A 144179-nucleotide genomic window follows, 5' to 3' on the forward strand; every position below is an offset into this window, starting at 1 on the left:
AGAGCCACAGGAATATGAAGCTTTGGTCGACATTGGGTCTCAGTGTACTCTAATGCCATTGGAACATGTGGGGGCAGAACCAATTTCCATTGCTGGGGTGACAGGGGGATCACAGGAATTGACTCTGTTGGAAACCAAGGTGAGCCTGACCAGAAAGGAGTGGCAGAAACATTCGATTGTGACTGGCCCGGAGACCTCGTGTATTTTGGGCGTAGACTTCCTCAGGAATGGCTATTATAAAGACCCTAAAAGACTCAAATGGACTTTTGGGATAGCTGCTGTAGAAGCAGAGGGAATTAAGAAATTGAACACCTTGTCTGAACTATCGGAGAACCCATCTGCAGTAGGACTCCTGAAGGTAGAAGTGCAACAAGTACCTGTTGCCACCTCAACGGTACACCGCCGGCAGTATCGGACAAATCGAGATGCCGTGATTCCCATCCACAAGATGATCCGAGAGCTGGAGAGCCAAGGGGTGGTCAGCAAAACCCACTCACCCTTCAACAGTCCCATCTGGCCTGTACGCAAGTCTGACGGAGAATGGAGACTGACTGTGGACTACCGTGCATTGAATGAAGTGACTCCATCGCTGAGTGCTGCTGTGCCGGACATGCTGAAACTCCAGTATGAGCTGGAGTCCAAGGCAGCGAGATGGTACGCCACTATTGACATTGCTAATGCATTTTTCTCCATTCCTCTGGCTGCAGAATGCAGGCCTCAGTTTGCTTTCACCTGGAGGGGCGTGCAGTACACCTGGAACCGACTGCCCCATGGGTGGAAACACAGCCCCACCATCTGCCATGGACTGATCCCGGCTGCACTGAAAAAGGGTGAGGCTCCAGAACATCTACAATATATCGATGACATCATTGTGTGGGGGAAGACTGCAGCTGAAGTGTTTGAGTAAGGAAAGATCATCCAGATTCTCCTAGAAGCCGGTTTTGCCATCAAGAAGAGCAAAGTCAAGGGACCTACCCGAGAAATCCAGTTCCTAGGAGTAAAGTAGCAGGATGGATGGCATCAGATTCCCACCGAGGTCATCAACAAGATCACTGCGATGTCCCTACCAACCAGCAAGAAGGAAACACAAGCTTTCCTAGGCGCCATAGGCTTTTGGAGAATGCATATTCCTGAGTACAGCCAGATAGTGAGCCCTCTCTACCTGGTTACCCGCAAGAAGAACGATTTCCACTGGAGTCCTGAACAGCAACAAGCCTTTGTTCAGATCAAACAAGAGATTGCTCACGCAGTAGCCCTTGGCCCAGTCAGGACGGTGCTGCCCGTTCCCGAGAGAAAACACAAACTAACAGAGTGTCAGTTTATGCGGTGCTTTATTCGAGGGCCCTGGGGACCTGAGGACTAGTGTCTCAAAGTCAGGGTCCCGAGTTGGTTACAAAAGATGCTTATCTTTTATACCTTTGTTACAAGTCTTACTTCATCAGCCTACGTGCAGCCTCCTACGTATTTTACTTTAAACATTCACATTCATCTTACAGGTAACCTTTCTAAAGGCTATAAATTTTGCACGCTTGCTCTAGCTAAAATAAAGGTTAATTCTCTAAGCTTAACTCCCACCATAGAAACATTTTATTGGTAACCATGTAATCATATTTCACAAGTAATTTGTATACCTATGTACTACATGCTCTACTAAGTCCTTTAAACGTTGTTCCTTGCATCAGCAGATTCTCAGGCCTCATTTTGGTTCTCATGGGCCTGCACAAGGACCAACTCCTTAGCCTAACTACTGCTAACAGAGGCCTTATGGCAACAACTCCCCCCTTTTGAGCATTCTTCAACCAGTTGCAAGGATGCTCAATTCTCTTCTTCATGCAGTAGTCTCTATATAAGATGGTGGTGGAGTAATTCTTGTCATGACTTCATTTCGGGTCATGGCCTTCATGACTCTTCTCGTATGCATCCTTTCCCTAAAGATCATTCCTAAGAAACAACGATATGCTACAAAAATAATCACAACCAAGATTATAATCATTATTACATATTGAATGACAGAGGATATCCAACCAGAAACCTGGATCCCTAAAGAGCTAAATATTGCTCCAATCCAATTGTGTTCAGCATCTTCTTTGGTTTCCTGTATCTTAGACTCTATATCATCCAATTGACTTATGTCTTTTTCTACTTCCTTTGTAACGTTTGGGATATGGATACAGCAATGATCTGTTCTATCATGTAGGTACCCGCAGACACCATGTTCCTTTAATAACAACATATCCAATGCCATTCGATTCTGTATAGCCATCCTGCTAGTTGCTTGTAGCTGCAAATTCAAATCCTTAAACCCTTTTTTAGTGGCTGATGCTAATCTCTCAGTTTGTCCCAAAAGCCGGTAGAGCATTTCCCTATTTCTATAGGTCGATATGGGAGCAAATAATGATTCTAACATCCAACCCAATTTGACCCTTCCTGATGGTTCATGCCACTCATCTTCTGGATCTATTCCCTCTATGACCTCTCTTTTATTCCTCCTTCCTATGTCCAAATCTGTCAATCTTGATTGTTTCCAGAATGGGCATAATGTGGGCACTCCCAATGTTATTTGGGTTACCAATCCATCTATAGGTATATGTGTGGTCCACATTCCATGTCCCATGACCCATACTAAATTCCCTGGACTCCTTATAGTAGTAGTTTTGCAATTCACCTGCTTTTGTCCTTTTAATTCTCCTTTTATAGGGTGGTTGTATCCTCTACATTCACATCCCCATTTCAGCAAAATCTTCACTGGTACCAGCCCTACCTGCTCTCCTGGTGTATCACACGTAATTACCCTTGTGCAATTCCATGACTCTACTTTCTCTGTCATTTTCCTATGACTTGTTTCTGCTGTCAGGACATGGGCATGTGTCTGGTTCTTTCTACCAGTCCATTGTATACACCATCCAATTTTCCCTAGATAACTATATGTTTCCAGCAAGCTTGGCCCCCAGATTGCTTGCCATGTAGTCCACTCTTCCTTGCCATCCTGGCAAACCACTTCATAGTAATATTTTGTAATGGGCATTTTATGTGATTGTACCTCATCATATTCACACCATCCTACATTTTTGAATCGTCCAATCGTGATGAATTTGGAATTGGGTAAGGCTTCACAATCCCCTCTACTTCCAGGTGATGACCACTGTTTGCGGAGAGTTGTTGTTTTAACTGTCCACTCAGTACGGTTATGCAACTCTTTCCTACATTCCTTTGTCCCATTTCTGGTGATCGGAGGCATTTTCAGTGATAGGAATAATTCTCCAGGGTATGGGATCCCCTGCTGCATGGGGTAAAGGTAGACAAGCAGTTATGGATGACACATTCTGGGTTTTTCCAAAGTCTCGTATCAGTCCTACTGCCAGATTTTCCTGTTTAGAGTTTCTTGGTAACTCTACCTCATTATCTACCTGCCGAGTCACTCTCATCTCATCTAGGTACATCATCGTTCTTGCATGTGCCCACCAATCATCCTGTGCTATCCAACACCAGTAAATGCCTTCATCTTTTCCTGGCTGCACATTCCTTACTATCAGGATAATTGATTCTCCTAATCTTCTTTTTATCTGATACTTCCCTCCAGATGTTAAATTTTTCCCAAACCACCATCCATACTCGGAAAAATGCTGGCCTTCTTTAACTTCACAAGTAAAAATCACATCCTTCCCTTTGGTCACTTGATATTCTCCATGTTGGGCCTTAATTTCAGAGCCTAAGTGGGCCCTTGCCTCCACCTTTCGTAACCCAAAATTCCCTTTCCCTCCACAAGACACTATGCACAGATATATACCTTCTGTCTCTCCTATCTTCGGATCAGTATAATTCAGCCACCCTTTCCCATAAGTTCCCAGAGTCCACCAACTTATATTCCCCAGCTGTCTTTCCCATTGCTGATGTTTATTCTGTTTCCACCATTTGACTTGGATATCCTGATAACATTCCTTTTCCAATTTGAAGGTACAATTTATTCTCAAAGGAGGTCCGTCCCACATATCCACCTGAGTTGAGACTGGAGTTACATTTACAGCTACAGTTTCTTCACTTATTTTCCCAGTATCCCATGGTAAAACTTTCAATTTGAAACTCCCATAATCAAAACTCTCTCTTATCCAGACTACGCAACGATAAACGTCGCTGTCAGTTATTGTGACATTGGATAGTTGCAGGGTGGTATTTCCTTTTTGCTCATCCTCATCGCAAACCATAGTTATACCTGTATGAATTTGTTCTGCCCCTTGTCTCCTCCACTTTATATTGATTTCGTCGGATCCAACTTTCTGGTTGTCCGTGAACAGACAGGTCATAGACACATTCATTCCTTCCATCATCACTATTTTGGGTTCAAGTTCTGTAATAACTAAAAATTCATTGGTTAAAGGTAATAAACAGATCAGCAAGAACCCAACTATCAGAATCTGTCCTTGGGCCGGAACACCATTCGAGTGGGGGTTAACGGTTGAACTTCCCAACGGGTCGGCACCTTCTTGACTCGGGTGTAATGTATCCAGTTGTCGATCCCCTCGACTTTTACTGCGGTGAAGGTGGTCATGATCACTTGTCGCGGGCCTTCCCATGTTTCTTTCAGGGGGTCTGTGTTCCAATTCTTCACATAGACCTGGTCTCCCGGCTGGATGTCATGGACAGGATTTTCCAGCGGCAGGGGTCTGTTCCATTGCAGGGCTCCTTTTAGGGCAGTAAGTACCTTATTCAGAGACAATACATAATTAAAAGCACATCATTCCCTACTACATGAGGGTCTCCCTTTAATACTGTAGCATGATATGGTCTGCCATACAGTATCTCGTATGGACTTACTCCTATCCTCTCCCGGGGTTTAATCCTAATTCTTAACAAGGCTAATGACAGGGCCTGAGGCCACTGGATTTTGGCCTCCTGACAGATTTTCTTAATCTGTCCTTTCAGGGTTTGATTCATCCTCTCTACTTGCCCGCTGGATTGAGGCCGCCATGGGGTATGCAAATTCCAGGTAACATCTAACAGTCGGGCGACTGTCTGTACCACTCCTGCCACAAAATGAGGTCCCCTGTCAGAAGAGATCCCTAATGGAACCCCAAATCTCGGAATGATTTCTCTCATTAATGTTTTCACTACTTCTTTGGCCTGATTAGTTCTGCAAGGGAAGGCCTCTGGCCATCCCGAAAACGTGCAGACATACACCAGCAGATACTTGTATCCTTGTAATCGGGGCAATTCGGAAAAATCTATCTGCCAATAATCTCCTGGCTCTGCTCCTACCTTTAATTTCCCTAGTTGTATCTGCTTCCTCACTATTGGATTGTTTTTAAGGCACACTGGGCACATGGCATTCACTCGTTTAGCCATTGTTAACATCTGGTTAAAGATAATTTCCTTCTTCAGAAATTTTACCAATACCTCTGCTCTCCAGTGGCATTTATTATGCTCAGTTTCTAAAATCACCTTCATCAATTTGGTAGGGACTACTACTTGGCCAGTCCCAGTCACATACCATCCCATTGCATTCTTCTGGGCCTGGACCAGCTGTGCCAATTTCTCATCCTCAGCGGAATAACTGGGTTTTTGTCCCATATAAGGTTGTACCGGTCCTACCTTCGTTGGAATCAGCGCCATTTCAGTCCGGACCTTTCTAGCAGCTTTTCGTGCGATTAAATCAGCCAGCCGATTCCCTCGAAAAATCTTTCCCTCATCTTTCTGGTGTCCTTTCACATGCATCACAGCCACTTCCACTGGCTTATACACAGCTTCCAGTAGCAGCAGGATCTCATTCCGATGTCGAATGGATGTCCCCTGTGAACTTAACAGTCCTCTCTCTTTCCATAAAGCCCCATGTACGTGCAGAACTCCAAATGCATATTTTGAATCTGTCCATATATTTACCTTTTTCCCACTGCTCAGGACCAGGGCTCTGGTTAATGCTATAATTTCAGCCTTCTGTGCAGATGTTCCTGGGGTGAGGGCCTTAGCTTCCACCACCTGCGTGAGGGTCACCACCGCATACCCGGCATACCTGGTTCCATTCTCTACGAAGCTGGATCCATCGGTATACAGTTCCCAGTCTGGCACCTCCAGGGGCACATCTCTCAGGTCCGGTCGGCTAGCGTATACCTGTTCGATGGTTTCCACACAGTCATGTGTTAGTTCGCCCTCGTTCTGCTCACTGCGGAGGAACTCTGCTGGATTGATGCAATTAGTCACTTTGAGCTCAACATCATCCTGTTCTCTGAGCAATGCATGGTATTGTAACAATCTGCTAGAGGACATCCAATGCCCCCCCTTTTTGTTCCAAAACTGCCAGTACCATATGGGGCACAAACACCTCCATCTTTCTCCCCAGAGTCAATTTTCGGGCCTCCTGGATCAGTATCACTGTGGCTGACACTGCCCGCAAGCATGCCGGCCATCCTGCGCTCACAGTGTCCAGTTGTTTAGAGAAATACCCAACAGGCCTCTTCCACGATCCGAGGGTTTGGGTTAGTACGCCCAGGGCTAGTCGCTGCCTCTCATTGACATATAGCTGAAAGTCTTTATTTAAATCTGGTAGGCCGAGTGCAGGTGCCTCTTTCAAGGCCTGTTTCAGATCTAGGAAGGCCTTCTCCTGTGGTTTGTTCCACTGCAGTTGAGACTCCTTTAAAGCTTCATAAAGGGGTTTAGCCATTATCCCTAAAGTTTGGTATCCAGAGTCTACACCAACCCACCATTCCTAAAAAGGATCTTAGTCCTTGGTGGTTTCAGGGTGTGGGTATTGCACAGATAGCTTCAACTCTATTGATTCCCAATTTCCTTACCTCCTTTGAGATTTCACAGCCTAGGTATATCACACTCTCTTGGACTAATTGGGCCTTTTCCTTAGAAACCCGATATCCTCCTTGTCCCAGCATATTCAACAGTTCTATAGTTAGGGTTAAACAGACCTCCCATTGTTCTGTAGCCAGAAAGATGTCGTCCACATACTGGAGCAGAACGTAAGAGAAGGGTGATTCTCTTACCTGAGTCGTCTTCCATTCCTCCAGCTCTTTGGCTAATTGATTTCCAAAAATTGTAGGAGAATTTTTAAATCCTTGGGGAAGTCGTGTCCAAGTGAGCTGCCTTTTTCGTCCAGTATCCGGATTTTCCCATTCGAAGGCAAAATATTTCCTACTTTCTAATGCCAGTGGGATGCAGAAGAAGGCATCTTTTAAATCAATAACCGTAAACCATTGGAATTTCTCTGACACAGATGTTAACAAAGTATACGGATTGGCCACCACCGGGTGAATGTCTTTGACAATGTTATTTATTGCCCTTAAATCCTGCACTAGTCTATACTTACCATTTGTATATTTCTTTCACTGATGCTAGCAATGTATAAGGATTAGCAACTACTAAATGAATGTCTTTTTAGTTATCTCATTTATGCCCATTAAATCTTGTACAAGTCTAAACTCACCATTAAATTTCTTTACTGGGAATATTGCAGTATTGTATTTTAATTCACATTCTTCTAGAATTTGGTACTTTAGGTATTTATCGATGGTCTTTACTATTCCCTATCGTGCTTCTGCCTTGATAGGATATTGTTTAATTTGCATGGCACTTGACTTGCCCTTCCTTCAATTCTACCTGTACTGGCTGTGCCAATTTAGATTTCCTTAATATATCCGTTTCCCACACAGAGGGAATCACTACTTCTTCTACCTTTTTAGGAATATTGGGAGTTGGTTTCTCTTTTACCGTTAAAATCTTTCCTGCTTTAGACTCGGGTATCCTCATTACAAGTTCACCATTCTCAAAAGTAATCACTGCCTCTAGAGCTGCCAGAAAATCACACCCTAAGAGCAGAGCTGAACACTCAGGCATATATAAAAATTTATGTGTTAAAGTTTTATTTCCAAAGCTCAGATCTAGGGGCTGCAGGAATGGCCAGATCTCCTCCTTCCTTGTGGCTCCAATAATTACAGTCAATTTTGTCAATTTTTTTTTTTTTTTTCCAAATCTACCCTTCTACATAATTTAATATGAAATATTTACAAGAAAAGTGACATCTTTCCCTTCTAAGCGCAGAGTGACCATCTGTTCCTTTGATCCTGGCTTCCCCTCACAGATCCATGACTCTGGCTATGCTATTCAACTGAGGCTGAACATACTGACTAAACCAGTTTGGGCACTCTCGCTTTCAATGTCCTTCTAATTTATTTATTCTTAATACTCCACAGCCTCTGCCAAAACCACCTCTATTACTGTCCCGACCGGTTCTGCCACCACGTCCTCGCCACCTCTAAAAACTTGTCCAAACTTCTTAACTTTCCGCTTTCCAGTTCCTGTGACTTTTCCTAATGTCCTCCTGTGACTGGTCTAGAAAAATAAAGGCGAGCTGAATCCCCACTCGCCCACCATCCACCTGAGGACCAGTATACCTCCTGGCCGCATCCGAGCCATCCCCTCCACCACCACTGCTCTCCGCCCTGTCCCTTCTGCATCTCCCTTCCCTTCATCCCCGCCCCACAGTCAAATCCCGATCGCTGCCAGGGATAGGAGCAATGGGCAACTCCGGCAGAGGAGGATTGGGGATAGGGGACAGGAGCCGATGACATAGGCGTAGGTGGGAGAGGAGGGTCGGTAGAGGGATAAATCTTTGAGCAAGTGTCAGCAGAGAAGGGGGATAGCCAGGAGAAGCATTTTGGATAGGCGCAAGCAGGGGAGAGGAAACAGAATCAGGTGGGGTGAGAGTAAGTGGAGTAAAACTTAATGCTGAGGTAACGTTGGTAGGGGCAGTGGGTCCTACAAATAAATCAGCTTCCAAATCATCTCCTCCCTTTTTTTTTTTTTTTCAAAACCAGGTGTTCTACACAACACTTATCTTGGACGCAAGCCAAACAATGATTATTTTCTAAGACCAGTGCTTGTATTCCACATTCCACTAACCATGCCGGTTTCTCTTTTAAATAAAAGAAAAGATCTATGTATGGCAATTCATCAAGTTTCGATTCTCGTTTACAATGTGGCCTCAGTTGTGATATAAGTTCTGATTGTAAAGACTCATTTTCCGGCCATCTCTGGTTTGTTTTTGAGAGCATAAAACAAATCAAGATAAGGTATTTCATCCCATTTCTCATTATTCTGTAAAAAGCACATCAAAAGAGTTATAACATCAGGGTTAACAGATCCATTCAAAGGCCACTCTGGGCCACCAGTTTCATATAGTGGCCACCGATGATTGCAATAATCAATCATTTTACTTTTATGTAACTCTTGGTGGAATGCTTCCTTTTTCCACCTTCCCAGTAAACATCCCAAGGGGGAATTCCCTGGGACCTTATCATTAGATTGTACCAAAGTCTTAAAGGTTTTAAATGGCATCATCTCTTTTTTTTTTTCTTTTTTTCTCTTTTTCTTTTTTTTTTTTTTTTCTACACCTTAAGTTGCTCACACACACACACACACACACACACCAATACTAATACTAATACCAATACCAATACCAGTACCAATACCAATACCAAACTTGCCACTTCTCGTCGCCGCGAGGGGCAAGTGCCGATCCTGCGAGGCTTTTGCCTCGTCTGACGGTCGGCGCCTAGGCTTCCCAGACCATAGACGTCTTTAGCCCAACCCTGCGGGAATCGCCGTCCCGTCTTATTAGGCAGGCACCCAAACCTTAAAAGAATAAAGCACCTTTGGGCTTACCTTCTCACAGTCGTCCGTCAGGCGCGGGGTCGGACGCGGGTCGATGACTCCCCAGAAATCACCTGGTGCCGGCGTGGAGTTGATCGGCTCGCGAACCGCCCCAGCCACTTCCGGAGGTCCTGCCACGGTCGCCAGAAAACTGCTGCCCGTTCCCGAGAGAAAACACAAACCAACAGAGTGTCAGTTTATGTGGTGCTTTATTCGAGGGCCCTGGGGACCTGAGGACTAGTGTCTCAAAGTCAGGGTCCCGAGTTGGTTACAAAAGATGCTTATCTTTTATACCTTTGTTACAAGTCTTACTTCATCAGCCTACGTGCAGCCTCCTACGTATTTTACTTTAAACATTCACATTCATCTTACAGGTAACCTTTCTAAAGGCTATAAATTTTGCACGCTTGCTCTAGCTAAAATAAAGGTTAATTCTCTAAGCTTAACTCCCACCATAGAAACATTTTATTGGTAACCATGTAATCATATTTCACAAGTAATTTGTATACCTATGTACTACATGCTCTACTAAGTCCTTTAAACGTTGTTCCTTGCATCAGCAGATTCTCAGGCCTCATTTTGGTTCTCATGGGCCTGCACAAGGACCAACTCCTTAGCCTAACTAATGCTAACAGAGGCCTTATGGCAACAACGGGACCAGATGTGAAGAATGTGCTCTACTCCGCAGCTGGGAACAATGGCTTGTCCTGGAGCCTTTGGCAGAAGGTGCCTGGGGAGACTCGAGGTCAGCCACTGGGATTCTGGAGCCGAAGTTACAGAGGCTCCAAAGCCAACTACACTCCCACAGAGAAGGAGATCTTGGCCGCCTATGAAGGAGTTCAAGCTGCCTCAGAGGTGATTGGCACAGAAGCACAACTCCTCCTGGCACCCCGACTACCAGTGCTGAGGTGGATGTTTAAAGGAAAGGTTCCCTCTACCCACCATGCCACTGATGCCACATGGAGCAAATGGATTGCTCTCATCACACAGCGCACCCATATTGGAAACTCAAGTCACCCTGGGATTTTATAAGTAATCACCAACTGGCCAGAAGGTGAAAACTTTGGTCTCACAGATGAAGAGGAGCAGGAACAAGTGACAAGGGCTGAAGAAGGTCCTCCATACAACCAGCTGCCAGCAGAAGAAACACACTGCGCTCTTTTCACTGACGGTTCCTGTCGCATCGTAGGGATGAACCAGAAGTAGAAAGCAGCCGTATGGAGCCCCACACGACAGGTCGCAGAAGCCACTGAAGGAGAAGGTAGGTCAAGCCAACTTGCTGAACTCAAAGCTGTTCAATTGGCCCTGGACATTGCTGAAAAAGAGAAGTGGCCAAAGCTCTACCTCTACACTGATTCGTGGATGGTGGCCAATGCTCTGTGGAGTTGGCTGGAAAAGTGAAGAAAAGCCAACTGGCAGCGTAAAGAAAAACCAATCTGGACTGCTAATGAATAGAAAGACATTGCCACTCGAGTAAAGAAGCTACCTGTAAAAGTCCGCCATGTAGATTCCCATGTCCCCAAGAGTCGGGCTAATGAGGAGCACCGGAACAATGAACAGGTAGATCAAGCTGCGAAAATAGAGGTGTCAAAGATAGACTTAGATTGAGAACACAAGAAAGAGTTGTTCCTAGCTCGATGGGCCCATGATGCCTCAGGTCATCAAGGCAGAGATGCCACCTATAAGTAGGCATGAGACCAAGAATTGGATTTAACCATGGACAGTATTTCCCAGATTATCCATGACTGTGACACATGTGCTGCAATCAAGCAGGCCAAGCGGGTGAAGCCTCTATGGTATGGTGGGCGGTGGTCCAAATATAAGTATGGGGAAGCCTGGCAGATTGATTATATCACCCTTCCCCAAACCCGCCAAGGCAAACGCTATGTGCTGACCATGGTAAAAGCCACCACTGGCTGGTTAGAGACCTACCCTGTGCCTCATGCTACAGCCCGGAACACCATCCTGGGCCTGGAAAAACAAATCTTATAGAGACATGGCACCCCTGAGAGAATCAAGTCGGACAATGGAACCCATTTCAAGAACAGCCTTATAAACACCTGGGCTAGGGAACATGGCATTGAATAGATATACCACATCCCTTATCATGCACCAGCTGCCGGGAAAGTCGAATGGTGCAATAGACTGCTTAAAACCACCTTGAAGGCACTGGGTGAGAGGACTTTCAAGAACTGAGAGATTAATTTAGCAAAGGCCACATGGTTGGTGAACACTTGAGGTTCCACCAACCGAGCAGGTCCTGCCCAATCTGAGCCTGTGCAAACAACAGATAAAGTTCCAGTGGTACACATGAGAAGTATGCTGGGAAAAACTGTTTGGGTTAATTCTGCCTCTGGCAAAGACGATCCCATCCGTGGGGTTGTCTTCGCTCAGAGACCAGGTTGCACCTGGTGAATGATGCAAAAAGATAGAGAGACCCGATGCATACCTCAAGGGGACCTTGTTTTAGGGTGAACTACCCACGACACTGTGCCTGTATATATTTTAAAGGTTTAAGCTCAATGTAATAATGTTGGTATGGGAAAAAAAAATCGGAGTAGATAATGTTGGGGGTTGGGTTTGCTCCTTTTTTACTTTAAAGAATTCTTTCCCCATGAGTTACTAAGGAGACTGAATGTTGGATATTTAAGGGTACTTGACCAAAACAAAGAGCTAGCCAAAGGTTTTGTATTTTGTAACTCCAGAAGGCAGAGGGTAACTGCTTTCCCTGATAACAAGCCATCTGTTAAAAACCGGGTGGGGTATTGTTTCTTATCTCTGCTCAGTCTTTTACTATCCCCATGGGAATATCTTTTGTTAACACACCATCAAAGACCACCAATGACATGACACATTTCATCCCCCTATTGGGAGATGCTCTACTGGAGAGCAGAAGAGCAACCATTTCCAGCTAGATAAAAAGGAGCCACAGGTATCACCAGGCACTCTGGTGTTTCCCACGGGACCCCCAAAGGAAGACCGGACTCATTTCGGGACCCCTGGCTCCACAAGACCATCACCTCTGCTTCTAACAGGCCCACATCTGCCACTCCAGGAGGGCTGACTTTAGACTGTTTCCAACGCCCTGATTAACAGAGTGTCAGGTATTTTTCTGACTCTCTCAGAGGTTTTGTTTGGGGGTTTTTTTTGTTCTGAGATTCCTTGTTTGTTTGTTTGCTTATCATTTTGTACTATAACATTTGTATTTTTAATATCTCTAGTAAAGTACTGCTATACCTATTCCCAAAATCTTTGCCTGACAGCCTTTTAATTGCAAATTTATAATAATTTGGAAAGAGAAGGGGGAGGGGGCTTGCATTCCAAGGGAGGCTCCAATCTTCCTTGGCAGATACCTGTCTATTCAAACCAAGACACTCCCTCACATCTGGGGTAAAACCCTTCTATTCCCAGTGAGGAGCTGCTGTGGGGTCTGTAGGCATAAAACATTCACAACTACAGGAGAACATCCTTGGATGGATATAAGGATTGCAATAGAATGGATAGTCTGAATTAGAGCAACAAAACTAATGGATTTCACTTTGCTGGAAATCTTTTTTGTTACCAAATGAGGTGCTAAGTTTCAAGGAAACAATTGTTACTATCTTGCTAAGTGTTTATAACTTTTTTATTATATATGCTTCCTTCAGGATCTCTTATTGTTCTGCTGGATGTTGTTTTCCCTTCTCCCCAGCTATGAGTCCCTGGTGTATTTTTACAGGGGAAGTCAGATAGATATATACCAATAAGGATTTGCCATGTAGCTATTCAGTACATTATTTTTCTCGATGGCATGCTTGCTTCCTAAGCTTTTTTCTTTACTACCACTTTTCTCTGCTTTCCAGATTCAAGTAGACTTTCTGCATGTCACAGTTACTTCAAAAACATTTGGCAAACAAGTTATTTCTCACTAGGAGAAGCAACAAACTTAATCCAGGTTATCCTGTGTGCTCCTTGAGAATAGATGCCTGCTTAATCCTGTAGAGAAGTAAATACTGTCTGGAACAAAACATCTCTATGCTGTAAGATTGCTTGATTTTAATTTATTTTATTTTTTGTCTAGAGAGGATGAGAGATTTTTGCTTTAAGAGTTGTGTGAAGAACTGAATCAATACAAGATAAGACCTCAGAGGCTTTTTCCTCATTTTGGACTATTGGATAAGCCTACTTTATACCTTGGTGTGCAAGCTGCCTTCCTCCCCTGTTTCCCATGGCAACCTGTGGCTGTAGCAGGGTATAGAGTGACACTAGGAACTCTGTCATGTGTCAGGGGTGCACAGAGCACAGCAGGCAGCTCAGGAAATGGTCATTTTCTGTAACATTTGGTGTTGGTTCAGTCACATGGCTGTGCTCAATGTACCTCTGGAATGTTATTGCTTAGAGATGAGCAATGTTTAACAGGTGTGAATTTGTTGAGCTGCACCTTCCTTCCAGCCTCCCTACAGGCATCCATTTTCTCAATTTCAAATTGAGACTGGGAATTGCCAGGAGCAGCGTCCCCATACCGAGAGCTCCCACAGCCCAGGGCAGCTGAGGGGTGAGAGGAGCCAAGAGCCAGGAGAAAAGTGAAATGGAGGAGGAGTGCAAAACAGCCACACAGTAATCCACAGGGAGACGATGAGCAGGAGTGTGGCACTGAAATAGTGACATGACAAAGCCACTGAAAGGCAGAGACAACAGACTCTTAAAGCACTGCTGTTATACTTGTTCCATGAGGTTAAAAGGCTGCCTAGCTCAGCTTTTGTATCGATGTGGAGGCTCTGCTTTCACAAACCCACACAAACACACTTTCACTTTTTAGAACCAACTTGATGCAAAGGTGTTTGACTCTTTTATTACTATCATTTTATGTTGATGTAAAATCATAGAGATGCGTTGATTTTCTGGAAGGTGCTAGACATATCTTGTTTTTTCTTGGCATTTCTGATCTTCGATTTTGAGCTCTTGTAATGAGCTCAAACACTGTAACTCAAATTCCCTTGAAGTGTTTGTAAAACCTGCAGAGCTCAATCTCTGAAATATGACACGAGGATTCACTTTTCTAGTTCTTACTCTTATTCCTGCCTTTACTTTAGATGATTAATCTTGGCTATTGTGAAGAGTAAGGATGAGTCAGCTGGGTGAAGTTTTTTATTTGGCAAAGCCATGGCCAAAATATTGATAGGCACTGCAAAGTGATTAGCAAGCCATGTTACTATTTTCTGCCTTTTGGAAAGTTTAACAAAGTTCTTGTTAATTGTTTTCTTGTCTTTTATCTCCAAAGTAGAGTTTCTGCCATCTGGAGAACACCCCTGCTTGGTGTCTCACAAGTACAGATTAATTTTTCTCACCAAACAGAACTGTTAAATGGTGGATGTTGGAAGGCCAATAGTCATTGCTGTCACATCCAGAAACTGCCTAAGACAAATTTTTTGTTCTTCATTCCTGGATTTGGTAACAAAAGTAAAAAGAAAGGAGAAAGCTACAAAGAAAAATATTGAAGTGGATACAGAATCGTCGATTATTTTTACAGAATATTTTCTTGTTTTCCTAGCTGTGAGCAGTTTGAGCGCTTTACTAGTTGATGTGGAAACAATGCTAAAAAAAACACCTCTCACTTGCAAAGTTGTTTCCTGCCTTTTGAATTTGCTATGCACGTGCAGAACATGGACCTAATTGTCCCAATCACTTTTCCTCTGTCATTACATGGGACAGAGTTTCCTGAGGCTATCAGGACTTAAGTACATTACTCTGTTTATCTCCTTGCACCTTTTGGACTCAATTTTAATGATGGAGTTTCAATTTTATATTGATTCCTTCATGTGTATATAAAATCATCTTAGTTTTAATATTTTACTTTTTAGTTTGAGCTCTTTAGACTTTTTCTTCCCATCATACAAGAAGCATTCACTACCTTCCTGTAATTTCTCTGTGTGTCATTCAAAAAGTCTTATTTCGTGGAAAGATTTTTCTGTGGTAGGAAATCAGCTTTTTGATTATTTAACAGATCCCTGAGTCTGGTATCTTGCAAAGATCACATTTCTCAGGAAAATGCTGCATCTTGTGAAGGAAAGATTAAATGCTAATTTAATGGCAGTGTAATGCCTGTAGCCTTCTGCCTGGTTTGCCAAATCCTCTCTCTCTCTCTGCAATGCCATTTAAGTTTTTTGTGCACAAATCCAGGGGCAAATGATCTCCCTATTTGTGCTGGTGTAGCTCTGAAGTGCCTCGTTCAGGCAGTGACTCCGAGTTCCAGGAGCTCATTGAGGCTCTGCCACGCTCAGCACAGGGAAGTGATGCACTGAGAACAGGATTGTGTTGGCATTCTGCTCTCTTGAGAACATTTTCTGGTAGAGAGAAATAGGAATATTTAAAGCGCACATAGGAGCCTCTTTGAAGTTCTCTGCAGCAGTAGTTTGACAATATTACACAGACTGAAATGTTTGCTTATCAGAAAAGCTAAAATGTTTAAAGAACATTGATCTACATTTCTTGTCAGTTTACTGTCTCCATTGGCACAACATTTGGAGGGATTCTGATGTTAAGAAATGGAGAGTGCTTCAGATTTGCCTCTGCAGTGAATGCTCTGTTACCTCTCCCTGAGCCTTGGAACAATAACTCATTCCACTTAAACACTCACAGAATGTGAAACATATGAGAGATCTGTGCAAATTGTTCCTATTTTCCACCTTATGTTATAATGGCAACTGTTGCCAATCAGCAAAACAAGAAAGTTGGGAAATGGGAATTTTCTGTGAATGCCACTGGCTTCCTTAATTTCCTGGAAATTAAGTACAGGTGCTGTTCAACTGTTTACATTTCTCACAGTTGAGGCAGTGTCAGCGTTATTGACAAGATGTTTAAGTGCTTATATCAACTTTTGTGTGTGCTCTAAATGAGCTCTGCCAGATCACAATTCATTTTCTGGTACTTCTCCAACCCTGGCCAGAAGTTGTGATAAAGGACTCAGATGGAAAATTACGATTAGAATGACTTTTTGAGATTTTTTTTTTTCTTAAAGTAAAAGAAGCACTTTTATGATAGCTTGCAGCTTTTACTGAGCAAAGCTGTGATTAGAAGGTTGTTATGTAGGACTTTGGCAGCTGACTTGCAATGAGAATTAAGAGTACAGAGTTAAATGTAGACACAGAAATTGTTAGTCCTTTCCCATGGTTTCTATTGTATAACCCCATGTTTCTCTTTAATAGCATTGCTTCAGAGCTCTGCAGCTCTGGTCTGATTTGATCTCATTTGAGGGTGTCTTGTTGCTGTAGAACCATGGTGTTTTTACAGTAGTAAGCACTTAGGAACCTGATGGGGAAGCAATAATGGAAGTGTTCCTAATTTCACCACAATAACTCTCCATAATCTGCATAAAACACTGGCTGCTTCCTCCTGCTTCTCAGCAAAGATTTGAAAGCTGAGTTGCCATGTTACTTAAGATTTCATTATTTTTTGCAAAGTATACTCCAGAGAATTTGCTAGAACATTATGAAGTATTATCATAAATTATTAAGCTGAACTATAATTGTCAAAATATGTGAAAAAAGCACATCTGGCAAGCCTGGTTTTTCACTCCCTAATTCACATGAATCAGTAATTCACCATGGATCCTCCTGATAGTGTGGATAAGTCAGACTATGTGGCAGAGCAGGCTGGGAAAGCTGAACTGGGTGTGCATTTGCCTTTTGTGGGGGGTCTCTCAGCTCCCTCAAGCACAGCAGGCACCTCTTGCCTGGTCTAACCCATGGCAGCCTGGACCTGAACTGGGAAAAGTCTGACTGATGGACTTGGGGAAGCAGGAAAACCAACCCTGTGAGTCATCAAATCCAGGCTCATGCAGCCAGGTCTATGTAACTAATATTTTATATTCATTAGACTAAGTAGTTTATCCCCTATCCCCTTTTTTTCTCCTTGCTTATATGATAGTTATACTGTCATTTCTAATCTAGAGTGTATTTATGGCCAATTTATAACATTTGTTCTTTTGCCAGCATCAACTTTTAGTTAAAATGCTCTTTTTCCTTGTTGCAGGTTAGTTCTATGGTGAGGAAGAGTGAAAAATAGAGTATATCCTTCTCAACTTTCATTTTGTGAGGTTATACAAACCAAAAGCCTCCTCTTTAAAAGAAGTTTAAATTCCCTCAGTCATACTACTACTAATGCAGATTGAATTTATTTTCCTTGGGTGGAACCTTTCTCACTATTCCAGATGAGGCCTCACTGGTACTGCCCAAATACCTCTTCTGATGAAACCTCTCACATCTGTATTAAATTACAGGCTTAGAATCCTTTGGTGTTTGGACAGTAGATACAATTTTTTTCTCTTCTAAACAATGAATGTTATTGTAAGTCTCTTAAAGCATTATGTCAATATTATAGGTGTCAAAGAGAATATCTCCTAAAGCTGTTTGTGATGAGATTGTACAGGGAGGAGGGCTGAAGTGGGAGATTTCCAGTTCTTATGTGTGCCAAGCCACTGAAACACAGTAACCACCTCCAGCTGATATTTGCCTACTAGTTTCCTTCTTGTTAAATTTAGGGAACATTTTTGACAGAATTCATCTTTATGATAGCATTAAGATTTCAGCTATATTTGAGTTTGTGGAGGTCTTTATGGACCTTGCTATTCCTTACTCTGTCTCTCTACAGGGATTTTGATTGCAAAAGGTGATTTTGCTGTTCTTTCCCTACTTCTTCACAGTATTATTGCATAAGGTGACTACACCATGTTGTATCTCTAATATCTGCAGTACACCTTGAAATTGCTATTCTGTCACCATGTTATTATCTCTGATTCATGTTCCTTTTGAAGATGTCCTCATTTGACTGCCCAGATTCCTTGGTTTCTTTCCTTTTCTGGTTATCACCATTGAGTCCTTCACTACACTGGACCAGACCACCTTTATATCTCTGAATTTCTCCTTGCCTCCTCCACTGTTTCTTTACTTGCCAATCCATTCCATACTCTTAACTTGTAAAGAACAGGCTCAAAGCAGGACCCATATCCTGTTTCCCCATCTCCTTATTTTGGGATCCCACACGATTTAACTTCCAGTGCAGCAGTGCGTTAATATTTGTAAAGCACTTTCCAAATAAGGGTGTGCAAATGCTGCTTGTTTCATTTTGTGTGACTTTTGCTAGATAGAAGCAGAAGATGAGTATTTTACAATAACTCCTCAGTGGCCAGAACAGAATTAGGAGCTAACGCCTCAGTGGCTAGAACAGAATTAGGAGCTGTCTGTGCCAAGATCCAACAATTTTGCATGCCTTGCCTTTCAGAGGCTGTTCCAGGGGTACTGAGGGGCTGTAGCTGGAATATCCATGGGGCTGTCTTGTGGAATCTGCACCCTCAGCAGTGCATGCCTAAGGAGCAGTGCACTGCTGAATCTGCTGAAAAACCTCCCTGCTTTAACTCTGGGATGCAAGAAGAACACTCCAGAGTTTTCTCAGCCAGTCTGTCCAGGGGAGCTACAGCTGAGAAATCTCTGCACAAAACTCTCATCATTTCTGTGCCTGAAGAGGCTAAGCTGGAGCTCCCAGAGCTGTGACAGAGCTGCTGAGCAGCACAATTAGGCATGCTATGTACAGAGGGGGGCAGTGAGGATTCAGCAGCAGACTTAAATTGTTATTTCTGAGCAATCAAATAATAAATTGGCCTGGAAAGTGTTGAATATTTTAAGGCTTTAAATAACAACTCGGTCCTACCTTTTGTACACAGTGTTTGCTGTTGCTGTGCTGTGGTGGAGCTGTCCAGGTCCTGTTCAGGGTAGGCTGAACGCCCAGAGTAATTAAAAACTCGAGGTTGGCATTAAGGATCCTGAGTCATCTGCTCAGCCAGAGTGCAGCTCTGTGCTGCAGGGATATTTCAGAGGCTGCAGCCTGGCTGCTGGGACAGAGATGTGTGGGAAGGGAAGGTGCAGGGGGCAGGACAAAGTGGATGAAGTCTCAGAGCTGGGCAGGAACAGCCCTGCAGGGTCAGGCCAGAGGTTGGCATTTCTCAGCATCCAGCAGCTGCCAAACACTAGATACCCGCAGAAGTATTTAGTGTGCAAATAATTTGCATTTTCCATATCTGTGATTTTTAAAATTATTTTTCTTTTTTTAATGTTTCTGTTGGCAGGTAGTATGTTTTTATTTTATAAATCTTGATGGATTTTTTCTTACATAAATTTCTGTCACTTTTAAGCCTTGTAGGTTGTTTTATGTTGGCAAATAACCTTATTTTTGTATAAATACCACCACTTGTAAATTCCAGTGTTACAAAATCTTGGCAATTTTTTGTCATCTTTTTAGCTTCTTTTTTTCTGCTGGGAAAAAAAATCTCCAGAAAATTTTTCTCAGCAAACAAATATAATCTTCTACTTTTTAATGAAAAAGCAAGTATTTCCCCCTTTTTCATATGGGGAAGCATATCTCAGTGAATGGCATCTCTGCAGAGGAATTAATTGTCCCTTTGCTCACCTGAAGTGCTTGAGGAGTTCTGTCTCCTTGGTCCTGCAGGTCGTTAGAAGCTGTCAGTCACCAGAAGGAAACCAAACCCAGGAGCTGGAGGAGGAAGCTGCTGTGTAGCTGTTCTGGAGGGGTTTCAGTAATTAGCAGAGCAAACACGGTGAGGTCAGAAGGCACAGGACCAGGATCTGATGAAAAAGGACCGTGGCAACAAAGAAAGAGGAGTGGATGCAGATGCAGGTTGGAGGAGAGGCAAAGCAAGGTTTAGAGTAAGAGATGAGGACTTGGAGAAAAGCTAAAGGACCTTTAAGGGCTGGGGTCAGCTCAAGGAAAGCAAAAGATGGCCCATTAGCAAAAACTATAACAAAGGAAGGAAGAGGAGTGCAGGAGGCAGCAAGGAGGGAACAGACAGAAGGTCAGGGGCTGAGTGGAAAAGGTGGGTAATGGGGAGGTGGATAGCAAGAGGAGACAATCCTAGGAAAGCTGAACTCGTGTGCATTTCCCTGTTTTGAGGCTCTCTGGGAATTTGATTCTTCTCATTGTTTGAGGTCCCCAGGTATGAAATCCGTCTGTGGTGCTGATTTTGAGTCAGTTTCCCAAACTGGCAGTGTGTTCTGTGAAGGGCAGCTCTCTGGGATCACCACCAGCACTGCACTGGGGGGAGGAGGCTCTGGCACTGCCTCACTTCAGGGTTTGAGTACCACTGGTTAATAAAGGTCTATCAATCTATTTATGAGCCTCCTACAGACCAAGTACAGAAATGTATGAAGACCTCAGAAATTATTTATGATGCATTTACAGCATAAATAGCTAAGCTGTCAACTATGATTGTAAAGTTCTTCCTCTACTCCTGCACTGTGCCTTTCATTTAATATGGCTTTGTTCAGCTTAGAAACAAACCAATCCTGTGATGGCTTTCAATAGCTGTAATAAAATATTGAGAATATAATGTCTGCCAGTGTGGTGCAGACACACGGACTGTCTGTGATTGTGATGTTAGAGAGAGTTAAAAGGGAATTGAGATGGAGGAGAGACTTCTGGAAATGAAGGGAGAAAAGCTTTGGAAATTTTTGGAAGGCTTGAGTCTGAAGAGGATCTTTTTCTCCCAGCAGTTCTGGATTTCCAGCCTGAGGAGAAATTCACTGTATATTGTTTCCTTTGACATTAAACCTGTGTGTCCCTGTAGAACCTTAACTTGGTTAAAAAGGAAAGTGCATGAGCTTTCTAAACAAAAATTGTTGTGAAACTAAGACCATGAAATGGTTGATCTGGCATCAGGGTAGACCTGCACAAATATTTGTCTCATACCAGATAGAAGATGCCATCCCAAAGTCACATCATCATTAAAGTTACAAAATCCAGACTTCTGGACTATACAAATCATGATATAAATTGTTTGAGTTCCTTCCGCAAACAAGTCAAGCATTTTGTCCAGTTGTTAATGGGAGGAGAGAGTTTTGGAGTCCCCTTACCCCAAAGGCAGTAATTCTTCATGTGACTTTCCTGCTGCAGCTTAATCATGACCACTTGCTGTACTCCAGCTCCTGTATCAATGTTATTTTTCAGCCTGAATATGTGTTCTCTGGCTGTATTTATGGATAGAAGTCAAAGCAGTTTGCAACTCTCATTTCGGAAAGCTGAACAAATTGGGCTCTGAGAGACCCCCTGTGGCTCCATCACCCCAGCAGGGTCATTCTGTGCCTGTTCCACAGCAAATTCATCCTCCTGAAACCTTCACCTCCAGACCCTGCACATAAGGACATCTGCTGCAGGTGGTGTTTGCTGTTTGCCCCTGCCCCACACTGATGTCACTGAACATTTTGTGACACTGCTGGGCCCTCACCCTTGTCAGCAGTGTCCTGTGGGAATACAGCTAGAGAGCCGTGCTGGGAGCACTGCTCAGCTCATGACAGAAATGGACATGTTAGCATTAGTAGGCCACAAGCCTTGGCAACTGAAAGCAGAAGCTTGAGAAAGGAATGTAAGAGACAGCGATGTGCTTGGTACGATACGTGCTTAGCAAGTAGAACTTAGATAAGACAGCACATACCTGTGTTAGTGCGAGGCATGACTTAAGCAATGTACTTGGCAATATTACTTGTTATATAATGAAAAGGTGTATAAACTCAGCTAGGCGTATCAATAAACAGCTTCATGCATGCAATCCATGGAGTCCATGTCTCTCTGTCAATCGTCGTCAGTGTCCAGCTGGCCATGGGATGTCACAAAACTTGGAGCAATACTAATAATGAGTTATTCCTTCTGTAGGAATACAGCTTAGAAGCAGGACTCAAAGTACTGCTGAACTCAATACAGAAGTAGATGTGCTAGATGGCTACAGGCCCTGGCGAGTCAAGGCAAGACCCTGAAGGAGGAAAAGATCAGGGTGTATGTATGTATGCAAGACAGTACAGGCCTGTACAAGTCTGTACTAGCCCATAGCTAAGCAATGTTACTAAGAGGCATAGATGTTGTTATGCTTGATGGGTATATAAACCAGCAGTGTGTTCAATAAAATCGGCTTCATGATGCAAACCATGGGGACCCCATCTCTTCAATCGCCATACACCTTCTGACAGGAGATGGCTGAAGTGTGTGAAGTGCAATAGTTCGAGCTAGAGGATGCTTCAAGTGATGCTTAAAGAAAAAAATAACTGCCTTTAATATCTTGCTGTAGGAGATAAAGAGTTTTTTTGGGAGTTTTTTGTGTCATGTAAAGAAGTTGAGTAATTTTTTGGTGTTTCTGGGTCCATAGAGAATTTAGAAATTGAGGAAGGAAGCAGACAGAGCAAGGAAGAGAGAAAGCAGTGCCATTTCCTCCAGAACCTCTGCCAAGGAAAGATTTCACACATTACAGAGTACATTAGAATTAAGACAGGAGAAACTCTTATTTACTGGCTTCTGCATGAGATGTTTTGCTGGCAATGTTAAATGATTTGTTACAGACATAGTCTAAAACTTTCTCAGCACTTGGGAGAATGGCATGAGAAATCCACTAACTAAATTTTCACTGATTTTATGGAGACTGTCAGTGGAAATGTGAAACTGGGATTAAATCAAATGCTGTGTGTTAACAGTGTGATAAATTTGGTGTAAAAATTCGTGTATAAAATAATAATCCAATGTATAATAAGAATGATGTTAATAAAATGTAAAGTCCAGTAGGTAGCAAACCGTTCCCCCCTAGCCTGCACAGCATCAGTTGCGAAACAGGACAAGGATCATCAGACTAGACAAAGACACTATCCAGCCCCGATAAGAATCACTTCCTCGCCAATGCAAGGAGAATTCCTTCTTGACGACGATGCAGATTTCATCAACGCCCTGGCATGATGTGCACACTGAAATCAACATAAGACTGACTGGTACAATTGGCATAAGAAAGAACCTTCCCGGAATGGATCAACGGGACTTGACAAGATCCGGGAAGGCCATCGAAAAGAAATTTGGACTATTCGGCCCACCCTGGACACATGGACTGCCTCAGGGCAGAAAAATCCTATAAAACGGTGGACTGAGGACTGTTCGGCGTGGATTTGGGCGTCTTGTACCCTGGTGTGCAGACCCCTATCCACCCGGCGCGGCGCTGCTAATTTCCTATTTTGTGGCTTTCTCTTTTTGTTGATGATCGATATCGTGTTATTAATAAATTGTTTCTTTGTTAATCCGATATTTGCCATTGCATTTATAACAGATTTGGTGCCGTGACTCGGATTCGGAGGAAGCTGCGGGGACCTGCGATCCAGGAGGGTACCCCCGCCGATTTTGGCGGCCTGGTGAGTGAGGAGACCCCGCAGCTCCACCCGAACCTCTGAACCAAGTTTAGGACGAGAAAACCACAAATTAGGACAGGGGAGAGGACGGATCCGGGGGCAAAAAGAGCTCAGGAAGGCAAAGGGCCTTCAAAAAGCCGCGGCTGACATTGCTCGTAAAACGTCTATGTGCACGAAGACATCCACGCAGGAAAAGGAGCTGTAAGTACTGCTGTTTGAGCGGGTGATCGGGCGAGTGTGTGAGACGTGATCTGATCACGAAGCGAGTGTGGACTTCAAGGTCGCATTTCCGTCTTCCCGTGAGGGGAACGGTCGACCGCGAAGGAAGCGATTTCGTGTGAAAACTCTCTCATGTTGCTCGTCAAAACTGGGACTAGGAAAGTCTCAGGGACCGATCACGGAGTGGGCAAAAAGGGGAAGGATACGTCCTGTCGAGCTCGGGAATTGGTAAACCCTTTTTGCCAGCGGACCAAGGTAAGGGTCCAAATAGAATCCAGGAAAAGATTGAGTACTGATCAGGGGCCCCTCGGCACAGCTCACTGGAGGGGTGAGTAATCGGAAAAGCCCCAGTCCCCTGAGAAAAACCAGAAACACAACGCACAGGCAGAAAGCCGACTTCGAGAGAATTTGCAGACTTGGTAAGAAAGACTTGTGAAACATGGGACAGAGAAAGAGCAAACTCCAGAAAAAGACCTCAGAAAAACTCCCCTCTGGTAAGGGAAAGGGAACTATGAAAATCCCCCGAAATAGTCCCCTGGGTTGGATGTTAGAACATTGGGGAGATTGCCCTCAGAGAAAAAGGAAGTCCAAAGAAAAGATGGTGTACTATTGCATGGATGTGTGGGGTGGTGAAGAATTGAGGAGCCACCTTACGTGGCCAGTGTTAGGATCATTTGAAAATTGGACATGTAGTGAGCTGAATCGCTATGTGGAAAACAAGAGCCCCTCAGACCCTGAGGAGAGGGAATATGCTCGGCTCTGGCTGAACACCCGAGCAGGTTTGTTCCCGATGAAACAGAAAGGGCGGCCCGGAACTGGGACCGAGCCCTGGGACCCCGTAGATCATCTCCCACCTCCTTACAATGGGCCGAACTCACCACCCTCTCCAGAGCAAGTGGTGCCCACGGCTCCCTTGGACCCCCAAAACCAGCTTATGGGGGCACAGGCATCCCAAATAGGGAGCCAGGCCTCCCACCCCTTGTCCCCGCTGGCAGTCCCTCTGCTGCAACCCCCTCTCCGACCTCTTCCGTCCGGCCTGGGTCCGTCGGCGGCGTCCCCGTCGATAGACGCCATGACCGCAGGAGCCCCCTCTGAGATCCCGTCTGCGCAAGCATGGGAGCACTCTTGTTCACTCTTTCCGCCGCAACCAGGGTTGGTCCGAGCGGAGGAGAGACTCCCCTCTGCCGCACAGGCGGCAATTCCACCCCCGCAGTCCGGAAAAGGGAGACAACCCACAGCTACCAGTTCTCCCCCTGCTAGCAGGACCCGCTTGAAAGCAAGGATGATGGGTGATGAATGGGGAGAAAGCGAGAATGAGGGACACAGTTTACTCCCATTAAGGGAGGTACCGACGGCCCCCGGGGTTATCGGGTTTGTGAATGTTCCCCTCAACACAGGAGATGTAAGAGCTTTCAAAAGGGAAATGGGATGATTGTTGGATGATCCTTTTGGTGTGGCAGACAGGTTGGATGAGTTCTTAGGAAGTAGTATCTATACCTATGAGGATCTGATGGCAATCCTAAGGTCTCTGTTCGACAACAAGGAAAGAGAGATGATAAAACAGGCGGGTATCAGAGACTGGGACAGGTGCAACCCACAAGAGACGCCCGGTGATCAAAAATGGCCCAGCTCTAGTCCGAGTTGGAACGCTCAGACAGAGGACGGGAGAAGGAGCATGATAGACCTAAGGAATATCATAATCCAAGGCATTCGGGAAGCCGTCCCAAGGGGTCAGAATATCAGTAAAGCCTTTAATGAATGTCAAGGGAAAGAGGAGTCCTCCACCGAATGGATTGAGCGATTGAGGCGAAGTCTGCAGATATATTCTGGGACGGACCCTAATTCCCCTGTGGAGGAAGTGTTGCTCAAAACACAATTTGTAGCAAAATCTTGGGAGGACATCCGGAGAAAGTTGGAAAAGATAGATGGCTGGCAGGATAAGAGCTTGCAAGAATTGCTGAGGGAAGCACAGAAAGTGTACATGAGGAGGGAGGATGAAAAACAGAAAGTACAGGCTAAGGTCTTGGTAGCAGCTGTAAAGGAGGTCCAAAGACAGGAGCAGGCTTCGGGTAAGTATAAAACCTTACCCCGAAAGCCTCAAGGCCCCCGCAAGACGGCCCCAGTCACGAGAAGGGAACTGCCTGAATGTTACTATTGCAAGAAGGCAGGACACCTTTGGAGGGATTGCAAGAAAAGGATGAAAGATGAAAAGATCTTTCAGGAGGATTAGGGGTGTCAGGGGCTCTTCACCTTGGGGACCAGGACATCTAACGAGCCCCTGGTAAAATTGAAAGTAGGTCCCCAGCGACAAGAGACCGTTTTTCTGGTGGATACCGGGGCAGAAAGGAGCACTTTACAGCATTTACCAAAGGGGTGTACGGCCAGTGAGGAGAGAGTTATGGTGGTGGGTGCAAAAGGGGATCCTTTTAGAGTGCCGGTGATAGAGAATGTGGAAATTGAATCAGAAAACAAAGTCTGCTTGGGAAACTTGTTGTTGGTGGAGGAAGCTGATTACAACTTGCTAGGGAGAGATATGATTATCACCCTTGGAATTAGCATAGTTGTAAAAAGTTCCAATCTAGTGGTGAAAATGTTCAAGCTCACTGAGAAGGACGAGGCAGACATCAATCCGGAGGTATGGCACTCTAAAGGAGAGGTGGGGAGACTAGAAATAGACCTCATTCACATCATAATCGAGAACCCCGAGGACCCTATACGGGTCAAACAGTATCCCATTCCCCTGGAAGGGAGAAAGGGATTGAAACAGGTAATCAATGACCTTTTGAAGGGAGGAACAATAGAGCCATGCATGTCCCCCCATAACACCCCTATACTGGCTGTGAAAAAGGCAGATGGAAGTTATCGGCTAGTTCAGGATTTAAGGGCGGTGAACGCTCGAACCAGGACTAGATTTCCGGTAGTGGCCAATCCATATACTTTATTGAATCGGCTCACACCCGAGGATGTGTGGTATAGTGTGATTGACCTAAAAGATGCATTTTGGACTTGCCCCTTAGATGAAAAAAGCAGAGATTACTTTGCTTTTCAGTGGGAGGATCCCGATACCAACAGAAAACAACAGTTAAGATGGACAGTGCTTCCCCAAGGATTTGTGGAATCCCCTAATCTGTTCGGACAGGCTCTGGAACACCTCTTGACTCAATTCACCCCGAAGGAAGGGACAAAACTGTTGCAGTATGTAGATGATCTGCTAATAGCTGGGTCCACTGAGGAAAGCATGAGGGAATGTACTGTGGCATTGCTGAATTTCATTGGAGATAAGGGTTTGAAAGTTTCAAAATCCAAACTGCAGTTCACGAAGCCTGAAGTGAAATATTTGGGTCATTGGCTATCCCAAGGGAAAAAGAAATTAGACCCTGAGAGGGTCGCGGGAATTATAGCATTGCCCGCTCTAAAAACTAAAAGGCAGATACGCCAAGTATTAGGGCTCCTGGGATACTGCAGGCAATGGATTGAAGGTTTCAGTGAGAAGGTGAAATTTCTTTATGAAAGGTTAAACACCGACAGAGTGAAGTGGACTGATCAGGATGAATTGGACTTTCAAAAATTGAAAGAGGTTCTCATGACTGCTCCAGTACTGACCCTCCCAGACGTAAATAAGGAATTCCAATTGTTTGTAGATGTCAGTGAACAAACTGCACAGGGAGTCCTAACTCAGGAATGGGCCGGAAAAAGAAAACCCATAGGATTTTTATCAAAAATCCTGGATCCTGTGAGTCGGGGATGGCCTACGTGCTTGCAGGCCATAGTCGCGGTGGCGCTCCTGGTAGAGGAGGCGAGGAAAATCACCTTTGGGGCCTCTTTGATAGTTTACACCCCTCACGATGTGAGAAATATACTACAACAAAAGGCAGAAAAGTGGTTGACTGACTCTCGGCTCCTGAAATATGAAGCCATTCTGATCAGCTCCCCCGGATTGGAGTTAAAAACCACCTCGGCACAGAACCCTGCACAGTTCATGTTTGGAGACCCCTCCGAGGAACTGCTGCATGACTGTGCTGAGATCGTGGGACTCCAGACAAAAGTAAGACCCGATTTGGAGAACCAGGAATTGGAGGGGGGAGAGAAATGGTTTGCGGATGGGTCGGCAAGAGTAGTGGAAGGAAAGAGAAAGTCGGCGTATGCAGTGGTGGATGGCGGAACGAGAAAAGTGGTGGAATCGGGCCCCCTGAGACCCGAATGGTCGGCCCAGGCTTGCGAGCTTTATGCTCTCCTAAGGGCTCTCAGAAGGTTGAAAGGAAAGAGGGGGACCGTGTTCACAGATTCCCGTTATGCATTTGGGGTGGTTCACACTTTTGGAAAAATTTGGGAAGAAAGAGGTTTGATAAATACAATGGGAAAAGGTCTGGTCCACGGGGAAATGATTCGACAAATCTTGGAGGCAATCAGGGAACCCAGAGAGATTGCAGTAGTCCATGTGAAAGGGCATCAGACCGGACTGCAATTTCAAACCCGCGGTAATAACCTAGCTGATCAGGAGGCCAAAAGGGCAGCATTGCTCACGGTGAGCGTCCCCGAGGTGATCGGGGAAGAGGACCCCAAATCCAAATATGCCCCTCCGAGAAGGACATTGAGGAATTCAAAGAGATGGAAGGGGTCTTGGAAATGGGAAAATGGAAATTACCCGATGGGAGGGAATTGGTTCCAAAAAGTGCAGCCAGAGGAATCCTGAGACGTCTGCATGAACAGACTCACTGGGGAACACGGGCATTGGCTGACCAGTTCTTGAAGTTTTTCGGGTGCAAGGGAATTTTTGAATTGGCTAAACAGGAGGTACAGGGGTGTGTAATTTGCCAGAAGGTGAACCGATCCAGATCCAGACAAATGGCCTGGGGAGGCCGTCCTCTTTCATATAGGCCGTTTGAAAGGATCCAGGTGAATTTCACCGATTTACCAAAAGTCGGAAGATATAAATACCTGTTAGTAATAGTGGACAAATTAACGCATTGGGTAGAGGCATATCCATGGGCAAAAGCTACGGCCCAAACGGTTTCCAAAGTGTTATTGGAGGAAATAGTCCCGAGATATGGAATTGTGGATTGCATAGATTCGGACCAGGGGACTCATTTCACATCAAAAATCATAAAACAATTATAAGAGGCTTTGGGAATCAGATGGCAATATCACACCCCCTGGCACTCTCAAAGTTCAGGACAAGTGGAGAGAATGAATCAAACCTTGAAATCACAACTGGCAAAGCTCATGTTGGAGACAAAAATGTGTTGGGTAAAATGCCTCCCCCTTGCTCTGCTTAATGTGAGAACCATGCCCCACTCCGATACGGGGCTGTCCCCCTTTGAAATGTTGTATGGAATGCCATACAAACACGGAATGCCGGTGGGACGTCCCTGAGTCGAGGATGTGCAAGTACAACCTTATCTTATTACTATAAACAAAAATTTACAGGAGCTTCGAAGGCGCGGACTCATTCCCCAAAGTGCCCCTCTCGGATTTGCAATCCATCAGATTCAGCCGAGAGACAAAGTGCTGATCAGAACTTGGAAAGAAATCCCTCTCGCCCCGCAGTGGGAAGGACCGTTCCTAGTGCTGCTAACCACTGACACTGCAGTTCGAACCGCAGAAAAGGGTTGGACTCATTCGTCAAGGGTGAAAAAGATCGAGGACCCAAAAGCCTCGGACTGGAAGGTCATCACTCCTCCAGGAGAACTCAAAATCAAGCTCCGGCGTCAACCTAAATGACCAGTCAGATAAGTTGCAATACCCCAGACTGTGAATGTTTCCCTTTTATTCATGTTGAATGTGTAGACTGTAAGCAAGTTTGGGTCACCCATTGTTGGGGAGGGAATAGACCTAGGGGTTTGTGTACTAACTCTTTAATTGAGGAGCAGGAGAACACAAGCCGTCTCTTAATACTTGCCACTCGGGCCGGACTTTTGGAGTTAGACTCTCCTGAGTGGTACCAAATTTACAAAAAGGGAATAAGGGGAAAATTGGACGATAAAGCAAAGGCTTTAGCAATTGAGTGCCGGAGGACCATCAAAGTACCTTGCCGAGGGGACACAATCAAATTATCCCAGTGGGCAACCTACAAGAGAAGGTTTGCCATCAGGACTACACGGGCCCCTGAAGCACACCCTTGCTGCCGAGAAGATGGTTTACCCCGCCGTATGTTTACATACGGGCGAAGGGCAAGGCAGAGGGGTTTTCCAGTGGGGAATCCTGACAGTCCTGAGTCTAGCCGTGTGCTGGACCAAGGGGGCCCTTCCAGGGGCGCTCCTGGGGGAGAATCCTCCCGCAAAGTGTGAATGGTGCTTAACAGCTCCAGAAACCGGACCGATAATGGATTGTCCTCTGGAAAGGCAGTTGGGTGATTGTTGGGCCAATGGCACTCGATTTCATCTTTGTAAATTGGAAGGAAGGGTCTGGTGCCAACACTCAGGGGCAAGTCCTAAGGGCGGGCTGTTCAGGGACCCTGCTCACTCACTCATTAGACAGAGGCGCGAACTCGAGATTCCTTACCCGGTGTGTGGGGGTGCTGAAATTGTTTCATAGGTTTTTTAGTTGTAAGTTTATGTGATTTGGACTTTAACCCCAGCCAGGTAAAGTTCTTGTCTTGGATTGTTCTTATCAGAGGTTGATAAGAGTTGCCAAGACAACCGAATCCTCTGCCCAGAGTTTCGGTCATCCTGTTGTATTTTCCCCCATCACAATGTATTCTCCCCCACATGCCCATCATCCCCCAGGCCCCAAAACCTTCAGGAGAGGTGTCTGACAGTGATTGGTGGATCTCCCAGGACCCCATCCCAAATTCACCTGATTTGTTAATGTTGTGTATTGCATTTTGGCCTTACCCACCTGGCTTTGTTTCATTGGTCTTGTAACTTGTGTCCACCCCTGAGATTTTGGGGGAACAAAAACCCCTCGCAAACCAGGCCGGGGGTCACTCCCCCGAGGCACAGTCCTGGGACCAGGGACTGCCCCTGAGTTTCCCGCATAAAACCTTCTTCCTGAGCCTCGAGAGTGTCCCCTCTTTCGAACCACGGCCGTGCCAGACAAGGCAAAGTGGCTGCGGAGCCAACGACCCACGCAAAGGTACTGTTGGGCGTATCAGAGCTAGCAGGGTGGTCCAGCCGAACGCTGAGCTGACCTGAGAGACAGATACGCGAAGCAACACCGGTGCAAACATGTAACCAATGTTACAAAACTGTTTGGGTGGGAGGAAAAAGGCAATCTACTTTCCTTGCCTATTTCAAAGTGAATCCCCTGTGCTACGACAAAACGAAACTGAAAATATGTAACATGGGTGGAAAATTGTATTGGGAAGGGAAGAACCTCAAACACGAGGAAATAGGTTCCTTTAATACTGAACCCATTGTTTTTGACCTATTGCCCCCGGGTGATAATCACGTGTGTTTGCAGTTTGATCAGACCTTTTGTTTTTCAAGGGACGAGGAGGGGATGGACCCTGAGAGTAAAATGAAGCAGGTAACTTTGGAACTAAGGAGACAGGAAGCTGAGGCCAGAAAGAGGAGGATTGAACAAGAAAGATTGAAATCACTCAGTGAGCAGTATGAGCAATTGGAGAAACAATATGGTGATGGGGGATTTCCGGCTCCTAACCAAAACCTCTTCGTAGAACTAGTGCAGGAAATAGCCACTGAACTAGGACTGACAAATTGTTGGATCTGTGGGGGATTAAAGTCAGCCGAAAGGTGGCCCTGGAAAGGAGAAAGATTAGCCCCGGAACAACTCCTGAAATGGGAAAGTTCAAAAATATCAAAAATTATAAAAAGACCGGAGGGATGGATTTTGGAAAAAAGGATAGTCGGCACTATCTGCATTAGCCGGGAAGGGAAGGAGTTCACTGATCTGGTGGGTTATACTCCTTGCATAAACACCTTAACGGTAAATGATAAAACAAGGGTCTGGCAACCCGAGCCACCCTCCGGATATTGGAGTAAAATTCGAGAAAAGGACTGTGAATGGTTTGAAACCATGGGACTTTGTTGGCACAAGAGTCCCGGGGCTAATCCGTTTCAGGCATTAGTGGGTCTGAAAGAGTACTGGGACGAACCAGGCAGAACCAATGTAGGCTTGAAAGCACCAGATGGAATATATTGGATTTGCGAAAAGAAAGCTTACAGCGAACTTCCCAGGAAATGGAAGGGGTCCTGCACCCTAGGCATGATAAGACCCTTTTTCTTTACCTTGCCCAGAGCCAAAAGTAATTTGTTAGGGGCACCTCTCTTTGAAACATTGAACCGACAAAGAAGGGAGATAAGGCGAGAGCTACCTGTAGCTGGAGGCAACCAAAAATGGGGGGAGGAGGAGTGGCCCGCGGAAAGAATCATTAAGTATTATGGGCCAGCCACCTGGGCGAACGATGGTAGTTGGGGATATCGGACGCCCATTTACCTCCTGAATAGGGTGATTCGGCTGCAAGCAGTGGTGGAGGTGGTTTCAAACCACACCTCAGATGCCGTGGAACTCCTGGCCAAACAATATTCACAGATGAGGGCTTTTGTGTACCAAAATCAGCTTGCCCTGGATTATCTATTGGCAGAGGAAGGAGGGGTTTGCGGCACATTTAATGAATCAGAATGCTGCATTGAGATCGATGACTACGGGGAAACAATCAAAGGACTAGCCCAAGAAATTAAAAAGGTAGCTCATGTGCCAGTCCAGAAATGGAATTCGATCCTTCAAGCTTCATGGTGGGATCAGCTATTCGAACAAGGGGAATGGTGGAAGAAAGTAGTGTTTTTCATAACCTGCTCCATTGCAGGCATCATTTTCCTCCCGTGTTTGATCCCCTGTTTCATCCGACTGATTCATTCAGTCGTCCAAGGGATGCAGATAGCCTCCCTTCCCATAGACCCAGAGGCAGCACAAGGGAAAACGGTGTCCAAGATAATGAAGCTTGAGGAGGAAAAGGGGAAAGGGAGAGCTGCAGCAGCCCTGAGGAGATTTGAAGAGGGACAGAAACTTCAACCAGGTGATGAATCCTCACAGGAGGACTGGGAAGAGTGTGATCTCAATCGGAGTTGAGGTCAAAATAAATAAAGGAGACGAATTTTTAATTTGATGAATTATTAGGCGGGGGACTGTGATAAATTTGGTGTAAAAATTCGTGTATAAAATAATAATCCAATGTATAATAAGAATGATGTTAATAAAATGTAAAGTCCAGTAGGTAGCAAACCGTTCCCCTCTAGCCTGCACGGCTTCAGTTGTGAAACAGGACAAGGATCATCAGACTGGACAAAGACGCTATCCAGCCCCGATAAGAATCACTTCCTCGCCAATGCAAGGAGAATTCCTTCTTGACGACGATGCAGATTTCATCAACGCCCTGGCACAATGTGCACACTGAAATCAACATAAGACTGACTGGTACAATTGGCATAAGAAAGAACCTTCCCGGAATGGATCAACGGGACTTGACAAGATCCGGGAAGGCCATCGAAAAGAAATTTGGACTATTCGGCCCACCCTGGACACCTGGACTGCCTCAGGGCAGAAAATTCCTGTAAAACGGTGGACTGAGGACTGTTCGGCGTGGATTTGGGCGTCTTGTACCCTGGTGTGCAGACCCCTATCCACCCGGCGCGGCGCTGCTATTTTCCTATTTTGTGGTTTTCTCTTTTTGTTGATGATTGATATCGTGTTATTAATAAATTGTTTCTTTGTTAATCCGATATTTGCCATTGCATTTATAACAACAGTAATTGTTGATATATGTGTTATAAACCAAATAGCCAGATTAATAATTCAAAAAATAAATTTAATTTTGTCAAAAACAGCGATTGCGGAAAGCCACAATAGAAGTACAACACCAACACCGGGATCGGTATTGGGTGAACCTGCATTCAGGCTCTATCGCACCAAACCTTCCTCGTTTACAAATCCGGTCGCTGAAGGAACGGTTTATGTACAGTTTATTTCCCCTAAGGCAGGGTTCTTTGTCCACTTTTGCTCAAATTGCATATTCATGTGTCTTCTTTTGGGACTTCTGTGCTCTGAAACTTCTTTCTGGGCAGGGGCAGACCTTGATTAGATTTCTGAGAAGTTGGCATTGGGATGCACACTCATGATGACTCTGATTGTCTTATCCCAGATGCATATCGGGTATCAATCACCCAGTTGCTGTCCTGCCCAGCCCTAGTAACGACTCATCTCCATCTGCAGCAGTTCTTTTTTGTTGCAAATTTGTATTTCTTTCTCATAACCGCCCGTGCTTCTCAGTTGCAAATCAGCTATCCCTGGTTGCCACTTGCAAACCTCCAATTTTAGATTCTTTAATTTCCAAGCACGAATTACTTTATACAGATATTACATATAACATATGGCACAACAAAAAAATTGGTATTTTACTTTGACTTACCCTTCTAAACCTGCCTGAACCTCCTTAGTGTTCAGAAGTTTGTTGAAAGTCTACTAATTCTGACCTCACGAAAACCTTAATGTTGACATTTTTGATTTCTGAATTCTTCTGAAATGCTGACTTTCCCTGTTACATTCATTTCCTGTATTCAGTTTCCAGGCAGATTTTGGCAATGCAGAGTTGTGTGGAAAAATAAAATCAGGGAAAAAGAAAGCATGATCATACTTTACAGCCTCCAGGAGGCCTGGTGGGTTCCTGAAATCAGAACTGAAATGCGACTATTTAGTCTTGAAGTTCTGGCCTAGATGTCTGTCCTGGTTTAGGATAAATTAGGGGAGACCCTCCAAAGGAATCCCCTAATAACAAAACCTCTACCACCCCTCCCCCAGCCCTGGGTTTGGGAAGGAATTTCTTGAACAAAATGGAAAAAACCAGTTTATTGACAAATAAGAAAAAAACACACCCCGACACAAGGGAAAAGGAAAAAAAAAAGCTCAGGTTACTGTGAGGGGGAGGACGCAGAGCTTCTTTCGTGGGCTCCAGAGATCCTCGGACTTCTCAGGTCAGGTCAGGTCCAGTGCCAGTCCAAATCTTAAAGGGGGGAGGGGGGGGAAGAAGGGGAAAAGAGGGAATGAAAAAACAAACAGAGGCGGCAGAAAGAGAAAAAAGCAAGCAAAACAGCAAGCCAAGCAGCAAAAAGCCAAGCCAGAGCAGCCAACAAGCCAGCAGCCAAGCAGAGAGAGAGAGAGTGTCAGCCGAGTCAACAAGAAAAGTCCCAGCCTCTCCCCCGAAAGTGGGGGGGACGGGACGGGACAGCTGTTAGACATAACAAGGTAGTCCACGATATGGGATAGGAGGCACCGTCAACCCAGGACAATGTCAAAAGAGTTACTTTGAACTGTGCGTTTCTTGGACCATGTGTTTACTTGGACTATACACAAATTCCTTGGGCACACACTCAATTACTAATTGAGTTGCCTAAACCTCAGGGTATTCTTTCAGGGGTGATATATTTAATAACATAAAATTCACTTTGACGCTCCTGAATAATGTTTTAAGATTGCAGGGCTTTTGTAACTCTGGAGGCTGAAAATTTCTGGCTTTCTGTTCTAAAAGGCACTAACCTTCAAGCAAGCACTACATTTGACTTGAGGCTGTGGAACAGGCTTCCGAAACTGAGTGATAGCACTGGGGTTCTGGGTGTGTAGTTTGAATAGTATTGTGTGATTTCACAGGGTGAAAAACTTAGATTTGAGATTTTAGTATATAGAAATATACGGGGCAAGATGGAGGATTTTGCAGGGCTTTTTATATACTTCTCCTTGACACCTGTCATAATATGAGACTTTTCAAACTTGGCCACCACCAGTCTGAGAGGAAATGTTAGTGAATTGTCAGGTTGCCACAAAGACCAGGTTTCCTTTCATTCTCTCCCAGCAGCACTAATCCAGACAATTCTTTCACTCATCACACTGCAGCAAATCCTCCTGTTATTGTACAAGTCCCCAGGGAGTCCTGGATGGACTGCATGGCTTTTGTTGGGATGATCATGTTTCCAATTCCTGAAACTGCCAAATTCTTCACTCTGATTTTGGGACAGAGCATTTAGAGAACCAGTTCTTTGGTGGACTTCTCAGCTCCTCCCCCACTCCACAGGGTGGTTTGTTTTTCTTCCTTTTCTTTTCTTCGAGTACAGATGCTACTGCTTGTACTTTAGGTGCTGGTATATTATTGATCAAAGCATAGAGCATGTGCAAATAACACCTAAACTGAGGTTCTATGCAAGAGAGAAATTAACTGTTGTCAGAAGCTGACTGGTTTCTATTTTAATTTCAAGATATTTAGGATGCTTCCACCAGCACCATCTTAAAATGCTGCTAGTCCCCATCTATCTAAGGAACGATTTATGCTTAAAATTAATTATCTCTCAGCTTTTAATTTTTGTCTTTGGTTTTCTTGGAGGCTGTTTTTTTACACTCAGGCTAATTTCTGATTACCAGATTTCACTTCTCTTAAACATGTTGAACAATTCTATTTTCCTACCCTGTTGTCTGTTTTTGTAGGTTGCCATCAAATTTAGTTCTAGCTAATTAGAGAAAACCAGTTTCATCACTTTGAAGATTGTCCTCTCCTTCATAACATAAACAGCTTTAATTTGAATGCCATGTTCACCTCTTGTCTAGAGCACTAAAACCAATGAATTCCCTGCTCTGGAAGTTATGGTTCATGACCTGAATAAAAGAGCAATAAATCAAAGTGTGCTCCCTGGCACTGAAGCAGGCTCCAACTGTGTGGAATCAACATGCCAGTTCCAAATTGTAATTTCACTAAAAATAGCATAGTTTAACAATTTTGACAGTTGTAAACTTGAAGGATCTAGGCACACTGTCCATCTTGCTGTGTCTCATGTTCTGTCAACCACGCAGCTTTTTGAAAGTAAAACCAGAAAAAAGCTGAATATTCTTCATTCTTTGCTAGATGTGCCCATCCTGGCCCTCTGCAGAGGGGGTCAGAGAGTTGACAGTGATCTTTCAAAGGTGAAACAAATGAGTCCTGAGTGGAGGCTCAAGAATGGGAGGAAGGGTAAAGTTTTGGGTCTGTATCTCCCCTTTATCACTTCCCATTTTAGGGTCTGTGTTTTCAGGAAACAAGAGACAAGTAGCCATGGTGTCATGGATCATTTATATTTCACAGGGCATGGTGCAATTGTTTCTCTCTGTTCTGGAGTCTGGAGAGCCACAGATGCAAATTTTGCTGTATTTTCTCCTCCCAAGGCTTGTCACCTAATCCTTAATTCATACAGGCTCTATTCAGCAGACATTTTAGCATGTATTTAATAGGAGGCACTTGATTTGTCTTTTGGCTTCCATGGACTGTATGGGCAGGTTGGAATTAAAATAATTCTTAAATGCTTGGATGAAATGGGCAGCACTTACTTTGCATTGGGGACAGATAAATAAAGCAAGCATTTAAACTTGTGGTTAATGTTTTCTGGTAATGCCAAAGTCAAACCTTCAGCTGGCCATTCCCCAGACAGAAAAGTGAGTGCTGCTGTGTACTGCTTTAATGCCAATTAATTGCTCTCTGCCTCAAAAAATGCCTGAGGTTGAACCACACTGCTTCATCAGAATTCAACACTGCTATTGGTCTGTGGGGAGGAAAACCAGGAATTAGAAGAGACGAGCATCATGGAGCAGTAATCTTTTGTTTATGTATAATGCTGTACATTTCCTGACTGTGCTGCAACTTTTCCTTCTAACTCTCACTAATTATGGTGACTGGCATGTGGCATGTGATGGAGCCTCAGGAGGAGTGGGACACATACAGCTGTTCAGAGCTGGCACCTTGCATTCCAGTTTGCATTTGCTGGCAGGCCAAGCTCTCTTTTTCCTGAGGGGAGAAACAGGAATGTTGCAGTTTGGTTCAAGTTGTGTTTGTGACACCAAAAGTCTTTATTAGAGAGAGCTGAATTACTTTCTCATTTATCCAGAGGAGTTGCACACACAAAAATGGAAACCTGGTTCTTGTGAACTGGTTCCAATGAATTTTCAGAGGTCATTGTTCGTATCTATTTGTTCCAGCTCTAAATAATCTACATATTGTCTGTCCTATATCACACCCAGTTAAAAAATACATATGTTTGGCTAAAAAGATGATGGCTGAATGAAGAATTAATCACTGAAAAATGTATAAATTCACCTAGAGCTTTGAAAGTTTGTGGGTTTTGTCTTTGCTCAGAGGAAGGCAAGGAGGAACATAATTTTCATATCTCCATTACTTTTTCAAGGCTCTAAAATACTTAACTCATTTTGCAAAATGTGTATTTGTCAACAGTCATATTTACTTCAACATTATCAGTTTTGTGAACTCAGGCAGAAGCTTCCTAACTTTTTAAATGTGTACCTGCAGAAAGTGGTAATGATGTACCAGACTTGCTGCTCTTGAGGCTACATTTGTACCCTCCTTGCACAAATTGAAAGTAAGCCAAATAAATTCTTTCCCACTCTTGGGAAATATGTGTTATTCTAAGTTCAAGACTAGGAGAAATGTGTTAATTGTTTGACATTTCATCATTTACAATGCTCATTAAAGGAGATAATGGTGATGCAATAGAGTGACCTGACAAAATTTTGCAGATCTCCAAAGTGGCCACTGCATTCTTATATCCAGACAAGGCTTTTGAGAAGAATCTCTGTGGGTATCGTCCATCTATTTACAGCCCAAGCAAACCCTACTTTGTTTCCAGCTCCTTGCATGCACATGATACGAATAGTCCCATTTCCACTGCAAACACTGATTCACCAGCTCAGGGTATCACAGCTGGTGCATGCACTGTGTCCTCTGTGGTGGGTACCATTGCTTGGCAATTGGGGTTTTTTGCTATTACAAAAGACATTTTAAGTACAGTAAAATAAATATATTCTTTCTGTTTTCTTTTCCCTAGGCATAAAACAAACAAACAAACAAACAAAAACAAACAAACAAACAAAAAAAAACCCCCAAAAAACCAAAGTGTGATTTTGATAAATTCTCTTTTGCTGTGCAGCCTTTCTTTAAGTCTTTCAAATGGAGCCCAGGGATATCCTTCATCATTTCCTCTATTGGTTTCTTTTCACTGTAAACTTAATGGAAGCACTCGGGTTTGTAGTGAAGAGGAAACTCACAGGCAAGCGACAGAAGCATCATAAGCTTCAGGGAGCTGGTTTAACATGGTTAATTAAATGGGTGATCAGTTCAGGGCAGCACCAAGTGTGAAGGATTGATAGACAAATCCCTTCAGTTAGGCTCTAGATGAATGCTCTAAATATAAGAAAAGGCCTCTCAACTTGTTTGAGCCTGTTCCTATCCTTTGGCGGGGAGAAAACCCCACAGCAAACCCATCTATTTGCCACTTTCTGTCTTAAATTTTGGTGCCCCAGGTGGACAATGCATTGAACAGGTGTTGCAATAGGACATGAAATAAAGATGCTTGACTCCAGTCAGAAGGCAGTAGAAATCAGAAGGCTTTATTTACAATTAATTCAGCCCTTTTATAACATGCTGCACTAAGAAGGCACATTATTGGTCCATAGGACTGACACCTTTCCCATTGGCTAAGTAACAGAAATAGCAAACAACACCTGTTGTTATGGGAAAGGAATATTGTTTACACAAGGTTGTTTTGGGAAAAAGAAAACTGTTGAAAAGTTTCCCTTGAGAAGAGCTAGCTCTTCTCAAGCTCAGAAAATATTGAGCCCACAAACAGGTGATTTAAATGAATTACCTTTGGCTTAGTACATCAGCTTTGGTTTAGTCTCAGGTCTCACATTCAGAACAATGCAAAGTTGTATCTGAAATTCAACTTTCTCAGATTTAGGCTTGATCAAATTTAATGCTTTCACTGGGGAACTTTATGAAAAATCAAGAGTGTGCTAATGAAATTTGCCAATTACAGAAGGCTAGGTGGTATAGTCAACAAAGAGGAAGATCAGAGTGTTATATGAAAAGAATTTTTATGACTTTGAGATGTAGGGTAATAAAGTTAGGTACAACTCACTTGTACAAAAATACTAACTCATATGCTCAAGGAGGAATAAAAGAATTCTGCAATTTTGTTTTTCATTAGAGTCTATACTCTTTCTGGTACAGCTCAAATGGAGAAGTTTTCTGTTCCTGTGCTATACAGAGCTTGTATACATTCCCAAACCAAAATCTTAAGGCTTTAACAAGCAGTGGTAAAGCTCAAATGCACATTTGTTATCACTGGAGATAAGTACACTTCTGCAATAATTTGAGAATTATTTCATTGTGATGTTTGACCTGAAGGAACTGTGTGTCTGAAAGGCTGTCTACTTCTCCTGGGTGCATTATTTGGTTTAATGAGGTATATCATCTCTCCTACAAAATGCTGCTTCTCTGAGGTTGCTTCGGAAAAAAAATAAAAAAGTAATGGCATGGAAATCCTAAATTTCACTGGGACTGCTACTCTTTTGCCAGTTGTTCATCGCCTTAGGGTTGTATTTTAATGTACTTTTAAATTATCAGAAGGAAGATTCTGTAATTGTCATTACAGAAAATCATAGCAGAATGACTCGAGAATCTGGCCAAAGCCGTGGTGTTTGGTAAAGGCACTTCCAGCAAAGGCACGGGGGTCCTGCCTGGTGTGAGGACAGAGGGGATGGTGCAGGGCAGAGGGGCAGCTTCAGGGTCTTTGGGTGGAAGGTTTAACCTCAGCAGGGAGGGCAGAGAAGGACCAGGCTTTCCCAAGCATTCTGCATTTTGTGGGCCAGCCCATTTTGAGCAGTCAGGGAGGTGAAACAATAGCACTGCTGGAAGTCCAGTCTTGGCTGTGTTCAGAGCACTTTAATATCTGACCAATATCTGAGTAAATATGAGCTCCAGTAAGAATCAACAGCCCCAAATGACTTGAAATTACTTTCAACTGGACAGATTAAAAGGACATTTCTCAGAAAGCTAGGAGTCGTGCAATAGCCTGTTTTATTTCTGGTTGTGTGATTATGACTGGAAGTTACTGGGTTGTGTTGGCCTTGTCATTAAAATCTGACCCTACAGTCGGAATATGAACTAATGAACTAATTCCAGACTTTATTTAAGCCTGCTTCTCATGAGAAGTCATCCATATTTCTTCTCTTCTCGTTGTTCTCTGGAGGAAAGAAGAGTGAAGTTCTTAAACATGGGCAGATTGTGCTGAGGATGGAAGTACAGAGCTGTCTTTCAGAGCACCACCTTCTATTCTGATGATTTTTCCATTTGGGCATGAATTTTTATCTTGTTTAGTTGTGTTCTCCTACTAGTATACTCCATGCTATGTGATCTCAGTTTCCTTGTCTCCTGTGTCCTGGGCACTGATAAGCCCTGTGTGGGCTGAAAGATCCCTGCTTCTGCTCGGAGAGCAAACTTGGGAAAAAACAGGGTGCTTTGGGATTGTTAATTATTAACATTTTTAATTATTTTTTTATATTATTTACTGTGCTTGCTGCCATAATAGCAGCAAAGTCCTTATATGGAACAAGCATGGCTAGAGGGGATTTGGAATGTGCTTGGATTTGCTTTTGAGCTTGACAGTCATTTGTCACTTCCCATGATAATGACAGTCAGCTAGGGAAAACAAGGAATATTAATAGATTTTGAGAGTGCTTTGTTTCTATAGTAAAGACAGAAAAAGCCTCAGCAGAAGTAAGAAATGGATAGAAGTAGGGATGATTTGTGTTTCCTGGTTTCTGTTTCATTCTCGTTTGCAGTCTTTTACTTATACTGTTCTCCTAAAAGTAAATGTAATAGAAGAAAACATCTACATTATTATTTATTCTTCCAATTTTCTGAGGCTTGTAGGATTGCACCCTCCTTCCTCTCCTCATTGCAATAACCAGCCACAGTAAATCCAAATATACAACCTTTGGAAAGAAAGGGTTTTGCAGGGGAGAACTGAATCAACCTTTAACTTGCATGATAGAAAAAATTTAAAAAATGAAAAAATAAAATAATTAAAAACCCTCAAAGCAGAGCAGCACAGAGTAGTGAAGCTCTGGAAGTATTTATAGTGTGTTATTGCCAGACTAGATCTGTTTGAATGTGCTGAAAATCAGACACTGGCACTTGAAGCTGATTGTTCTCTTCAGAAAGCAATGAATTTCCCTGAAAGTGTTTGGAGTTATTTGATTTATTTTTTTTCCACATTTTTACTTTCATCTTGGATTTTTCTTTTTGTGTTTTAATGTTGAACTTGTATCTGCACTTCATCTGACACAAGAGGCCACAGCCCATTTTCTGAAATGAGTGTTTGCCACTAACCAAATATGTCTTCGACAAGCCTGAGAGTTGTGTATTCATCTCATTTCTACTGTAGCACATAAATCCAGTGGTAATATTATATTTCTATTTTTCTTCCTTTTTTTTTTTTTTTGGGTAAAGAGAAGAATTGTTGTGTAAAGATTCAGTACAAGCATTGTAGATATTGTGATGTGATGACACTTGTCACTTTCTCAGTGAATAAAGAAATGAAGTTAGAATCAAAATTTCTCAAAACATTTTTTTGTTCTCTTTCAGATTAGGTGGTTTTTAAAAATGTTAAAAATATTTTTTGTTTGATACTGCTGGTGTACCAAAAGGCATTTGCTGAAAATCACTTTAATGAACAGAGTTCTGACAGGGCAGTAACTGGTCTAGATTATTTAATGGGTTCAGACTGGGAACCTCCTCAAAGGCTGAGGGATGGGGGCAGGTTTTTATAACCCAGAAGTACTGTTCTGCCAAACCTGCCTGAATTGCCTTCATCTTTTCTTACAAACAGAAAATTAATATATTTACTGTTTTTCATAAGGATCTAGTGGATTTATGCAGACACTGATGCCTACCTAGTTGAGCCAATGTGTGGCTCCCTTCCAACTCAGGGTTTTCTATGATTCCACAATCCACTTCAGTATTTTTTCTGGTTCCTGGACTAACAAATACAGACAAGAGATAAAAGCAAGGCTGTTTACTTCAATTCTTACAATACCTGCTAATGCTTTTTCAACATAGACTGGGTTCTTTCTACTGGCTTGGAATTCTTTCCCACTGGGAATTCTGTGGCATGATGCAGATACTCTTTGAGAGACCGAGAAAATTAAATGGCATCTGATTTTCTGTAGAGCATGCAGAAAGCATCATATGTGTTGGCAAGGTCTGAAAAAAACCTCTCTAGCATGCCATGGCTCCGCTCTGAAGTTTCTGTGCGCTATTGACTGGGTACAGCTTGTTGCTTTACTCTTCCAAAATAGAACCCATTTCACAGCAGGCAGAGGAGAAACACAGAGATGAGGAAAAAGACTTTTAGCTGTTGGTTTCATGTGTTTTATAAGATGCTTCCCAGGCATGTGCAGGACCTGGTTTCTCCTGGCCCTTTCTGTGGCATCCCTGGCATTCCCATCCTGTCATGGACATGAGGGGATGCTGAGCCTGGCTCTGCCTTCCTGGCAGCTTCACTGCTGTTGCTGTTTTGTTTTGACTGTGCTGGGCTTTGTCTTCCAGATCAGGATTACAGTCTTGAATAATTTTTACCAGTAATGTCACAAAAATTTGGTGAGAGCCGGTAAACACATCTCTGATCTGGCAGCAGTATCACACAGGACCCAAGTGGGTTTATATTGATGGAGTGTGTCAGGGCAGTTACAAGGAAAACTGAGACACTTCTTGTTTCTGCAGCCCCTCCGCACCCCCACCCCAAAATGTCTTTTATTTGTAAATGCTGGGATTTTTCTGCACATTTTGCAAAAAATCTGGTGTGTCCTAATATACTATTAATATTGGGAGAAACTCAGCACATTGCTGGATATGGTTCCCATTTCAGGTCTTTAGCCTTGGCTGCCATACCTTTATATGATCTCTTTCTGTGTTGTGTACTTATGTACTCTTAAAAGCAGGGAAATATGTTCTACCTGGCAACATTTTATGCCACAGCACAGTAAAATAGCCAACAAAAAGAAAACCACTTACAGTTTCTGCAGTGAGCCTTTGCATTGTAGTGAATCCTCCTTTGAGGGAGAATCCAAGCAGTGTTACCAACTGGAAGAATGCAGACAAAACTGAGTGAGGACCCATCCTAAAAATGAGTAAAGCTCCAAGTTGCTTTTTCTGAGGTTTTGTTTTGTTTGTTTGGTTTTTTTTGTTTTTTTTTTTTAATTCTTCATCTGCAGCTGAAATATTGTAGAAATGGAGAAAAATTTGCTGGTCTTCATTTGATTGTACTGAAGAAACTTGTTACTGGTGAAATGTGTACCCAGTCCTCCCCTGATTACTTTGAAAACACTTTTCCATTTTAAGCCCAAGTCTTGGAATCAGTAGCAATCCACCACTATTTACAAATGAAGATTTGGTGGTACCCTGGTATTTAGGTGTGGCAGAATGAGGACAACACTGTTTACTTGTCACTGAGGGATTCAGGCAGGTTTTCATTGCCATGATGGCTGTTAATTGACAGGGAGAGAGATGGTGTTTTCAATTTGGGAGGTTAACAGCAGAAATAGATGTGGCTGTCGAGGAAGTCAGTCAGCTTCAGTCCTGAAGGTTGTGTTCCACCCCACCCTGAACGGGATGGGGCTGGCACACCTGGCAGGAAGGTCTCAGTGCTGCTGTTTAAATCTCTCCTTCCCTGCACTTCTCAGACAGGATTTGCAGATCTGCTCTCTGCTAGTGCAGTGTAACTTCCTGGAGGTTGGGATTCTCATTTTGTTTGGGTTGGGTATGTGTGGGGTTGTAGGATTCTTGTTTTAAAAATTCCATTGTTAGTTAGTATAGGTTTAGCACCCCTATACGGGCCTCCTGCCCCCCCCCCCCCCGTCCCCGTCCCCGTCCCCGTCCTGAAATTCCTCTCTTATCATAAGTTGATAAGAGTTTCCATGGCAACTCTAGGCCTCTGCCCAGAGACTGTTTCCTATTGGTTATTGGTCCCTTCCCCCATGAGGATCCCGGCCCATCCTTTCCAATGTATCTTCCCTCCCTCTATCCATCACTGGGGTCCCTATCTCCAAAGATCAGAAACTTCGGAGAGATCTGGCCAGTGGTTGGCAGACAGCCCAAGGACCCCTCCCCAATTTACCTTTGATTCGTTACTAGCTATGTAATCTAGTTGGCATCTGTTGCTTTGCTTTGTTTTATTGGTTTATAGTTGTATCCACCCCTTGAGTTCATCCTGGACAAAAACCCCCTGCAACCCAAGTCCAGGGTCTCTCTTGAGGCACTGGGCCTGGGGGTCAGGGGCTTCCCCTGTGATCCCCGAATATACCTTTGTTCCCCGAGCCTCCGAGAGTCCCCTCTTTCATCTATACCACAGCCGTGACAGCGAAAGTCAAGGTGCTGCCGAACCAAGAACTCACACATCGATTCTGTTGTGGCGTATCAGAGCTAGCAGGTGGTCCAGCCGAACACCGGGCTGACCAGAGAGAGATACGCACCCCAACAGGTATGGGTTCCTCAAAACCTCTGCGGGTCCAGCCCTTGCAGAGAAGTGGCTAAAATCAATTAGCGAGATGGCATGATCGACTGTTATGGTTACTTCTGAGTTGTTCCACCGGCCAGCCCTGCTCTTCAGATAACCATATAAACAAGTTATATATGTGAGTCCAAACCTCAGACTGAAACTTGGTCACGGCTGGAAGAAGGAGGGCTCAAACTTGAGAAGGAAAGATCTTTATTCTGGGCTCGTGCCCATCTGTCCAGTGACCTTTGTGGCTCCAGGCTTCCCCTTTTTCCCCCAGGGGAATTCCCCAGGGAGGGGAGAACTCAGGGCCAATAGCAGGAGCAAGGGGTGTGACTTAGGAAAAGGGGGCATTGGCATGGCCATTTGGGGCAGAAAGGGGAGTAGGCTATTGTTAGGGGAAAACCACAGGGATTTGGGCAAAGGGGGGTTGTAGGGATAAACCATTACAGAAATTTAATAACAAAAACATACAGAACTTTAGAAAACCCAAAATGCACACTGCAACAGACTGTGTCTTGAAAAATCAAAAAGGTTTTAATAAGGAAAGAAAATAATACAAAAACAAAGGCACAGCTGAACACAGTGTAAGGACAGATCCTTATGCACTTGCTATAACACCTCGAAAAGCCTGGAGCACTTTTGTTCTTTCTCTTTTCTACTTAACGATTGAGGATGGTTCCATTGGCAACCTGCCAATAGAAAGAAGCACAGGCTTTGATGGACTGTGATAAGGTCCAACAGGTCTCTTGGCACTGAGCCAATCACTATCAGAAGGTTATGGAAAGTTCTAGGTAAACTTCCTAAAGTGTCTAGAGGTAAATTGAAATCCCTTTCCTTACAACAGTTGGGTGTTTCTAGAACACAACATTTCACACCTTAAGTGTCTCTTGTGGAGGTTTGGTTTTATTCTGAAGTCCTGCGCAGGTTGCCAGAAGCAGAGTATTCTCAAAAGGGATATTCTCATCCATCTGCTCTTGTAGCTTTATTGATCTATTCTGTCCTTCAACTAGCCTGGACATTATAACCCTTTGTGCATAATATTTCCTGAAATGTTATCATCAGGTAGGAACCTGGGCTGTGCTTTGTAACTCTCAGACTTATTGAAAGTTATTAAATTTCAGATTTTTGAGGAAGAGCCACAATGCACTGATGCAATATCAGAAGTTGTACTACAGTGTCCTTGGGCAGAAATGCAAAAGGGAGCTCTGCAATGGCTGGTAGCTCATCTCTTGCCCATAGACATCTGGACTGTCTGCAAGCAAACCCTGCTGGTGCTCTGTGAGCTCCTCTCCTGTGCAGAGGGTTTCAAACCCCCCTGTGCTCGCATACACCCTGCTCTCACTGTGCTGGGCAGCCTCTGAGGCTGGGCTGAGGACAGCATTTTCCCCTGAAGCACAGCAACCATTGGAAAGCTGATTTAGGGCAGCAAGACTTGACCTGAGGTACACAGACCTTGCCTTGGTGATGCTGGAGAGTCTGGAGTGGCTGTGCCTGGGGTTTTCAATGAGGCAAACCAAGAAACAATCCTTCATAGTCCTGCAGTCCTGGGGAATAAAGAAGTGGAGGTCTGAAGCTGCTATTTCTCCCACCAGGACTCAATAGCTGAAGGTTATTTGGGGAAATGTTTCCATTTTATCACTGGAAATTTTTGCTTTTCCTGTTCCTGGCTACCTGCCTTCCCTCAGCCCCCTCCCCAGATGAGGGATAGGCACACATGGACAGCATCGTTCAGAAGAGTTTCACCAGAATTCATTAGAGCCAGGCTGAAGGTTTCATTATCCTTTAAGGGTGCATTATTAAAACTGCTGTACACTTGGGTTTTTTAATACTATATGAATTATTCTGACAGTCAGTTTGCAAAGCCAACATATTAATCACTAAATTAAAAATACAGTAATATAGATTAGTGTGATTCGGGAGCTGTAGAACATGTGTAACAATATGCTTTATGTTTGGAAACAAATACAGATCTGTCCTTCAAATGAGAAAATATAGTAAGCAGGGAGATGCAAAAAATTGCAGCGAATTTATCCAGCACTCCATAAACCAAACTGTTTCCATGTATCAGAACTCTTGTTTTGCCCAGATCCCTATTATCCTTTCTGCAAATATCACAGCAATCTTTAATGGTCAACCATAATGTTTGTGTGCAGGGAGAGGTGTCATTTGTGAATTGCCTCACACAGTGCTTACAGCTGGGGACGAAGCAGCAGCATAGAAAAATCAAAACACATCTCCCCACAATTACTGCCTTTGCTTGACAGAAGATGCAAACAAAATATTTTGCAAAAAACCCCAAGTTGCTAACTCACCACTTCATGAAGTAATGCCTCACACAGGTTGCATCAGTGATCTGAACAAAATCTAGCTGGCCCTGGTGGCACCTGGTGCTCTGGGGAGAGATATTCCATCTGGTCCATTTATGTGAGGAGACAGAAATTATTTTGCCCTTAATAAATGTGAGGCACTAGCTGAAGTATCTAGGACAACTTGCTTTTTCAATTCCTTGAGCAGAAAGTTCTTTTTAAGCATCTTTTTTTCTGTGAAAACTCTCTGGCTGTAAATAACATGTTGGATGTTGTTATGGGTTAACACAGTTTGTTTTTTAGTTGAAAAGGTGTTGTGGTTTGAAAGCAAAACGAGTGAGAGACTCCAAGTCAGAGATACAATTTAATAAGAAGAAAGGTAAAAAGGTAAAAATAAAATAAAATAAATGCAATAACACAAAGGATCACTGACAGAGTCAGAATACAACCTGAGCAGGATGGTGGAAACAGTCCAGGTGAGGTGGTCTTCCTGAAGCAGTGATCCTGTAGAAAGGTCTGGTAGCTCTGGTCCTCTGGGAATCCAGTAGGTAAGGGCTTCTTGCACTGTTCCAAATACCAGCTTATATCCAGGTGAGAATGCTTGGCTCCTCCCCCTGGGCAGAGCATCTCACAATGGGATGATGAGTTGTGAAGTGGGTCCTTGATGGCCCATTAAACAGAGATAACTTCTGGAGGGAGTTACCTGTGAGTCACGGGCAAGGCGTTAATGGGCCATTAGCAGAAGACAGCCCTACACTAGAGCACTGCCCCACTTGGTTTTAACAGTCCATGAAGATGGTGATAGAATAAATACTTTGTGTACAACCCAGGACAAAAGGAATATGGAATATTGCACTTTCAGGATCCTAGAATTGTTTGGAAAGGACAGGGACCTATGAGAAGCCAATTCTTAGCTACTGGCATATGGTTTCACCACTGAAAAATCTGAAGGCGACTTTTGGTAATACCGATAGAAAGTTGAGTGTGTCCAAGCTAGGCCCTTTTTTCCTCTTGCCTTGGAACAGGTAACAGGGCCAGTCCCGGTCTGCCGTGTGGCCCCCCGGGGGAGAGCCCTGCGGGGGGGTGGGGAGAGCCAGGCCTGGTCCTGGCTGTGCCTCTGGGCCTCCCCCCCAGCTGCCAGCAAGGGGGAGTGGCTGCAGCACCTGATAGCAGCTTGGGGCTCAGCAAGGCTGGCCCCACACTGTCACTTGCCCCTCCTGGGGCCTGTGCATGGCCTGGCCAGGCTCTGCTTCTGGTGGGCAGGAGCCATTTACATCCCTGGCTGTTGAAATTTCTGACTGCCTAAGCTGCTCCAATGTCTCCGTGCGAGTTCCCCCCATTGGCGTGGCCTTGAAGTCTGACACCATGAGCCAGAGCTGAGAGAAAGAGGACCTGGGCAAAATTTAACTCTTTCTTGACACAGATGAAACTTCCAAAGCCCTAACTTTTTTCCTCATTCAACCAAATTGGAGACATGTAAGGGAACAATATAGAGATGTCAAAGTCAGTAAAGGAAGAGTGACCTCTTAGGTGGAAGAGATGACAAGTTGCCTTGGTTCTAGGCTGAAAAATCTCCTATGAGTTATGGTAACAGACTGTAATATGAATATGCTAGAATAATCCTTTAAATCGTGGACAATATGAATTGGGGAGATGATTTGCAGATTTTTGAGCAAAGGTATTTGTGATTTACTGAGTGAATATTAAATTAGAAGTTGTGATCTGGTGATCCTATAGGATTTTTGAACAGAGAGAGATGACAAGAAGCCCTCTGCACCAGCAAAGAAGTAAGAAGACATCTCTTGGGATGAAGAATTCTTTGCTTTTGAAGTTGCTCATCTTTAAAAGGTGACACCCCAATATGTGAGTCTATGGCCGAGATGTAGTCACAAGAAAATGCTACGTGATATGGAAGGTCTACAACTGCAGAAGTTTCCTGGACGGGAACTTGTGAAAGTTGGAAGCCACAAGCAGACTGTTTCTCTTGTGGAAAGTTACCAAAACAAAACAGGAGAGACTTCTCTCTCCTAAAGACTAAATGAAAGACTATTTTATAAGTGGTACTAATCTGGAGTTCCGAGTTTTTGCCTCTTTACATTGTTTGTAGAAAAGTTAACATTTTGTAGTGGGAGAAGGGGTTGTTTTGGAAGTTTCATTTTTTTTCTTATTTTCTTCTTCTTAGTGTGTGTTAATAAAACTATCTGTTTACCTTTAAGTTGAACCTGTTTTGCCTTTTCCTCCTAATTCTATCTCACAGCAGTAAAAACACTCAAACCACTACACTGAATTTGGCAAACAGAATTTGGCGAATCTAAAACCACTACAGATGTTTGAAGTAGTCCAGTGAATGTGAGATAATGAAGCTGTGGTTAAGGTGCAGGACATTTTCAATGGCAAGTCTTTGCCTGTGGATTTCTCTCCTTTCTGAATTCTATTTCAGCCAAGCTGCCTTAAAGCATCTTGCCTCCTCTGCTGATAAAGCCCTGCCATGCACAGCTGGGTCTTATGTGCTTACCCAGGGCAGTGAGCTCACCCCAGAGCAGCATCCCAGCCCTCCCAGTCAGCCCTGGTGCCTGGCAGCAGTAATCCTGTGGAGCAGCAAAGTCTGCAGCAGTCCTGGCTCCCTGGGGCTGGAAGTGCCAGCACACCTTCATATGGATCTTCTGAGCTGGTTTCTCGACCAGCTTGCTCTTCTGATACCATATAAACAAGTTGTTCCTTTGGGTCCAGATTTCAGACCTGAGACGTGATCTTGGCTGGAAAAAGGAGCAGACTCACACTTGGTGGTAATTAGGAATGTGTTTATTCAGGCCGAAGCCCCATCGTGAGACTGCAAGTCTCGATTTGGGGCTCTTACCTGCCCCTAAGTACAGGGGCGTTCCCTTTGGTAATGAAGGGGAGTGGCTGAGGTACAGGGGGCATTGACATGGCCATTTTGGGGCAAGAGGGGTGTGGGGATACCTGAAGCCTTGGCTGAGCTACCTGGCTCTGCCAGAGCAATCAAGTACCAGGGTGTGTCTATAGGTAAGATACAATGGGAGATACAATGGGCTGGGAGAGGGCTATTGAGGGTAAACGACAGGTATTTGGGAAAGGGGGATGGGTAGGAATGAACTCTTACAGAAACTTAATAACAAAAACCATACAGAACTTTAGAAAACTCAAAATGCACTGCAACACCTTCAGCCGCCCTTTTGAATCCGTGCTCATCAGTGAAATTCCTGCCTTAGTTCTATCACACAAGTACAGTCATGAGTGCCAGCAGAGGAAAACAGGCTTAAAAAATATGTCCACAGCCAGGACAACATGTTAATGACCCATTACAGGCTCAGCAGCTGCCTGACACCAGGAATCACCATGGGTCTGACCTGTGCAGGTCCAGCTGTGTGTGCAACCTCCTGAACTCGTTAAAAATAGCTGCAGCCTCAAGATATGAGATGCAAGTTATTATTGAGGCTTTCTACTAAACACAAATTTAAAATCCCTGGGTGTTTCTCAGCTCTGGTCCTTTCAGGGCTGTGATTTTGCTGCTGCCAGTGAGGATTGCAGAGGTAAAAGCTGTTTGTTCTTGTTTGCTCCTTATCTGTGCTCTATAAAATGCATGAAATATCGCAGTGGTGGAATAAAGGCAATAATCATTTCTAATAATGAAACTGTTCTGAAAGGCAAGACCTAGACTTCTTACCAAGATAGTGTGCTGAAGCATTTGCATAGTAACTGGGCTATAATTACAGATTCATCTCCTTTATGTCTCAGCTCTCAGGCTTAAGTAACCAGATCTTTGGAGCAGTGGCTCTTTTCCCTGGGAGTCTGGGTGTCAGGCAGCATATGCTGAGCCTGTGTGCATGAGTACTCTGACTGTGAGTAATGAGTGTTGATAAACTGTTTACTGAAGCTGGCTGAAATTCAGCATTTGTGCATTGTGGGGTTTTTGATAGTTCAGAAGCATTTCCACTTTCAAGTAGTGGAATGCATGTTTGGGATTCCTCAGAAATTTTAATTTCTGGGATAAAAAATTGGCTTTGTTTTGGCTTTTTTTTTTTATTTGGCAGTTTTGATCCTAGCATTTTTCATTGGGTTTAAATTTCATTAGCTTTATGAGACAGCAGTGGTCATTGAAAAAATATACAACACAAAATAGCCAAAACGTTCCTTTTTTCTGTTTTATTTCAAAATCATTAACATCAGCAGTCACTTACACGTGCCTGATAAAATTTCTACTCCTGATGGGTGTAGGATACAGCCCTGAGATACAAAGAGCTGAGTGCTGTGGGGTACTGACAGTCTCACACTTGCAATACAGAAAATGCCAAGCAATGCTGCTGCACAAATATTTTTAGTTTCATCTTCTTGGTGTACTGGTAAATTATTAGTCCTGATAGAAAGAATCCATTAACTTTGGGCTATACAAAATTCTGGGTAAAAGGAGTTAGGCAGAAGAGTCTTTGCCCCAACTCAAATTAAGCTCTGTCCTGGGTCTGGAGTTGCTCCTCGAGAACAGAGCGCTGACTGAGATTTGCAAATCCCAGAAGATGAGATTGTTTAGGGATTTTTTATGTACAAGAGTGTTGGCAGCCTCTCTGTCACTAACTTTATTCTCCCAGAGAAACCAACCTTCAAAACTCAGATGTGTTTCCTACTCTGCAGAGAGATTGCTCAGAAAAAGGGAGAGTGGTATAAACTTGAGAGGCAGAAATTCTGTCAAGGTGACTGTGAGGGTCATTGTTTCCTTTTAGGTGTGTTCCAGGCCACAAAAACCCTCTATGGAGTGTTTAAGAGCATTTTTATTTCCTCCTTATAGTCTGAAGGTGTTTGTGCATTTGTGCAGAAGTTGGTTAAAAGGGGGGGCTCTATCCCATTGTACTCTCCCTGCCTGTTCATAGTTTAAGATACTCCTAGATTTAGTTGCTTCATGTGATAAATGTGACATTGGGGTAAAAATTCGTGAAGAGAAATATAGAAATGTATGTTTTATTGGTGTTGGTATAAAAAATATAAAAAGTGTGGTCTGTTTAAAATCCTTCCTGAGTCAGGCAGCTGCTTGAGCAGTAACCGCTTCTCAGCCCAAGACAAAAAGCAGGATGAAGGCCATCAAGGTGGACAAAGAAGTTGGCCAGCTGAGATAAGGATCGGCATCATACCCAGACGAAGAAATTCCTCTCCGGACGAAGAAATTCCTCTCCGGAGTCTACTCACCGACGCAATTGGGGACCGGCTAGCATGATCCGCATGTGAAAAGGACCTTCCCATATCGCTATTTACAAAGCTCGACGAATCCAGGAAATCCATTCAACGTTGTATTTGGACTCTTTGTTGGACTATGCCCCACACCTGTTTTGCCTCGGGATACGAAAAACCCTATAAAACCCCAAGCCGCAGTCCGCTCCGTGTGGATTTGGGAAAATCTGTACCTTAGGGCGCAGATCCCTGTCCACCCAGCGCTGCGCTGTCCGTCCTTATTGTGGTTTTTCTCTTTGTTGGTGATTTGGATCGCTGTTCTAATAAATTGCTTTTTTTTGATATTAATCCGATTTTGCTATTGCATTTATAACAGATTTGGTGCCGTGACTCGGATTCGGAGAAAGCTGCGGGGACCTGCTGTCCAGGAGGGTACCCCCACTGATTTCGGCAGCCTGGTGAGTCGGGAAACCCCGTAGCTCCTTCCGAAACCTGAACCAAATTTAGGAACGAGAAACCACAATAAAAAGGACAAGGGAAACGGATCCGGAGGCAAAAGAGTTCGGGAAGGCACGGGGCCCTCAAAAAGCCGCGGCTGATTTCACTCATAAAACATCTAAAGTGCACGAAGACATCCACGCAGGAAAAAGAGCTGTAAGTACTGCTGGTTGAGTGGGGTGATCGGGCGAGTGTGTGAGACCTGATCTGATCACGGGGCGCGTGTGGACTTCAAGGCCGCAGTTCCATCCTCTCGTGAGAGAGTTGGTCGGCCGCGAAGGAAGCGATTCTGTGTGAACGTTCTCTCTCATGTTGCTCGTCAAGCCTGGGACTAGGGAAAAGTCTCAGGGGACCGATCACAAGTGGCTAAAAGGGGAAGGGTACGTCCTGTCGAGCTCGGGAATCGGTAAACCCTTTTAGTCAACGGACCAAGGTAAGGGTCCAAGTGAAAAATCCAGGGAGAGATCGAACGCCGATTAAGGGACCCCTCGGCACAGCTCGCTGAAGGGGTGAGTAATCGGCAAAAGCCCCAATCCCTCCGGGAAAGTCAAAACACAACGCAAAGGCGGAAACTGACTCGAGAAGGAGTCGAAGACAGGTAAGAAATCCCGTACACAAAAACATGGGGCAGAAAAAGAGTAAACCACAGAAAAAGACATCAGGGAAACATCCCTCCGACCAGGAGGAGGGAGCACTCGATATCCCTTGAAATAGCCCCTTGGACTGGATGTTAGAGCACTGAGGAGATTGTCCCCAGAGGAGGAAAAAGTCCAAAGAGAAGATGATATATTGCTGTGTTGAAGTGTGGGGAGGCAAAGAGTTGAGGAGCCACCTCACATGGCCAGTGTTAGGCACATTTGAGAAATGGACATGTAGTGAATTGAATTTTTATGTGGAAAATAAAAACCCCTCGAACCCCGAGGAAAGGGAATACGCTCGGCTTTGGTTGAGTACCAGAGTGGGGCTGTTCCCGATAAAGCAGAAAGGAAAGCCAAAATCTGGGACCGAGCCCTGGGACCCTTTAGACCACCTACCACCCCCTTACCACGGGCCGGCCTCACTGCCCTTGTTGGACCAAGTGGTACCTTCGGCACCCTTGGACTCCCGAGACCAACTCACTGGGGCACAAGTACCCCAAGCGGGAAGCTCGATGTCCGTAGCAATGCAGACTCCCCGTCCCTTATCCTCACTGGCAGCTTCACTGCTGCCACCCCCTCTCCTCCCGCTACCGTCCAGCCTGGGTCTGCCGGCGGCGCCCCCGCCTGCGGACACCGTGGCCACGGGAGCCCCCTCTGAGGTTTCGCCTGAGCAAAGCTGAGGACTACCTTACCCACCTTTGCCGGCATTGCCGCCGCAACCAGGGCCCTCCCGAGCGGCGGAAAGAATCCCTCCCACCACACAGACGGCAGCGCCAGCCCCGCAGCCTGCAAAGGGGAGGCAACCCACGGCCATCAGCTCCCCTCCTGCTAGTAGAACCCGTTTGAAGGCGAGACTGATGAGTGATGAATGGGGAGAGAGTGAAAACGAGGGACACAGTTTACTTCCTTTAAGGGAAGTACCGACAGCTCCAGGGGTTATTGGATTTGTGAATGTACCCCTTAATACTGGGGATGTGAGAGCGTTTAAGAAAGAGATGGGGTGTCTATTGGATGATCCTTTTGGTGTGGCTGAGAGGCTGGATGAGTTTTTAGGAAGCAGTATCTATACTTTTGATGATCTCAAGGCAATCCTAAGATCTTTGTTCAACAATGAAGAGAGGGAAATGATAAAACAGGCTGGTATCAGGGACTGGGATCGGCGCAACCCGCAGGGGACGCCAGGCGACCAGAAGTGGCCTAGTGTGAGCCCGAGTTGGAATGCACAAATGGAGGAAGGTAGGTGGAACATGGTGGATTTGAGGACTATCATAATTCAAGGTATAAGGGTAGCGGTTCCCAGGGGCCAGAACATCAGCAAAGTTTTTGGGGAATGTCAAGGGAAAGATGAATCTCCCACTGAATGGATTGAGAGATTACGGTGAAGTTTGCAGATATACTCTGGAACTGACCCGAACTCTCCCGTGGGGGAGGTTCTGTTGAAAACTCAATTTGTTGCCAAGTCCTGGGAGGACATCAGGAGAACACTAGACAAGATAGACGGGTGGCAAGACAAGAGCTTGCAGGAACTTCTAAGAGAGGCCCAAAAGGTATACATGAGAAGGGAGGAGGAAATACAAAAGCTACAGGCTAAGGTTTTGGTGGCTGCAGTGAAGGAAGTCCAGAAGCAGGAACAGGCACAGGGTAAGTTTAAGACATTGCCCAGAAAGCCCCAGAGCTCTCGCAAGGCGGCCCCGGCCCCACCGAGAGAACTCCCGGAATGCTATTATTGTAAGAAGGTGGGGCACATTTGGTGGGACTGCAGAAAAAGAATGAAGGATGAGAAGATTTTTCAGGAGGATTAGGGGTGTCGGGGGCTCTTCACTTTGGGGACCAGAACATCCAAAGAGCCCTTGATAAAATTAAAAATGGGCCCCCAACGACAGGAGGTAATTTTCCTGGTGGACACTGGGGCGGAAAGAAGCACTTTGCAGAATTTGCCGTGTGGATGTGTGCCTAGTAAAGAGAGAGTATTGGTGATTGGTGCTAAGGGGGATCCCTTTAAAGTGCCTGTAATAAAGAATGTAGAACTTGAATCTGAGAATAAAATTTGCTTGGGAAACTTGTTGTTGGTAGAAGAAGCTGATTATAATTTGTTAGGAAGAGAGATGATCATTGCATTAGGAATTAGTGTGATTACCAAAAATTCAGAATTGGTGGTAAAAATGTTTAAGCTCACTGCGAAGGATGAGGAAGAAATTAATCCAGAGGTTTGGCACTCGAAAGGGGAGGTGGGGAGGTTGGAAATCGAGCCTATTCACATTGAGATAGAGAACCCTGAGGACCCCGTAAAGGTCAAACAGTATCCCATCCCGATGGAGGGGAGAAAGGGGTTGAAACAGGTAATAGATGACCTCTTGAAGGGAGGTACTCTAGAACCGTGCATGTCTCAGCATAACACTCCCATACTGGCTGTGAGAAAAACCAATGGAAGCTTCCGACTGGTGCAGGACTTAAGAGCTGTGAACGCCCGGACTCGAACTAGGTTCCTGGTGGTGGCAAATCCCTATACCCTGCTGAATAGACTCTCACCTGAGGATGTATGGTACAGTGTGATTGATTTGAAGGATGCTTTTTGGACTTGCCCTTTGGAGGAAAGAAGTAGAAATTACTTTGCCTTTCAGTGGGAAGACCCAGATACAAATAGAAAGCAGCAGCTAAGGTGGACGGTCCTCCCCCGAGGGTTCGTGGAATCTTTAAATCTTTTTGGGCAGGCGTTAGAACAGTTGTTAACCCAATTCATTCCTAGGGAAGGGACAAAGCTTTTGCAGTATGTGGATGACTTATTGGTAGCTGGATCGACTGAGGAGAGTGTGAGAGAGTGCACTGTTGCTTTGTTGAATTTTCTGGGAAAGAAGGGTCTGAAAGTCTCAAAATCCAAGCTGCAATTCACGGAGCCCAAAGTAAAATATCTGGGACATTGGTTATCTCAAGGGAAAAAGAAATTGGACCCTGAGAGGGTGGCAGGTATCATAGCATTACCTGCACCAAAAACCAAAAGGCAAATTAGGCAAGTTCTGGGGCTCCTGGGATATTGCAGACAGTGGATTGAGGGCTTCAGTGAGAAAGTGAAATTTTTGTATGAGAGATTAAACACTGACAGATTGAAATGGACTGAGCAGGATGAGTCTGACTTTCAGAAATTGAAAGATGTCCTTATGACTGCCCCGGTGCTGACATTGCCAGACATAAATAAAGAATTTCAGTTATCTGTAGATGTGAGTGGACAGACAGCACAAGGAGTCCTGTCCCAGGAATGGGCAGGAAAAAGAAAACCTATAGGTTTTGTGTCAAAGATTTTGGATCCTGTCAGTCGGGGATGGCCTACATGCTTGCAGGTGATTGTGGAGGTTGCTCTTTTGGTGGAGGAGGCTAAGAAAGTAACTTTTGGAGCTCCCTTGGTAGTTTACACCCTTCATGATGTGAGAAACATCTTGCAACAAAAGGCGGAGAAGTGGTTAACTGATTCCAGGCTTCTGAAATACGAGGCCATTCTAATCAGCTCACCTGGTTTGGAATTAAAAACCACTTCTGCACAGAACCCTGCTCAATTTCTGTTCGGAGAAGCCCCAGAAAAATTGTTACATGATTGTGCTGAGATTGTGGAGCTTCAGACGAAAGTAAGACCTGACTTAGAGGACCAGGAATTGGAAGGGGGAGAAAAATGGTTCATAGATGGTTCTGCAAAGGTGGTGGAAGGAAAAGAAAGTCAGGATATGCTGTGGTGGATGGTAAATCGGGAGAGGTTGTGGAATCAGGTCCCCTGGAAGCAAGTTGGTCGGCCCAAGCCCATTTCCTTAGTTTATATAAACTCATTATTACCACAGTTGTAAAGGCACCATTCTCTTGTCCTTCTTTGTCATGAGAAAACACTTTTCTTTCCTTCTTCTTGAGTCTGTTACCAGGGCAGACCTCCTCACCCAAACAGTGCCTGCTCTGTTATCGATTGGTGCTCACTCCTGCCTGTACCAGGCTGGACTTGTCACAGGTGAACTGAAATGTTCCTGGCAGGTCTCAGATGCTCTGTCTGCTCCCCTCCTGCAGCAGGGTCCATCCTCTGATCTGCTGTGGTTGTTGGATTGCAGCTCCAAAATCAAATCCATCTTTGTGGTATTCTCCTCGCCATAGATTTTGTGGTAGCAGCTCTGATTCCATCTCCTCTGCTGTGAGATAGAATTCACTGCTGGAAAGTAACAAAACAGCTAACCAGCCTTTCTTTGAGGGAAGATTTGAAATAAGGGTGGTTCTCAGAATATTATAACTAATGCAGAACCAATAAACTGAGATGTTCAATTGATATATGTGCATGGAATTTGGCATGAAGCAGGTAGATGCATCCATTCAGCCTGTTGTGGCAGAAATAGGTTTGTCATTTGCAACAAAGGAGAATGGGGAAAAAATATGTTGAATTTCATAAGAATCATTTTAAAAAGTTGAGAGGCTTTCTGAATCACTAATTAAACAGTGTTGAAAACCAAAGAAATGTCACATAATCTGAAATAACATATATACTGTTTCTTACTTTAAAGAGGTAAAGAAGAATGACCAGGAAGCTGTAGGCAAATTGGCTTGATATTGATTCTGTGTAAAATAACAAAACACTTGATTCAGGAGTTCATCAGGAAGGCTTGGCAGCTAAAAATTTAATCAACAGTTACTTGGAAAATACAGACCTTGTCAAACAGACAATGAGTATCTTTTTTTAGGTTTTTTTTTTTTGTTTTTGTTTTTGTTTTTCTCAAAGTGGATTATGGGCAGGTTGATAAAGTCAGATTAACTGACATTGTGTGCTTGGGCTTTAGAACTTAATACTGCATGACATTTGGACTAGAAGCTTGGATTTAGCTGTGTGTCTTAAAAACTGAGTCATTGGTAGATATCAAAATATGACTGTGAAGAGAGAGATCAGTGAGCAGTGCTCTTTGTGGAGGGCCAGCGTGGGGCTGAGCTGCAGTTTAACATTTAACATTATTTTCAGTTAATTTAATTGTCCATGTAATTTTTTTTTCTTGCAGAGCTTGCAAACTTTGCAAATATTGGCAGAGTAGTAACAAAAGAGAAGACAAGTTGCTTTTACTGAGTTCTTCAGGTTAGTCAGTTGGTCTGTCTTTAATAAAACCAGTGCAAGGTAACTTGTGTGGGAACAGCAAGTGTAGATACAGCAAGTGTAGATTCAGGGCTTTGTTAATTCACTCCACTGAGGTTTAGGAGGTTGGCAGAAGAAAGCCCCTAAATATGAGCTCTCAGCACAGTGCTGTGACTGAAAGGGAACCAGATCTTTTAAGATAAATGAAGAAAGTTTATAAAGCATAAGTGGGAAAGTGAGCCTGGTTTTGGGTACAGCCTTACCAAGACTGTCACTGGAATGTCTGTGCCTACTTCTGGTGTCAGAGCTTCAAAGGAATGCAGACACAGCGAGAAGAGTTTTTAAATGGATTAGAAATGTTCCTGAGATTGGAAGGGAAGTTTCTGTTTAGATTATCATTCAGTTAATTTAAGAAGAGACTGAGATTACATGGCTGTCAGCTGGAAGTAGATAAGCAAAGGAGGTGGCAGAGGGATAGGAAGATGGACCTGTGCCTGCACATTGCAAGCATGCTTGGAGCAGGTTCTCTTTATATCATACTCATATGGTTCCTGCAGACTGACTGCCACATTTAGACTGAACACATTTGCCTCCATTATTTTCTGATTATTGAACCTTGTGAGGATTTTGTCTTTTTTTTCAGCATGAGTAGACTCCATCTGTTGGGACCATTTTGACTTTGTAGGCTCAAGGCTTGGTCTCTCCTTTACCTATTGAGTATAACTTAAGTAAATTTAGAACTGAAATATTCTTCATTTCTGAAGACAGTGGACTGGACAAAATTAACTGAACTGAAATGCATTGAAAAGCAAACAAAACACAAGGAATAGCATGTGGTTCTGTGGAGGCTTGGCTTCTGTAAAACCCAGAAAGATCAGCCCAGGTAATGCACCATGGGGACCTGAATGTGTGTAACTTGCATCACTTGGCAGCACTAAAAATGGATGCATTTTGTGCAGTTCAGGTTGAATCATCTGGATCCATCCCTGTGGTAAAGACATTAATTTTTATGCTCTCATGTTTTGGATTTTGTGTTGCATGAAAGGTCAGACCAGACGTTTTCAAAAGTCCTTTCTGGCTGAATTAGTCTCTGAGCTTGGTGAGCCTTTAAACGATGTGGAAGTAACAAATAACCCAACAGACCTTGAACGTGTTTCTTATTTACATAGCGAGGAATTCAGTATAAAAGCAAATAGGTTTGAACAAGATGAAATAAACCCCTTTTCTAATACACCTGCCACATGGCTCAGTTCCACTGCAGACTCCTTCAGATAGCCCTGAAATAGTTGAATATCTGCAGGGCTGGGAGCCCAAAGCCCCCTGCAGTGTGCTGGGACAGCCAGGGTTCCCTCTGAGCTGGGGGAACCCAGGGCACAGAGGATTTGGGATGCTCGAGCCTGGGGTGAGACACTGATGCTCTCACCTTGTACCTGAGGATGTCAGAGCAGCTGGGCTGTGTCAGCAGAGCCTTCTTGACCTGATGAGGGGAAGGGAGGAGCAGTAAGAAATAGTATTTCAATGCCAGAAGAAAACCGAGGCAAGGCAGGTTCATCAGCCATTTTTCAGTGGTGTAAAAGATACTTAGCTGATTTTTATGTTATTGAGGCAGACGCATGAATAAAGGATGGATTTATTGCATGTATGCAGTAGGCAGCCTGTAGACCTTTCAGTGTTTTGTGCAAGAAATGCACTTTCAAAAACCATTCAGTAGGAACAGAGACAATAGGCTACTAAAATGGGTAAGTACTGTGCATTTCCAAAACAGTACTCAGCTCAAAGAATGTGTGTATTTAGCTGATAGAATACAACAGTTCCAGGGCATAAGTAAATAATAATTTTTTGGGGGGATGGAGGTTAGGGAGGGTGCAGACCATATACAGAAGCAAACTAAATATAATGGTTATTTATATTAATAACTGAACTTGTGATAACACAGTGCTGTAATGTGCCTCAACACAAGTTTAATACTACAATAAAATGGTAATTCAGACAAACTCCTGCATTTTAACATTAAGGACAATGGATAAAACCCACAAAAGCAAGACATTTTAGAGTGAAGGCAGGGAGGCTGTAATTAGCTCCATGCTGGCAGTGAAACAAAACAATGTGCAATAGGTTGCATTTTCATGGTTATCTTGCTTCCATCAAATACATTAAAAATTTAGCAGTATTAGAGCATGCTAATCAACCAGGTTACACTTTAAACTCTAAATTTGACTTTATTTCAGTTTGTAGTTTAAATCTGAACTGGAAGCATCATAGCTTTTCATGGGTTTTTTGAAGTACAACAGATACCCTCTTTATATTTTCTTCTGTGCATTTTATTTCCCTTTTTTGATGTGTCTAGGGAAGATGAAAAGATTAAATCTCCCTCACTGAAAGGATTTCATCGTGAATGTATTTAATTACTTCCTCCTAACTGGCCCATGTGTGCAGCTTTTCACAGCCAGGATGATTTCATTTCAAAATGGAGCATGCTGAAACTTCCATCTCTGGCAGAACTGAGCTAGATTAAGAATAGCTCACCATGCAAATACAGATAAAAAAATTCTCCATGCACAGCCCAAATATTTGTCTCTCAGGTTAGATTGTGCATTTTCCTTTTTTCCATGTGTGTTTATAAAACAGAAAGGGACCAGCAAATGCCAGTTGCTAGGATCTGTCAGATCTTGTGTCACCATCTTTTTCCTCAGGAGAAAAAACTCAGCCACTGTAATTAGAAGTTTGGAAATTAAATATTTGCAAAGCAGTCCACTCCTACTGTTTAACTGAGAAAAGAATTCCGATCTGCAGGAACATGCCAGGGCCCTGCTCATTAGGTTGTGATGCCTCCATGTGATTTGTCTTGGTTGCTCCAGTACTACTTTAAAGCATTTTTCTGCTAAATATAATTGTGAGATCAGCTAACTTTTATCATGCCATATTCTCATTTCTCACAGAGAGCAGAACATACAGTCTATGATTGTGGACCAGAGAGGTGGCATATAAAAAGGGTCCCTCTCCAGCAGTTTTATATGAAGGATTATATCCCAACATTCTACAAGCAAATGTGGTTAGTTCTTGAGGTCAGGCACCAGTGACTTAACTCACATTGCTGCTGGTGTTTGTGTGTTCCTTCCAGCATTTGCTCACCTGGCATCTTTGTGATCTGTAAATGTTCACTATGCAGCACAGGATAAACTGAAATGTTGTGCACTTGTATCACATTCTCCCTTTGTGGCTCTCGAGTTGTTCCTCTGTAAGAAGATATGTGTTATTTATGTGTTTCTGCAAATGTACACAAGCTGCTGTTGGTAAGTACACGCTGATTCTCTGGGTGGCTTTCTGAACTTGGGGACAGACAAGCTACTGGCACAAGTCCAGGAGGGAAAATGGTCCTTGTTCTTGGGGGGACTCAGCTCAGCATGTGTGAGAGGCTCAGAATTGTGCTGGGAGAGTTCCAGCCCCAGGTGGGGGCTCAGTCCCTCAGGGCAGACTCCAAAGGTGAGGGATGCGACTGCCAGGAGCTCTGCACTGAGTGTCCCTCTGCCACCAGGGCTGCTGGTCACAGCTGCACACAGTGACACTTGGACAGAGACAGAACACCCCTGTGCTCGACCCCTTTAGCAAGTCTCTGAGTTTTGAAGCCAAGAGTTTTGATTTATATCTTATTTGGTTTCATTTCCTTTCTACAGGACTGGACATGAGTGTTTCCTTTTGCTGTGGTATAGAGGAGTAGGCAGATGCTGAAAACTCTGTAAATAAACAGCTCTGAGTTTCCAGAAGCAGTCAATGTTTGTGCAGCTCCCCTGCTGCTGAAGGCAGTCAGTCTTACCACAGACCAGGCACAATGGTGATCCTACTGCAGAGAAATTCAGTCATATTCTGGAATATGTACTGGGTTTCCTTCAGGATCTGTAAGCTGTATTAGAATTGTGAAATTCCCTTTTTTTAAATCTCCATTACTTGTCTTCAGCCTTTTAAAGATACAGAGATAATAATTTGTTACTTGATAAAAATTAACATTGTTAAATTATTAATAAGTAAGATTTTATTTTATTTTGCCCTCAGCAAATCATATTTTAGGGTTGTATCTGCTTGTGAGTTTGCACTTTTGCCAGTGTACATAGGCCGTGACATGCCCTGGTTCTTAGCAGTTAGTGGATCACTGATTTCCAACAGAAATAGTGTTCTGTAATGTCTTTTATAGGGGATTGTAATCTTCTTTTTAAGGGTTGGTTTCTTCCTTCCAGATATGCCTGTGCAGTTCTTACCTAAGTGAGCATCAGTGTTTAACTTCCTTTGGAGTCCTGCACCACTGTCCCCATTTACCATTTCAGCAGAGCCTTTTCAGAGTATGGGCACGGAGCAGGGTCTGAACACTTCTAATCAGAGTAAATGGTGGGTGGCCCTGATGAGCACAGTCAGCTCAGCTGCTCAGCTGCTCTTGTATTATGTTCCCCTTTTTTATTTCTCAAAGGAACTGAGACTATTTGAATTTAAATGCTCCAAACAGCTCATGTACAAACTCAAGGACAGAGTCTGCAATGGTCAGCTTTGCATCAGCTGCTTGAAATCTGTGGTCAACAGTGTGGATGTGCCAGGGTGGGAAGTTGCCAAAGCAATGGGATACTGCTGATACCTGGGAGCCTTGAAGGGCAGCTTACTCTGAAATATATGCTTTGTTTTATTTTTAAAGAAAACTGGATTAAGCTGTTTTTTTTTTTTCTCAACTTGTATTAAAAATAAAATAAAGCTCAGAGAATTAGCAGCTATAATTTGTGCAAAATGTACTTGTACAGAGGAGATTTATTCCTTTTGTCCTCTACCAAGGAGCCAGTTTTTATCAAGTTGCAGAAGTTTCAAACTCCTGCATAGAACAGGGAGAGGCAGATGATGGATAAGGAGCTGCTGTCCCCAAATGTGATAGACCAGGCAAATAACATGCTATGGGGCAGTCTGGCACTTCATTGCAGTCTGAGCTAATCACAGAATCCCAGAATGGCTTGGGTTGGAAGGGACCTTAAAGATCCTCTCACACAGAATCACAGAATCACAGAATCACAGAATCACAGAATGTGTAGGTTGGAAGAGACCTTCAAGATCATTGAGTCCAACCCAGGCCCTAACACCTCAACTAGGTCATGGCATCGAGTGCCACATCCAGTCTTTTTTTAAACATGTCCAGGGATTGTGACTCCACCACCTCCCCGAGCAGACTATTGCAGTACTTTATCACTCTTTCCATGAAAAACTTCTTCCTAATATCCAACCTATATTTCCCTTGACGCAGCTTAAGACTGTGTCCTCTCATTCTGTCAGTTGCTGCCTGGAGAAAGAGACCAACCCCCAGCTGTCTACAACTACCCTTCAGGAAGTTATAGAGAGTGATAAGGTCACCTCTGAGTCTCCTTTTCTCCAGGCTAAACAACCCCAGCTCCCTCAGTCGTTCTTCATATGGCTTGTTTTCCAATCCCTTCACCAGCTTTGTTGCCTCCTCTGGACACGCTCAAGCATCTCAACATCCTTCCTAAACTGAGGGGCCCAGAACTGGACACAATACTCAAGGTGTGGCCTCACCAGTGTTGAGTACAGGAGAAGAATGACCTCCCTGCTCCTGCTGGCCACACCATTCCTGATACAGGCCAGGATACCATTGGCCCTCTTGGCCACCTGGGCACACTGTTGGCTCATGTTCAGCCGGCTGCTGACCAAAATCCCCAGGTCCCTTTCCTCCTGAGCACTGTCCAGCCACACTGTCCTCAGCTTATAATGCTGCAGGGGGTTATTGTGGCCAAAGTGCAGGACTCGGCACTTGGACTTATTAAACTTCATTTTGTTGGACTCTGCCCATCAATTCAACCGTTCCAGGTCTCTCTGCAGAGCCCTCCTATCTTCCAAGCGGTCTACACATGCTCCCAGCTTAGTGTCATCCGCAAATTTACTAATGAAAGATTCAATACCCTCATCCATGTCATCAATGAAAATATTGAACAGAACTGGCCCCAGCACAGACCCCTGAGGAACACCATTGGTGACTGGCCGCCAGCTGGATACAGCACCGTTCACCACCACTCTCTGGGCCCGGCCATCCAGCCAGTTCCTAACCCAGCAAAGAGTGTTCCTGTCCAAGCCCCGGGCTGCCAGATTTTCCAGGAGTGTGCTGTGGGAGACAGTGTCAAAAGCCTTGCTAAAGTCTCATTCCACCCCCTGCCATGGCAGGGACACCTCCCACTATCCCAGGTTGCTCCAGCCTGGCTTTGGACACTTCCAGGGATCCAGGGGCAGCTGCAGCTTCTCTGGGTATGTCGCCCTAATCCTTAGCCTTCTGATGATTGTTTACATATTTTCCTTTGGAGTCTCTCAAAACAATGTAGATTGTTTTCATTCCTCTTGGTGATGGACTTCTGGATTGACCACTGGGGTCAGAGAGGTGTTCCTCTCATCTGCCAATCCTTGACCAAATTCCTAATACTATAAAAACCCTAAATCATAATAAACTGCCTTCTTTTCCTGCTTCTACCTGACGGGTGAGTGTGGTCCTTTTCATGTCCCTAACTGCAAGAACTGGTGACCCCTGCCGTGTGAGAACGGGCCATCTGGACTGCTGGTGAGAACTGCAGTGTGTGAGTCAGATTGTTTTCAGGTAACAGCTTGTGTGTGTGAGTAGCCTTTGCAGAAATGATATTCTGTATCTCTGAGTTTGATGCCGAGGCCTTGAAGGTCTGGTGAGGTTTGCTGGATCGAGCAAAGGCCCCCATTTCGGACGCTGAATTATGGTGTCTATATTTTCATGGAAAGGTGAAAGGCTTCTTTGCTGATGATGGGGCAGTGGCCTTGAGAAGTGCCTGGGACCGCTTTGGTGATTATCTGATTTGGGCCTTGGCCGCGAATCACGATGCGGGCATCGCGGAGCTGACGGTGCTTTGGAGAGAGTGTGATAATGCTAGAAGGAGATATAAGAGCTCGGTAGCTCCCGTGAGGGCCTGTGTCGCCCCTGGGACAGCGCCGGCCCTGCCCATCCCGCCCGTTCCTGTGCCCAGGAGGCGGGGGAGCGGAGGGGATGAGGGGTCGTTGGCTCGACCCGCGCCTCTGTTGGAGGCCGGAGCCGGGGAGTCCCCGTGTGGCATTGCCACTGAATACCCCCTCGGAGTGGCGGACATGGAGTTAACTCCGTCCGACAGTGAGGGGGCGGCGGAGGATCCGCCGGAGGCGGCCGCGGCGTGCTCGGCACTGGGCTCTGCACCTGGAGAGGTGAAGGAGACGCCGATGGGTCCCCGCGGAACAGGCGGGACCATGCCGGCCCCTCCCCTCCCCATGGCTGCCCCGCCGGGCGCGGCGAGTGCCGTGGCCTCCACCACAGGGGCTGGCCCGGGCCCGAGCGGCCCTGAGCCGCACCCCGCCCGCTCCGCGGGGGCTGCCCCGCCCGCACCGCCTGCGCCCGCTTCCCCACTGCCTGCCGAGCTCCTGGCTGTCGCGAGGGTCGGTGCCGCTGCGCTGCCAGCCACGCCCCTCCTGGCGCTCCGTCCCTCCCCCGTGCTGGATCGGGGGGACAGTGGGACGGCCTCAGTCTGTCCCCCGCCGGGTTCGCCTGCTCTGGTTCAGCCCATGGCTGAAGCGGGGTCCCCTGTCCGGGCTGCGGTGGCCAGCGCTCCTGCGCTGCCGGCAGACACGGGCTCCATTGGGGCTGCAGCGCCCCCGGAGCCGACGGGCCCGGGCCCGCCGCCTCCCACAGAACCCGGGGCTGCAGCGGTTGCTGGCCTCGGGGGATGCGCTTTGGGCACAGGCGGGGGCATGGGTCCCAGGAGGCCAGCGCCTCCCTGGGGAGATCACGACTGTTCACCTTGTGTTTTTTGAGTTTTCTCTTCACAGAACAGAGAGCCGGTGGCTAGAAGATGGGTGTTCTGAAGCTACCAGGCTGGCTCAAATTCACTGAACTGTTGTTCTGTCCAGAGACTGTTCTGAACGATTTATACCCTGTCTGTCCCTGGAATGGACATTTTGATCCTCTCCCTTGCCGCTTGGCACTCTGGAAAGGACTTTGTCTCAAGACAACTTAGTCGCCCTTTGAGACTTGTTTCAAGAGCTGTTGGACCAGGATCATCTGGAACCTTCAACCAGTCCTTGGGACACTCCTGTTTTCTGCATCGAAACAGAACTCTGGGAAATGAAGGTTGTTGCAAGACCTCCGAAAAGTTAATGCCGTGGTGGACAGCATGGGGAAGTTTCAGGCTGATATGCTGTCGCCACCATGCTTCCCGCAGATTGACCGATCCTCATTGTGAATCTGAAAGATTGTGGTTCAGTTGCATCCTACAGGTATCATGGGCCAATGGGATGATGAATGTTCGATCCCTTGCACGTTTTTGGACTGGGTCATCCTGCCCCATCTGCTGCAAAAGACGGCAAAAATTCATTGTTTGAGCTAATTGCTCAATTTCAGCTGCAAAAGACGGTGAAATACATTGTCTGAGCCGATTGCTCGACACCAGCCGCAAAAGATGGCGATCCTTTTGTTTGAGCTCATTGCTCAATTGATAATCAAATGCAGGCAACAGTGCTTGCGATTGATGGGTGCAGATTTTTATAAAAGTAATACTCTCGGTTTTACGGGAGGCATTTGAACGGAGCTTTGTAAGCAGTGTTTTTATGCAAGGTGCTCTGAAAAATTTTCAGGGAAGATCACCTGTCATCTGCCCAGCCATGAGCTATTGCACATGGCAAAATTCTTTAATAATACCCAGGAGCCAGTGCACTGTCGTTACTGACGGTTTGGGAAGGACAGGAAATGCCATTGTTACTTGGAGGATGGATCTGAGTGGCCAGTTTGGAAGGTCATGAAGATGGGTCAGCCCAATTGCATTGAGGGCTGCTGTCATGGCATTTCCAAGTTTTCCCAGGAACCTTTCAATTTAGTCACGGATTTTGTGTTGCCGACATGGCACAGCAGTTGAGTCATTCAGTTTTTTAGAGAGTCAGTGATGCTGCTTTGTTTCATTTGTTGATGACTCTGTGTTGTGTCATTGAGGCAAAAAAAAAAAAAAAAAAAATTAAACAAAAATGGGGAAGGCAGGGTGAAACCCCGCAGAGTCGATTGGCAAAGCTTTGCATGCCATCAAGCACCTTACTGGTGCCACAGAATTCTATTAACCCTGCCATGTTGAAAGCTGGAGACCATGACCAAATGAAAGGCAGCAAATGGAAGAACCATCAAGTGATGATTCAGATGCAGAGGACACGAGTGTTCACTCCACTGGTCCTTCCACAAGATTGAACAATGTTCATTTTTCTTTTTTCCTTTTCTTTTTTCCTAACGCAGAAAGGATGAGATGTCGCCCTAATCCTTAGCCTTCTGGTGATTGTTTACATATTTTCCTTTGGAGTCTCTCAAAACAATGTAGATTGTTTTCATTCCTCTCGGTGATGGACTTCTGAATTGACCACTGGGGTCAGAGAGGTGTTCCTCTCATCTGCCAATCCTCGACCAAATTCCTAATACTATAAAAACCCTAAATCATAATAAACTGCCTTCTTTTCCTGCTTCTACCTGACGGGTGAGTATGGTCCTTTTCGTGTCCCTAACTGCGACATGGGTACCCTGTGCCAGGGCCTCTCCACCCTCCCAGAGAACAATTCCTTCCCAATATCCCATTCATCCCTGCCCTCTGGCAGTGTAAAGCCATTCCCTGTGTCCTGTCCCTCCATGTCCCTGTCAGATGTTGCTCTCCAGCCTTCCTGCAGTGGAGCAGGGGTGATTTCTGTGATGATGAGCACCATAAGGGAGCCTCGTGTTTCCCCAAAGTCAGGGCAGACAGGCTGAGCCAGCAGCAAACCTCTGCACTCCCTCGTGGTCCTGTGGCCTAACATCACTGAGGTCAGTTTGCCCTAACTCATGTCTGTCCTCGGAGCTAATGTTTATCGGGTACCAGATAAACCAGAACCAGAGTTCCAGATCTCACAGCACAGTTCCTCTGCCCAGGACTTTACAGTTCCTGGTACAGCTTTGGGCAGGTTCCCGTATCTTTGCCTTGTTGTTTTTGTTCCTTGAGGCCAGACCCAATCTCAGACACTTGCATCTCTATTTAGTGCAGAATGCCAGTTGAAGAAGGGCTGTAATTCCACAGCTCCAGGCTGCCCATGATTAAGTCACTGAGCCTTTGTGCCTGCTGAATGGCAGTGTCTGCAAGGTAATGGCAAACCCAATTCCAGCCAGTTCGTGCTTCTAATTATGACCGGCTGGTGTTTGCAGGGCTCCTGCCAACAAAGACATCCAAAGCCTACAAATAGAACTGTATCAGAGCACATTTGGCTTCAACCAGCTGTCAGTTAGGAGAACAATGGATTCCTGATACCTTCTCGTGCTTGTTTGTACAACTGTGTTCAGTTCTATTTTTCCTTCCCCAAGCTCTCCCTGTATTGTGCTGATTCAGAGGTACTTTGGAGGTGAAGTTCCCCAGACACCTCCTTTTTTTGGCAAAATGTGCCATGCTTGTAGTGTTTTAGCTCAGACAATCTCCTCTATCACCAGTTAGTCTGGTTATCTCTCCCCCAAAGTAAATTTGATAATACATTGATTTTAGAGGACTTATATATGGAGAAAATAATGTACAGCTTGTCTGAATGAAGTGATTTAGCAGTGGAGCTGTATCAGTGCTGCTATACTGCTGCACTCCTGTGTATAATTTCCCATGTGGATGCTTTTAATCAGGAATGAATGTGACCTACCTAGTAAAAGGCTATCTTATACCAAAGTAAACATCTTGGATATCTCATAAAAGATCCATGCCAAAGGTCTCTCCCAGCCGTAACTTTTTTAGCTGAAGAAGTCAACACCCTGTGTCAGCCTCAGCTCCCCAGTGCTGCTGTGTGGATGGGGGCAGCTGCTCCCTGATTTCTCTGTTGTTTGTTTTCTAATGAGTTTTATTAAGATAAATTTGATCAACATACACATTTTAAATTGTAATTTAAACTTGCAAAATTCTGACTGCCAGAGGGGCAGGGTTAAGTGTTTGGGGGCAGAAGGGGTGGGTTTCAGCAGGCCAGCTTAGCTCTCTGAGCAGTGCTGAGCTCTGGCTGTACAGACAAGTAAGAGCCATGGCCTGAAATGCTCACCAAGGCTGATGGAATTAAGTGAACTGAAAAGAAACTTTGTTCCTTTGGGAGCATCAGGTACTCCATATTTTTAAAAAATAAATTTAAAAAGTCTTGAAAATCTGTGTGCTAGAACCTACAAAACAGCTTTTCATCCCATCCCTCTGAAAATGAAGTGTCAAAATGAAATGCCTCTTCATCAGTATTAATCTGCAATTTAGAGCTGAATTATAGTCTAAAATTTATGAGGCAGATTTTGGCCCTATCAGCTGATGGAGAGAGGAGTGAGTGCTCACTTGCCAGAAGAGTGCATGTTCACAGTTGTTTTCTCTATGGATTTATTCAGTACCATTTGTCGTGAATTAATGATCAATTGTTAATTCAATATTCACTTTTTCCAGCTGCACTGATTAGATGCAAGAATATGAAATAATAAGTCACATGGCATTGTTTCTGTTGCCAATAAGATGAGTCTAACTTGAATAATATTTGAACAACTCAAATAATTCAAATGAGCTCATGGAAGTTGAATTTAAAATATTTCCTGTGCATCTTCATGTGTACAAGCTTAAAAATTTATTTTCTCAAATAGTCACAACTGTGATAATATGGAGAAATAATTGTACATGCAATGCAAACTAATAATTGTACTCAATATTTTCCATTTTTCACTTTCCACCAAGAAATGTCACAAATTAAATATTTAAAATTTATCTAAAATCTCCCACTAATAAAAGACAGGTAATTGACTCACTGCTGACTTTTGTGATCAGCTTTTCACACTGGAGTGAGCTAAACTGAGGCCCTGTCCACACAGTGGGAGAGCTTTGAGATCAGGATGAAAGACTGATATTCTTTGTCTCAAAGAATAGCTGATAGCGTGGATTTTACTTGAAAGTGGGATTGGCACATACTGAGAGCCAACTACAGCTCTGAATGGTTTTCACTTGAAAAACTGGAGATTCAGGTCTTTCAGGCAGTTGCTGTGCCATTTCTGCTGTTGCTGTTGTCAGTTTGTTGTGAGCTGCAGAACTGTTGGGGTCTCAGAGTGTAGTAGAAGTCACAGAATCATTAGGTTGGAAGAGACCTCCAAGATCATCAAGTCCAACCCAACACTAATCTCAACTAAACCATGACACCAAGTGCCACATCTAGTCTTTTCTTAAACACATCCAGAGATGGTGAATCCACCACCTCCCCAGGTAGACCATTCCAATACTTTATTAACCTTTCTGTAAAAAACTTTTTCCCAATATCCAGCCTATATTTCCCTTGGTGCAGCTTAAGACCATGTTCTCTCATTCTGTCAGTTGTTGCCTGGAGAAAGAGACCAACCCCCACCTGACTACAGCCACCTTTCAGGAAGTTGTAGAGAGTGATGAGGTCACCTCTGAGTCTTCTCCGTGGTGCAGAGCTGTCGTCCCTGCATTTCTTGATTTCAGATGTTTGAGTCTTTGCAGCAGCTTCTCACGCTGCTTCATGTAAACAATATTGTATTCTTAGAATTTATCTGTATGTTTTGCATTCTTGTTCTCTGAGAGAGAACTTGACTGATGGTCATATTGACCAATGGAGTCAGGAGGTTGTAACCTCCTTGGGCCAATCTTGGCCCTCTGTACAAAATGTATATAAGCCTTTGGAGTCAGATAATAAAGGAGCTTTCCATGTTTCACCAAGCTGCTGCCTGCTGTCCTCTGTGAAGATCCACACCACGTCGCAACGTGTTGCCCCTCTAAGGGCAGGGGTAACATCTGGTGACCCCAGACGTGTGAGAACGGGGCCCCCTGTCGCATCTGGTGACCCCGGACGTGTGAGAAGAGGGTCTCTAGTGAATCTGGTGACCCCGAACGTGTGGGAAGAGGGTCTCCCGTCGCATCTGGTGACCCCGAACATGTGGGAAGAGGGTCTCCCATCGCATCTGGTGACCCCTCCGTGTCTGGACTGCAGCTGGGTCACATCTGCTGACCCTTTGTGTCTGAACGGCACATCTGGACACTGTCCGTGTCTGAACGGACCCCTGACGTGGGAGAACAGGTCACACTGGTGACTCCGACTGCGAGAGAACTGCACGTCGGTGGACCTCTGTGCCCAGTGAGAGACTGTACCTGCTCTGCCTGAGGCATTTGTGGTAAGAGATAATGATCTCTAAACCCTCCTCAGATGAGGAAACCCTCATGGTGGACCTTTGCCTTGAGGTCCTGCGGAGAGAAGAAGTTTCCTTTCCTGGAGATGCTCTCCAGAAATTGTTCTATTATGCTAGAACTCATGGGTTTTTTTGCAGCCTTGAAGAAGTTTTTTCTACAGCAGAGTGGAAGTCTTTGGGCGACTATCTGCTCCAGGTTTTCTTTGCAGGTCGCAGTGTGAAGCTTTTGGAACTCATAGCCACCTGGAGCAGGCTGGAGAAGGTGCTGCCTAAAGTACAGCCTTCCAGCTCTGAGGACAGCTCCAGCCCCATCGGGCTGGGTTTCCAGGGAAGACGGTGGAGTCATTCCTCCTGTTCCTGCCCCTCGGAAATGGGCGGGACAGCCGACCCCCCTTCCTTGCAGCAGCTTGGCGGGAAGCTTGCCCGTCCTCAGCGCACCAGCTGAGGCGGGCACGGGGTCTTCCGCAGAGCAGACCCCTTTCCCACCCACGCCGTATTGACGCTGGAGTGTGGAAAACCTCGGGGCTTGTGAAAGCACTGCGGGACCGGAGAGATCAGCGCTCCCCAGTCCCATGCCGAACAAACGGCGGCGGAGGCGAAAAATCGCCTCCCCCACTTCCTTTCCCCCCCGTGCTTTCCTGGCCTTGGAAGCGCCAGGAGCGCTCTTGGATTGGGGGGGCGGGGTGTTTTTTGCGGACTGCCCGCATTGTGGATTTTCCATAAAATATTCCTTGCAGCAGGACGGCGCAAGGCTGCGCCGTCCCGGGGCTCCGGGCAGGGTGGCCCTGCGCCCCCGCGGCGGAGACTTGCACGGGGCACACAGTTCCGTGCAGTTTGGCGACAAGCCAAGTGCCCCGCCAGAGCAGGGGTGGGGGCCAGCCTGGCCCGTGAGTGGCAAGGCGGCCCCGCGCCGCGCAGTGCAGCCGGGCAGCACAGGAGCCACAGCCGTGGCTCTGCTTGGGAATGCAGGGCTGGGACACCCTCCCAGTCCCCCCGCTTCTCCCCGTGCCGATCGGGGCACTCCCCCCGCGCCTGTGGGGGCAGCGCTTGGCAAGCGGGACACGCCTCCTGCAGCGCTGCCATCTCCCCTCGCGCTGAGCAGGAGCAGCGCAAGGGAGGCAGCTGCGGCCGATCTGTCAGTTTTAAAGGGACAGCGCAATCACAAGCGGGTGTTCCCCCGCTGCAAGGGGTCCCAGGGTGCCGGGTTCCCCTCAGTCTCGGACCATCTCCCAACCGAGGCTGATGCTGTGGGCGGCTGTGGATTCCCCAGCTCTGTGGGTGCGGTGAGAAAAGCTCTCACCCCTGTCTCTGTGAAACACATGGGACGAGAATCAGAGGTGGATGATGCCTCATCTAATGCTCAGGCCAGCAAGACTAATGCTCAGGCCAACAAGAAACAAAGAAAGAGAGTGCAAAAAAGAGGAAACACTCCTTTGTTTCTTTGTGGAAGGTGTGGACGGCCAAATCACATGGCAGATGTTTGCAAGGCAATCCATGTGAAAGGCCAGCCTCTGTCAAAAGGGCAGTGGGGTGCAAAGAGGAAGCGTGCTCGGACAGAAGAGTCTTCCCAGTCCCCACAGCCGATGGAGGTCTGTTGGGAAAGTTCAGTCCCACACCCACCTCTCCCTGTTAGTGTCCCTGAAGGGACCAGAATTGTTTAATTTGTGTTTGAGTTTTCTGTTCACAGGACAAAGTCGGTGGTGAGAAGGCAGTTGCTCTGAAGTACTGAGCTGCCTGGATTTCACTGGACTGTTGCTCTGATCAGAGACTGTCCTGGAACAATTTGGAACGGACATTGCGATTTTCTCCTTTGCTGTTTAGCAGCTGGAATGGACTGTCTTTCAAGATCCATTCATCGCCCTTCGTGACTTGGGTTGGGAACTGTTGGACCAGGATCATCTGGAAATTTCAACCAGTCCTGGGACGTTCCTGTGTTCTGCATCGAAACAGAACTCTTGGGACTGGAGGTTTTTATAACACCTCCAAAAAGCCAATCCTCAATTGTGAATCTGAATGATTGTTTTCTGTGATTCATTTGTATCCTGCAGGTATCACTGGCTGATGAATGTCCAATTCCTTGCACATTCTGGAATGGGTCACTTTTGCCCCATCTGCCACAAGGCGGCAAAATATTGTTTGAAAAAATAAACAATCAATTTTTTTTTGTTTGAGCTAATTATTGCTCGATTTCAGCCGCAAAAATGGCAATCAATCATTTTGTATGAGCTCATTGCTCGATTGATAAATGCAGGCAACAATGCTTGCGAATTTGATGGGTGCAGATTTTTGTAAAATTCATACTCTCAGTATTATGGGAGGAATTTGAATGGAGCTTTGCAAGCAGTGTTTTTCTGCCAAATGCTCTGGAGCCATGAGCTGTTGCAAGTGGCAAGAATCCTTTGGATTTCCTTTTTTGTGGCCCAAAAATATTCAGAAATTTAGTGCAAGGGCCCACTGTCTTTACAGATGATTTGGGAGGACGAGGTAGGCCAGTGTTGCTTGGAAGGATGATTTTGAGGGCAAAGTTTTGGAAGCCCCTGAGGATGGGCAGCCCATTTGGTATTGGGGCTGCTGTCATGGCATTTCCACAGTTTTCCCAGAAACTTTTTCGTTTAGTCACGGATTTAATTTCTGTGGTCGACATGGCACACAGATGGGTTGTTCAATTTAAAAGGAGTCAGCAATGTTGTTTGTTCCATTTGCTGAAGAACCTTTTGTTGTGCCACAGAGGCCTGGTTCTTCAAAAACAAAAATGGGGAACGCAGGGTGAAACCCCGCAAATTTAATTGGCAAAGGCTTTGCATGCCATGGAGCACCTTACAGGTGCCACAGAATTTCACTAACCCTGCAATGTGAAAAGCAAGAAACCGTGACCGAATGAAGGTCAACAGAGGAGGAACCACTGGTCCTCCCATGGGAACAGAAATTGAACTGTAGTTCATTTTCTTTTTTCCTTTTTTCTTTTTTAAGGTAAAAAGGGTGAGATGTCATCCCTGCATTTCTTGGTTTCAAGTGTTTGAGTCTTTGCAGCAGCTTCTCACGCTGCTTCATGTAAACAATATTGTATTCTTAGAAATTATCTGTATGCTTTGCATTCTTGTTCTCTGAGAGAGAACTTGATTGATGGTCATATTGACCAATGGAGTCAGGAGGTTGTAACCTCCTTGGGCCAATCTTGGCCCTCTGTACAAAATGTATATAAGCCTATTGGAGTCAGATAATAAATAGCATTCCATGTTTCACCAAGCTGCTGCCTGCTGTCCTCTGTGAAGGTCCGCTCCCACGTCCCAACGTGTTGTCCCTCTAAAGGCATGGGGTAACACAGAGCGGTGACAGAGCTGCTGAGCACCATGCTGGGTGTGGCCCACCAGGACATCACTCAGCCAAGGCTGTTCCAAGGGCTGGTGGAAGCAAAGCCTCATAGGTTTCTCACCTCAGAGAAAGGTGAGAAACCTATGAGAGAAAGGTTCCTGGACTCACAGACCCTGTTTCTCAGCAACAGACAGCTCTGTTTCTGCCTCCTCTCTGTGTGCTCCAGCACTCTGAAGTGACAAGTCACAAGCCAGACATGTGGGTGACAGTGGCTGCTGCCTACCCTTGAACACTTTAAAATAACTGCTCCAGAACCAGAACCACAGCAGTACAAACCCATCTGGCAGAAATAATGGGATGTCAAAGGTGGCTGGGTTTCACTGATGCCTCCCTGCCTGCTGTAAAAGACTTGTAAGACTCAGACATCTTGCTCTGATTTGATGTTTTGTTGTGGAGTTGTAAATGATGTGTAGCTAAGATGGGATGGGAGGATCTTGCCACCCCTTGTACCCCAATTTGCAGCCCCTGCCAGCTCCTCTGTGGGATAGTTGTCCCTGTGTGATGTGCTTAGAGGATTCTTCAGGTGAACACAACCCCCTCCATGGCCCAGCTGGCCAGCTGCTCCTCAGGATGCAGGGAAGGAAGGTGAATTGGGATTTATGGTGTGCTCTGGTTGCTGCCTGGCGAGGCACCTGGATGTGACGGGTGCTTGAGGGTAGGAGGAAAGCAGAATGACAAAGAAAATGTTGTTTCTTCTATTAGACCAGGTGAAGTTGTTGGAAAATGCAGCCAAGCCTCCAAGAATAAAGTCTGTGTCTGGATCCTTGGTTATCCTGGCAAGGGGCTGACCACAGCCAGGAGTGGGCAGGGATGATCTGAGCAGCCTCTCATTTTGAGTTGGAATTCAGTGAAAGGTCAGACCAGCCTGTGTTTGCACCACTGTTTGTGTTCACGTCAGTTCAAGCAAAACTGGCATAAACCTAAAGTTTTGTAGCAACTTTTCATTTAACCAGAGGGGAGCAGCACTGAATAAAGCCCTGTGCAGAAAATTCCTGTCAGCTCATCTCTGTGACTTTGAGATACAATGTCTTGAGATGAAACTCCATCATGATCTTTCATGTCAGTTAGGCCTGCTTGTTTCATGTCTGATTTGGCTCTCACAAGGTTCCAGTAATTAATTGTCACGTAAGTTTTATTCAGCTTTGAGCAAACACTTATGCTTTGCTTGCTGGGAAAAAAAATCCCCTCTACTTGCAAAAAGCAAGCTACTTTCTGTTATAAATCAGTGCAAATATCTGTATTCTGGAGTCTTGGGGGGGATTACAAGATTGTATCTCTTCATGGATGCTGCTGTATCTATATTTGCTGTATTTTGTCCTGTCATGTTGATCTCCCATATTAACACTGATGTACAGCATACAAAGAAATGTCACTTTCTGTAACTTTTATTGGTTTTATCTGCAACTACATGTGAAATTTCCCTGAATCATATCCTTCTCCATTTACATGTATGCATTTAGAGGGAAGAGTGGAAGTTACTTCAGTTGGGTGGAGTGGTATTATTCCAAATTGCATTTTCAAAGCAACTGCTTGTTTGTTTTGGGAGGATTTTTTTTTTTTTTTTTTTTTTTTTTTTGTGTTGTTTTGTTGTTTTTTTCTTTCCCCCTCTACTGTGATGGCAATGTTCAGACAATTTGGAGACATATGGCTCTGAAAAGAATTGTTCACACAGTTCCAGCTCATGTTGTCATTTAGTGGCTGAATTCAGTAAATGACACAATCATGTCTCACAGACTATCAGTAAAATGGTAACCACTTAGGATTATTTTGTGTATTTGGATTCAGATAATAGTGACTTTTCACTAGCTGTTCCATACAATCTCACAAGAGAACTCACCTCTGTGACATGAGAAACAGCAGTTTCATGCTATTCTGATCTAAAATGTTGGGAAAGGTAATGCAGTTAGGTACAGCAGAGCTTCATACAAGGTACTGTGAACAGTGATATATGAGTATTGGCATTCTTGGAAGCAATCAGCCTAAACCTTCTCTCAGCAAAGAAAACAAAAAAACACAGGCTTCGTGGAAATAGAAAAAGGAATTGCAATATAAAGAGAAAAAAAAAATCTCTGAGGAAGGACACTTTCTAAAGATCTTTCATGTTTACATTTCTTTTTTCCTTAATGTGAATAGAGCAGTGTGATGCAGTAACAGCAGGACTCATTCGAAACTTGTCTAGGAGAGTTCTGCATGTGCAAGACACACAGAATTTACCTTTTAAAGTAGGTTTGCTTCTTCAAGGTACCAAATTCCCGATATCTTTATTCAAGTCATTGCTCACAGAAGCTCTCTAAAATCGTCAGGATCCTGGGCAGAGACTTGCAGATACTGGACCTTTCATAAGTCAAATCCACACTTGGTTTATACCTGGCATATTTGTAGTGCAGAGAATTAAACTGGAGATTTTGGTCAGTCACAGCCACATGTTCTGCACTGTTATGATAATTAAATGATATTTTGACTATAACAAGCAAATGAGTTTCAGCTATTTAAGAAATTACTGGCACTCAGCTAGGAACTCCATCGTCCCCCCTCCACCTGTCCCTAGCTGATATGGGATAATTGACCGTGAGTAAAATCCTGGTTTATTACAGGATAAGATTGCACCTTGTACATTAAGCCCTTTTTAATGAAGACATTTTCAGTGTACACAGTTTGGACTAGGAATAAATGCAGTATTATTTTGCCTCAGCTGATAATGGGACTCTTTTCAGACAGGACAGTTTGAAACATCCTGACTTGATAATTTCCTTGTCTCTGGCCATTCCTATAGAAAGTTTCTCCAGACATTTTTAGCAGCACTATTACATTTGTGGAAATTATACTGGAGAAACATGTATTTTCCTTCTTTTTTCCCCTCCTACTCCTTGGGGTTTTTTTCCTCAGCTAACAACATCAAAATTAGCTGTTTATCCAAGAGTCATGGAATCACTTAGTTGGAAAAGACTTCTGAGATCATCGAGTCCAGCCACTAACCCAGCACTGACAAGCCCACCACTAAACCATGTTCCCAAGTGCCACATCTACATTCCTTTAACTCCCTTCAGGGATGGTGAATTTCCCAATGCCCTAGGCACTGTTCCAGTGCTCGACAACCCTTTCACCAGTGCTGGCTGTTCCAGTCCTTCTTGCAAAAGCAGCTGGGATGTCCTGGAGCAGTGACACTCTTCTGCCATGGCCCTTCTCTTGAGTGTGAAGTCAGTGTTGTGTTTAGAGCCTGGAAGATGGCTCATCTTCTGCTCAGCACACACAATTTCCTGTCAGAACTGTCTCTTCTGCAGAAATGAGGCTTGTTGGGAACAACCTCTGAGCCACCAGAGTAAATTGGATGCATCAGCACCCTGCTGCCTGCCTTTGTGAGTCTTTAGGAAAGTGAATGGCAACAGGTCAGAGAGCTGAGCTGTCTTGGCAGCTCGGGTGATGCCTTAAGTTTTAGCTTTCAGGTTTTTCAGATTCTGTGCTGCCTAGGGGTGTAGATCTGAGCCTCACATTAAGTGTTAGTAAGCTCTCTTCACAAAGTAGGTGGACAAAACAAATCTTTTTCCTGCTGGAGACCAAGGACAATTTTCAGGCCTAAAAGCATAAACAATGGTGGACTGAAGAGAGAAACAAGAAGGATGAGACCTCACAACCTGAACCTGTAATTGGACAATTAAACCCCAATATGCAAATGCACCAAAACTTATAAAGGTGTAAGACCTCGTGACCAGTCGCCCATTTTGTGATCATTCTAAGTTCACCTTGGGTGTAGCCCTGGTCAGACTCTTGTCCTGCCCAAGGTGTACCCGAAAGGCCTTTCAATAAATATCTACTTTATTCTCTTAGCTCTGTCCAGTCTCTGCTTCAGGTCAGCCCAAGGCATCACGGGCACGGCCCATGGAGGCACAAACTGGGTTACAAGGCTTGAAATCAGCTACTTGTCCTCACGGACTGTAGTCCCCAAAGATTCCACAACCAACCAAACAGTTCAGTTGTGCATGGCCAGTGTTCTGGTGCTTGTATATGAGCTTTCCCCAATATAAACAGTTTGAGGAAGGTCAGGAGATGTCTCCAAGAATTGTAGTAACAACTCACGATTTCATAACTCTGCTGGTCTTGCTGTCATCTTCTATATGAAATGTCTGTGCCTGCCTGCCAATTTATTTATGTAATTCTTGCTGCAGACATAGAATTTTGAACCAAATCAGTGTCCTTGTTCTGTTATGCTTTAATTTACCTGTCACTAAACTGATACTTCAGCTTGATATTTTATGTATCTAGTAATTTTCCAGGTTTCACCAAATTTTTTGTTCCAGAAATACTGCACTTGGAGTATCACACCTCAAATATGTTTGCTTTGTGATTTACAGTCATAACGTGTTTTCTAATGCTTATACGGGCAAATAATCAACTCTTGTCTTCTTAGCTTTATATTTTACTTACTTTTACCCTATTTAGAAAGTTTTTGCACACTTACAGATATTATGACACTGATTTCCCCCCAGTGTTTCTTTGGTGCTATGTATATGCAATACTCTGGATTAAATTGAAATGCTTTCAGCAGCGGAGTGAGCTGTTGGATTCAGGATCTACCCTTCATTTTAGGGGAAGCATTTTAGCATAGATCTGTACTTGACAGTCTCAATCCTCATATTTTTTATATGTGTGCAGGTGAAATTAGATATCAGTTATTTCAATTAAACTCCGCATGTGGAATCACCCATTTAAGATAGTGGTAATTTTATTTGTCCCATCAAACAGGCAGTTTAATCTCCTGTAGCTAATGAGACCAACCTCTGGTCAGGTTTTCAGTGACACGAGTGTCTGGGAATTGGCCACGGTGCTGCTCTTCAGAGGCCAGGCTGGGAGAATGGGCAGGAGGAACCTTGTGAGGCCACCAAGGAGTGGTGCAGAGGCTCCAGGAGGGAAGAACCCCTGGCAGTGATACAGGCTGGGGAGCAGCTCTGCTGAAAAGCAGCTCTGCCGCAAAGCAGCTCTGCCAAAAAGCAGCTGGCAGCAAGCTGAGATGGAGGCAGCAGCACAGCCTGGCAGCAGCCTGGGCACAGGGGCAGCAGCACAGCCAGGGTGAGGAGAGGGAGCATCCACCTCTTGCTGGGATGTTGGGAGACACATCCAGATTCCTGTGCCCAGCTTGGTCCCCATCCCTGCAGACACCCAGGACAAAAAAATTCATTGCCCTAGATGAACTTAGAGGGGCTGTAAAATATAACTCCCACCTCAAAAAACCCAAACACAACACATCAAGAAAACAACCAAAAAAAAATCTCATTAAATATTCCTAGGGGAAAAAAAAGATACAAATATATATACACGTAGTGAGAAATGTAGAGTCCATAATTCTTGCAGCAGAAATGTATCACCTTGCAACATATCAAAGAAAGAACATCTGAAGTCCATTTAGGCTCTCAAAATAAAGATAAGTTGCATTTCAATGACCAATGTGTTCAGATAAAATGAATTATTTACACATAGATTTCTTTTACACTTAGTAAAATGATTCCTTAGAAAAAATACTGAAAAAAATTTTAAACATACAGACAATCCCCATGAACTTGATGATGCTTTTACTTATTTTTATAGGATACTTTGAAAGTCTTTATAGGGTTTTAGAAGTGCAAATGTTTCTAATAAATACATACAGTATAAATTCATTGGATGCTGTTGTATTTGAGCAAAAGAGATAAAAAGAAGAAGCGAGGCACCCCTGCTGTGGATATCAGGAATGAGTACAAAGCAGAGCAGTGTGGTTGAGGAGGTTGACAAAGACATCTTTTACAAAGTGACACTGCCCAAAGCCTGAGCAGGGACTGGGGTGAGTTTTTGGGGTAATCACACAAAGCAGAGAAATGTTTGAACTGGGTTTTGTCTCTGGTGTTTGTACAGGACTGAGTTTCCACCGAGACTCTTCAACACACCCAGACTTACCATAAGACTATACAAAGATCCAAATTTTTCAGTTTTAGAAGAATAGTGATTTCAAACTAATGGATTATGATGTATGGGATGAGGTCCTACCCAGAGTAATTATTTTTCATGTTGGTTCCATTTCCCCTTCTGCTTTGGAGCTGAGGCATGCGTGTCCTGGTCTGCATTAATATGAATATTTGGTTGCAATCACATTTCCAGGAATCATGTCATAACAAGCAGAAAAGCAAACCAAGTACATTTTCCAAGATAAAAGTCTTCTGACTTGTGTAGATGTTATTTTCACATATATTCAATAATTAGAATATTTCCATTAACTGCAACCTACTGCACTATGATACATTCTTTCTAAAAGTGCATCAAAAAATATACTTTGTGATTTGTATGCATACCACTTGTTCCCAACAATAACAAAACCACAGGAGAAATTGTCACTTCATGTGCTATTTCTGTCCCTAAAATTTTAAGCCAGTCTTCCATCATCTTCTTTTTATTTTTTACTGCAGCTTTGAGATCTGTGACAGGTTCACCTTGAGTGCTCTCTTCTGTCTTAAAAGCTGATGCTTAACCTTTTTTCTAGATGACTATTCAGTGTCTAATTAGCTTGGTCTTTAAAATTAAAAAAAAAAAAACAACTCTATCCAGCATCTTATATAATCCCTCCTACTCCCGCACCAGTCTTTCTCCCCAGTGAAGCACTGATTTAGAAGAATTAAAGACTTTACTTAAAATAAATATTGCTGAGGTAAGGGAGCTAAAACTTCACTTTTGATAACAGAAGCCAGACTGAAGGAACTGATAAATCATTGAAGGAACTAATAAATCATGGAAGCTGTCAAACTAGGCTTTTGCATCCTGAATAATCAATAGACCCCATGAATACAATACAATCATAAATCAAACAGTCCTGAAAAAACCAGGATTCAGCTGTCACTAACACTAAAAGTTAAAAAGGTCAAAGAGAGGAAGACCCATCTTACTTCATCATTTTGGGACCCCACCCTATAAAAAAGACCACTGACCCATTTCAAAGAACAAACTACGCATGCTTAATGGCTTTTTGGGCTAATTACCATACAAAGCGAGGAATGGGATGTACCAGAGTTATGAATATGCATTTGTGTTTTGAGTATTCAATACTCCTATACATAAAAGACCCTGCGATGATCTGTAAATTGCGCGTGTGTTTCTGGGAGCTATCCCGCACGCTGCCCGGCATCGTAATAAACATACACTTTCTAACTTTAAACTGTTAGAGAGTCTTTGTCCATCATAGTTGGATATTAGTATTAAATCAATATCCATAGTTTTTAAATAAATCACCAGCTTCCTCATTTTAGTCTCTGAAATTATTGTGTATTACTCCCTCTTTTGTATTATCCCTTGCAGAATCCTTTCTGATCTCCTGGTTATCACAATTTTCTTTGTTCTTTTATTATACACATTATTATCTTTTCCTGCAATTACAATCTGGGCTTCTGCTTCTGCTGCTTTCTGTGATTGAGTATCACACCTCTCATTTGTAAGCCATGTTAATTATCAACCATTCTGGAGTGTTTCATTTGCTCCCTAATTTTGTTGACTACTTTTTCAGCAATGCAGAGAGTTCCTGTTTGCTCTCACTTCATTAGTCCTGAGATCTTTCCAGTTTTGAAATCTGTCATTTGTTCTCTGTGGTTTGTGTTCCTTGAAGGCTCCTTGCTCCTGCTGTAGTCACCCCTTCTCCCTCACATTCTGTGCTCACAGCACCAAATTTCTGTTATTTGGGTGATGTGATGGGGACCTGCAGGTAAGATGGGATTTGGGCAGCTGCCATTCATTGCTGACCATCCACAGTATTCTCTTTTGATTTTATTTTACCTTGCCTTCATGCTCTTTAGATAATTTGAATTTGTGAATTGGGGGAAAGAATCTCAGTCTTGTCTAGTGATGGCTTGTGCCATGTTCCTTTGCCTTTTTGCTGAAGTAAAAGCTTAAACCAAATAAAATCATGGCTGATTCTCTCTCATATTCTAAATTTAGGGTTTATTTTCTTGATAGACTACATGTTATAGATAGTGCTGGAACCACTGCTTGGCTTTGTGCTGTTGCTCTGTTTATAAAGGTTTTAGAATGGAAGCAGCAGATTCAGAAGTAAGATAAACAAAAGCTCAGACATTGCCATAGGCTTAGTGATTATTTAAAACAGGAAGAGGTCATCTGTTTTAAGGTTCAAGAACTTCTTTGACTAGACTTTTACTGCTCATGGAAGCCTTATGTTTGTTTCAAGAATGAGATTTTTCTTCTTTTTTCTCATGCATATACAGAAAAGGAAAAGGGATACTCAGTCTACACCTGGCCCAGGTATGTATGTATATATATATATATATATATATATGCTTTTTTTGTTTGCCACTACCTTTTGTTTTCCTGATCCATTTTCCCAATAGATATTTTCAGCCTCTCTTTTCTACATTCCCTCTACTAAAAAATAAATTAATGAAGAATTGAAATTTTAAATTCCCAATAATCAAGTGGATTTGAAAATAGAGAAGAATAAAATTTATTTTCTGATGGGCCATTTCTGTTGGCTGTGCATCACTTTTGTAGCCCCTTTAGTGACTCCATAGTACAAAACCACAGAATAACAAAAATTCCTACCTAAAGTATTATTATCTTACATTAATCACTAGAGTAATTTACTCTTTTTATAGACTAAATGTGTTTTGTTCTGCTAGACCCTTGTTAGAAGTAGTGGAAACCCATCTAGTTATCTTGATATTGTGTCAGTGAACCCCATTTTCATCCCAATCTCATCTGAGTGCTCTCAGATTTTTGTGGGGTGTGAGGTGATGTGTTATGAGGTCGTATCCAGAGAGATTTTGTTCCTTACAGCCTCCCTAGAGTGAAGGTCACAGAGAGGTTTTGGGCTGCCCACAGCTCAGATTTGTGCCTACTTAGCATCTTTCTAGGTAGGTTTTTTTGTGCTTATTACATCAACCTTTGCTCAATTTTCCAGCTGTCATAATCCATTTTTTTAGTATATCTGAAAGTATTTTTTTTAAATTTAATGCATAAACATTTACAGTTCTCTGTAGTATGTTTCTTGTTTAGTTCATAACTCAGTGGTTGGCAAAATCAGTAGTTTTAGTGGCCTGAACAATGATTAACCATCAGAAACTTGCAGTGTGGCATTTATTTTCCATGAATTAGTGAGTGAGCAGAGAGTGAGAGAGGATGCTCATCTATTATCTGCCTTGTGCTGCTGCAAGTCAGCCTGGTTTGTACAGCTCCCATCTCCTGCAATCTTGTTATTCAGTTGCTACCCTGTCTGATTCTTCTTTTCTTCCCTGTACATAATTATCTCATAGTATCCAGCATTCCATCTCCTGGCTCTTTCCTACATGCAGAACATGTTTCCCACAATCTGTTCCCTTCTCCCCAAGTGTCTTTCTTAAAGGAATCCGTTTACATTGACACTGAGTAGACAGTGGAAGAATCCTGCTGGGTGCCTTCGCTATAACCTGATTTCCTCCCTATTTGTTCCATGGGAAATGGCTACCTGCAGCGTTTAAACAGACATTTAGACTGCTGATTCAGAACTAAACAACTTTAAAACCATGCGGGAATGAGATTTGCAGGCCCATTTGGAATGTTAAGGCTTTTGCTGAAAGCGTTTTCAGACAGCAGCAGTTGCAATTACTCTTCCAGAGTGGCAGAAAGTTTGGGGCAGAGAAATTAAATTCTTGGTTCCCCTGGTCCTGCCTTAGTACGGTTTCTTCCAACCTGTCCACCGGCCAGCCCTGCTCTTCAGATAACCATCTAAATGAGTTATATCTGTGGGTCCAAATCCCAGACAGAGATGTGTTCCTGGCTGGAAGAAGGAGCAGACTCACACTTGGGGATTAGGAAGGTTTTATTCAGGCCCGAAGCCCAGGTGCAAGTGCAGATTCTGGGGCTTACATGCCCTTAAGTACAAGGGGCATTACCTTTAGGAATGAAGGGGAGTGACTTAGGAACAGGGGGCATTGGCATGGCTATTTAGGGGTGAAAAGGGGAGTGGGGATGCCTGAAGCCTGGCTGAGTCACCAGCTTCTGCCAGAGCACTCATGCCTTAGGGTGTGGCAATGGGTCTTATCAGGGAAGGTTTACAATGAACTGGGAGAGGCCTATTGTAAGGGGAAACGACAGGGATTTGGGAAAGGGGGGGGGGGTGGTAGGGATGAACCATTACAGAAACTTAATAACAAAAACATACAGAACTTTAGAAAACCCAAAATGCACACTGCAACACCTTAGCACTGCCTCTGTGGGGATGCTCAATTTGAAATAATTATGCTTCTGTCTCCTGCCAGTTGTCTATTTTTCAAGCTTCTCTATATTTTTCTTGACCAGATGGTTTCAAATATTAATTTAAAATACTTCTCAGGATACGGACACCTCAGTGGTTTATGCAGGAACTGGGGAGCAGCTGACGGTTCCGGGTCTAGCTCAGGTAGGCAAAAGTCTTTCTTTATATAAAAGACAAACAAATAAGCAAAAGGCCCCCTGCTAACTGGCATTTAGCAGCCTGTGAGAAATTATTTCAGACTTCCTTAGTCAATCCTGAAAGAAATACCCAAGTGATTTGCTGTTGATATTAATCTGCATTTAGGTTAGTCACTTCAGGATTTTTCTTTTTTTTTTTTTTTTTTTGCAAACCTGGCGTGCTGTGGTCTTTGAAATAATGGTTAGTTACCACAGAGTAGGGCTGCACTACAGAGCTGTAATAAATTAATTTTGTCCAAATTATAATTTAATTTAGGATTTTGAAATATCTTGGGATGAAAGGTATGACATAAAATATTGTGCACTTTTATAAATCTTACCTGCTGCAGCTGGAGTATCATAGAACCCCCTTGAAAAAACAGCAGAGTTCAGTTAGGTGAAAGAACTTTAGAAATGTGCCATTTTGTCAGGATAAATAGATTGCAAGTCCTAACTTACAACAGTGGTGAGTTCTTCTCTGGGTTTGGATTATTTAATGAGTGAATGTATTTGGCTAATTAGTGATCTCAGGACTGTGCTCCTTGTTCAGGGTGTAAATTCCTATCAGGAATGCCTCCTGTCAATAATCCACTTTGGAAGGAGGCACTCATTCCTGAGGGGTAGCTCCATGGCCCTTCCAGCTTTTTCTTGCTTCAATCCCCACAAGCACAGCAGGAGCCAAAGAGGATCCAAACCCAAACTGACAGAGAGAAGAAGCAGAGTCACAGCCCTCTCTTTAATGCTGCAGAACACCCTGGACATGTTTGACCTGTTTGTTCAGCTGAAGAGCAACCAGTGCTTTATCCAATGAGATATTAGAGCTTTATTTCAAGGGGGCTATTTATCAAAGATGATGGGCTCTGTAATCCATCCTGTTTTCAGCATCCTGACATTGCAGTGCCTTCCTCTGATTTCCGCTGCTTGTTTGTCAGTCATGGGATTTTGGCTCTGGTCCTTGCAGGCATCAGCCCTTCTGCTGCTATTTAGCTTCTTCATGATTTCCTTACACTGCCCACCAAGATTCCTGTGCTTTTTTGAGGGGAAAAGCTCGTAAAGTCAACAGAGAACATACTGGAACCAGAAAGAAAGACCCATCTACCTTTTTGTTTGCAGCAAATTCCTCCCAGCAGGTCTTGTTAACTTGAGCTTCTTGTCACTGCTCTGTGGCTGCTCCTCACTCACAGCCAGTGAGCTGCCACCCCTCAGCAGAGCCAGAGCACACATCTCCAGCTATGACTTTATGGGGGTGTTTAGCCTTTCAGATTTGAACCTCTGTGGCATCGCTTGGCTCAGCTCTTCCTCCCTATGAACGCTTCCAGCTCTAATTAGGAATATCCACACTCCTGCTTGAGACTGCAGAGCAGAATGGAAAAATGAGGGAAGAAAACAAAGGGCACAGGAAAATAATTTCCCTGCTTCTTTCCTCCTCTTTATTGGAATCCATCAAATTTCCAGTGTTTTCAGACACTTCACCATATTTTGGTGCTCTCATGCTATCTCAGGTTCTAGGCCTCTCTGTGCTTTTACTGCCCTTCAGAAAGTTGAATTCCTGGAAGGAATTTTTGATAGCATTAAAAGCACCCATCGGGGTAATGGGTTTGTGCATCTGTTCTCTACCTTACATACACTGAAAGGCAGACAGTTCTTCTCTTTGAAAAGCTACTTTTTCAGATGGATTTCACACTAAACTCTGCATCTCGTCTAGTGAATATTAGAACACCTGAATTATTTTGTGCAGGCATTCCATCTGTGGTACATTGTGTATGCAGAGCTTGTCATGCCTCGGGGAGGAGAAGAGGTGCAGCTGGTGTGCAATCCAGGGACCTTCACAACACACAGAAACCTAATTTAGGCCTGTTCAGCTCTGCAACCATTCACAGGGAAGATGTGCCATCCCTAGAATACATGGCAGAAATACCAGCATTGTTCACCTGTGACAAAGGGGTTTTGAGGAATCGAGGATGGATTCTGGATGTGAAGAAGCAGATGGGCATGAGAATTAAATAGAAGGGAAACTTTTCTTCAATTCTTCTGCTCGTTTACACATTAAAAACAGGGATTTCTCAATGCAAATTACTGGAATAACCTTACAGAGAATGATATAAAAGTTTACAAGTGATACTGTTTGGGTTAAATTGTCTATCTCACTAAGGTGTATCTGAACACTCTGAGTCTCCTCTGAGTTTTTTATGTTTGCCTTGGATTTCATATAATACTCTCAACCTTCAGGATTTGGCCATTTGTGGCTGCTTAAATTGCTCCAGATGGATCCTTCCAAATGATACCAAATTTTACCTGCTGGACTTGGAGAGATATTTTGCTGCTGGTATATAAATCTCCCTGCTAAAAAAGTGTTAAGTGCTATAAGGAGGAGTGAGAAAATACTCAGGAGATGGTCATATTCAGAGTCTTTCTGCAAAAACAGAGTGGAGGAAAAAAACCCCTGTGGTAAAAAGGACACATATTTCAGATTTCTGTGAGACTGTTTATTGCCTGTAAGTTCTGTAGAGGTGTTCCTGTGGGTTCAGGAAATTATTTATAAACTAGAACTGTATTTTTGCCTTGGGAAACTCAATCTGGCAAAAAACATTCAGCAGAGCAGAGAGATTATAAAGAATGCTAACTGTGGTGGTGCTGAAATGTTATCATAAGTTTCTTAGTTGTAGGTTTGATGTGATTTGGACTTTAACCCTAGCCTGGTAAAGTTCCTGTCTTGAATTGTGCTTATCAGAGGTTGATAAGAGTTGCCAAGACAACTCTAATCCTCTGCCCTGGGTTTCGATCGTCCTATTGTGTTTTCCCCCATCCCATTGTACTTCTCCCCCACATGTCCACCATCCCCCAGACCCCAGACCTTCAGGAGAGGTGTCTGACAGGGATTGGTGGGTCTCCCAGGGCCACATCCCAAATCCACCTGATTTGTTAATGTTGTGTATTGCATTTTGACCTTACCCACCTGGCTTTGTGTGATTGGTCTCTGTAACTTGTGTCCACCCCTGAGATTTTGGGGGAACAAAAACCCCTCGCAAACCAGGCCGGGGGTCACTCCCCAGAGGCACAGGCCTGGAACCAGGGACTGCCCCTGAGTTACCCGAATAAAACCTTTTCTCCCTGAGCCTCCGGAGTGTCCCCTCTTTCAAACCACGGCCGAGACAGCTAAGGCAAAGGTGCTGCGGAGCCAAGACCCACGCAAAGGTACTGTTGGGCGTATCACAGCTAGCAGGGTGGCCCAGCTGACGCTGAGCTGACCTGAGAGACAGATACGCGAAGCAACAGCTAACTAATCAATTATTTACTGGAATTTTTAAATTCTGTCCTTTTCATTCCTTGGAACTTTGGACACAAATAATTTACATATAGTTTCACTTCCTTGTTTTGATATAGGCTAATTCACCCTTGAGGTATTCACTCACATTTATTTTATGTAAGATAATAACACATTGTATCACAAAATTATGTAGGCAGGGACAGGATTTATAGCAGGCCCTATCAGTAAATGAGAGTTTGAGTCATATCTAGAAGAACTGGAAATTAGTTCTTCATATCTGCAATGTAAATACATTCCTGGAAAGTGGAAAATTCCCCTGCTTTGGAAGTCATTGAGCACACAGATGAGCATGGCCCTGTCTCAGTCTAATTCCATTTTAGACCCATATCCTGTGGGATGCATCAGCTAGGACAAATTTTGCTCATCCCAGTCCTAGCAGCGTCCCTCTGAGCACACCAAAAGTACACAGAACCTACAGATGAAATGTCAGGACTAAACTTTGAAAGTGACAAACTTGAATAAATAAAAATAAAGCCTACTGCCAAACATAAATAAAATAATAGATAAAAATAAGTAAAAATAGACTTCAAAAATGTGTCAGATAATACTCTGGTGTTATGCATTTATCTGGGGATCTAACACATTTTGACAGTGTATCAGTCTGTGTACTCAAAGCCAAACATTTTATTAAAACAAAATATATCAGTTTTTAAAACAAGCTATGTGTTCAGTTCCCCAAAGAACCCTTTGAGAAATATGTTAGAGCAAGAATTTTTCTGCAAGTTGATGAATGATTTGAGCTAATAAAGTGGAAATACAGTTTTCAACAGGTTGGGCTTAGTTTGATCACCAGTGCACTCCAGTGCACTCCTTTTATAATGATGCATCTATCTTCATGTGTCAAATAAATCCATATTTGTGCATTGTCAAGTGCTGTGTGCTGGGTTTAATGAAGTATTGGAGTAGTATTTCTGTATATATGTATTTTTATTCTCTGAAAATCACAGACAAAACCTCTCAAAATGCCTGTTACAGAGCCAGGCTTTCTGAGCAGCCCCCTGTTGCAGCGCATTTTGAGTTTTCTAAAGTTCTGTATGGTTTTTGTTATTGAGTTTCTGTAATGGTTCATTCCTACTCCCATCCCCCTTTCCCAAATACCCGTCGTTTACCGTCAATAGGCCTCTCCCTCCCCATTGTACCTTCCATTGTATCTTATCAATTGACACACCCTGGCACTTGAGTACCCTGTCAAAGCCAGGTGGCTCAGCCAAGGCTTCAGGTATCCCCACACCCCTTTTGCCCCAAAATGGCAATGTCAATGTCTCCTGTACTTAAGTCACTTCCCCTCATTTCCAACAGTAATGCTCCGGTACTTAAGGGCAGGTAAGAGCTCAAATCCTCTCTGATGCTCTCGCACCCTGGGCTTCGGCCTGAATAAACACCTTCCTAATTACCACCAAGTGTGAATCTGCTCCTTCTTCCAGCCAAGATCACGTCTCGGTCTGAAATCTGGACCCAAAGGAACAACTCGTTTATATGGTATCTGAAGAGCAAGCTAACTGGGAGACAAGCTCCGAAGAACCATAGCCCCCAAGATTTGTTTTCATGGAGGAAAACAGATCAGTTCCCAAGCAGGGCAATATTCCACATTGCCAGGCATTGACAAAGCAAGTTGCTGTTTGTGTGTTTATCTAGCAAGTAAAGCAAATCACAGAATTGTTTGGGTTGGAAGGGACCTGAAAGAGACCTTGTTTTGCTGTAGGATAATTCACCCTGGAGGGATTCATCTCATCCTGCTGTGGGCAGGGACATCTTCCACTGGAACAGAGCCTCATGCAGCCTAGAGCCCATCCAGGGATGAGTTATCAGTGCCTTTGCTTTTGACCCTGGTATGAATATTTCTATGAAAGACACCATGGAAACCTAAATATTCCTCATTGCCCTTTGTACTTTTTACTGATGAGGCCTCCACGACTGTGTTCATGCTAATTCTCTGGTCTTTGCTGATTCTAAGCTCAAAATATCAAAACTCCTGATGCTTTCTTCAGCATCCCTTCCCAAAGTGCCCATGACATAGTGCCTTTGGAGAGCCCAGCCACCCCGTGCAGTTGGACACCAAGCTGTGCAGAAGCTTCTCATACAGGAGACAGTAACTAGAGGCTGTGAAATAATAAGGAAAAGGCATTTGGACCAAATCTGGTACCAAAACAACTGGAACAGTGGCCTGAAGTAGTCTGAGCTGGTGCTGGAGAGGAAGGGCACCACGTACCTGAGCAATAAGCAGCTCTCACATGGGAAATACCAGCCAAGCAAGTCAGAGAAACATCCAGAGCTCTTTTAAGCTTTTTGTTGCTGCCATGGCTGCTGAGCAGTGAAAACACAATTTTGGAATAGAATAATCTTTAGGCAGTTGTAGTAATGAATCTGTTCAGAAGTCTTTGCTGCAAAGTAGCAGTGACTGATTGCAGGTGGACTCAGCTGGGACTTTGCCTCATAAATACTAAACCACACTCTTCTGGGAAATAAACAGGTAGTGCAGGACTGCCTGTGTCAGTGAGGTTCAAATCAGCATCTTCTCTAAATAAACTATTGCACTTATAGACATGGAAAACAAAGTTTTGCAAGCAAGAGATGCATAGATACACACCTGAAATACTGCTATCATGTTTAGCCTCTAGAACTTCCTTCCCCTTTTTATTTTGTGGTCTGTGTGATGATCTCTCCAGACCATGTTTGATATAACACTGTGGTCTGCAGCAACTGCTGCAGATGCATTTCCCCAGCATTAATTTTACTGTATAAAATAAGCTTCTGGCAATGTGGTGACTAGTTAATTGAACTATATAACCCTTTCTGGAATTTGTGACTCCAAGCCACTGAACAATATAATTCATCTCGATTTTTATTAAAGTCCTAGTGAAATGGTAAGGCTGTGGTGGTGTATTAGAGTTCAGAGAGTATGTGTAGTGGTTTCACATTCACCGAATTTAGTGTCAGCTCTTTTTTACCTTTAGGAGACAGGATTTTGGAGAAAAAGGCAAAACAGGCCCCAACCTAAGGTAAACAGATAGATTTTATTAACACACACTAAGAGAAGCAAAGGAAAAGAAAAAAAGAAAAAGAAAACACAAATGAAATTTCTAAACCAACCCCTTCTCCCACCACAAACTGTTTATTTTCTACAAACAATGTAAAGAGGCAAAACTCAGAACTCCAGGTCAGTATAAAATAGTCATTCATTCAGTCTTTGAGATGTTGCCATAAGGCCTCTGTTAGCAGTAGTTAGGCTAAGGAGTTGGTTCCTGTTGCAGGCCCATGGGAACCAAACCTGAGAAATGAGGCCTGAGAATCTGCAGATGCAAGGAACAATGTTTAAAGGACTTAGTAGAGCATGTAGTACATAGGTATACAAATTACTTGTGAAATATGATTACATGGTTACCAATAAAATGTTTTCTATGGTGGGAGTTAAGCTTAGAAAATTAACCTTTATTTTAGCTAAAGCAAGCGTGCAAAATTTATAGCCGTTAGAAAGGTTATCTGGAAGATGAATGTGAATGTTTGAAGTGAAGTATGTGAGATACTGCACGTAGGCTGATGAAGTAAGACTTGTAACAAAGGTATAAAAGATGAGCGTCTGTTGTAACCAACTCGGGACACTGACTTAGGACGCTAGTCCTCAGGTCCCCAGGGCCCTGAATAAAGCACCGCATAAACTGACACTCTGTTGGTTTGTGTTTTCTCTCAGGACTGGGCAACAGTTTTCTGGCGACCGCGGCAGGACTCCGGAAGTGGCTGGGGCGGTTCGCGAGCTGATCAACTCCACGCCGGCACCAGGTGATTTCTGGGGAGTCATCGACCCGCGCCCAACCCCGCGCCTGATGGACAACCGTGGGAAGGTAAGCCCGAAAGGTGCTTTATTCTTTAGGTTTGGGTGCCTGCCTAATAAGACGGGGCAGCGATCCCCCGCAGGGTTGGGCGAAAGACATCTATGGTCTGGAAAGCCTAGGCGTCGACCGTCAGACGAGGCGAAAGTCTCGCAGGATCGGAACTTGCCCCTCGCGGCGACGAGAAGTGGCAAGATTGGTATTGGTATTGGTATTGGTATTGACACTGGTATTAATATTAGTATTGGTGCTTGAGTCTATCCATATTTAGTGTGTGTGTGTGTGTGAGCAACTTAAGGTGTGAAAGATGATGCGGTTTAAAACCTTTAAGGCTTTGGTACAATCTAATGATAAGGTCCCAGGGAATTCCCCCTTGGGATGTTTACTGGCAAGGTGGAAAAAGGAAGGATTCCACCAAGAGTTACATAAAAGTAAGATGATTGATTATTGTAATCATCGGTGGCCACTATATGAAACTGGTGGCCCAGACTGGCCTTTGAATGGATCTGTTAACCCTGATGTTATAACCCCCTTGATGTGCTTCTTACAGAATAATGAGAAGTGGGATGAGATACCTTATCTTGATTTGTTTTATGCTCTCAAAAACAAACCAGAGTGGCAAAAGGAGTGTGGACTTATGATCTTGCAAAAGACAGAGAATGGAGATGGTTGCTTAGGATGTAAAAATAGAAGTAAATGTGATGAGTGCATTAGCAAGTTAATGAGTACAGAGGAAGACATTTCGTTGCTCGTATCCCCTAGTGCCCCCCCTTTAGAATCCTCTGAAGAAGAGGATGGAGCAGAATGTGGGGGGGGGGGAGAAAGTGGTTTCCTGGGACTCGGGGAAAAGTGATACTCAAGAGTCACCTGCGAGAAAGGTGAAAGAGAAGCCAAGAACTCCCTTAGCTGAAAGAACTAGAAAAGGGAGAAAGGGTCGGGAGGAGCCTCAATTGATGGCCCCATTGAGGGAAGCGATGGGGGCACAAGGAGAGAAAGTAGTGATTAAAGTCCCATTTTCCCCAGGCGATTTGATGATCTGGAAGCAGTCAGCAGGGTCATATCGGGAGGACCCAGAAAGAGTGGCTCGTGTGGTTAAAATGGTGATAAAAACTCAGAATCCGGATTGGAATGATTTACAAGTTTTACTAGATACATTAATGGACTCCACAGAAAAGGAGATGGTATTACGGGTCATGACGGAGAGAGCTAGGGAAATGGTGCGGTTGCAGCTGGCTGAGGGAACTTTGAATGATCTGGTGCCAAGAGAGGATCCTGGGTGGGACCCGAACACAAACAGGGGTTGGAAAAGGCTTAGAGACTACCAGGAGTTGCTGACTGAAGGAGTTAGGACTGGAATACCTAAAACCTTAAATTGGTCTAAATTATATTCTGTAAGGCAAGATAAAAACAAATCTCCTTCTGCATTTTTAGAACGGCTGAAAGAGACAGCCAGGAAATATAGTAATTTGGAAGTGGAAGGAGAATCAGGAAAATTACAATTGGCTTTGATTTTTATGGGACAGTCGCAGGAAGACATTAGAAAGAAGTTACAGAAATTAGAGGGGGAGGACACAAGGAACTTAGAGAAGATGTTGGAAGTTGCTTGGAAAGTGTATAATGATAGGGAGAAGGAAACAGTAAAAAGGCATCAGGCTAGCATGTTAGCAGTGCTACAGCAGGCTGTGGGGGGTGAAACTAGAAGGGGGCGGGGAAGAGGGAGAGGAGGTATTGGTCGCGGGAGAATTCTGCAAAGTCAGGGAAGAGGGGGAGCTGGGAATGTGTTTGAGGTCCAGGGAAGGTTGGATATTAATCAATGTGCCTTTTGTAAACAGATGGGGCATTGGAAAAACGAATGTCCAGTGAGATTGGGAATGGAGAACGGAGCAACTACTATGGGAAATATGGGAACTTTTGCTTCAGGGACAGCAGATGTTGCTCAAGCATTTGTTTTAGGAAACTATAAGAATCAGAGCTGACTAGACCAGGATCTCAAGGTAACCCTAGAAATTGGAGGACAAGAACATGAATTAAGAGTGGACACTGGAGCAACACATTCAGCATTAAACACAAAATTAGGACCATTAAGTAATACTAAAATTCAAGTTGTGGGGGCTATGGGAAAAACTGAAGAAAGGGCCTTTCTACAGCCCCTAGATATTAAACTTGGAGGGAAGGTGTTTGATCACCAGTTTTTATATTTACCTAACTGTCCAGAGTCTCTTCTTGGAAGGGACCTATTGTCACAATTAAATGCAAAAATAATATTTGAAAAAGGAAGAGTTAAACTGGAAATACCAGATGAACAATTGTCCAAATTATTTGTATTTAAAGAAGTTGAACCTACCCCCGTCCCAGAGGAAATAGAACAGGCAGTAGTACCTTGGGTTTGGGAAACAGGAGTCCCAGGAAAATCCAAAGCAGCCCAGCCAGTGGTAATTGAATTAAAGGAGGGAGCACAACCTGTTAGGGTGAAACAGTACCCTATAAAGTTGGAAGCCCGGAGAGGGGTAGCCCCTTTAATCACTCAGTTCATTACGCTAGGGATATTACAGGAATGTGAATCTGAATTCAACACCCCCATTTTTCCTGTAAGGAAGCCAAATGGTAAGTATAGACTAGTGCAGGATTTAAGGGCAATAAATAACATTGTCAAAGACATTCACCCGGTGGTGGCCAATCCGTACACTTTGTTAACATCTGTGTCAGAGAAATTCCAATGGTTTACAGTTATCCATTTAAAAGATGCCTTCTTCTGCATCCCACTGGCATTAGAAAGTAGGAAATATTTTGCCTTCGAATGGGAAAATCCGGATACCGGACGAAAAAGGCAGCTCACTTGGACACGACTTCCCCAAGGATTTAAGAATTCTCCTACAATTTTTGGAAATCAATTAGCCAAAGAGCTGGAGGAATGGAAGACGACTCAGGTAAGAGAATCACCCTTCTCTTACGTTCTCCTCCAGTATGTGGACGACATCTTTTTGGCTACAGAACAATGGGAGGTCTGTTTAACCCTAACCATAGAACTGTTGAATATGCTGGGACAAGGAGAATATCGGGTTTCGAAGGAAAAGGCCCAATTAGTCCAAAAGAGTGTGATATACCTAGGCTGTGAAATCTCAAAGGGGGTAAGGAAATTGGGAATCAATAGAGTTGAAGCTATCTGTGCAATATCCACACCCCGAAACCACCAAGAATTAAGATCCGTTTTAGGAATGGTGGGTTGGTGTAGACTCTGGATACCAAACTTTGGGCTAATGGCTAAACCCCTTTATGAGGCTTTAAAGGAGTCTCAACTGCAGTGGAACAAACCACAGGAGAAGGCCTTCCTAGATCTGAAACGGGCCTTGAAAGAGGCACCTGCACTCGGCCTACCAGACTTAAATAAAGACTTTCAGCTATACGTCAATGAGAGGCAACGACTAGCTCTGGGCGTACTAACCCAAACCCTCGAATCGTGGAAGAGGCCTGTTGGGTATTTCTCTAAACAACTAGACACTGTGAGCGCAGGATGGCCGGCATGCTTGCGGGCAGTGTCAGCTACAGTAATACTGATCCAGGAGGCCCGAAAATTGACTCTGGGGAGAAAGATGGAGGTGTTTGTGCCCCATATGGTGCTGGCAGTTTTGGAACAAAAAGGGGGGCATTGGATGTCCTCTAGCAGATTGTTACAATACCATGCATTGCTCAGAGAACAGGATGATGTTGAGCTCAAAGTGACTAATTGCATCAATCCAGCAGAGTTCCTCCGCAGTGAGCAGAACGAGGGCGAACTAACACATGACTGTGTGGAAACCATCGAACAGGTATACGCTAGCCGACCGGACCTGAGAGATGTGCCCCTGGAGGTGCCAGACTGGGAACTGTATACCGATGGATCCAGCTTTGTAGAGAATGGAACCAGGTATGCCGGGTATGCGGTGGTGACCCTCACGCGGGTGGTGGAAGCTAAGGCCCTCACCCCAGGAACATCTGCACAGAAGGCTGAAATTATAGCATTAACCAGAGCCCTGGTCCTGAGCAGTGGGAAAAAGGTAAATATATGGACAGATTCAAAATATGCATTTGGAGTTCTGCACGTTCATGGGGCTTTATGGAAAGAAAGAGGACTGTTAATTTCACAGGGGGCATCCATTCGACATCGGAATGAGATCCTGCTGCTACTGGAAGCTGTGTATAAGCCAGTGGAAGTGGCTGTGATGCATGTGAAAGGACACCAGAAAGATGAGGGAAAGATTTTTCGAGGGAATCGGCTGGCTGACTCAACAGCACGAAAAGCTGCCAGAGAGGTCTGGACTGAAATGGCGCTGATTCCAACAAAGGTAGGACCGGTACAACCTTATATGGGACAAAAACCCAGTTATTCCGCTGAGGATGAGAAATTGGCATAGCTGGTCCAGGCCCAGAAGAATGCAATGGGATGGTATGTGACTGGGACTGGCCAAGTAGTGGTCCCTACCAAATTGATGAAGGTGATTTTAGAAACTGAGCATAATAAATGCCACTGGGGAGCAGAGGTATTGGTAAAATTTCTGAAGAGGGAAATTATCTCTAACCAGATGTTAACAATGGCTAAACGAGTGAATGCCATGTGCCCAGTGTGCCTTAAAAATAATCCAATAGTGAGGAAGCAGATACAACTAGGGAAATTACAGGTAGGGGCAGAGCCAGGAGATTATTGGCAAATAGATTTTTCTGAATTGTCCCGATCACAAAGATACAAGTATCTGCTGGTGTATGTCTGCACATTTTCGGGATGGCCAGAGGCTTTCCCTTGCAGAACTAATCAGGCCAAAGAAGTAGTGAAAACATTAATGAGAGAAATCATTCCGAGATTTGGGGTTCCATTGGGAATCTCTTCTGACAGGGGACCTCATTTTGTGGCAAGAGTGGTACAGACAGTCGCCCGACTGTTAGATGTTACTTGGAATTTGCATACCCCATGGAGGCCTCAATCCAGCGGGCAAGTAGAGAGGATGAATCAAACCCTGAAAGGACAGATTAAGAAAATCTGTCAGGAGGCCAAAATCCAGTGGCCTCAGGCCCTGCCATTAGCCTTGTTAAGAATTAGGATTAAACCCCGGGAGAGGATAGGAGTAAGTCCATACGAGATACTGTATGGCAGACCATATCATGCTACAGTATTAAAGGGAGACCCTCATGTAGTAGGGAATGATGTGCTCTTTAATTATGTATTGTCTCTGAATAAGGTACTTACTGCCCTAAAAGGAGCCCTGCAATGGAACAGACCCCTGCCGCTGGAAAATCCTGTCCATGACTTCCAGCTGGGAGACCAGGTCTATGTGAAGAATTGGAACACAGACCCCCTGAAAGAAACATGGGAAGGCCCACGACAAGTGATCATGACCACCTTCACCGCAGTAAAAGTCGAGGGGATCGACAACTGGATACATTACACATGAGTCAAGAAGGTGCCGACCCATTGGGAAGTTCAACCGTTAACCCCCACTCGAATGGTGTTCCGGCCCAAGATCGGATTCTGACAGTTGGGTTCTTGCTGATCTGTTTATTACCTTTAACCAATGAATTTTTAGTTATTACAGAATTCGAACCCAAATAGTGATGATGGAAGGAATGAATGTGTCTATGACCTGTCTGTTCACGGACAACCAGAAAGTTGGATCCGAGGAAGTCAATGTAAGGTGGAGGAGACAGGAGGCAGAACAAATTCATACAGGTATAACTATGGTTTTGGATAAGGATGAGCAAAAAGGAAATACCACCCTGCAACTATCCAATGTCACGATAACTGACAGCAACGTTTATCGTTGCGTAGTCTGGATAAGAGAAAGCTTGATTATGGGAATTTCAAATTGAAGGTTTTACCATGGGATACTGGGAAAATAAGTGGAGAAACTGTAACTGTAAATGTAACTCCAGTCTCAACTCAGGTGGATATGTGGGATGGACCTCCTTTGAGAATAAATTGTACCTTCAAATTGGAAAAGAAATGTTATCAGGATATCCAAGTCAAATGGTGGAAACAGAATAAACATCAGCAATGGGAAAGACAGCTGGGGAATATAAGTTGGTGGACTCTGGGAACTTATGGGAAAGGGTGGCTGAATTATACTGATCTGAAGATAGGAGAGACAGAAGGTATATATCTGTGCATAGTGTCCTGTGGAGGGAAAGGGAATTTTGGGTTACGAAAGGTGGAGGCAAGGGCCCACTTAGGCTCTGAAATTAAGGCCCAACATGGAGAATACCGAGTAACCAAAGGGAAGGATGTGATTCTTACTTGTGAAGTTAAAGAAGGCCAGCATTTTTCCGAGTATGGATGGTGGTTTGGGAAAATTTTAACATCTGGAGGAAAGTATCAGATAGAAAGAAGATTAGGAGAATCAATTATCCTGATAGTAAGAAATGTGCAGCCAGGAAAAGATGAAGGCATTTACTGGTGTTGGATAGCACAGGATGATTGGTGGGCACATGCAAGAACGACGATGTACCTAGGTGAGATGAGAGTGACTCGGCAGGTAGATAATGAGGTAGGGTTACCAAGAAACTCTAAACAGGAAAATCTGGCAGTAGGACTGATACGAGACTTTGGAAAAACTCAGAATGTGTCATCCATAACTGCTTGTCTACCTTTACCTCATGCAGCAGGGGATCCCATACCCTGGGGAATTATTCCTATCACTGAAATGTCCCCGATCATCAGAAATGGGACAAAGGAATGTAGGAAAGAGTTGCATAACCGTACTGAGTGGACAGTTAAAACAACGATTCTCCTCAAACAGTGGTCATCACCTGGAAGCAGAGGGGATTGTGAAGCCTTACCCAATTCCAAATTTATCAAGACTGGACGATTCAAAAATGTAGGATGGTGTGAATATGATGAGGTGCAATCGCATAAAATGCCCACTACAAAATATTACTATGAAGTGGTTTGCCAGGATGGCAAGGAAGAGTGGACTACATGGCGAGCAATCTGGGGGCCAAGCTTGCTGGAAACATATAGTTATCTAGGGAAAATTGGATGGTGTATACAATGGACTGGTGGAAAGAACCAGACACATGCCCATGTTCTGACAGCAGAAACAAGTCATAGGAAAATGACAGAGAAAGTAGAGTCATGGAATTGCACAAGGGTAATTACGTGTGATACACCAGGAGAGCAGATAGGGCTGGTACCAGTGAAGATTTTGCTGAAATGGGGATGTGAATGTAGAGGATACAACCACCCTATAAAAGGAGAATTAAAAGGACAAAAGCAGGTGAATTGCAAAACTACTACCATAAGGAGTCCAGGGAATTTAGTATGGGTCATGGGACGTGGAATGTGGACCACACATATACCTATAGATGGATTGGTAACCCAAATAACGTTGGGAGTGCCCACATTATGCCCATTCTGGAAACAATCAAGATTGACAGATTTGGACATAGGAAGGAGGAATAAAAGAGAGGTCATAGAAGGAATAAATCCAGAAGATGAGTGGCATGAACCATCAGAAGGGGTCAAATTAGGTTGGATGTTAGAATCATTATTTGCTCCCATATCGACCTATAGAAATAGGGAAATGCTCTACCGGCTTTTGGGACAAACTGAGAGATTAGCATCAGCCACTAAAAAGGGGTTTAAGGATTTGAATTTGCAGCTACAAGCAACTAGTAGGATGGCTATACAGAATCGAATGGCATTGGATATGTTGTTATTAAAGGAACATGGTGTCTGAGGGTACTTACATGATAGAACAGATCATTGCTGTATCCATATCCCAAACGTTACAAAGGAAGTAGAAAAAGACATAAGTCAATTGGACGATATAGAGTCTAAAATACAGGAAACCAAAGAAGATGCTGAAGACAATTGGATTGGAGCAATATTTAGCTCCTTAGGGATCCAGATTTCTGGTTGGATATCCTCTGTTATTCAATATGTAATAATGATTATAATCTTGGTTGTGATTATTTTTGTAGCCTATCGTTGTTTCTTAGGAATGATCTTTTGGGAAAGGATGCATACGAGAAGAGTCATGAAGGCCATGACCCGAAATGAAGTCATGACAAGAATTACTCCACCACCATCTTATATAGAGACTGTTGCATAAAGAAGAAAATTGAGCATCCTTGCAACTGGTTGAAGAATGCTCAAAAGGGGGGAGTTGTTGCCATAAGGTCTCCGTTAGCAGTAGTTAGGCTAAGGAGTTGGTTCCTGTTGCAGGTCCATGGGAACCAAACCTGAGAAATGAGGCCTGAGAATCTGCAGATGCAAGGAACAATGTTTAAAGGACTTTGTTGCTTTGCGTATCTGTCTCTCAGGCCAGTCCAGCAGTCGGCTGGACCACCCTGCTAGCTCTGATACGCCCAACAGTACCTTTGCGTGGGTCTTGGCTCCGCAGTACCTTTACCTTGGCTGTAACGGCCGTGGTTCGAAAGAGGGGACACTCTTAAGGCTCAGGAAGAAGGTTTTATTTGGGAATCACAGGGGCAGTCCCTGGTCCCAGGCCTGTGCCTCTGGAGAGTTACCCAGGGCCTGGTTTGCAATGGGTTTTTGTTCACCAGAAATCTCAGAGGTGGGCACAAGTTACAAGACCAATGAAACAAAGCAAGGTGGCTAATGCCAAATGCAATACACAACATTAACAAATCAGGTTAATTGGGGTGGGGTCCTGGGAGATCCACCCACTGTCCGACACCTCTCCGAAGGTTTCGGGCCTGGGAGATGATGGGCGGGGAGGGGAGATGCATTGAGATGCAGGAGAAAGACAATGGGATGACCGAAACTCCAGGCAGAGGATTAGGTTGTCTTGGAAACTCTTATCAACTTCTGATAAGAACATTCCAAGACAGGAGCTTTACCTGGCTAGAGTTAAAGTCCAAATCACATCAAACTTGCAACTAAAAACCCTATGAAACAATTCCAGCACCCCCACAGACTTAGTAGAGCATGTAGTACATATAGGTATACAAATTACTTGTGAAATATGATTACATGGTTACCAATAAAATGTTTTCTATGGTGGGAGTTAAGCTTAGAAAATTAACCTTTATTTTAGCTAAAGCAAGCGTGCAAAATTTATAGCCATTAGAAAGGTTACTTGGAAGATGAATGTGAATGTTTGGAGTGAAGTATGTGGGATACTGCATGCAGGCTGATGAAGTAAGACTTGTAACAAAGGTATAAAAGATGAGCACCTTTGTAACCAACTTGGGACACTGACTTTGGGACACTAGTCCTCAGGTCCCCAGGGCCCTGAATAAAGCACCGCATAAACTGACACTCTGTTGGTTTGTGTTCTCTCTCGGGATCGGGCAACAGAGAGAGAGAAGTCTCTCCTGTTGTTTTGGTAACTTTCCACAAGAGAAACAGTTTGCTTGTGGCTTCTAACTCACACAAAAGCAGCCTGCCCAGGAAATTTCTGCAGTTGTGGAACCTCCCATATTCATGTAGCCATTCCCGTGAACACACATGGGCCATAGACTCACATATTGGGGTGGCACTTTTAAAGATAAACAACTTCAAAGGCAAAGAATTCTTCATCCCAGAGAACAGAGATGTCTTCTCACTTCTTCACTGGCAGAGGGTTTCTTCTCATCTCTCTCTGTTCAAATCTCTCATGGGATCACCAAATCACAACTTCTAATTCAATATTCACTCAGTAAATCACAGATGTCTTTGCTTTAAAATCCACTAATCATCTCCCCAATTTGTATTGTCCATTATTTAAAGGAATACTTTGGCATATTCATATTGCAGTCTGTCACTAAAATTCCCAGGAGATTTCAGCCTAGGACTCAGGCAACTTGTCATCTCTCCCACATAAGAAGTCACTCTTCGTTTACTGACTTAAATATCTTTATATTGTCCCCTTACGTATCTCTAATTTGGCCTTTTTACTCATCTCTGAGAAGGGTTAGAGTTTAAAAGAGTCTCAATCTGTGTCAGGAAAGAGTTAAAGCTTGCCCAGGCCTGCAATGGTCATGTGATCTCTGCCGCAGCAGTGTTGGGGTGCGTATCTTTCTCTGGTCCGCCCGGTGTTTGACTGGACCACCTGCTAGCTCTGATACGCCTCAACAGAACCGTTGTGTGGGTTCTTGGCTCTGCAGCACCTTTACCTTTGCTGTCACGGCCGTGGTTTGAAAGAGGGGAAACTCTCAAGGCTCGGGGAACAAAGGTTTTATTCGGAGGTCGCAGGGAAGCCCCTGGCCCCAGGCCCGGTGCCTCAGGAGAGAGACCCAGAACCTGGGCTGCAGGGAGTTTTTGTCTAAAACAATTCGAGGGGTGGATACAAGTTGTAAACCAATAAAACAAAGCAAGGTGGCAAATGCCAACTGAATTACATAAACACTAACAAATCAAGGTAAATTGGAGAGGGGTCCCTGGGGGATCCACCAACCACTGGCCGAACCTTCGGACCTTGGAGATAATTGATGGACAGAAGGGGGGAAGATACATTGGAAAGGATGGATAGGGACTCATCCCGGGGAGGGACCAATGGGAGACAGTCTCTGGGCAGAGACCTGGGTTGTCTTGGAAACTCTTATCAACTTCTGATAAGAACATTCCAGGATAGAGGGGCCCACTTAAGGTAGCTAAAAAACTACACTAAAGTTACAATTAAAAACTATACTAAACTTATAACTAAAACTTATTAAACAATTCCAGCATCCCCACACAGCAGCCACAAAAATTTCAAAGCCATGCGGGGGGGGGGGGGAGGCTGATGGATGCCTGCTCTTCCACCCTCGATCTGATGACGTGAGCCGCTCGCAGCTGCTCAGAGCTGCTCCCTGGGGCCTGCCTGGGGGTCGGGGGGGGGTAGGGAAAAGGATCCCATCCTCCCCTGGGCCAGCAGCGCTGGCAGCCAGGTCAGGGGCATGGCCCTGCCACGGCCTGGTCCCCTCCACTGCGGCCCCTGGCATGTGGCCAGCACTGCCGAACTGCAGCACTGCTCCCAGCAGCCAGGGGGAAAAGGGCTCAGCCAGCCCTGCCTCCTCTGCGGGCAGCAGCTTCCAGAGGCCCAACCAGGCTGGCCGCCCTGGGGCAGTGGGGCCTAAGCCGAATCCTCCTCAGCTGCCTACAATGTTACTTGGTAGCCAGATGGGAGGAAGAGGAGGGCCCGAACCCAGTCTCAGCTTTATATGGGTATTACCAAAAGTCATATTCTGTTTTCTGAGTGGTCAAAACTACATGCCAATCCAAAAACTGGCCCCTGATAGATGCCTGTCCTTTCCAAAGAATTCTAAGGTCCAAGCAGATCAATATTCTATTAACCAAAAAACAAACTGTATTAACCTATGACAGTATGGTGTGTTACCAAGAAAGCCACCTCTCCAGTGGGCCTTTAATAAAATAAATGTTTTCTGAGGGTGCAATGCTTTTTTTTAGCTTGTTCCTGATTCAGCTCAGAAATATTGCATCTAGAACAATTCAGAAAACTGTAAAATTTGTTTGAGGAGGAGATGGAGGAGAAGGGAAAAGGTCACAAAGAGATTTAAATGTCTTGGGTTATGTAACCAAAAAATGTTTATTCTATTCCATCTGTTGAAACTGGTTGGGGAGGTGTTTTCTTTCTCTCTCGTAACTCCAAGGGGGAGAGGGTGGCTGCCTTCTGATAATGGGCCAGCTGTTAAAACTGGGTGAGGCATTGTTCCTTATCTCTTTCCACCCTCCATGGAGACACCTCCTGGTAATGGGCCATTAAGGATCACCAATGACATGACACATTACATCATCCCATTGTGAGATGCTCCACCCAGTGGGGGGAGCCAAACCATTCCTATCCAGATAAAAACTGAGACATAGGGACACCAGATGCTGGTTTTCCACTAGATTTCCTGAAGGAAGACTGGACCCATCTTGCCATTACTGGACCCTTTCTACAGGACCATCTCTACTCCAACAGAACCACATCTGCCACCCCAGGAGGTCTTTGAACTGCTTCCAACACCCTGACAAACAGGGTGTAAGGTTGTATTTCTGACTCATTCAGGGTTTCTAGAGTTTTTTTGTTGTTGTTTTGTTTGCTTGATTTTTGTACTACTACATCTTGTATTCTTAATATTTCTGGTAAAGAACTGTTATTCCTATTCCCAAATCTTTGCCTGAAAAGCCTTTAATTGCAAAATCATAATAATTTTGAAGGAGAGAGTTTACATTCTCCATTCCAAGGGAAACTCCAGCTTTCCCTGGCAGATATCTGTCTTCTCAAACTAAGACAAAATGTTAAAGTAAAAATTTAGAAATCGAAGCCAGGGATACCAATAATAAGAGAGAGTTGGACTGAGACAGATGCAGATCTGACCACTGTGGTTAAATCTACGTAGTCTGTTTATTACGTGCAGTGCACCAGTTTATATACTATTCTACATAGTTTATACATGTAACAACTTTTTCATTGGCACACAGCAGAGGAAAGAATGCAAACACACATTATTTGGTTTACTCTTAAGGTGGCTAACATGTGCTTACTAACAACTCTATTCAGTGACCTTCAACACCCTATTATCTTTCCCAAACACCTTAATATCTAATTCTAACTGCGCCACAGCTTACTGAGGATTTGTTCCTGCGTCACAGGCTTCAAGGCCTCAGGTTAGGCCTCAGTTAGGCCTCAGGTAAGCCTCAGTTAGGGTAGTTCAAGGAGGTCTAAATATACATCATGCCCTCCTTTCCTGAGGAAATCTGTAACAGGAAATCAACATGATTGTTGCATAGCATGACATTGTGATCAGTAGAGTACAGTGGAAATATTGAATTTAGAAAAAATAAACTGCCTAACAGCATGCTCCCGAACCATTTGTTATTTCCTAATTAAAGCTTGTGAAAGGGCAGTTTATACATGACTATAATAAGCTCAGTGTGGGAGATGTCAGAGCATAAATCAGACTCTACAGCACTGGAGCTTTAAACATCCCTAATGACAAGTGCTGGTAGGTAGATGATACAAAAAGACTGTTTTGACATGATTGATTGAAATCTTGAGATATATAAGCAAACAAAAAGTGTGAATTCAGCAGGAAACTAAACCTGCGTGCTGTACAACATATCAAGTGTAAAGAGAGTGAGGCAAAGAAAGTTTAAAGCCTTACTTGAAAAGAAAAAGTCATAACTAAGCAAACATGCCTTTGCTACTCAAGTCAGGATTTATCTTAAAAATCTCAAAGCAGATATATTAAAGGGTATACCCTGAGGTACCAGAGTGCATCTCTGACTCAGCGTGAGGGCAGAACTTGTCTTGTGCTCACTGCACCTCTTCTAACACCCCCTGCACTTCTTCATGTGTCTCTGTCCTCTGTTGTCCATGCCCAATCTCCTGCACTGGGGAATCTGAGAACCAAACATTTCACCTCTTTTGGGAGAACAGAGCCCTTAGTAGGAGACCACTGAAGTTACTGGTATTGCTTATTCACATTTGAATTTTGTCCCATCAATGTTCACAGGTAGGACTTTTAGATGCATCCCTTTCTGTCCAGACTGTGATTTCCAGCTGATTAAAATGAGAGCACAAATAGGTCAATGTTAAATGCTTTTCCATGTACTCCCTTCTGTGGAGACACGGCCAAGTACATTCTGTGTCAAGCTGCTTAGTCCAGCACGTGGATCCAAAATGTCACTGGGGACAGAGGGGCAGGGGCAGGACATTTTAGATTACTTCCAGTTTCATTTTGACCTTTGAAAGATTCGAGAAGCAGGCCCAGCAGGGTGATTTGATTCTCTGCACTGATCTCTCTCAGCACATTAGGAAAATACCCATGTAATTAGCAGGGAGCCTCCTTCTGTGGGGGCTGTGTGTGGGATTCTGTCAAGGTCGCTGTGCTCCCCTGTGTTCGGTTTGCCCCTTCAGGATCTGGTTTGTCTTCGTCCCACTGACGTGTTTGGTGATCTTACCAGAACCTTGTTTTCCTGCCTTTGCTAGGTTGCAGTAGTTTGTGATGTCCAGGGCAGATCATTGGGTGCCAGGAGAAATGTGGCTCTCACTACACCAGAGCATGGCCTGACAGTCCAGGAATTAACAGAAGCCTTTTCTGCAGAACAAAACCTGAATTTGGCTCTTGGATGCAAGACTTTCATCACCAATGTCTGTCACATCAACTACAAGTCACTGGTAAAGTTCTTGCCTGGCACCTCATGTGTGATCTTGGGAATTTTATTTGTTATCCTCCTAAAGCCTCAACCACATCTTCTTTTCTGCCAACTTAGAACTGATTTTCAAAGATAGCAAGGGATACCAAATGGATTTGTTCTTATTTAGGATGGGTTCAAATACAGAAGCTTCAAGTTTGTATGAACTTTAAATGGGTTAAGCTCTGAAAACACATTTTATGAACTAGATCTGACTGGAAACTTCTCTAGATTCTCCTCAACTATTCCTGAATTCAAACCTATGTCTTTTAGGCTTGGAAAAATGTTGTCCACTGTGGCTGTTAGAAAGGGGGAATATTCAGGCACAGAGAAGCTGGCAGTACTTGGCTTTCCCAAGGGTTTATTTGTCGACCTGCTTCTGTTTCCCCAGTGCTGATGTTTTATTTGCATTTACAAAAGGATAGAAGAATAGAAGTTATGCAAATCTAGGTTTATTTAAAGGCTATGACAGAAATACCAAATTGATAAGATCTTATCAGCATTTCCATTGCCACAGTATCTGATCATTCCCTTCCTGCTGCCATCACATAGTACAGAATCAAGAAGTCATTCACTGAAATAAAGGTGAGCAATTTTATATTAGATAATTTCTTGTTTAGGCAATAGTCAAAATCCGGAATTAGCTGAAACAAATGGTCATGAAGGCAAACATTATCGGGATTTCTGAAAGGAGGGGTTTTTTACAGTCAGGTGACCAGGGGTCAGGGTGGAATTTATAACCATCCATGAGCTGTAGAGAGCTATTTGGCTCTGGCTGTGTATGATAGATGTTTACTGAGTTCAGTTTTGACTTTTTCAGATCCCTGTGTCCATAAAAATCAGTGGCTAGGTGCTACCTGTGGCACCTGCAGCCCGAGAGTTTGAGGGGTTCTGAGGCTGAAGCAAGAGGAGAGGGAAGAACAGGGGAAATCATCTTTGTTTTTCCTTGTAGCTGTTTTTCTGTCCTGTTTGATTAATGCAGACCCATACATTAAAGTGGCACAAATGTGGTCCCCGAATCACTTGTGCTGTGTTTGAGAGTTGAGAGCTCTGAACAATATTCAGGGAGGTCAGCAGCTACAGGATGAACACTCCAGGTTCCTGAGCATCTTGGAGGTGTTTGTAGGAGGAGGTAACAGGATGGAGAAGAGTTTTCTGTCAGCTATTGGAAGTTCCACTTCCAACAGCTGAATGAGCTTACTTGATTTTTATTTCCTTTTCTCTCTTCCTCCCCCACGAATCCCTCGCACCCCCAGCCCCAGTATTGCAGTAGCTCTGGGAAAGGCAGCCTGGTCAAACAATCAGCAGAAACTCCAGAGACTGAGAGGTACAAAAGGGGCATTGAACTGTCTGGGTTCTTTGGAAGGGACTGTCTTAGTTCCAGATTAAAACCTACCAAATGCTCCCCACTGTTTTACACTCTGGCTGAAGCAGCTTTCTACACACCTTTGGCTATCTTTGTTTTGGATCTGTAGCTGAATCTCTTCAGCTGTTGAGTTTAGTAAAAAGAGAGAAATTGCTGAAGAGTTGGTAACTCCATTTAACCTTCTGTGAGATAGTGGCTGTGGGGTGTCCCAAAGCACTTAGATTGTCCTTCAGATACTGATAATGTTAGGAAAATAGGATTTTCATTAACTGCAGCCACTGATTTTTCTTTTCAAGAGGGAAGCCTTTTTCATGCTGTGCATTGTGATTATTAAAGGTTTGACTGTCCTGCACAGTATATGGCAATAATGTCTCAGTGGAGAGTCTGCTTTTCTGCTGTGATATCACTGTTCATCCAAGAAATTTTTTTCTTTCTACCTCTTGTTCTTTTGCCATTGCTTGCCAGTATTCATAAATATGAGTTATGAGCTGAACCTCTCCAAGTTTCCCTGGCAGAATGTGCCTTTCTTTTCCAAAGGTCTCTATTTAATATGAACTGCTCTCCAATCATTTCTAGCACCTGTTCTCTGGTTACATGGTGCATCAACAGCAATTTTAGAATTCTTCAGCAGCGTGACAGCTTGAAATTGTAATTTCCTTATGAACACTAGATGCACTGAAATCATGTTAGTGCAGTTGTCATTTTCCTTTGTACTCAAACATTAGATAGGTTTTTGTGAGTTTAGATGGGTGGTGAACAGTTTTGCAGGAAATGAGAAGGGATCTTTAGCCCAGGGTGTTTTTCAATGGTTATCCATAGCAAGGAGAATGCTTTTTTGAAGTGATAGATATGGACACTTCAGCTTAGGACACAGATGATGCTGCCACGTGAAGGACTTTTTGAAGCACTTAACTTCATTATAATAAGTGGAATAACATTATCTTTACTAGCAGGGATTGAAAACAAATAATGTGTTGGGTTTTGTTGTTTGGTTGGTTTGTTTGTTTTTTTGCTTTAATATATATAGCACTAAGGAAATAGAGAGATTTTAGCTCAAAACTGTAATGAAGTTATAAAATATGTGATATTCAGCACAGGTAGCATTCAAGTAATTTTGTTTTAACATTCACATTAGGAGTAGATTGTAGTCAGATGGGTGAAGTGTCTGTGTCCTTGTGTGGTTCCAGGGTGAGTATGTGCCAGCATCTCTGTGGGTTAGATGGCTCAAAGCTTCAGGTATTGGTTTTATACACAAATGTTCATTGGCACATTCTAGATAGTGTTGGAAGTGGCTTTGTTTGATTTTAGCTGTTTGTATCAGTAGTTGAGAGAATTCCCCAAACTGTCCATCCATAGTTGCTGAGGTGTCTTTTTCTGCCTCGGCTAGCCCTGACACCACAACAGTAAAGGAGGCACGGCTCGGTAACAGGGTGAACCTCACCGACTCTGTGAGTTCTTGTCTTGCTTGAAGGAGTGAAGCAACGACAGCAGGAAAAAAAGAGGAGGCTGTTCTGGGTTAACTGCTGGCTTTATTCATCAGGGTGTCTGCCCCAGCAGACACCCCTCAGCAGAAGCAGTGGGGGAAAAACAAGGGAAAAGAATCTCTTTGAACCCCCCAATGCAGCACCTTTTATTGGGGGGAGGAACTCAGGGGTGGGTCTAACTGGGGACAAATCAGAGGCCAAAGGGGCATGGCTCTCTGGATAAATGACATACATAGTAACAAATTAATAACTCAGGTGGGGAGACAGCTGAAGTCTTGTCCAATCACTTGGGGTTTTTCCTGGAACTTTCCAGACTTTTGGGAGAGACCCCAAAGTGATAGACAAGGCCCAGGGGCTGGATAATTTCTGATTGACATAGAATTGGGATTGGGATGAAACCAATGAGGATGGAACATGGGTGCGTGGGGCAAACCATTATAACTTATAAAAATGAACTTAATACAAGGAACAAATACATACATAAAACTGATAAAACCAAAACCACACCACTACATCTCCCCCTTTCTTTTTATTTAAAAGGACGTGGACTGCATTCGAGAGGAGGGATACTCCAACTCGAAGGACAGATCTTAGTTCCATTGTTGGTCAGAGTGCCATTCCTCTGAAGGAATGGACCATTCTCTTAAATTGCCACCCTCCTCAGATGGAATGACTCCTTCTGGATCTGATCTATTTGCGGGAGCCGTTACTACAAAAACTTGGGGTACTTGAGAGGGTGTAGTGGTGTTGGAAACTAAACAGACAATTACACGTCTAATTAACATAAAGGTAAATAAAATACTGACAAGGAAAATCCAAATTAAAAGTCCAGCTTTGATCCTTGACCCTGCCCATTTAGAAAGTCCCCAGCTCTCAAAAAGTTCATCCAGCCAGTCTTCAAGCTTTTTGTTGCCACCGCCAACCGTGTTTGATGGTGCTGTGGATGGAGACAACAGGCTGACCCACGCGTCTGTCGTCGATTGTGGGACAAACCCTCCACTGGTCGGTATCTTGAGGCTGGGGAGCAGGAAGAGCTGCAGAAGGCTGACAGCCAGAGAGACCTTCATTTGGGACAGGGCAAGATCTGGCACAACTAAATAGAACTTGAAACAACAACACGGTTAGAGAGCCAATTGGGAAAGGGTAAGGGGAGGGAGAACTCTTCTTGGGAGTTTGACCCCCTCTTTTTCCTCCGCCAGGACGCTACTGTGACTTGTGACACTTTTTGTCCGGAGACTTTGGGAATGTAGGGCCTCACCCACTTAGAAGGAATCCACCGAAGTCCGGTGGGAGTGGAGACACAGGCGTACCCGCGCCCCCACGTCACTAAACTGTGAGGACCTTCCATTCTCAAAGTTTCCAGGTCTTTGACAAGGACCTTTGGCCTCGCCTTTAGAGCCAGTTGTTGATTTCCTGCAAAATGGCACACGATTGGCAGGTTCAGCACCTCGAAAGAACAATTCAAGAAATTAATGGTGAACAGGGCCTTGGCTAACTGAATTGAAGGGGGTTCAACTTTCAAAACTTGTTGCTGTTGACACAGGACCCTTTTTAGGTCTTTGTGGGTCCTTTCTACGATTGCTTGGCCTGTCGGTGAGTGGGGGATGCCTTTTTTATGTTCCACTCCCCATTGCTGCAGGAAGCTGCGGAACTCCTTGGATTTGTACGCAGGGCCGTTATCTGTTTTGAGAGACTTTGGGATGCCCAGGAAGGAGAAAGCCTGGATCAGGTGTCTGATTGCATCTCCAGACTTCTCTCCTGTGTGGGCAGAGGCATAGACAGCACCGTAAAAAGTGTCCACAGAGACATGCACGTACTTTTGCCTCCCAAACCAGGAGAAGTGCGTGACGTCTGTCTGCCACACCTCGCAGCTGTTTAGTCCTCGGGGGTTCACTCCCGCACTCAGAGTGGGGAGTGCATGCTGTTGACAATGGGGGCAGGTGGCCACAATCGCTTTGGCCTGGTCTCGGGTAAGGTTGAAACGCCGAACCAGGCCTGGTGCATTTTGGTGGAAGAGTTGGTGTCTGATTTTGGCCTGCTCAAAGATGTTTGGCAGCGGGGCCATTTCTGCAGGAGCAGCTAAGGCGTCAGCCCTTCTGTTTCCCTCAGCAATGAACCCCGGCAAATCCGTGTGCGATCTCGTGTGCATCACATAGAATGGTTGCTCTCGGTAGGAAATCAGCTTGACCAGTTTCGAGAGCAACTCAAAGAGTGCGGTGTTGGACACTTCTTGCAATACAGACTGTTCTGCTCTGGACACTACTCCTGCTACATAAGCCGAATCGGTTACCAAATTGAATGGAACAGAGAACCTCTCAAAGGCCCTGACGACAGCGGCCAACTCAGCGACTTGAGGCGATCCTTCAACCTCAGCAACATCTGATTCCCACCGCTGAGTTTGAGGGTCTTTCCAAGTCATCACTGACTTGTGGGGCCTTCCGGACGCGTCTGTAAAAACAGTCAAGGCATCTAGAGGCTTTTTGCTCTGAACACTTTTGAGAGCCAATGTAAATTGAGCATCCTGATTGAAAATTTTGTGGGCAGGCCGATGGATAGAAATTTGACCTGAGTAGCTGTCCAAGGCAAATTGCAACACTTCATTTTCTTGAAGCAAGTGCTCCAACATCACCTTTGTAATTTGGCCCAAATTAAGCCTAATTGGGATGTGTATGCATTCAAAATCGCAACCAGCCAATTCCCTAAGGCGGGTTCTGGCCTTCCGGATGAGATTTGCCACCAGCTCTTGTGGCCATGTCATCCTTTTGGACCTTGGTGGCTAAGAAAGACCCATTCTATGATGAGAAGAGGGTCTTTTTTGCCTTGGTCCTTCTTGGGGGAGGTGTTATTTCCCTTGTCCCATTGAAAAATCACCCCATGGAGGTGTGGCAACTTTCCAAGAATGATAAAACGGAATGGCAAGTCAGGGTCACAACGGCTTGCCTGCCTGGTGGACATTGTTGTCTGAACTCTTTCCAATGCTTTTTGCGCCTCTGGGGTGAGAGATGTGGGGGAACTCAGCCCCTCTCCCTCTTTCAGTAAATTGAAAAGGGGGGCTAGGTCTTCTGTGGACAGACCCAGCCAAGGCCTCACCCAATTCAACGCCCCACACAGTTGGTGGACATCCGCAAGGGTCTCAATTTTGGTTTTTATTGTCAATTGTTGTGGAACAATGGTCCGCTTACCAATTTCTAGGCCTAGGTACTTCCATGGTGGCATCCGTTGAATCTTTGACTCTTGCAGCTCAAATCCTGCAGTAACCAGTGCAGTCACTGTCAGGTCAAGTGCGTGGGTCAACAGGTCATCATTTGGGGCACACACAAGGACATCATCCGTGTAATGATGGATGATGGATTTGTCCGCAGCTGCACGCACTGGAGACAAAAGGGAAGAGACGTACCATTGGCAGATCACAGGGCTGTTTTCCATTCCCTGAGGTAAAACTTTCCAATGGTACCTTTTCCTTGGGGCTTCTCAGTTGATTGTTGGTACCGAGAACGCAAAGCGCGGGGCTTCGTCCGGGTGTAGGGGAATATGAAAGAAGCAGTCTTTAATATCAATTATAGCTAGATTCCAATCTTTTGGGAGCATGGTTGGGGATGGCATCCCTGACTGGAGAGAGCCCATATCTTCAATGACATTATTAATTTGGCGGAGATCGTGGAGGAGCCGCCATCGGGTTTTATCCGACTTCTGAATGACAAACACCGGGGAGTTCCATGGTGAGGTGGTCTCCTCAATGTTGCCTTTTTTGAGCTGCTCCTCAACGAGCTCATTGAGTGCCTTCAATTTTTGTTTAGAAAGCGGCCACTGTTCCACCCAAACTGGTTCATCAGTCTTCCAATTCAGCTTCTGGGTGGGGCGCTCTTCAGTGACTGCCACTTGAAAATGTTGTGGGGAGTCAGGTATGCTAATGGTGACTCCCCACTGGGCCATGAGGTCTCATCCCAGTAAGGGCTCTGGATAATCTAAAACAAAAGGACGGAGACTTGCCAATTGTCCTTTTGGCCCCTCAATTTGAACCACACTCTCTGACTGTCTCGCTAATTGAAGACCGCCTACGCCCTGGACGTGTCCAGGCACGCTCTGCAAAGCCCAATGTGACGGCCACATTCTTTCAGGAATGACTGTCACATATGCTCCGGTGTCTAGGAGACCTTTAATGGTTTTGGTCTCCTCACCCATTATCAGCCTACACGTTTCTTTAGGCTTGTCTTCCCCAATCGCCCTTACAGCATTCACTTCAGGGACACCATCCTCCACAGGTATACTTGGGACTGGAATTACCTGGGAGATTATCTGTCCCTTAGGGAGGAAGACTGGTGGGTTTACACAATGCAGCCAGAGGACGAAACGCTCAGGATTCGATGTAATGAGACCCAGAGCAATTTCGACCTCACGCGGGGTGAATTTGCAGTCCTCAATGACTACAAACTTCCCTTCAATTTGGGACCAAGTACCTGGTTCTCTTCAATTGACTGAAACAAAACGCCAATCGCAGTCAGTCAGGTGCAACGACTCTGTCAGGCGAAGCCTGAATGGCTCGTAGATAGAGGTTGTTGTCAGCAATGGTGAGGCTAGGTCCCTGTCAGAAGGTGTCACGTCTGGTGAATTTGTCACAGTCGGTGTTGGCTCCTGAATTGGAGCCAGTGTCAATTCCTGACTAGGAAAACAAGAGAGAGTATTATTTTCCTCCTTCAGTTCTCCTTTTCTCCCTCTTCCCTTTCTCCCCCCTTTGGCTCGGGCCACCCAATTTTTGTCTGCACGCTGGGTGGACCCACGCTCGCCCTTTAGTTTTTTTGATTTTTAAAGGTTTTCCCCCCACCTCCCTCATTCCCTCCCCTGTTCTTGAACTTGTCAAAGTCTTTTTTGATGGGACACTGTTGACACCAGTGGCCCATTTCCCCACACAGTGCACACGGCCTGCTTGCATTCTTCTTAAAAGATTGCTTGTTTTGGGCCGGTGCGTGTGGGGCAGATGAAGCATTCGATGAAGCAGCTTCCACGGCAGCAGCAGTCTGGATGGCAGCTTTCCCTCTTGCATGACTCACTGGCTGGCCCAGACACGGCACCTTGCGCTCACACACTCGCAGCATGTCCTGGAGCATTGGTGGGGGCTCCCACGACAAACTCAGTATAGCTGTGTGACACTTTTCGTTTGCGTGGGAGAACGCCATCTCTTCTAAAGTTTCTTCTTTTGCATGCTCCTTGCGGACCTGCAACTCAATGGCTTGTGAGAGCCTTTCAACAAATTGAGTGTAAGGTTCTGCTGGGCCTTGGAAAATTGTGGAGTATGCAGGAGGGGGATCTGGGGGCTGCATCCCTAAAAATGCCTTTTCTGCTGTGTGCTTGACCTTGTCAAGAACTGGGATGGGGATGTCTGAGGCTTGGGTTGAAGCCAATGCCCATTGCCCATCACCACTCAGGTGGTCGAGGGTGAGTGTGACCCCTTTCTCATCAACAGCAGTTGTGGGATCTGCTAGCAAGCTCTGGAGGGCCCTCTTCAGCAGGTCTTTCCACGATGCCTCCCATAGTTTGTACTCTGTGGAGTTTGTGAGGCACCGCCGCCATTGTTGGGGAAAGGGGCCGCCAGTGCCATGCGGCACGGCGGGGAGGGCGGCCGCGGGGGCTGTGGGACGCTGACCGCCCCGCGCTGTCGCCGCTTCTGCCGCACGGGAGCGGGAACGGTGCCCGCAGCGAGCAACTGCTGCGGGGGCTGGGGGACAGCGCCTGCCGCGCCGTGCCGCTGCCGCGCGGGACAGAGGAGCACCCTCGGGGCGAGCGGTCGCCGCGCGAGCCAGGGGACGGGGCCCGCCGCTCGCCGCCTCCGCGGGGGAGGGGGGAGTGAGCTCGGGGCGAGCAGCTCCCGCAGGGGGCGGGTGATGGAGACCGCCGCGCGCCGCCGCCGCCGGGGGGGAGCGGGGAGGGGCCGCAAGCCGCTGTCGGGGGAGGAGAGGGACCTCGCCGCACCTGCTAGGGATGGGAGCGCCCAGCGCCGCAGCTGGGGCAGCGCGGGGGAGGGGAGCGCCGCGCGCCACAGTCAAAACAAGGCGCTTGCGGCTCCGCCGCGTGGGCGTTGCCAGGCAACGTGAACTGAACTCTGGGGTGATTACGGGGTAAAGGCGGGTAGGATGAATCTCTCTGTGCAGCATGGCCAGGTCTGCAACAGAGTTTTTGAGCCGTTTTGTTTTGGCTCGGGCGGGATGGGGTCGGCATTTTCAAAAAGCCAGGGCAGGTGGGTTTTTTCGCCGCTTTTCGAAGAATACCGGTCCCAGGGAAACGGGGTTTGGAACAGGGGGAAGGAGGGCTCGAACACGAACAGGGTAACAGGCGGTTTTGCTCTTTTTTCAAATCTCCGCGAATCTGCTGCGGCCAAAGCAAAAACTTTTTTGCTTTCTCACCGGCGCGGACTGTCTCTGCGAACCTGGCGTGCACGGCGGTCCAAAAGCAGACACTGTGCACTAGGTCAGAAGTCGTATCGGGGAAGCGAAGAAAGAGCAACTTAACGAATTTTTTTACCTCGTTTTTCGGAAACTTTACGTTCCCGTCTGCTAGAACGCCTAAAAGCTTATAATAAAAACCTCTTTCAGCGGTAGAAAGCTTCGCGCCCATGTTAAATCTACCGCTTCACAGCACAGCCGAGAAACTGAAAATTCTGAACACAAAACCAAGCGCCCCAGACACACTTAAAACCGGAGTGAGTCCCAAGAACCCCCACCCCCGGGGTGCCACGCACAAACAAAGGAGAGTTGGCAACAAAAACCAAAATCTGACCACTTGTAAGACTGGGTCCCAACTCGCAATAACTAAAAGTGTAATAAAAAACGAAAGTAAATAAAAGCCGCAACCGGGAAAATTGCCGGGGGGGGGGCAAAAGGCACACCTCCCCCGGAACCGCGCGGTTTGAGGCCGGCTCTAAAACTGAGCTGGCTTCTCCCCAAGTGAGACTTGAAGTCTCGTGAGTGTGTCTTCCACTAGGAACCGCCCAACACTCACCAATCGGGTGCGGGGTCTAGGAAAGTCGGACTGAGGTGGAAATTCCTGCTTGGAAGAAGGTTCTTCAGGGCACTTGAAGAATTGTCTTCTCCTTCCTGCTAGCAGTTCACCCTCACACCGGGGACTGTGCCACTAGCAGGTGCGTGGTGTGCCAAGGGTCCTCTGCATCCACAAGTGGAACAGTTCCAAAAGGACCAGAAGTCCACGTCAAGGGGTCTGGGGCTCTTCTCAGGCCAGCCGTGTTGGCTCCCACGCTGTTGCTTCACTCGAACAGGTGTTTGACACCCTCAGCAATGGCGTGCTGGTCTTCTTCAAAGCCAAGCGCCACGAACGGGCGCCAGTCTGCTGAGGTGTCTTTTTCTGCCTCGGCTAGCCCTGACACCTCAACAGTAAAGGAGGCACGGCTCGGTAACAGGGTGAACCTCACCGACCCTGTGAGTTCTTGTCTTGCTTGAAGGAGTGAAGCAACGACAGCAGGAAAAAAGAGGAGGCTGTTCTGGGTTAACTGCTGGCTTTATTCATCAGGGTATCTGCCCCAGCAGACACCCCTCAGCAGAAGCAGTGGGGGAAAAACAAGGGAAAAGAATCTCTTTGAACCCCCCAATGCAGCACCTTTTATTGGGGGGAGGAACTCAGGGGTGGGTCTAACTGGGGACAAATCAGGGGCCAACGGGGCATGGCTCTCTGGATAAATGACATACATTGTAACAAATTAATAACTCAGGTGGGGAGACAGCTGAAGTCTTGTCCAATCACTTGGGGTTTTTCCTGGAACTTTCCAGACTTTTGGGAGAGACCCCAAAGTGACAGACAAGGCCCAGGGGCTGGATAACTTCTGATTGACATATAACTGGGGTTGGGATGAAACCAATGAGGATGGAACATGGGTGCATGGGGCAAACCATTATAACTTATAAAAATGAACTTAATACAAGGAACAAATACATACATAAACTGATAAAACCAAAACCACACCACTACACATAGTCATATAAGAACTGCAGAATATTAATTTAGATTGACTGCTGGGCAGGTCCTATCACTATGAGCAGTTACTTTATGTATGACTTAATACCCCTCTCAGTGTTAAGGTTGTACCTAGCACAGCCAAATAGAACCCAAAAATACCTTAAGAAACCAGTTTTGTAGTTTCTTAAGCAGACAGTTCAGCTCTTAATTGGTTAACCCTCACGGTTTGTAGGGGGACTTGTGCTAGGATGGTAATGAGCAACAAATAATTCCTAGTGTTTACAGTGAAATTACTCTGCCTCCGGCCCTCTCCTGACTCCTCTGACATGCATGACTGACACAGTCAATACTCAGAAAAATCCTGCCTGCACTCCTGGTGAGCAGCTCTGCAGCCTGGTCACTGCTCCTGAGCCACTGAGTCCTGCTGGGAGCTAAAAAACACTGGCCTGGGCTCAGCACAGTGCCACACAAGCACACACTGGCTCGTGCTCATTACAAGCTGTGCCTTGTTAAATACACCAAAAAGGGAATGAAAATCAGTGTCACTGATTCCTATGAGTCACCCAACTGGTCTGATATGATTTGGCCTCGTGACACCTTGGAAGGGAGCTGAAGGGCAGACAGATGGACACTCGTACAGCCTCCCCAGAGAAAGGGGGGGCTTGGATAGGGGACAGTGAGGAGAAGCTGACTTTTGAATGCCTTGGATATCCTGGGATAGGTTCAGGCATCTGTGCTGGGCTTCCACACTCAGCTGAGAAATCCCAGTGTCTTGTAGGAGCAAAAACCGACCTATTGCTGTTTAAACCATTGCACTTCTCTCATCTGAAGCCTCTGCCAGTCCTTTATCCTTAAAGCAGCGATAGCCAGCTTTTGAAAGCACTACATCACAGTCCGGCACAGCTCCCTGCAAGGGAACAGTACATCACAGACTCTCAGTGGGTGCTTTGCCCCTCATTTTTCTTCTCCAGATAAAACCTGGCTGTGTCAGGCTCCTTGAATAAAGCTGTGAGTGTTGGAGGGGGCTGAGCTTCCTCCTGCACAGCTGCTTGGGAGGGGGGTTCAGGGAAAAGCCTCTTGTGTGTAATCTCAATTATCAATAAATAAGTGAAAATTGATGTTTGGCCCTGAAGTTAAGTACTTGAAAATGCCAATATTTATAAACGAAATAGCCAGATTAATAATCAAAAATAAATTTCATTTCGTGAAAAAGCCATCTCAGAAAGCCACAATAAATAGGACAGCTCTGATCCCGAGATCAGAGCTGGGTGAACCTCGGACTGGCCTCTATCGCACCAGTCCCTCCCTGTTCACAAATCCGCCACCGAAGGTGCAGTTTATATACAGTTTATTTTCCCTTAGGCAGGGTTTCTTTGTTCACTTCTGCTCAGATTGCATATTCATGCATCTTCTTTTGGGACTTCTGTTCTCTGAGATGGCTTTCCAGGCAGTGGAAAAGGATTGATTAGATTTCCAAGAAGCTGGTATTGGGATGCACACTCCTGACAATTCTGGGCGTTGTGTCTTAGATGCATATCTGGTATCAATAATTTAGGTGTAACCTAGCTCACCACCACTGATGGCCCATCATCGTCAGTCACAGCTCCTTTTCTGTTGTAAATTCGTGGTTCCTCCTCGGAGCCACTCGCCCTCTTACAGTTGCAAATTAGCCTTCCCCAGTAGCAGCTTGTGAGTTCTCAATTCTATATTTCTTAATTCTCAAGCGCGAATTATTTTATACAGACATTACACATAACACCGATGAAGTAAATGGGGCTATAAAATCCCTGACTTAAACATCTGTCATACTAAAGAATCTGTAAAGCAGCGTGGCACAGGCACAAGGTATGCTTATCTCCAGGGATGAGAATAACTCACAACAGAGCTGAGCAGGAATGAGAATTCTCCCATGGGGATTTGCAGAAAGAACATCACCGAAATTTTTCTGGAGAGCTAACTTTTTTCCTCTGTGAAAATTAAAAAGGACAGGAAGGTTGGGAGAAGGGGAAAAACTTTTCTCATTTTTTATTACTTTTTTTTTCTGACTGCTGGAATGCCATGTGCAAGTGCAAAACTTTTTCCTTCTGCTTTCTCATATTTTCTTTTTTAGACAGGAAACTGCAAGAAATTAAAAAATAAGGAAAAACATAGCCTCAGCTTATTTACTGCTTTCCATCTACCAAGAGATGCAAGCCATTCACAAAAAACATGGAAAGCTTCATTTCCTGTAAATCGTATTTTCAGTTTTAAAATTTGTTTCACCAAAGTTGTTGCTTTCTGTGAAAGAAAGTCTTCTGTTACAAAAGTATTTTTTTGTTCAAAAACATTCAACCAATTATAGCACTCAGGAATATGCTGGTCCTCTTTTAACTTTTTTTTATCATCATTTTTTTTATTTTTATTTCTTTGCCTTACCTTGATTTTAAGGTTTTCTTTGCTTACCAAATTAATTTCCTCATCTGCTTCACATAATTTTACCTGAGCTGTTTATTTATTAGCCAACCCTCTACAGAGGTAAAAATTATAAGAAAAAGAAAAAAAAAAGCTGAATATTTTGAAAATAAGTTAGACCTGGAGACAGCAAACTGTAATGTTTCATTCTGGTGATGTGTGACTTGAATGCTGATTCCATGGGTGATAGGTCTCTTGAATAAGATGTGCTTTGTATTCTTCAGTGCTGTGCGCAAGTTTAATTTAAAAATCTCACAGCACTGTTAATCTTTAAAAAATGTTTTTATAGATAGTCTGAAAGAATTACTGAGGTATCTACCATTGACTCTCACCTGCTCTTAATAGCTCTCAGTACTGAGTTCTAATTTCTGCATGCTGTTCAACTTTATTTTTGTGTGCTTAGCGCGTGAATCCTGACAAGTTAGATAGTTCTTTAGCAACTTTCAGAAGCTTTAAGAGATCAAGTAGTTAATTAATTTCTGAAATGACACAGAACCCAGAGATATTTCACAAACTTCCTTCCCCATGTCCTCAAACAAATGAAGTTACTGGACAAGCCCCTGCCTCTTGAAATAATAAACCTATTTTGCTACAGGAAGGATATGATAGCTTGCAAAACAATAATAAGTAATGTTTATGGTAATTTAAAAACAACAACAACTCTACTTTTATCTGATAATTTGACAGTCATGTCTAATCTGGGCTGATGGACAGCAACGCCATGTCAGTGTTGTTCTGTATACACTGTATTTTCAGTGTTAGGCTGAGCATTGCTGAGTGTGAGACAAGTATTCAGAGCAGAAATGGTCTTGGCCCTGCACAGGTACACCAGCAGTGTGATGGTTTGGCTGATTGCTTTCTTCCTAACTTGGTGAACACAGTTGGGTGAGTGCAGGGAAATACTCCCATCTGTTTTCTAGTAGATTTTGGCTGCTGGTGTGGGGAGTGACCCGACAGACAATTCACTCTGAAGAAAAATCATTAGCTCCAAATTCAATACTGATATTGAGAGAAGGAATGGCAAAGCTGGTCTGATTGTGCTTGGTGGACCACTGAGTCTATGGGCTTGCTGGTGATGTGTTGTTTAGTGCTTTTCATGGATTTGTTTCCATTCTTGCTTTTCTTCTTGTAGGTAGGTAATGATAGCAAATAAGTTGCAGAAAATTTCAAGGCAAAAGCTCCACAAGCTGCCTGGGCTTGTCTGAGTGTGTGTAGGATGAAACCCTGAGTCCTGAGGGTGGCAGGTCACACCATGACCGAGGGGAGCCCAGGGGTCTCTTCTCACACAAGTTGCTCTGTGACCACCACAGCAGCTCCATCTCATTCTTTGTCATTTCCACACCCTGTGTGTGTCTTCAGTTCCAGGTGGGAGAGATCTGTCAGCAGGCAGGTTCAAAGAGGAAGGTTTTGTGAAGGGGAACTAGTGTGACTGAGCTCATTTAAGCTGTTTGCAGATTGTCTGAGGAGATGAAGACTGTTATGGATGTGTTTGTTCAAACTTGATCAATTAATAGTTTTTATTTGATCTGGTGGATAAACTGTTTGCAGAGCAGTTGAGTGAGAGTGTTCCATTTTTTCTTTGATATTCCATGTTTATCATTAGGTTTACATTGCTTGTATTATATACAAGATGCAAGATTATTTAAGAAATGCCTCATTTATAACATGTAATAGATCCTCCATCAGAGTAATGAGCAGCAGCCCTCTGAGTTCAATAGGAGGAATAGTTAATGCATTCATGAGCACATAAGAGTGCTATAACTTTGGGATTTAGCTGAGCTATCTGTGCAAAGGAATGGATGGGCACTCAGTTTTGTCCCCATAACTCTTGTCCATAAAACTCTTGTATCACAGGGGAACAGAAAACGTGAAGAAGTCACAGGGTGATAAGGAGGATTGTTCCAACAACTCTGTGTTTACCCGCTTAGGATGAAAAATGACCAAGAGGGGATGAGAGGCACTGATTTTCCTGCTTTTCCTTTCACTGGGAAAGGCCAGGAAGCAAATCTTCCATTACAAAACTTGAACAGTCCTTGTCCCCACCAAGAAAACAGCACAACTTCAGGCATTTCCAGGCTCTGGCAGAGGAGCAGCCCAAGGAACAGCTGATCTTTCCTGTCAAAGCAGTGCCACTGCTGTAAAACGCATTACCAGCAGGCATTTAACCACTCCTCACACTGCTGTGTCCACAGAAATAGCTGGATATCAGTATTTTATCGCACATCTCAGTCTGCTTGACCCTCATAACCCTTCTTATGGGTGTGGTCATGCAGTGACAAAGGAACAAGGGGAAAAACCACCATGGAAATTTACTGTATTATACATCCATGGGTACTCATGCCTAAATTCACACACACAGGCAGTGCCGTGCCTGGTACAGAACCTGGTGTCTCTGCAAAGCCTGGGGATCTGGGCAGAGCTGTGTGTCACAGGGAAGGGTGGTTAATGAGTAATTCTGCTGCAGGTGCTGCTCACCCCACATGACTGCCTGTGAAGTTAGAACGAGGTGCCAGCCTGAGTGTGGGAACTCAGGGTTTGTATATTTAGCTTGTCACTGCAGTCTGCACAGCAGAGAGGAGTGGGATGAGTGTAGGCATTGGCAGGGATTTATAACAGGTATTGGTTCAGTGGAAGTTCTTGCTGTGATTAAGTATTTAGTGAAGACTGCGGTTAGTGCTTTGGAGAAGATGCAGACATTAAATTATCAAATCTGATCCTGTGTTCTGTGTAGGCTCCAAATCCAGGATGGGCACTATGTCTGCAAGGGCTGAGGGCTTGGGTTCAGTATTGCTCAAAATAAGTCACAAGCAGGGCAAGGGTAGAGAAAAAGTTGGGTAAAAGTGTTTTTATACATTTATAAATTTTATTTTTATTGCATTTGTGTTTTGTCCATGTGATAAATTTTGGGTAAAAATTCGTGTATAAAATAATAACCTGATGTGTAATGGGAATAATGTTAATAAAAATTGTGAAATCCAGTATAGGGCTAATCGTTTCCCCCCCAGCCTGCCAGTCTCAGTTGCAAAGACAGGATGAACATGATCAAGCTAGACAAAGACACTGGCCAACCTCGATAAGAATCACTTCCTTGCCAATGCAAGGAAGAAATTCCTTCGTGACGACGATGCCAATCTCATCAACTCTCTGGCGGTCTCATCAACTCTCCGGCGCAACAAGCAAAATGAAATCAGCATAAGACTAACCCATGAAATTGACATAAGAAAGAGTTTTCCCGGAATGAGACAATGAGACCTGACGAGATCCGGGAAGGCCATCAAAAAGAAATTCGGACTATTCAGCCCATCCTGGACACCTGGACTGCCTAAGGGCAGAAAAACCCTATAAAATGCTGGACTGAAAGCTGCATCGGCGTGGATTTGGGAGTCTTGTACCCCGGTGCGGACCCCTATCCACCCAGCGCGGCGCTGACCATTTCCTATTTTTGTGGCTTTCTCATTTTTCTGGTGTTCGATATTTTGTTATTAATAAATTGTCTTTTATTTATCCGATATTTGCCATTGCATTTATAACAGATTTGGTGCCGTGACTCGGATTCGGAGGAATCTGCGGGGACCTGCGACCCAGGAGGGTACCCCCGCCGATTTTGGCGGCCTGGTGAGTGAGGAGACCCCGCGGCTCCACCCGAACCTCTGAACCAAATTTAGGAACGAGAAAGCCACAAATTAGGACAGGGGAGAGAACGGATCCGGGGGCAAAAGAGAGCTCGGGAAGGCAAAGGGCCTTCGGAAAAGCCGCGGCTTGCAATTACTCGTAAAACGTCTACATGCACGAAGACATCCACGCAGGAAAAGGAGCTGTAAGTACTGCTGGTTGAGTGGGTGATCGGGCGAGTGTGTGAGACGTGATCTGATCACGAAGCGAGTGTGGTCTTCAAGGTCGCATTTCCGTCTTCCCGCGAGGGGAACGGTCGGCCGCGAAGGAAGCGATTTCGTGTGAAACTCTCTTACATCGCTCGTCAAAACCGGGACGAGGGAAGTCTCGGGGACTGATCACGGAGTGGGCAAAAGGGGGAAGGGTACGTCCTGTTGAGCTCGGGAATTGGTAAACCCTTTTTGCCAGCGGACCAAGGTAAGGGTCCAAAAGGAATCGAAAAGGATTGAGAACCGATCAGGAACCCCCGGCACAGCTCGCTGGAGGGGTGAGTGATCGAAAAAGCCCCATCCCCTGAAAAAGAAAAAAAAAAACACAATGCACGGGCAGAAAAGTCGACTCACAGGGAAATTTGAAGATTTGGTAAGGAGAATTCGCGAAACATGGGACAGAGAAAGAGTAAGCCCCAGAAAAAGACCTCAGAAAAGTGCCCCTCTGGTAAGGGAAAGGGAACCGTGAAAATCCCTCGAAATAGTCCCTTGGGGTGGATGTTGGAACATTGGGGAGATTGTCCACAAAGAAAAGAGAAATCTAAGGAAAAAATGATTTATTATTGCATGGATGTGTGGGGTGGTGAAGAATTGAGGAACCACCTTACGTGGCCAGTAATGGGAACATTTGAAAGTTGGGTATGTAGTGAGTTAAATCGCTATGTGGAAAATAAGAGCCCCTCGGACCCCGAGGAGAAGGAATACGCCCGGCTTTGGTTAAACACCCGAGCGGGCTTGTTTCCAATGAAACAGAAAGGGCGGCCCGGAACCGGGACCGAGCCCTGGGAACCCCTGGACCACCTACCACCTCCCTACAATGGGTTGAATTCCCCACCCTCTCCGGAGCAAGTGGTGCCCACGGCTCCTTTGGATCCTCCGAGCCAACTCTTGGGGGCACCAGCATCCCAGGTGGGGAGCCATGTCTCTCCTCCATTGTCCCCACTGGCAGCTTCCTTGCTGCCCTCCCCACTCTTGCCTCTTCCGTCCGGTTTGGGTCCATCGGCGGCACCCCCGCTGATAGACGCTATAGCCGCGGGAGCCCCTTCTGAGGTCCCTCCTGCACAAGCTTGGGAGCACTCTCGTCCACTTTTTCCGCCGCCACCAGGGTTGGTCCGAGCGGAGGAGAGACTCCCTTTTGCCGCACAGGCGGCAATCCCGCCCCCGCAATCTGGGAGGGGCAGACAACCCACTGCTACCAGTTCTCCCCCTGCTAGCAGAACCCGACTGAAAGCAAGGATGGTGGGTGATGAATGAGGAGAGAATGAGAATGAGGGACACAACCTACTTCCAATGAGGGAGGTACCCACGGCCCCTGGGGTAATTGGATTTGTTAATGTACCCCTCAACATGGGAGATGTAAGGGCGTTTAAGAAGGAAATGAGGCGATTGTTAGACGATCCTTTTGGGGTGGCAGATAGGTTGGATGAGTTCCTGGGAAGCAGTATTTATACATACGAAGACCTGATGGCAATCCTAAGGTCTCTATTCAACAATGAGGAAAGGGAAATGGTAAAACAGGCAGGTATCAGAGATTGGGACAGAAGAAACCCACAAGGGACACCAGGGGACCAGAAGTGGCCCAGCTCCAGCCCGAGCTGGAATGCACAAACAGAGGACGGGAGGAGGAGCATGGTAGGCCTGAGAAATATCTTAATCCTGGGCATTCGGGAAGCCGTCCCAAGGGCTCAGAACATTAGCAAAGCTTTCAATGAATGTCAGGGGAAAGATGAGTCCCCCACTGAATGGATTGAGCGACTAAGGCGAAGTCTACAGATATATTCTGGGACGGGCCCCAATTCCCCCGTGGGGGAGGTGTTGCTCAAAACACAGTTTGTAGCAAAATCCTGGGAGGACATTCGAAGAAAGCTTGAAAAGATAGATGGCTGGCAAGACAAAAGCTTGCAAGAGTTGCTGAGGGAAGCGCAGAAAGTTTACATGAGAAGGGAGGACGAGAAGCAGAAGGGGCAAGCCAAGGTTTTGGTAGCGGCAGTGAAGGAGGTTCAGAGACAGGAACAGGCTTCGGGTAAGTATAAAACCTTACCCCGAAAGCCTTCAGGCCCCCGCAAGGCAACCCCAGACACCAGAAGGGAATTGCCTGAGTGTTACTATTGTAAAAAGGCAGGACACCTTCAGAGAGATTGCAAGAAAAGGATAAGAGATGAAAAGCTGTTCCAGGAGGATTAGGGGTGTCAGGGGCTCTTCACTTTGGGGACCAGGACATCTAACGAGCCCCTGGTAAAATTGAAAGTAGGTCCCCAGTGTCAAGAGATCGTTTTTCTGGTGGATACCGGGGCAGAAAGGAGCACCTTGCAGCATTTACCAGAGGGATGCACAGTCAGTGAAGAGAAAGTTGTGGTGGTAGGGGCAAAGAGGGATCCTTTTAAAGTGCCAGTGATAAAAAGCGTAGAAATTGAATCAGAGAATAAAGTTTGCTTGGGAAATTTGTTGTTGGTGGAGGAAGCTGATTACAACTTGCTAGGGAGAGATATGATTATCACTCTTGAAATTAGCATAGTTGTAAGAAGCTCCGATCTCGTGGTAAGAATGTTTAGGCTCACCGAGAAGGATGAGGCAGACATCAATCCAGAGGTATGGCACTCAAAAGGGGAGGTTGGGAAGCTAGAAATAGATCCCATTCACATCATAATCGAGAACCCCGAGGACCCTATACGGGTCAAACAGTATCCCATTCCTCTGGAAGGAAGAAAGGGATTGAAGCGGGTAATCGATGACCTTTTGAAGGGAGGAACAATAGAACCATGCATGTCCCCCCATAACACCCCTATACTGGCTGTGAAAAAGGCAGATGGAAGCTATCGGCTAGTTCAGGATTTGAGGGCAGTGAACGCTCGAACCAGGACTAGATTTCCGGTAGTGGCCAATCCATATACTTTACTGAATCGGCTCACGCCTGAGGATGTATGGTATAGTGTGATTGACCTGAAGGATGCATTCTGGACTTGTCCCTTGGATGAGAAAAGCAGGGATTACTTTGCTTTCCAATGGGAGGACCCTGATACCAATAGAAAACAGCAGTTGAGATGGACAGTGCTTCCCCAAGGGTTTGTAGAATCCCCTAACCTGTTTGGGCAGGCCCTGGAACACCTCTTGACTCAATTTACCCCAAAGGCAGGGACGAAACTGTTACAGTATATGGATGACCTGTTAATAGCTGGACCTTCTGAGGGAAGTGTGAGGAAATGCACGGTGGAATTGCTAAATTTTATTGGAGCTAAGGGGCTGAAAGTTTCAAAATCCAAACTACAGTTCACGGAGCCCGAAGTGAAATATTTGGGTCATTGGCTGTCCCAAGGGAAAAAGAAATTAGACCCTGAGAGGGTCGTGGGAATCATTACATTACCCGCTCCAAAAACTAAGAGGCAAATACGCCAAGTGTTAGGGCTCCTGGGATACTGTAGACAGTGGATTGAAGGTTTCAGTGAGAAAGTGAGATTTCTGTATGAAAGATTGAACACCGACAGGGTGAAGTGGACTGAGCAGGATGAATTGGATTTCCAAAAACTGAAAGAGGTTCTCATGACAGCCCCAGTACTGACCGTTCCAGATGTGAACAAAGAGTTCCAATTGTTTGTAGATGTCAGTGGACAGACTGCACAGGGAGTCCTGACTCAGGAATGGGCCAGCAAAAGGAAACCCATAGGATTTTTATCAAAAATCCTGGATCCTGTGAGTCGGGGATGGCCTACGTGCTTGCAGGCCATCGTCGCAGTGGCACTCCTGGTGGAAGAGGCGAGGAAAATCACCTTTGGAGCCTCACTGGTAGTTTACACCCCCCACAATGTGAGAAACATTCTACAACAAAAGGCAGAAAAGTGGTTGACTGATTCCAGGCTTCTGAAATATGAAGCCATTCTGATCAGCTCCCCGGGATTGGAGTTAAAAACCACCTCAGCACAGAACTCGGCACAGTTCATGTTTGGAGACCCCTCCGAGGAACTGCTGCACGATTGTGCCGAGATCGTGGAACTCCAGACAAAAGTAAGACCAGACTTGGAGGATCAGGAATTGGAAGGGGGAAAAAAATGGTTTGTGGATGGGTCGGCGAGAGTAGTGGAAGGGAAAAGGAAATCAGGGTACGCAGTGGTGGACGGCAGAACGGGAAAGGTGGTGGAATCGAGCCCCTGAGGCCCAAATGGTCGGCCCAGGCTAGTGAGCTTTACGCTCTCCTGAGGGCTCTCAAAAGGCTAAAGGGAAAAAGGGGGACCATATTCACCGATTCCCGATATGCGGTTGGGGTGGTTCACACTTTCGGAAAGATTTGGGAAGAAAGAGGTTTAATAAACACAAAGGGGAAAGGCTTGGTCCACGGGGAGATGATTCGACAAATCTTGGAGGCAATCAGGGAACCAAAAGAGATTGCGGTGGTACATGTGAAAGGGCATCAGACCGGATTGCGATTTCAAACGCGCGGCAATAATCTGGCTGATCAGGAAGCGAAAAGGGCAGCTTTGCTCACAGTAAGCATTCCCGAGGTAGTCGGGGAGGAGAACTCCGAAATCCAAATATGTCCCTCTGAGAAGGACATTGAAGGATTCAAGGAGATGGGAGGTGCTTTGGAAATGGGGAAATGGTAGTTGCCTGACGGAAGGGAACTCGTCCCGAAAAGTGCGGCCAGAGGGATCCTAAGACGTCTGCATGAGCAGACCCATTGGGGAACATGGGCATTGGCTGACCAGTTTCTGAAGTTCTTTGGGTGCAAGGGTATCTTTGAATTGGCAAAACAGGAGGTACAAGGGTGCGTGACTTGCCAGAGAGTGAACCGGTCCAGATCCAGACAAACGGCTTGGGGAGGTCGTCCTCTTTCATATCGGCCGTTTGAAAGGATCCAGGTGGATTTCACTGATTTACCAAAGGTCAGAAGATATAGGTACTTATTGGTTATTGTGGACAAATTGACACACTGGGTAGAGGCATACCCAAGGGCGAAAGCCACAGCTCAAACAGTTTCCAAAGTGTTGTTAGAAGAAATATTCCCCAGGTACGGAATCGTGGATTGCATAGATTCAGACCAAGGGACTCATTTCACCTCAAAAATTATAAAACAATTAACCGAGTCCTTGGGAATCAGATGGCAATATCACGCCCCCTGGCACCCCCAGAGTTCAGGGCAAGTAGAGAGAATGAATCAGACTCTAAAATCACAATTGGCAAAACTCATGCTGGAAACAAAAATGTGCTGGGTGAAATGCCTTCCCCTTGCTTTGCTGAATGTAAGAACCATGCCTCACTCTGATATGGGGCTGTCCCCCTTTGAAATGTTGTATGGGATGCCATACAAACACGAAATGCCAGTGGGACATCCCCGAGTCGAGGATGTGCAATTGCAACCTTATCTCATCACTGTAAACAAAAATTTACAGGAGCTTCGAAGGCGCGGACTCATTACCCAAAGCGCTCCTCTCGGGTTTCCAATCCACCAGATTCAGCCGGGAGACAAAGTGTTGATCAGGACTTGGAAAGAAACCCCTCTCGCTCCACAGTGGGAAGGACTGTTCCTAGTGCTGCTCACAACCGACACTGCAGTTCGAACCTCTGAGTAAGGTTGGACTCATTCATCAAGGGTGAAGAAGATCGAGGACCCAAAAACCTCGGACTGGAAGGTTACCACCCCTCCTGGAGAACTCAAAATCAAACTCAGACGACAAACTAGATGAACGATCAGATAAGTTGCATTACCCCAGGTTGTGAATGTTTTCCCTTTATTCATTTTGAGTGTGCATACTGTAAACAGGTTTGGGTCACCCACTGTCGGGGAGGGAATCGACTGAAGGATTTGTGTACTAACTGTCTGACTGAGGAGCAGGATAACACAGACTGTCTCTTAGTACTTGCCACTAGGGCCGGACTTTTGGAACTGTGCTCTCCTGAGTGGTTCCATATTTTCAAAAAGGGGATTAAAGGGAAATTGGACGCTAAAGCAGTACCTTTAGCCGTTGAGTGCCGAAGGACCATCAAAGTACCCTGCCAAGGGGATACGATCAAATTATCCCGGTGGGCAACCTACAAGAGAAGATTTGCCATTAGGACTACACGGGCCCCTGAAGCACACCCTTGCTGCCAAGAAGATGGTTTACCCCGCCGTATGTACACGTATGGGCGAAGGGCAAGGCAGAGGAGTTTTCCGGTGGGGTTTCCTGACGGTCCTGAGCCTAGCTGTGTGCTGGGTCAAGGGGGCCCTTCCAGGGGCGCTCCTGGGGGAGAGTCCTCCCACTAAGTGCGAATGGTGCTTAACAGCTCCAGAAACTGGGCAGATAATGGATTGTCCTCTGGAAAGGCAGTTGGGCGATTGTTGGGCCAATGGCACTCGATTCCACCTTTGTGAATCGGAAGAAAGAGTCCGGTGCCAACGATCAGGGGCAAGTCCTAAGGGCAGACTGTTCAGGGATTCTGCTCGCTCACTCGTTAGACAAAGGCGCGAAATCGAAATTCCTTACTCGGTGCAAGCGTGTCAGCAATGTAACAAAACTGTATGGGTGGGAGGAAAAAGGCAATCTACTTTCCTTGCCTACTACAAGGTGAATCCCCTGTGTTACGACAAAACGAAACTAAAAATATGTAATATGGGTGGAAAATTGTATTGGGAAGGGAAGAACCTCAAACATGAGGAAATAGGTTCCTTGGATTCTGAACCCATCATTTTCGATTTATTGCCTCCGGGTGATAATCGTGTGTGCTTGCAGTTTGACCAGGCCTTTTGTTTCTCAAGGAACGAGGAGGGGATGGATGCTGAAAGTAAGATGAAACAGGTAATGCTGGAACTCAGGAGACAGGAAGCCGAGGCCAGAAAGAGGAGGATTGAGCAAGAAAGATAAAGGTCGCTCAGTGAGCAATATGAACAATTGGAGAAGCAATATGGGGATGGGGGATTTCGGGCCCCTAACCAAAATCTCTTTGTAGAACTAATGCAGGAAATAGCCTCCGAATTGGGACTGATGGATTGCTGGATCTGTGGGGGATTAAAGTCAGCCGAAAGGTGGCCCTGGAAAGGAGAAGGATTAGCCCCGGAACAGCTTCTAAAATGGGAAAGCTCAAAAATATCAAAAATAATAAAGAGACCGGAGGGATGGATTTTGGAAAAAAGGATAGTCGGAACTATCTGCATTAGCCGGGAAGGGAAGGAGTTCACTGATCTGGTGGGTTATACTCCTTGCATAAATACCTTAACGGTTAATGATAAGGCACGGGTCTGGCAACCCGAGCCACCCTCCGGATATTGGGGCAAGATTCGAGAGAAAGATTGCAAATGGTTCGAGACCATGGGACTTTGTTGGCATAAAAGTCCCGGGGCTAATCCGTTTCAGGCATTAGTGGGACTAAGAGAATATTGGGATGAGCCAGGCAGAACCAATGTAGGCTGGAAAGCTCCAGACGGGATATATTGGATTTGCGGAAAGAAAGCTTACAGCGAACTTCCCCGAAAATGGAAAGGGTCCTGTACCCTAGGCATGATAAGGCCCTTTTTCTTCACTTTGCCCAGGGCTGAAAGCAATTTGTTAGGAGCGCCTCTTTTTGAAACACTGAACCGACAGAGAAGGGAGATAAGGCGAGAGCTACCTGTAGCCGGGGGCAACCAGAAATGGGGAGAGGAGGAGTGGCCCGCAGAGAGAATCATTGAGTATTATGGGCCAGCCACCTGGGCGAACGATGGCAGTTGGGGATATCGAATGCCCATTTATCTATTGAATAGGTTGATTCGGCTGCAAGCAGTGGTAGAGGTGGTTTCAAACCACACCTCAGATGCCTTGGAACTCCTGGCAAAACAGCACTCGCAGATGAGGGCTTTTGTGTACCAAAATCGGCTTGCCCTCGACTACCTGTTGGCAGAGGAAGGAGGGGTCTGCGGCAGATTCAATGAATCGGAATGCTGCATTGAGATCGATGACTATGGGGAGACTATCAAAGGACTAGCCCAAGAAATCAAAAAGGTGGCCCATGTGCCGGTCCAGAAATGGAATTCAATCCTCCAAGCTTCATGGTGGGACCAGCTGGTGGGACAGGGGGAATGGTGGAAGAAGGTAGTGTTTTTCATAACATGCTCCATCGCAGGCATCATTTTCCTCCCGTGTCTAATCCCCTGTTTCATTCGACTGATACATTCAGTCGTCCAAGGGATGCAAATAGCCACCCTTCCTATGGATCCAGAGGCAGCCAAAGGGAGAACTGTGTCCAAAATAATGAAGCTCGAGGAAGAGAAGGGTAAAGGGAGGGCTGCTGAGGCCCTAAGGAGATTTGAAGAAGAGCGGAAACTCCAACAGGAGGATGAATCCTCTCAGGAGGGATGGGAAGAGTGTAATCTTAACTGGAATTAAGGTCAATAAAAGGAACGAATTTTTAATTTAATGAATTATTAGGCGGGGGACTGTGATAAATTTTGGGTAAAAATTCGGGTATAAAATAATAACCTGATGTGTAATGGGAATAATGTTAATAAAATTGTGAAATCCAGTATAGGGCTAATCGTTTCCCCCCCAGCCTGCCAGTCTCAGTTGCAAAGACAGGATGAACATGATCAAGCTAGACAAAGACACTGGCCAACCTCGATAAGAATCACTTCCTTGCCAATGCAAGGAAGAAATTCCTTCGTGACGACGATGCCAATCTCATCAACTCTCTGGCGGTCTCATCAACTCTCCGGCGCAACAAGCAAAATGAAATCAGCATAAGACTAACCCATGAAATTGACATAAGAAAGAGTTTTCCCGGAATGAGACAATGAGACCTGACGAGATCCGGGAAGGCCATCAAAAAGAAATTCGGACTATTCAGCCCATCCTGGACACCTGGACTGCCTAAGGGCAGAAAAACCCTATAAAATGCTGGACTGAAAGCTGCATCGGCGTGGATTTGGGAGTCTTGTACCCCGGTGCGGACCCCTATCCACCCAGCGCGGCGCTGACCATTTCCTATTTTTGTGGCTTTCTCATTTTTCTGGTGTTCGATATTTTGTTATTAATAAATTGTCTTTTATTTATCCGATATTTGCCATTGCATTTATAACAGATTTGGTGCCGTGACTCGGATTCGGAGGAATCTGCGGGGACCTGCGACCCAGGAGGGTACCCCCGCCGATTTTGGCGGCCTGGTGAGTGAGGAGACCCCGCGGCTCCACCCGAACCTCTGAACCAAATTTAGGAACGAGAAAGCCACAAATTAGGACAGGGGAGAGAACGGATCCGGGGGCAAAAGAGAGCTCGGGAAGGCAAAGGGCCTTCGGAAAAGCCGCGGCTTGCAATTACTCGTAAAACGTCTACATGCACGAAGACATCCACGCAGGAAAAGGAGCTGTAAGTACTGCTGGTTGAGTGGGTGATCGGGCGAGTGTGTGAGACGTGATCTGATCACGAAGCGAGTGTGGTCTTCAAGGTCGCATTTCCGTCTTCCCGCGAGGGGAACGGTCGGCCGCGAAGGAAGCGATTTCGTGTGAAACTCTCTTACATCGCTCGTCAAAACCGGGACGAGGGAAGTCTCGGGGACTGATCACGGAGTGGGCAAAAGGGGGAAGGGTACGTCCTGTTGAGCTCGGGAATTGGTAAACCCTTTTTGCCAGCGGACCAAGGTAAGGGTCCAAAAGGAATCGAAAAGGATTGAGAACCGATCAGGAACCCCCGGCACAGCTCGCTGGAGGGGTGAGTGATCGAAAAAGCCCCATCCCCTGAAAAAGAAAAAAAAAAAACACAATGCACGGGCAGAAAAGTCGACTCACAGGGAAATTTGAAGATTTGGTAAGGAGAATTCGCGAAACATGGGACAGAGAAAGAGTAAGCCCCAGAAAAAGACCTCAGAAAAGTGCCCCTCTGGTAAGGGAAAGGGAACCGTGAAAATCCCTCGAAATAGTCCCTTGGGGTGGATGTTGGAACATTGGGGAGATTGTCCACAAAGAAAAGAGAAATCTAAGGAAAAAATGATTTATTATTGCATGGATGTGTGGGGTGGTGAAGAATTGAGGAACCACCTTACGTGGCCAGTAATGGGAACATTTGAAAGTTGGGTATGTAGTGAGTTAAATCGCTATGTGGAAAATAAGAGCCCCTCGGACCCTGAGGAGAAGGAATACGCCCGGCTTTGGTTAAACACCCGAGCGGGCTTGTTTCCAATGAAACAGAAAGGGCGGCCCGGAACCGGGACCGAGCCCTGGGAACCCCTGGACCACCTACCACCTCCCTACAATGGGTTGAATTCCCCACCCTCTCCGGAGCAAGTGGTGCCCACGGCTCCTTTGGATCCTCCGAGCCAACTCTTGGGGGCACCAGCATCCCAGGTGGGGAGCCATGTCTCTCCTCCATTGTCCCCACTGGCAGCTTCCTTGCTGCCCTCCCCACTCTTGCCTCTTCCGTCCGGTTTGGGTCCATCGGCGGCACCCCCGCTGATAGACGCTATAGCCGCGGGAGCCCCTTCTGAGGTCCCTCCTGCACAAGCTTGGGAGCACTCTCGTCCACTTTTTCCGCCGCCACCAGGGTTGGTCCGAGCGGAGGAGAGACTCCCTTTTGCCGCACAGGCGGCAATCCCGCCCCCGCAATCTGGGAGGGGCAGACAACCCACTGCTACCAGTTCTCCCCCTGCTAGCAGAACCCGACTGAAAGCAAGGATGGTGGGTGATGAATGAGGAGAGAATGAGAATGAGGGACACAACCTACTTCCAATGAGGGAGGTACCCACGGCCCCTGGGGTAATTGGATTTGTTAATGTACCCCTCAACATGGGAGATGTAAGGGCGTTTAAGAAGGAAATGAGGCGATTGTTAGACGATCCTTTTGGGGTGGCAGATAGGTTGGATGAGTTCCTGGGAAGCAGTATTTATACATACGAAGACCTGATGGCAATCCTAAGGTCTCTATTCAACAATGAGGAAAGGGAAATGGTAAAACAGGCAGGTATCAGAGATTGGGACAGAAGAAACCCACAAGGGACACCAGGGGACCAGAAGTGGCCCAGCTCCAGCCCGAGCTGGAATGCACAAACAGAGGACGGGAGGAGGAGCATGGTAGGCCTGAGAAATATCTTAATCCTGGGCATTCGGGAAGCCGTCCCAAGGGCTCAGAACATTAGCAAAGCTTTCAATGAATGTCAGGGGAAAGATGAGTCCCCCACTGAATGGATTGAGCGACTAAGGCGAAGTCTACAGATATATTCTGGGACGGACCCCAATTCCCCCGTGGGGGAGGTGTTGCTCAAAACACAGTTTGTAGCAAAATCCTGGGAGGACATTCGAAGAAAGCTTGAAAAGATAGATGGCTGGCAAGACAAAAGCTTGCAAGAGTTGCTGAGGGAAGCGCAGAAAGTTTACATGAGAAGGGAGGACGAGAAGCAGAAGGGGCAAGCCAAGGTTTTGGTAGCGGCAGTGAAGGAGGTTCAGAGACAGGAACAGGCTTCGGGTAAGTATAAAACCTTACCCCGAAAGCCTTCAGGCCCCCGCAAGGCAACCCCAGACACCAGAAGGGAATTGCCTGAGTGTTACTATTGTAAAAAGGCAGGACACCTTCAGAGAGATTGCAAGAAAAGGATAAGAGATGAAAAGCTGTTCCAGGAGGATTAGGGGTGTCAGGGGCTCTTCACTTTGGGGACCAGGACATCTAACGAGCCCCTGGTAAAATTGAAAGTAGGTCCCCAGTGTCAAGAGATCGTTTTTCTGGTGGATACCGGGGCAGAAAGGAGCACCTTGCAGCATTTACCAGAGGGATGCACAGTCAGTGAAGAGAAAGTTGTGGTGGTAGGGGCAAAGAGGGATCCTTTTAAAGTGCCAGTGATAAAAAGCGTAGAAATTGAATCAGAGAATAAAGTTTGCTTGGGAAATTTGTTGTTGGTGGAGGAAGCTGATTACAACTTGCTAGGGAGAGATATGATTATCACTCTTGAAATTAGCATAGTTGTAAGAAGCTCCGATCTCGTGGTAAGAATGTTTAGGCTCACCGAGAAGGATGAGGCAGACATCAATCCAGAGGTATGGCACTCAAAAGGGGAGGTTGGGAAGCTAGAAATAGATCCCATTCACATCATAATCGAGAACCCCGAGGACCCTATACGGGTCAAACAGTATCCCATTCCTCTGGAAGGAAGAAAGGGATTGAAGCGGGTAATCGATGACCTTTTGAAGGGAGGAACAATAGAACCATGCATGTCCCCCCATAACACCCCTATACTGGCTGTGAAAAAGGCAGATGGAAGCTATCGGCTAGTTCAGGATTTGAGGGCAGTGAACGCTCGAACCAGGACTAGATTTCCGGTAGTGGCCAATCCATATACTTTACTGAATCGGCTCACGCCTGAGGATGTATGGTATAGTGTGATTGACCTGAAGGATGCATTCTGGACTTGTCCCTTGGATGAGAAAAGCAGGGATTACTTTGCTTTCCAATGGGAGGACCCTGATACCAATAGAAAACAGCAGTTGAGATGGACAGTGCTTCCCCAAGGGTTTGTAGAATCCCCTAACCTGTTTGGGCAGGCCCTGGAACACCTCTTGACTCAATTTACCCCAAAGGCAGGGACGAAACTGTTACAGTATATGGATGACCTGTTAATAGCTGGACCTTCTGAGGGAAGTGTGAGGAAATGCACGGTGGAATTGCTAAATTTTATTGGAGCTAAGAGGCTGAAAGTTTCAAAATCCAAACTACAATTCACGGAGCCCGAAGTGAAATATTTGGGTCATTGGCTGTCCCAAGGGAAAAAGAAATTAGACCCTGAGAGGGTCGTGGGAATCATTACATTACCCGCTCCAAAAACTAAGAGGCAAATACGCCAAGTGTTAGGGCTCCTGGGATACTGTAGACAGTGGATTGAAGGTTTCAGTGAGAAAGTGAGATTTCTGTATGAAAGATTGAACACCGACAGGGTGAAGTGGACTGAGCAGGATGAATTGGATTTCCAAAAACTGAAAGAGGTTCTCATGACAGCCCCAGTACTGACCGTTCCAGATGTGAACAAAGAGTTCCAATTGTTTGTAGATGTCAGTGGACAGACTGCACAGGGAGTCCTGACTCAGGAATGGGCCAGCAAAAGGAAACCCATAGGATTTTTATCAAAAATCCTGGATCCTGTGAGTTGGGGATGGCCTACGTGCTTGCAGGCCATCGTCGCAGTGGCACTCCTGGTGGAAGAGGCGAGGAAAATCACCTTTGGAGCCTCACTGGTAGTTTACACCCCCCACAATGTGAGAAACATTCTACAACAAAAGGCAGAAAAGTGGTTGACTGATTCCAGGCTTCTGAAATATGAAGCCATTCTGATCAGCTCCCCGGGATTGGAGTTAAAAACCACCTCAGCACAGAACTCGGCACAGTTCATGTTTGGAGACCCCTCCGAGGAACTGCTGCACGATTGTGCCGAGATCGTGGAACTCCAGACAAAAGTAAGACCAGACTTGGAGGATCAGGAATTGGAAGGGGGAAAAAAATGGTTTGTGGATGGGTCGGCGAGAGTAGTGGAAGGGAAAAGGAAATCAGGGTACGCAGTGGTGGACGGCAGAACGGGAAAGGTGGTGGAATCGAGCCCCTGAGGCCCAAATGGTCGGCCCAGGCTAGTGAGCTTTACGCTCTCCTGAGGGCTCTCAAAAGGCTAAAGGGAAAAAGGGGGACCATATTCACCGATTCCCGATATGCGGTTGGGGTGGTTCACACTTTCGGAAAGATTTGGGAAGAAAGAGGTTTAATAAACACAAAGGGGAAAGGCTTGGTCCACGGGGAGATGATTCGACAAATCTTGGAGGCAATCAGGGAACCAAAAGAGATTGCGGTGGTACATGTGAAAGGGCATCAGACCGGATTGCGATTTCAAACGCGCGGCAATAATCTGGCTGATCAGGAAGCGAAAAGGGCAGCTTTGCTCACAGTAAGCATTCCCGAGGTAGTCGGGGAGGAGAACTCCGAAATCCAAATATGTCCCTCTGAGAAGGACATTGAAGGATTCAAGGAGATGGGAGGTGCTTTGGAAATGGGGAAATGGTAGTTGCCTGACGGAAGGGAACTCGTCCCGAAAAGTGCGGCCAGAGGGATCCTAAGACGTCTGCATGAGCAGACCCATTGGGGAACATGGGCATTGGCTGACCAGTTTCTGAAGTTCTTTGGGTGCAAGGGTATCTTTGAATTGGCAAAACAGGAGGTACAAGGGTGCGTGACTTGCCAGAGAGTGAACCGGTCCAGATCCAGACAAACGGCCTGGGGAGGTCGTCCTCTTTCATATCGGCCGTTTGAAAGGATCCAGGTGGATTTCACTGATTTACCAAAGGTCAGAAGATATAGGTACTTATTGGTTATTGTGGACAAATTGACACACTGGGTAGAGGCATACCCAAGGGCGAAAGCCACAGCTCAAACAGTTTCCAAAGTGTTGTTAGAAGAAATATTCCCCAGGTACGGAATCGTGGATTGCATAGATTCAGACCAAGGGACTCATTTCACCTCAAAAATTATAAAACAATTAACCGAGTCCTTGGGAATCAGATGGCAATATCACGCCCCCTGGCACCCCCAGAGTTCAGGGCAAGTAGAGAGAATGAATCAGACTCTAAAATCACAATTGGCAAAACTCATGCTGGAAACAAAAATGTGCTGGGTGAAATGCCTTCCCCTTGCTTTGCTGAATGTAAGAACCATGCCTCACTCTGATATGGGGCTGTCCCCCTTTGAAATGTTGTATGGGATGCCATACAAACACGAAATGCCAGTGGGACATCCCCGAGTCGAGGATGTGCAATTGCAACCTTATCTCATCACTGTAAACAAAAATTTACAGGAGCTTCGAAGGCGCGGACTCATTACCCAAAGCGCTCCTCTCGGGTTTCCAATCCACCAGATTCAGCCGGGAGACAAAGTGTTGATCAGGACTTGGAAAGAAACCCCTCTCGCTCCACAGTGGGAAGGACTGTTCCTAGTGCTGCTCACAACCGACACTGCAGTTCGAACCTCTGAGTAAGGTTGGACTCATTCATCAAGGGTGAAGAAGATCGAGGACCCAAAAACCTCGGACTGGAAGGTTACCACCCCTCCTGGAGAACTCAAAATCAAACTCAGACGACAAACTAGATGAACGATCAGATAAGTTGCATTACCCCAGGTTGTGAATGTTTTCCCTTTATTCATTTTGAGTGTGCATACTGTAAACAGGTTTGGGTCACCCACTGTCGGGGAGGGAATCGACTGAAGGATTTGTGTACTAACTGTCTGACTGAGGAGCAGGATAACACAGACTGTCTCTTAGTACTTGCCACTAGGGCCGGACTTTTGGAACTGTGCTCTCCTGAGTGGTTCCATATTTTCAAAAAGGGGATTAAAGGGAAATTGGACGCTAAAGCAGTACCTTTAGCCGTTGAGTGCCGAAGGACCATCAAAGTACCCTGCCAAGGGGATACGATCAAATTATCCCGGTGGGCAACCTACAAGAGAAGATTTGCCATTAGGACTACACGGGCCCCTGAAGCACACCCTTGCTGCCAAGAAGATGGTTTACCCCGCCGTATGTACACGTATGGGCGAAGGGCAAGGCAGAGGAGTTTTCCGGTGGGGTTTCCTGACGGTCCTGAGCCTAGCTGTGTGCTGGGTCAAGGGGGCCCTTCCAGGGGCGCTCCTGGGGGAGAGTCCTCCCACTAAGTGCGAATGGTGCTTAACAGCTCCAGAAACTGGGCAGATAATGGATTGTCCTCTGGAAAGGCAGTTGGGCGATTGTTGGGCCAATGGCACTCGATTCCACCTTTGTGAATCGGAAGAAAGAGTCCGGTGCCAACGATCAGGGGCAAGTCCTAAGGGCAGACTGTTCAGGGATTCTGCTCGCTCACTCGTTAGACAAAGGCGCGAAATCGAAATTCCTTACTCGGTGCAAGCGTGTCAGCAATGTAACAAAACTGTATGGGTGGGAGGAAAAAGGCAATCTACTTTCCTTGCCTACTACAAGGTGAATCCCCTGTGTTACGACAAAACGAAACTAAAAATATGTAATATGGGGGGAAAATTGTATTGGGAAGGGAAGAACCTCAAACATGAGGAAATAGGTTCCTTGGATTCTGAACCCATCATTTTCGATTTATTGCCTCCGGGTGATAATCGTGTGTGCTTGCAGTTTGACCAGGCCTTTTGTTTCTCAAGGAACGAGGAGGGGATGGATGCTGAAAGTAAGATGAAACAGGTAATGCTGGAACTCAGGAGACAGGAAGCCGAGGCCAGAAAGAGGAGGATTGAGCAAGAAAGATTAAGGTCGCTCAGTGAGCAATATGAACAATTGGAGAAGCAATATGGGGATGGGGGATTTCGGGCCCCTAACCAAAATCTCTTTGTAGAACTAATGCAGGAAATAGCCTCCGAATTGGGACTGATGGATTGCTGGATCTGTGGGGGATTAAAGTCAGCCGAAAGGTGGCCCTGGAAAGGAGAAGGATTAGCCCCGGAACAGCTTCTAAAATGGGAAAGCTCAAAAATATCAAAAATAATAAAGAGACCGGAGGGATGGATTTTGGAAAAAAGGATAGTCGGAACTATCTGCATTAGCCGGGAAGGGAAGGAGTTCACTGATCTGGTGGGTTATACTCCTTGCATAAATACCTTAACGGTTAATGATAAGGCACGGGTCTGGCAACCCGAGCCACCCTCCGGATATTGGGGCAAGATTCGAGAGAAAGATTGCAAATGGTTCGAGACCATGGGACTTTGTTGGCATAAAAGTCCCGGGGCTAATCCGTTTCAGGCATTAGTGGGACTAAGAGAATATTGGGATGAGCCAGGCAGAACCAATGTAGGCTGGAAAGCTCCAGACGGGATATATTGGATTTGCGGAAAGAAAGCTTACAGCGAACTTCCCCGAAAATGGAAAGGGTCCTGTACCCTAGGCATGATAAGGCCCTTTTTCTTCACTTTGCCCAGGGCTGAAAGCAATTTGTTAGGAGCGCCTCTTTTTGAAACACTGAACCGACAGAGAAGGGAGATAAGGCGAGAGCTACCTGTAGCCGGGGGCAACCAGAAATGGGGAGAGGAGGAGTGGCCCGCAGAGAGAATCATTGAGTATTATGGGCCAGCCACCTGGGCGAACGATGGCAGTTGGGGATATCGAATGCCCATTTATCTATTGAATAGGTTGATTCGGCTGCAAGCAGTGGTAGAGGTGGTTTCAAACCACACCTCAGATGCCTTGGAACTCCTGGCAAAACAGCACTCGCAGATGAGGGCTTTTGTGTACCAAAATCGGCTTGCCCTTGACTACCTGTTGGCAGAGGAAGGAGGGGTCTGCGGCAGATTCAATGAATCGGAATGCTGCATTGAGATCGATGACTATGGGGAGACTATCAAAGGACTAGCCCAAGAAATCAAAAAGGTGGCCCATGTGCCGGTCCAGAAATGGAATTCAATCCTCCAAGCTTCATGGTGGGACCAGCTGTTCGGACAGGGGGAATGGTGGAAGAAGGTAGTGTTTTTCATAACATGCTCCATCGCAGGCATCATTTTCCTCCCGTGTCTAATCCCCTGTTTCATTCGACTGATACATTCAGTCGTCCAAGGGATGCAAATAGCCACCCTTCCTATGGATCCAGAGGCAGCCAAAGGGAGAACTGTGTCCAAAATAATGAAGCTCGAGGAAGAGAAGGGTAAAGGGAGGGCTGCTGAGGCCCTAAGGAGATTTGAAGAAGAGCGGAAACTCCAACAGGAGGATGAATCCTCTCAGGAGGGATGGGAAGAGTGTAATCTTAACTGGAATTAAGGTCAATAAAAGGAACGAATTTTTAATTTAATGAATTATTAGGCGGGGGACTGTGATAAATTTTGGGTAAAAATTCGGGTATAAAATAATAACCTGATGTGTAATGGGAATAATGTTAATAAAATTGTGAAATCCAGTATAGGGCTAATCGTTTCCCCCCCAGCCTGCCAGTCTCAGTTGCAAAGACAGGATGAACATGATCAAGCTAGACAAAGACACTGGCCAACCTCGATAAGAATCACTTCCTTGCCAATGCAAGGAAGAAATTCCTTCGTGACGACGATGCCAATCTCATCAACTCTCTGGCGGTCTCATCAACTCTCCGGCGCAACAAGCAAAATGAAATCAGCATAAGACTAACCCATGAAATTGACATAAGAAAGAGTTTTTCCCGGAATGAGACAATGAGACCTGACGAGATCCGGGAAGGCCATCAAAAAGAAATTCGGACTATTCAGCCCATCCTGGACACCTGGACTGCCTAAGGGCAGAAAAACCCTATAAAATGCTGGACTGAAAGCTGCATCGGCGTGGATTTGGGAGTCTTGTACCCCGGTGCGGACCCCTATCCACCCAGCGCGGCGCTGACCATTTCCTATTTTTGTGGCTTTCTCATTTTTCTGGTGTTCGATATTTTGTTATTAATAAATTGTCTTTTATTTATCCGATATTTGCCATTGCATTTATAACAATTATGTAAGTAAAGAAATTTCAAAAGAAGTAAACTTCCTGACAGCTGTTCCTTCAAGAAAGGAAAACAAGTAGGGTTCTGTTTACCTGGGAGATCATCTAACTAGCAATTCTCAGTCACCCAGAGGTGGCTGATTGAAATATTGATTAAGGTCTATTTTCTGCATTGTGCTCCAGTAGCAGCTTTGCTGCATCTCATTTTTACATGCTAAAGGAATGCATTGCTTGGGAAAAAAATGCAGCAAGTAGATCAAGATTTTAAGTAATTTTAAGGCTGAACTAAATTCAACCTGACTTTTAAAATTCACCAAACTTCAGTTTAGACTAAATTCAGCCTGACTTTTCTAACTCTCTAGCAGACACAAACAATACAGGTCTTAGTCTTAGGGTGGAGAGTTTCTATTTACAAAGGTTGAGAGGATTTGGGTAAAGGATGAGAAGAGTTGGATAAAGGAGAAGCTTTTGGACAATGCTCTGAGGCACATGGTGGCATTCTCGGGGTGGTCCCTATGCAGAGCCAGGAGCTGGAGTCAATGATCCTGTGTTCCTTCCAACTCAGGAGATTCTGGGATTCCAAGATTCCTCAGTCTCAATGTGTTAAATATCTGGCCCAGAGATTAATGCTACAGCAGTCTCAGCTATTTATACTGGTGGTGTATGTTAGAAATGGGTGGAGATAGTATTTTTCTCCTTAAAATGCCTTTATTGATCAGCTCTCAAAAGGGTGGCTCAAGGGATGGTCAGCTCTTCCTGGTTCACCTTGAGGAGGTCTGTTCAGCTTTGCAGTCTTAGGTCACTGCAGAGCTGGGAGCCCCGCCCTCACAGGCGTGCTAGGAGTTCACTTTTGCCGGGCTGTTCCGGGGGTATCCCTCCCCTCAGGCACTTTTTAAGTTACAGCGAGATACAAAAAACTGTTTATCAACACTTTAGGGCATAGCCAGTTCAGTACTGTCTTTTGTGGGTTCAGATTTTTCGTTGGTTTGTTTTGGCGGGGGACTTTTGGGGCCGAAAATGTCCCAGTTTACACTGGGGCTTTTCTAATTTACATGTGGCGGTGCCTGGGGGCACGGGGCCGCCGACTGTGAAGGCGCGGGGCCGGCTCGGGGCCTCCGTAGCAGCGGCAGCGGCTGCTTCATGGTTGACGGGGGGGGGGGGGGCGCAAGGCCGGGCTGGTTGTTGGCGGCTCGGGGGTCCCGCGGTTTCGGGGATGTGTGTGTGTGTGCTTTGGCTTCCGGCGGCTCCACGGCGGGAGTGGCTGCAGCTGTGGGTCCTGCGGCTCCAACGG

This window comes from Zosterops lateralis (assembly GCF_965231275.1).
Source record: "Zosterops lateralis genome assembly, chromosome: W".
Lineage (NCBI taxonomy): Eukaryota > Metazoa > Chordata > Aves > Passeriformes > Zosteropidae > Zosterops > Zosterops lateralis.